The sequence below is a fragment of the Lissotriton vulgaris genome, chromosome 2_1 (assembly GCF_964263255.1).
Source record: "Lissotriton vulgaris chromosome 2_1, aLisVul1.2, whole genome shotgun sequence".
NCBI classification, from domain to species: domain Eukaryota; kingdom Metazoa; phylum Chordata; class Amphibia; order Caudata; family Salamandridae; genus Lissotriton; species Lissotriton vulgaris.
In genome coordinates, this window is record NC_141687.1 from 481,305,591 (window position 1) to 481,449,769 (window position 144,179).

Below are 144,179 nucleotides of genomic sequence, written 5' to 3' on the forward strand. Positions count from 1 at the left end.
ACTATGTGGTCTATTGACTTTGGAAATTTCGATGTGCACGTTTGACTTATGATACTGAAACTCGAAGTCACCCAGACATTATTGTTGTTTGTCCAGTGCAGGGGCTTTGTTGTTTATGGCAAAATACGTTGTCCCTTTCTATCTCGGCATGGATGGTAATGTGCTAATCCTATGCTTAAAAACTTTGATAGAAAATCAGACATTTGAGGGGAGCAAATTTAGAGTGTTGCTGGTGTTCAGTGTGCTGTACTCAGGAGCTACTTTCCACTTAAACTTGAGAACTACCAGGGTTCTCTGCTTCTTTTTTGCATAATGTCTTCGTCACTTTTGTCATTTCACAGCTCATCATGGATAGCACTGTGCTAGTCTTATGCTTAAAGACTTTGGTGTAGAAATAGCAAAAGACTTTGCCATCCACGCCAAGATAGAAAAGCACAACATGCTAATCCATTGGCTGCCTGCTCCATAGGTGGAGCGGGCAGCCGATAAGAGGGGGCCAAAGCCGTCTAACTTGAGGTCAGATTTTCTTGGTGGCCATATCAGCGTAACAGATCTCTCATGTAGTGCTAATGATGTTTCTGTGCAGCCAAATGCACAATCTCCCATTAATCTTCCAAATGTGTATGTAACAATAAGGCACAAATTCTCTTTTGACACCCACATGTTCTGACAATTTTATACTACCACAAGATTTAGCTGAATTGCGACTGCCACATATGGTCTAGAACAGAGCTCTACTTCATTTTGGTTATCCCTCATTGCACCCGCTGCAATAGGGAGGTTTCCTCTGGCGTCAGTTGAATAATCTAACTACCATGAACATGACTCTTTTGTCGATGCAAAATACCCAGCAAAGGTGGTTCTGGCAGCTTGCATAGATTTGTTTTTTGTTTCCATCAGCTGCTGCCGAACTAAAGACTGGTGTTTCCAACTTTGAGTGATGGTGGACTCAATTCACACTGGACCCGCCTGGACCCTCCTTCAGCACGGTTGCTCCCCCACGCTCCAGCCTGGTATCGTTTAACCCCCTGCCTTCTAGATACTAGCGCTGCATTGTCTCAGAGAACCTTTCATTTGTACAGCGCTACACGATCGCTTCATAGCGCTGCACTGTTGAGATTAACTTAATTATTTAATTATTTGTGCTGCTCTGTGTATTTGACTCATTTAATCAGCGCCGCACTGTCGCTCTTATTTAATTTTTAACGCGACGTCGCTGAGGCAGTTACTTTGCATTTTAACTTTATTCAGCTGCTACTGCGTGTAAGGCTCTCGCCTTTGACCCTCCATTTTGCGTTGTTGTTGTTGTTGCCGCCCCTCCTCCCGCCACCGCCTCCCAGCTGCTGACCCTCCCACCCACGATTAGAACCCTTCCTCGCTCCCGAGATCACTGTGACCGCCTGGACCCTCCTTCAGCACGGTTGCTCCCCCACGCTCCAGCCTGGTATCGTTTAACCCCCTGCCTTCTAGATACTAGCGCTGCATTGTCTCAGAGAACCTTTCATTTGTACAGCGCTACACGATCGCTTCATAGCGCTGCACTGTTGAGATTAACTTAATTATTTAATTATTTGTGCTGCTCTGTGTATTTGACTCATTTAATCAGCGCCGCACTGTCGCTCTTATTTAATTTTTAACGCGACATCGCTGAGGCAGTTACTTTGCATTTAAACTTTATTCAGCTGCTACTGCGTGTAAGGCTCTCGCCTTTGACCCTCCATTTTGCGTTGTTGTTGTTGTTGCCGCCCCTCCTCCCGCCACCGCCTCCCAGCTGCTGACCCTCCCACGCTCCGCCCCCTCCACCATCCATTTATGGCCAATGGTCCCACGCGCAGCGTCCACGCGCTTCGGACACGCCGAAGGTGCGCCAAAGGTAAGCCCGTCTACGCCCGTCCGCGCCTGGACCGCGCCCAGCGCCAGAGCCCCTGCCCCTCGCGCTGCCCAGCCCCCCCGCATCACCTACGATGCCGCCACCCTCCTAGCCCTTAACCTCGGTCGCGCCCCCAACTGCGTCCAAGCCGCTCCTGGACGCACCCATGGACCTTTCTCCTGCTACTCCTGCAAATTCAGCGGCCCCGACAACATCTCCGCTACGACTACACCACAGATTCCCGACCCCAACCACCTACATTGCATCCTTCTCAACACCCGATCGGTGCACAGGCACGCCATTGACCTATGGAACCTACTAGACACCTTCTCTCCAGACGTCGCCTTCCTTACGGAGACATGGATGAATACTTCCTCCGCACCAGACATCACCATTGCCATCCCTGAAGACTATAAGATCACTCGCAAAGACCGTACCAGCCACACAGGAGGAGGAATTGCTATCGTCCATAAGAAATCTATCCGCATCTCAACCAGCTCTGACGCCAACCTCGCCAACTCCGAACACCTTCACTTCCAGATCCACATCGACCCCAAAACAACACTCAGAGGCACTCTCCTCTACAGACCACCAGGACCCCGCGCAAAATTTAGTGAAGAAATCACGGACTTCACCTCTCCACACGCGCTCCCCTCCAAAGACTATATCCTTCTGGGAGACCTCAACTTTCACCTTGAAAAGTTAAACGACCACAACACCGCCACCCTCGTGGACAACCTCGCCAACCTCGGACTTAAACAACTAGTCACTTCCCCCACCCACATCGCAGGTCACACACTCGACCCCATCTTCACATCCAGCAATCATGTCTCCTTCAGCCACACTACAGATCTCCTATGGACCGACCACAGCTGCGTTCACTTCACCTACAACAAGCCGAAACCCATCAACCACTCCCAACCTACCCTACAAAGAAACTGGAACAAAATCACCACGGACCAAATCTCCGCATCGCTCCTTCGAAACTCCCCAGCCCTCTCTTCTAACGCCAACGAAGCCGCCGCCAACCTCACCCTATGGTTATCCAACACCGCCGACACCTTAGCACCACTGAAAAAACGCCAAAGCAAACCTGGCATCAAGAAGGCCTCATGGTTCAACGATGATCTTAAGAAATCCAAGAAACTCTGCCGCTCCCTTGAAAAGGCCTGGAAAAAAGACCCAACCACCAGCACCAAGGACGCCTTCAAAAGCGCCACCCGCACTCACCACCAACTGATCCGAAAAGCCAAGAAAACAGCATTCAAGGATCGACTTGACAACAACGCCCACAACAGCAAGGAACTTTTCAACATCGTCAAGGAATTTTCCAACCCCTCGGCCAACTCCAACGACATCACCCCCTCTCAAACCCTCTGCGACTCCCTAGCCTCTTTTTTCCGCAACAGCTTTGACAACCAACCCGGAAAGAAACCCACCCTACCATCTACTGACCATCTTCCCCCCGTGAACACCCTTAGCGCCTGGAACCCAATCTCCACTGAGGACACCATCCGCCTGATGAATTCCATCCACTCTGGATCCCCCACAGACCCATGCCCTCACCACATCTTCAACAAAGCAGACTCCGTCATAGCACCGCACCTCCGAGACGTCATCAACTGCTCCTTCAACTCCGCCACCTTTCCAGAAAGCTGGAAACACGCTGAACTCACCGCCCTTCTGAAAAAACCCTCAGCGGACCCCACCGAACTCAAAAATTACCGCCCCATCTCGCTTCTTCCATTCCCGGCCAAAGTCACTGAGAAAGCCGTCAACAACCAGCTCGCTGCCTTCCTCGAAGCCAACAAATCCCTCGACCCCTCACAATCTGGCTTCCGAGCAAAACACAGCACTGAGACCGCCCTCATTGCAGCAACAGACGACATTCGAACCCTACTGGACAATGGAGACACAGTCGCCCTCATCCTCCTCGACCTTTCCGCAGCCTTCGACACAGTCTGCCACAGCACCCTTCTACCACGCCTCAATAACATCGGAATCCAAGGAAAAGCACTTGAATGGATCACCTCGTTCCTCACCGGAAGAACCCAGAGAGTCCGCCTTCCTCCATTCAAGTCCGAGGCCTCTGAAGTCATCTGCGGCGTACCTCAAGGATCCTCACTCAGTCCCACCCTCTTCAACGTATACATGAGCCCCCTCGCGGCCATCGCACGCCAACACAACCTCAACATCATCTCTTACGCGGACGATACTCAACTGATCCTTTCTCTCACCAATGACCCCAGCACCGCCAAAACTAACCTACACGAAGGAATGAAAGAAGTCGCCGAATGGATGAAACAAAGCCGTCTGAAACTGAACTCAGACAAAACAGAAGTCCTCATCTTAGGTACATCCCCCTCTGCTTGGGACGACTCCTGGTGGCCGGAAGCCCTCGGAAAAGCACCCATCCCGACAGACCACGCACGGAACCTTGGCGTCATCCTGGATTCATCACTCTCAATGAACAGACAAGTCAGCGCCGTATCTTCTTCCTGCTTCAACATTCTTCGCATGCTCAGAAAAACATTTCGCTGGATCCCCTCCGAAACAAGGAAAACAGTCACCCACGCTCTGGTCACGAGCCGACTGGACTACGGAAACACCCTCTACGCAGGTACCACCGCTAAACTCCAGAAGAAACTCCAACGAATCCAAAACGCCTCAGCCAGGCTCATATTAGACATCCCACGCAACAAACACATCTCTGGTCACCTTAAAGACCTCCACTGGCTACCCGTCAATAAGAGGATCACTTTCCGACTGCTTACCCACGCACACAAATCACTCTACGACATCGGACCAGATTGCCTCAACTCTCGACTGTCCTTCTACACCCCCTCCTGCCAACTACGTTCTTCCAGCCAAGCCTTCGCCACTGTACCTCGCATCAACAAGACCACCATGGGAGGCAGATCCTTTTCATACCTGGCTGCTAAAACATGGAACTCACTCCCCGCTTACCTTCGCCTCACCCAGAACCACCTAGCGTTCAGAAAGCAGCTTAAAACGTGGATATTTGACAAATAATCCTCCTCCCCTCCCTAAGCGCCTTGAAACCCTCTGGGTATGTAGTGCGCTATACAAATTTTATGACTTGACTTGACTTGACATTCCAGGAAAACATGTAGCACTCACAGGTTGTCTTGAAATTGTATTTCATCTCAGCAAATGCTTTCCAGCGTGGTGCCCTCATCAGTGCTTAATTATAATGAAGCCGACAGCTATGTACCATGATTTAAAGTTCCTCATATCACATTCCTATAGGTGGAGCGGGCAGCCAATGAGCGGGGGCCAAAGCTGTCTGGCTTATGGCTGTGATTTGAGGAACGTTTAATTAATTTTAAGACACTCCATAAGTGCTCCGTGTTTTCTTGGAAAATATATATACACTAATGTAGAAAATCTACAATGCAGCCATAGACTCATATAATTCCTGTGGACAATACCCTACCAGGGGAATAACTATCATAAGTTAAGCAGTTGGAGTGGCACTGACACGCATGCATGCAATGACTCAATGCAGCCTAATTATGTTTGTCTTTTGCTATATATGGAATCAGTAGGCACACTTGCTACATCACTGTGCTCTCCCATACATCATGCACAGCAAGTGACACCCCAGATTTCCTGCCAACACCATATCTAAAGGAAGCAGCTAGGCAAAATACTTCCATATGCACAGGAAGTTACATCACTTAATTTCCCATCATTCATTAGCACAGGAAAGGACATCACTGATTTCTCTCTAAAATTACCTTGAAAACAAGAAACAAGGCAAGCGGACATCATTTCTCATCATCAAGTGACATAATTTTCTGGCTTCTCCCTCCTTCAAGCAGTTCTTCAGGGTCTCACATTGACTGAGAGTCATCAGCAAAGTTCAGACACTGGTAAGTGCTTTGCCTGTTTGGGCCTGTTAGGGTCAGAAAGAGCCTGGAGCCAGAACCCCTATTCCACTGAAACTTACAAGGTAAGATATAGTAACGTTGCTTACCCAGTGCTCCATACTACTAGTCCTCACAATCACACCCAGACCTAGATGGCCCAAACACTCAAATAGCATTTGCACAACATATAGACCCAGCCTTGTACACATCTCATTACCTAACACACACCCTTGAGCTACTAAATTCACACCCCAGCTCATGCACACTCTCTCTGTAGTACTTTACACACCAGTCATTGCAGCCTTACAACCTATCAGAAGCTTGAGGCCCTCTTCTGCTGAAAACATAGTTTGCCTCCACACCCTCGCACATCCAAGACATCCTTCTTCCAACAGGCTACAGTATCCATTATGTGGGGTGCATACATAAGAGAGGTCGAGGCTTTGCTATAATCCAAAAGTCATTGTGGTCTTGCCCTCAAGCAACACTCATTTCTATGGAGCTGATGACATACCATTTCCCACTCTTTGCAAATGAGAGTGGCTCATTTCCATCTCATCTACAGGCCTCTCAGAAATAACAAGAACTTTATTGATGAATTCTCAGATCTCCTTGCTACCTTGTCTATCTGATATCCACACACCACACTTGGAGAACAGCAATTTCCTGGGTAACGCAAGCTAAAAAAACAAGAAACACTCTCTTCAACCTCATCAAAACACTCAACATGGTAAAGTATGTCACAACCTAAACACTCCGAAGGCCACATCCTAAACTTTGTCTTTTCAACATCCCTCCATTGCATACCACCCATACTCCTGGACTAGACTGACCAGTTCCCCATTCCTATCTCACTGCTTGTCTTCCTACCAACAACCCACGGTCAACCCAAAAGTGAAGAACAAACCTTCAGATCCTTCTAAGACTTCTCCATAGACAAAAACGAATGCTTGTACTTATCTCTGCCCTATCAATTACATGTTCAGGGGTATGTCAGATACCAACACCCTTCAAAACAACCTCAACACTTTTTGGAAAACTACATGAATAGTTATGCCTCAATAAAAACACACAGGTGTAAGTCAAACTCTCAGTTCTCGTGTACCCTAGAGATGTAGGTGAAAATAAACAATCCATGCACAGCTAGCTAGGGAAATTAGTGAAAGCAAAGTACTATACTAACACCCTCAATGAAGCCAACAACAGAAGTAGAATGCAATTCAAGACAATCAAGCACCTCATTAACCCCTGCCTCATCCTCCCTTTCCTCACTTTAAAGAAAAGTGCAATGCTTTCAAACTCTAAAATATATATCTGATCATCATTGACATTAAGAATGCTTCAACTCTTATATCCACTACTTCCCGTAGAAACTCACAATTGCTATTCCTTAAAGAACTATCTCTTGCAGACCTCTTGAACATATTCAACTCCCTTAAAGCCACTTCTTATGAAGATAATACCATACTTTCTGCCCTATTCGAAGCTCTCTCTGGGGACGCTCCCTTACATCTACCCACCTTTGCTAATGCCTTCCTCACTCATGGCATGTTTTCAAAAGCTTCACAAGACAGGCCTGATCCTACCATTCCTAAACAATCCTGCGCTAGACCAACTCTCTCTTCTAAGAAAAGTTAAATATTTTCTTTCAGAATGCAACTTCAGAACTGTTCCAGCCCTTAAACTCCCACACTTGTGCAGAGGCTTCTGAGACTTTGTGATGGAACAGTTTATGGGCATTCCGCACCCTAGAGCATGTCTCACCATTATAAATTATGATCACATCTTCCTCCTCCTCATGGAACTCCATTGGCTCTCCTTGCCAGCCTGCACCATCTTCAAAACGGCTGAATCATTTACAAAGCAATCATGTCTGGCACCCCCACTTATCTGGCGGAGAAGCTCACCATCTCTGGTGACTCAGTCTGCAGTCTCATGGCGTCCTGGCTAAGAAGGGCAAAAAGGAAACAATAAGGCGACAGGCCTTTTCCATCCATGCACGTTACAGACCGAAAAGCTACCCCATATGCATCAGGAGTGCACTAAAGCTGCCCAGATTTGTGAAAAAGGCCCAACTCTTTAACAAACATTTCACTGCAATGCATTAACCACAATTGAGCTTCTTCTCCTATAACCCATTGACTTTATTGACTTTATGTTTGTTTTGACCCTGTGCAATGCTTCACGCACTTTTGGCTAAGCTTGCACTAGAGAAATACTACCTACATACATACATACATACATACATACATACATACTTGCATTTACCACATAATTCCACAGTATTTTTTGTATAAAGATTTAAGTAAGGATGGAGAGGGCATGCTATGGTGCAATAGAAATGTGTCCATCCATAGAAAAAATCATGTGCTGTTTCATTTACAACAAGCCTTACTTACGCCAATATTTTTACATTTGAATGTCATTTGCTTAGTTAATACCACAGAACAGAAGATAATTTTTGAGAAATTATTTGAATAGAGAAAATAGCCTGTATGGTGGTACAAATGCGGTATGTCCTGACAATTGCTCTTGTTCTTTTGTCATACGTGCTTGCTTGACATCTGAGTTGCATAGCATACTACTTTTTCTGGAGTATGGCAGCACAAATATGATGGATTTTTAGATTGCTATGTTTCGTCCTTAAAGTTCAACTAATGACAAGTGAATGTTGAAAGATGTTTACAACTCGGTAAGAGTTGCGTGTATGTAGTACTTTTCCATCCGACCAGGACTCTCCTGGAGCCTTTGGGGTTTGTCTCTGACTTTCTGGATTTTTTTGTCCAGGGTTTTGATCAGCAGCTTTTTCAGAGTCACTCATATGCTTTCCAAACACTTCTCAATATGTCTTTATTATTCCCTTTCCTGCTGTTTATATGACCTTGAATATGTTTCAAAATAACTAGGCCACACCTGTCTTGAGGAGTGCACACATGGTCGCTTAAATGTGTCGTTCTAGTTTATGCTTCTTAGGCAAGGCCTTACTGTCCTCCCTAGCTCTTCCAATAAAGGACACTTGGCCAGCTAAGTGGAAGAGTCCAGGCGCATATGGTCAATCAATCAATCAAGCATTTGTTCAGCGAGACTACTCACCTGTAAGGATCTCAAGGCGCTGGGGTTGGGGGGGTGTAGGTTCCATTCTCTCAAGGAGGGGGTCAGTCAAAGAGCCAGGTCTTGAGGTCTCTTACGAAGATGAGAAGTGATATTGTCTGTCTGAGGTGGAGCGGAAGAGCGTTTCTGGCCTTGGCCGCTAGGAAGGATAAGGAGCGGCCTCCCGATCTGTTTTTTTGATGTGTGGGACCACAGCGTAGGAAAGCTGTGCTGATCGTAGGGTCCTTTGGGGTGCGTGGAATTTGAGTCAGCTGTTCAGGTATGCTGGTCCGGTGTCGTGGAGGGCCTTGTGTGCGTGGGTGAGCATCTTGAAGGTGACTCTTGCCTCGATGGGGAGCCAGGGAGTGTGCGCAGGTGCTGGGAGATGTGGCAGTGTTTTGGCAGGTTGAGGACCAGTCTTGCGGTGGCATTCTGGATGTTCTGTAGCTTGATCTGTCAAGGGCCCCTCCGAAGGGAAGTCCCTATACAGATGGTGTTGTAGTATATCAGGGTTATGCTATGCACCCATATTTATGTACCTGAGCCATGGACACATCTAGGCAAACTATTTTCATTCACTGGACTTTTCTATTGAACCTATAGTTTGGGCCATCAAGTTACACTGAGGTGTACAGAACACTTTTCCACCAGTTCATATGCTGTGAAAGTCGTCTTTCCTGCACCTGCATAGATGCTGACAAATGCTGCCTGTGGTGGTTCCCAAAGGTAGCGCCTCCTTCTGGACAGCAAAGTAATACTCCCAACCCTGGACATAGTGTGAAAGAATTCTACGAAGTACTGCCTAACTCACAGAAATCGGCCCAAAGGGATAGATAGCGCTGATCAGGAAGTACTGTACTGTAATCCGATGCAGGTGCACCAATTCTTTGGCTCAGGGCGGAAATTTTTTGCCTCAGGTGCATACTACACTGCGTCTACTTTTTATTAATCCAAAGAATGCCACTAAATAGACATTTGTGTTTCAACCTTGCTGCGCTGTCAGTATTCCATTGTTCACTACAGTCGGAAGAAAGACAAAGGCAGAAGCGGAATCCAAAACAGCATTGGCAAAGGTACTTCGCAGAATGAACAGCCAACTTTAATTATGACAACTGGAATAAAGTTTTGCGGCATCTCAAAGGCAACAAAAGAAGCACTGAAGTGTTACAATAGCTGAAAGAAATAATATGTGCCACTCTACAACACATCGATTATACATTTATCTCAGAGACACAATGAATGTGCTAGAATGCGTGATCGAGCAAAACACACAATGTCTTTCTTGTAGTTAAAACCTTTATTAGGATGCCTTCCGCAATGAATAATGTAGAAAATTCCTATGTATGTTCACCGTAAATTTGCATGAAGGAGAGTCATTTAAATTGCGGCACATTATTTTCAGATACACATTTGCAAATTAATTTAAAGAAAACCCATCAATAACAGAAGCTTTTCCTGTTGTGAGAAAAGCATACGAACAAGAGATTAGAAAGATGTTACTGCCTCGTATTTTAGTATGTTGCTTCTTTTGATGCTTTCACATGAAAAGGGTGTATGTTTTTGTATTTCACCACTCCATTAATATGCTAAATTATTCAACATGATTTAAGAATATACAGTATCGAAACGAGATATGAAAACGAGAAAAAAAAGACCAAAGACAAATCGTTTGCTGTAAATGCAGTAAGGTGCACATTGGTCTTCATATGTGCCATGGGAATTTTAATTTTAATTTAAACTGAAATCATACAATCAGTCAATGTTTCTAGACATTTGCTTTATAGCTCCGTAGAAAAATAGAGAAATGAAACAAAAATAACTTATTTGAATAGACCAATTTTAAGATAAAGTAAACAAAATCTCAAAACAACAGAATTGATCTTCACTTGCAAAACGCATGTGATGCTGGTGGTTGGCTGAACCGAGGTTAGTTGCCTCCCACAGACAACTGTGGCACTCAATTAAAATCTATGTGCAACTGTGGTTAGAATAAGGTAGATTTCAACAGGTCCTGGTCTGGGGACAGGCCTTGCAGTCAACCCCTGCTTTACTCAAGCTGAAGGCCGTACAGAAAAGGATGTAGGCTGCAGCGTGATACAGAGGCCTCTTTAGTGACCACCGGTGCGCTGATATCCACACAACCACCAGTAAAACACTTTTACCTTTTCCTTTTAAAAACACAATTCATCTGACGTTATGGTTAGCTTTTATCATAACACATTAGTGTATGTTAAAAATCCTCTGGCCTTCAGTGAAAGATCAGTTATTCTAAAACCGAAGCCCCCTAAAATCCACCAGTTATGATGATCCTGCAGACCATAGCTCACTGTCTCGCCATACCACTATGCTAACCAAAACTCGCCCACTAAAAGCAGTGCTCATTACCCCATCCATGATGCACACATTACACAAATAGTCTTACTAGTGACATGACACATTATCCTACCAGTTTGAATGACATAGACTATGGAGATACTACAGTCTCTTTGTGTAAAGATCGAAGTTTAAAGAAGTGGGTTGAAGTGCTATTTTTGAGAATATTCTACAGTGTATTGTATAAGCATTGCATCTGGTATGTTATTGGTGGTTTGCATGGCAGGTTTACTTGAACCTTGGGATGCCTGTACTATGTTTAACTAGACCTACCAAAAGTAAAAACAAACGTAGATTCAGATTAAGTTTCTGCATAGTTGTCAAAGAGTGCAAAGGCTATTAATAAACACACTTTGACATCCCCACCTTAAGCACGACCCCCTTGAAAGATCTGCAAGAACCTCAACATACCAGAAGCATGTTACAAATTGAAATGGCTCTTCATGTCCATGAAAGTGCACCAAATATATTACCAGGCACATTATACTTATGATGTTCTTTAGTTTTGACCCACCGCCTCTTTGGATCTGATTGAAACCTGATATTTCTGCACTGGCTTGTACTGGTTAAAAGCCTGCAAATTACATGTAGATTTAGTAACTATGGATATTATCACAAAAATGGTGTTTACCCCATTTAACTTTGGCACCTTAATGAATGTGTGCAAACTTGCCATTTCCACAAATGACAACAAATACTTCATGAAAGGTTACTACAATTATCAGCAAATTAACAATTTTTACCTTCTTTTTAGCTTGACTCCCCTTGATATATCAATAAAAGTATCAGAAGTAAGCTAAAAATATTGGGCCCGATTCACAAAGGTAAAGTGAGACAAAAGTCTAACTTTATGACTTTCAATATTCAGACAGGCATTTACGAGTCATACATGCCCTTTTTGAATACCGAAATTCAAACTTTACAATTTTCAGTATTCACAAAGGGCATTTACGAGTAGTAAATGTCCTTTTTGATTACCGAAAGTCATAAAGTTCCCTTAATCTTTACCCTGTAGATAAATGCCATATTTACCATTTTTGAAGAGTTTTGTGCAGATTCCTCAAAGCCCCATTAGTTATAAGCACAACCACATTTGCCCTTTTGGTGCAATCTCAAACCCAGCTGTCAGAATTTTGGGCTATTGGTTGAGGGTTCGAAACCTTTTCGAGCAATAACCACAATCATCGTCAGGGTGAACCACAAAACTCACTAAATTAACCTGTGTCTCACCCTCTGATAGCCTGGCTATAAATCAGTCATGCTTAAATTAGAGGCAATATGTAAAGAACACATCTAGTAATGAAGTGAACCCCAGCAGAAGAAAAATCCCATATCTAGAGAAAAGAATACATTTACTAAATAAAACTATATCAGGACAACAAAAATCTAATTAGAAGTACTGGAGATATGCAATGTCAAAGTCTGAAGAGAAAATAGCACCAAAAAGAAAAATCTCCAATTGGAGTTTTCTGGTCAAGCCAGACTGAGAAAGAATCACAAACTCATGTTGATGGTGATGGACCATGGACCGGGTACAGGACCAAGTTTGGTCCATTGAACAGTGCATCTAGTTGTACTTGGACTGAGATGCAAGAGTTTGTAGAGCATAGAGTTGGGTTGCATTGATATACATCAGTTCCGATGAGGCCATCAATTAGGAGCTGCAAGGTGCTCTGATGAGAGGTCCCGCATTAGGATCCTACATACTGTGCCGGTTCAAATCAGGCTGCTGATCAGGAACTATGAGGTGCTGTTATACAAAGTACTCTCTCAAGCTTCATCATGCTGTCATAGTTACAGTGAGGCCACCGATCAGGAGGTGCAAGGAGCTGCAATACGAGGTCCTGCTTTGAGATGCATCTTGCTGCAGCGGTTCCAATGAGACTACAGATCAGGAGCTAAGAGGTGTTGTGATGCGATGTGTGGTTCTGAAGGAACCCTCAATTGGGCAAGGAGAAGCACACTCTGATGCCAGCAAATGGTCCAGGACTGGGGGGGGCACCTCTTGGGAAGTAGGAAATACTCCAGAAGTGTCTGGCAGCAGGTCACAGCAATGTCCAGTTGAGTCTGGGAAACTGGACAGATGCAGGACAGGTCTCTGGAACTTGTTATGTCCCTGTAGCTCATATTGGAGGCCAGTCATCTAGCATTTGGCATCACCCTTATATTTATTGGATCAAGGAGTAGGTCCAGTCTTCCTTCCTCATGCAGCAAGGCAGCAAGGTTGTCCTTCTTGCAGCAGGACTCTCCTTCAAGCAGCAGGGCAGCACAGCAGTACCTTTGAGTCTTCCACAGGTCCAGAAGTGATGTGATGAGTGGTTCAAGAGGTTCAATGTTTCTACCTGTGCCAGCTTTTGAAGTGGGTGAAACACTAATATACCACCCCCACACCTGGTTCTGGAAACCTACAAACCTCATAATTTCAAGGCTCTACGTTGTCTAGGTTTACAAGAGGCCGGTGTCAAGTCCCTTTATGTGTGTACTGGGGCAGCCTTTTGAAATGTAATAGAGGCAAGGAACAACCATCTAGGCAGGATGGCTCATCTTGCCAACGTTACCCCACCCCCCCATTTTTGTCATTGTCTGGAAGAAATACACAAAGGTCAACTTTCAACTCCATCTAGTCATGTGACCCAGGGAGCAAGCACTAGATGGTTAAGTCAAAAGAATTCCAACTTTCTGAAAGTGGCATGTTTAAATTCTAAAGTTATCACTTATTAATTGTAATAAATGTTATTCTATAGTAGAGATATGCCTTGCAATAGTGAAAAATAACTTTAGAAGTATTTCACTACAAGGACAAGTACAATTTAAATCCACCTGTCCTACTTTTTTTTTTAAATATAATGCACCCTGTTTTAGGAACCTTTAGCTGTTTCACTAGGGGTGGCTTATATATATTAAAAAGGAAGGTTTAGGCCTGGCAAAAAGTTCAATTTGCCAAGTCGAAATTACAGCTTTAAACTGAATTGCACATTATGGTGGCAGGCTTTAGACGGGTTCTAAAAGGCTACTTTAGTGGGTGGCATAACGAGTGCTTAAGCCCACTAGTAGCATTTAATGTATAGGCCCTGAGTACACACAGTGCCATTTCACTAGGGACTTGCAAGTGAATTAAATGTGCCAATGAGATGAAAGTCAATTGTACCATGTTTTTGTGTTTTTTAGGAGAGAGCACCTTGGCACAAGATAGTAGTTGTAAAGTGCACAGACCCTAAAGCCAACAAAAACAAATTAGGCAAAACAGGAAGAGTGAAATCAAAAAGAAGTTGGGGGACTTTCACCTATAGGTGTCAGGTCGATCACTAACCATAATTACAGAGTAACTACTGGTGGTATTAATTCATGTATCTATTATTCTAGTCCCCCTGGAGGATGTTTTTAACATTTACCATCCTCTTAACATGAGTAGTTCAGGTCTGGCATACCAATGTTCATGCAGTTCCACACATGGGAAACAAAGTTGTCAGGTTAAATAATATGTGTTTTTTATTATATCCAGGGTAGGAAATGGTGCTGATTGTTACAGCAAAAACACGGAAAAGAATTATACTGACTTGTTGTGAATGTAGGGCTCTTCACAGAAAGCATGCACTTCAATAGCCCAATTGTTTTTGTGAAGTGATAGGAACAAAAAGGTACAGGGTGGGCTTGATAGGGTCACCCCTTTTGCAAATATATAGTATTGGCTAAAATTGCAAATGTGTCTAAAATTACAAATTCTGCTAATTATGTTTATCATTTTTTAGGTTGATTGGATGATGCAGTGTTTGATTTATATAAATTTCACTATTTTGAAATTAGCTAATTCAGCTTAATTAAAACTTTTGAAAATTTGACACTGCTGGGCTGAACTTCTGTAGGGTGATCTCCGATTTTTGCCTTCCTTTGCTGAAATAGTTTTGTAGGCTTTTTGAACGTTGTGCATTTTTCCCTGCTAATCTGTGGTAAAACAGTGGCACTCTCCCTTCAAAACATGGTAAACATGTCCTACACTTGCTCAGTACATTTAATTTACTTGTACGTCTCTATTAAATGGTATTCCATGTGCCTGGGCCTGTAAATCAGATGTTAATAATGGGCTGCTGAACTCATTGTGCCACTCACTAAAGTAGCACCATAAAACATGTATGAGACCTGGCACTGGAGCGCGTAAGACAGTTTTAAACTGCCATTTCGACCTGGCAAATTAAATCTCTTACCAGGCCCAAACCTTTTTTTTTAATACTTAAAAGTTGTCCCTAGGTTAGGCCCTAACAGCAAATAAGGCATGGCGCATGGCTTTTAAAAAGCAGCGCATGAGTATTTAAGTTTTACCTGTCCTGACAGTGAAAAACTCCTAAAGTTGTTTTATGCTGCTGTAAGGCTATCTCTCCCCGAGACTGACAGTGGGTTACCTTAGTGCAATTAATAGTGTTAACTTCAGTTTGGAAACAGATAGGGAAATGCTTCTTTCAATCAATGAGTCCTAATTTGAAAAGTTGGATTTTAGGTTACTATACTGAAAATGTAGCTCTTCGAAAGTGTGCATTTTTGTGCCTAAACCAGATGTGCCTTTCTGACGGTGTCCAGGGTCACATCACTGTGAATGGCTCACCACTGGTGTGTTGTGTATTCCTTCGAGTAATGGGGACATAAGGGGTCTGCGTGTGGTGAAGAGTGCTGTTTCCTGCCTTGAAACGCGTCGACATGGAAATGATATGAAGAAGGATGTTATCGCGTGTGACAGAAAGGCACGCATGCCAGAGGTGGGGAGAGTGCTGTGTGCCTTCTTGGACTGGAGGAGTTCATTGGTGGAACATTGTTGTGCGGCTGCCCCTAGCCGCGGAGAAGAGCACCATCTTTGGTTCTGGCTGAAACAGCAGCGGAGCGCGGAGAGGCCGATGAGAGGAATTGTTCCTTTCTGCCAGGTGCACTCTCCTAGGGCGATCAAGCATGCGATACAGAACTCCTATCCTACTATAAGAATCACAAAAGCTGCTAAACAAATATAGGAAAATAGGAACCTACTAAATAGATAAAATAGAACTCACTGCTCATGGGACTTCAAAGACCAGCATGCCGCTGGTAGTTATGATGTTGCCACACCCACTTAGGGTGTTGTTCATTGAATAAAAACATGCAATGAATGGCGTTGTGAGATCTTCTCCTTCTTTTCCTATGCAGAGTCCTGATGAAGAGGCCTTTCCACCTTGAAACACGTCGACATGGAAATAATATGAAGGAGGATGTTATCGTGTGTGACAGAAAGTCGCGCATGCCGGTGGTGGGGAGAGTGCTGTTTGCCTTCTTGGACCGCAGGGGTTCATTGGTAGAACATACATATATATATATATAATATAGGTATTGAGGCAAAAGGAGTCCAAACATATCATGAACTTTCGGACCCTCAGCCCATTTGGGCATAATCAGGATGAAGAACTGCATTGCCACCTGTAAAGCAAATTTGATTCATTGATCAGACTGAAAGTGATGCTGACTCTAACTTTTAACTCTTTGAACCCACCTGTAATTTGTTGTTTATTGTTGTTTATTTTGGACCTAAATACATGTAGTTGCAAATCCTTTTCAAGCAGAAGTGTATGCAGTAATACACATAATAGCTTGTTTGCCCACTGGAGGGCTCAATGTGGCCTGAACATGCATAATCAATAATTCATTTGTTTGCACCCCAAAATTAAAATTACTTTTTGTGGTATAAAATCGTCCACCCACTAGAGGGTTCCAAGATGTTATAAATGATTTAAATAACCTCGAGAGTAATATTGACAAGCTTGTCAGATGTCAGTGCTAATTCATACTTTTTTGAAAAGATGTGTTTAATTGTTGATTAATTCATTTAAAACTACATGTCCCAGAAACACTATAGTGCAAACAGGAAGTGATGTAATGCCATAGTGTATACCCCTCTTCACTTTTGTTAATTTAACCCAAACTAGTACCACAAGATACTAACCTGTGAGCAAGGTCTCCGTAGAGACCGAAACGCGTTAGGTTTTGCTGGATGCTGTAGAAATAATAAAGAAGAAATTTGCGAATTCAACTCAAACCCGGTGTGGTTTCCTGATTTTCAATACACGGGAGTGCATGAGGAAAAAACCTTCCCTTGTGGATAAACCGAATGATTCAAACGCAGCGGGTCCTGCTGCGCCTCGCGTGCACCGCCGCAGAGCGCCTGAGAGCCTCCGTATCTGGGCCAGACGGAATCGATATATATATATATATATATATATATATATATATATATACAAAGCTTAACTTTCGCTCTCGACCCCTGCCACTTGCAGCAGAGGGCCCTGACGGGATAGCGAATCCCAAATAAACCAAAAGCTTGTTCCAAGAATCGATTTAGAAAAGAAGGAATGTCCGGGCCAGCTTGTGCAGTTTAACGAGCTTTTATTATAGCTCCACTCAACGCGTTTCGAGGATGTTTCCTCTTGTTCACGAGCGTGAGTGTAAGTGAACAGGTGAGTTAAATACAGTCACATGATGGTTGGAAATGGTAAACAGACTCACAGGTATTGAACATGTCGAGCTACATTGCACGATTCATTTCATGAATTAAAAAATAAGTTAAATAAACATTTAAAGCAATGCTAAACACGTTAAGAGGCAACTGTGATGCAATCTTGGAATAAGGTCTGGAGGGCAAAAAGTTTAAATAAAGCGCATCTCGCCCCTCCAAAATAAATAAACAAACAATATTTGCGAATTGAACACTTAAATAAACAGTGTTAAACCACAGAGTATCTCTTGCCCGTTGGTCCCCCTCAGAGAAAGAGGAGGTGACAGACTTCAGAAATTACGCAGGCTTGAGTCAAAACTCATCATTAAGTACCACACAATGCAACCAGAAGGACACAATTCTGATGAGGAACTGGAAGTGCATTTAGGGTAGATGTCACATAGTTTCATTGGATTGTTGGATGTTATTATGTGCCATTTAAGCTCGTAACTATTTTTAATGGTCTGTGAGATGTTTGTGTTTTATATTGTGTATATTCACCGATTTCACTTCTGCACATTAAGTCACAATGTTTTTATTTTATCAGATCTCTGAGAGGATGAACAAGAGATTTCACTGCACGGTCATCTGACTTCACTTCACGTATGGCAGTTGAGCACAAATGAATTGGAGAACTGGCGTTTTTCTTCCACTGTTTCAGGATGCCTGAGTTAGTACGCCGCGGTCTGCCCACTGGTGCGAAATTGTGATCACTTAGGAACTTGGGAATATTTTGCCAACTTGGGCTCCATTGTGGCATTCCGCCTTCCATTTTTCACCCAGTGGTGATTTACACTGAGTTTGCATGAGCAGTGTTCATGAACTCGTATAAATATATTTTTTTATGCGGCCGGGACAATCCATTTTCAGGCATACAGTGAATGAATATGCCCTGTGGTTTAACACTGTTTATTTAAGTGTTCAATTCGCAAATATTGTTTGTTTATTTATTTTGGAGGCGCGAGATGCGCTTTATTTAAACTTTTTGCCCGCCAGACCTTTTTCCAAGATTGCATCACAGTTGCCTCTTAACGTGTTTAGCATTGCTTTAAATGTTTATTTAACTTATTTTTGAATTCATTAAATTAATCGTGCAATGTAGCTCGACATGTTCAATACCTGTGAGTCTGTTTACCATTTCCAACCATCATGTGACTGTATTTAACTCACCTGTTCACTTACACTCACGCTCATGAACAAGAGGAAACCTCCTCGAAACGCGTCGAGTGGAGCTATAATAAAAGCTGGTTAAACTGCACAAGCTGGCCCGGACATTCCTTCTTTTCTAAATCGATTCTTGGAACAAGCTTTTGATGTATATGTATATATATATATATATATATATATATATATATATATATATATATATATATATATATATATATATATATATATATATATATATATATATATATATATATATATATATATATATATATATATATATATATATATATATATATAGCGAGAGAGGGCAGAATTACAAGATATGTGCTAGGCCTTTTCTAAACTTGCAGACAAGCAATCTTTGTGGGTCTCAAAATTAATATTGAAACCATAAAAATAAAATGTTTAGTATATTACAATGACTTAACTCAATGTACATGATTTTCTCTCTTGTCAGCTTCTTTCATAAATAGCCCTGGTGTCCACCTTGAGATCATCAATATCAATAGCATCATGGGACATCCTGGCAGCAGCTATAAGGTCGTCTGCATTTTTTTTGTGAGGTATACCAGAGTACTTTTGATCTTAAATTCTGCATCTGATCATTAGTCCCTTCAATAACTCATTTATCTTACATATGTAATTTGAATTGGATCTACATGTGTAAGTGTTTCAATGTTAAAAGCTTTTTAATTAGTGTTGTTTATTTTCCTTTCTTGTATTAATCTCTAGGGTGTTCGCATCTGTGTTTGTGATGATGAGAGTAACAACAGAACATATTTTTTTCCTGGAAGATATAGAGCACATAACATAATTTCAGTCTAAACATAAATACATAAATACGTACAGCATGTAACGAATAGGTTCTGCACATTTAATCCCTCTAGATTTTTCTCTTATTGACAACCCTGTTTTTGTTCACCTCTAAGACAAGACTGCTGCTGCACAGCTAGGGTAAGATATTTTGGGCTGGTTATACATGAAACCATGATCACACACATCTGTGCACTTCTGTCTTGAACAGCATGGTATCTGAGTATAGGAAGCCTGTCTCAGTAGACACCATTCAAGGATTTCATGTCTCTAGTGTGTACTAAAGGTTTGTGGTGCATTACACAACATGAGGACAATTATAGGTACAAATATTCACCCCAAATAGTCCAGTGAGCAGTCAATCCTAGAGTAAGCATGTATCCCGAAGGTTAATCCACAGTTACGTTCATTATATCTTCACTCTTTATGGCACTTTAAGAATTTTCATTTTTCCCGAGCTCAGCCGTAATCTGATTGTAGGCCTTTGTCTTCCCCACTGAGCCAAGTAAATTACTCTGCTGGCTACTGCAAGGATGGAATGAAGAATTTTACCTCGAGCTAGCCCCCAGGACCCAGCTGGGTCTCTCTCCAGTAGTTTCTAATATTTGATATGGATCCTTTATCCTGACTCTAACTTTTGAAAATTATTTTGTGATTGGACTGAGGGAAAATATTGCTGGATGGGTTAGTATGCATATTTATATCATCCTATGTCCTGAGACTGCTAGAATCTATATTTAAATTGTTGTCTGCAGAAAGATCAATATTTTGTTCGGCACAGGACCACAGAGACCTTTGTAGATCTGATACCTCTAGCAGATCAGCACCGTATGATATATTTTCCAGTTTAAAACACATTGCACCATTTCCCCTTTGTACAGTTTCTAAGTTTCTTTGTTCATGTACTTCACAAAGGGAAGAAAACACTATTTCAAATGTACAGACTGTGTCAACACTGGGTTCAGTTCTGAGCTAATTACCTTATCTTTTAACAGTTAACACCAGCTGATTGAGATCCTTGGTTTCTGACTGATTTTGCTGACTCTGCTTGTGGCTGGTCGTCCTTACAAATGCTTCATGAGTAGGGTACCAGCAATGTCATTCAGATTATTTTCATTCACAAAATACATCCCCTTTTATATTTATTAACTATCACAAATAGCAGCAGCGAAACAATACAACCAGCACTGAAACCCCCCACGGAATGTGTTCAGTAAATAAACGTATCATGTGCTACAACAGACAACACTTCTGCTGCAAAGAAATGCAATCATGGATGTTTTCTAAGCATAACAACAAACATAGCATCCAACCCAAGTCTTGAGCACAGCATACAGCAAGTTACATTAAAATGATCCCATCTATAGTCAGAAACTGTATTAGAAATACTGATTTATTTGGCATAAAATATGCTTTTTTCTTGTTACTCAACTTGTACAACGAATAGTTGTGTGATTATATAAATAGAGAAAAAGAGTCAGATTTGAAAATACAAATACAATCATATTATGCACAATGCACTTTACATAGAAGAAACATATTCTGAACATCTTTTTGAGCTACAAGAATCAAAAAAATTTTATGTCAAAATAATCAGTGTTTCTAATACAATTTCTGACTATAGAATACAGCAATGTTATTTGCTGTATGATGTGCTCCAGACTTGTGTTGGATTTTATATTTATTTCATAACAGTGAAACCAGAAATGTTCAAATCCGTTCAATTGCTTATAGTCATTGACTTAAATGTATATCAGAGTTATCAGAACTAGCCAGAAATTGGTCTGGATCTTTTTATTATGTGCCCCTTTGACTCATAGGATGAAGAAATAATCAGTAAGGATCTTTCCTAGATGCTTTGCCATCTACATGCTCCAAGATGGAAAAAAGGGTTGCAACAAGTGCTGAATCATTGAATAGGTCTGGGTCTAGCACCTCATTTCCATGCCTGTCTCCACCAGTCCAATTGGAGGTTTCAGGGCTCAGGGCCACAAATTGATAAATGGAATCTCCTCAGCAAGCACAGCATGCAATCAGACATCACTGATGCCAAACCATCTAACTGCAGCATGGTGGAACATCAGAGTGCATAAAAGGAAAGTGGTGGCACTAGCGATACCAGGTAATATCCCAAGCCAGCTTCAAAAACATTGCTCAGGGGCTGAAGCAAGTTGTCTGAGACATAACAGGACCGTTATTCAAATGCATGTTCAATTTAGTGAGTTTTTAAAGAAATACTCTCACCATCTACCTGCTGCTCAATATTTTGCAGCTGAGCACACGAGGTTGGCCAGGCTGCTCTCATGGCTCTTGTGTGATGCAGGGGTGCTGAATATGTGGCTCGGAGGTTTTCTAACAACATTTTGAGGAAATAATATTGTGAAACACAAACATTGTATCTTACACATTTCAATGTCAAAAACATCATAGGTCAGAATATTGCAGGTAGATTCTCTTTCTTTTAAAATGTTTTTAGTAGTACTCTCGATATACTTTTTTATTTTGTTTAGTTTATTTTTTGGGGACAGTTTACATGTTTTTATGTAATGTATTCTTGTTAGTGTTATGTGCATTATTAAACGGTGGTAGTAGTTCATTTTGAAATCTGAAACTTCAATATTTTCACTAATTGAGTGAGAATAATCAATGTGTGTGCAACACTTATCCAAATGTGGCAAAGTATGGCATTGGATTAGTACATCTCATCCCCCCCAAAGTCAAAAACGTTCACTAATGTGTTTAAGTTTAGAAAGGGAATAGTAAACTTAACTTCCACACCAAGTCCACATTCAGTTTGGGGAGAGAATAATAGGTTTGACAACCCTGTCCAATACTTTCCTCAATATCGATTTGGAATAGTAAATATGAACACCAAAGTCCAACACTTTCTCAATTGTGGTCATTTTTGGGGTGAGACTAACAAATCTGAACCCTCTTGAATTCAAAATCTTTCCCCGATGTGGTTAGGTTTGGAGGTGGAATAGAAAACTTCACCCCCAAACCAAAGTCCAATTATTTTCCCATTTTGGTTAGCTTGAAGTAGGTATAGTAGCGGGAGAGTAGTGAATTTGATCCTTCAGGCCCACAAAGTCCAGCACTTTGCCCAATATGGTTAAGTTTGGAGTGGGAATTTTAAAGCCAAATTTACCAAATTTCAAAGCTTTCCACAAAGTGGGCATGTATGAAGGGGAAAGATTACACTTGAACAGCCAAAGTCCAGAACTTTCCCTTAGGTAGGTAGCTCTGACGTTAGAACAGAAAATCTGAGTCCAACAGTTTGGCAAATGTGAATAACTTTGACAGTAGTAAATTAAACTTTCCCTAAAGTATAACACTTTCTTGTAGGTTGCTAATGTTTTATTGGGAATAGTCCATTTGATACCAATAAGGTGTTTGCATTTCTTTGTATTTTTTTACTTTGAAGATTAAGAGGTTATATTCCTTTATTATATAAATTGATTTTTTAAATTCAATTTGCATAATGAATTTAGTTTTATTGTTATGTATATTTTATAAACATCTCTTCTAATATACATAATTTTACTGTGCACCTTCAATATCGTTCAATAATAATTACAAGTTTATTGCTTTACTTTAATTTCCATAAAAACAATATTTTTTACTTCAGAATATTTGTAATTACATATTTGATACAGTCAGAGTCACATTTTATTTATAGATATACAATTCATGTAAACATGTTTATTAGTTTTTTTAGCAAACAGAACTCTTTAGAATACTACCATCTTTTAAAACATTTAATATAATACAGAGTACTCAAAAAAGGAATATATATAATTTATCAATATTTTAAATATATCTTTACATAAAACTTATTTGTACATGTTTAAACACAGAGGGGCTGATTATGATCTTGGTTGGGTTTGACTCCGACTGACATCTCTGCAGTTTCTGATTTGACCGACCTGGGGTATGCATTCTGAAACCGCAATTACAAAGTTGCAAACTCCCATTTCCCTATGGGAGCTTGTGGTGAAGGGGAAAACGCCTGCAGCACAAACTCTCATAGAGAAATGTGAGTTTGTGTAAATCGCTGCAGTGATTTTCAGGGGGCACCATAGGCGCCACCCAGGCCATGACCTGGAGACCACAGAGATAAGAGGGCACCTTCTAGGAACCCGCAAAGCCGCTTTCTGACAGTTTTTCCATGTCAGAAATACGGACTAGAAAGCCTGTCTGAAACTGACATTATAATACAGACTGCAGAAATACTGTCTGTTTGGAATTATGATAGGTTTACTACTAGCCAATGGGCTCCTTGAGCCTGTCAGATGGCAGTCAGTTTGACCAGCCGGTATACACTCTGACTGCCTTCTTTGTAATAAGGCGGTTGGAGTTTAAACCATGGATGTGTAGAACAAGGATGATGGGCAGAAAGTCTCCGACTGAAAATGCAAAGATACATTCCCTCTGGACCTAAATTTATTTTATATCGGCTCTACTGAGCTCAATTACGGGGCTTAAAAAATATTCTTCCCCACACCAAAGATTTAGTTACTATTTCATATTTTATTATAGTTTTTCTTTTTCTTATATTTCACATATTAAATAACATCATTTAATGTATTTTCACAATGTTTTACAGAAGCGTAGCTGTCATCCTAATTAGAATAATAATACTGTACATACAATGCAAATAATCTTAGCACCTGTATGATAACAGCTAACTGGGTACAATAACATCAATTTACACAACACCCCCACACAAACTCACACCACTCCCATCTCTACAAACATATCCCTTGTACACTGTACACTCTCACTCTGCACCCCAGAACAACACTGCATGAACAGAAGGAAATATCCGGGTGATAAAATCAACCCTCTTTGCTGTGCTGGAAGCTCGGGTGTCACACTCTCTCTCTGGTCAACGTACATTTCAATGGAATAAATAATTGTTCTCCATCTTCTTCAGGACCTATTATTTTATAATTTATAATGGGTGGAAGGAGGCTTTCTGATCGACGTCCAAATGAGGCTGTGATTTTGTATTATTTCATCAAGTTTATTAACTGAAATAGATTTTTACTTTTTTAACATTGATTTATAAGGTATAGAAGTCTGTTTTTCTTTTCAGTTTCTTGAACTGTATTTCCTGTTTCTTTAATTGGTTGTTTTGTCGTTGGTTTGTTCGTGGAGTTTGAGGTCGTGATTTGCATATTATTGGTCTCCGGTTCAGGTAAGAATATTTCAAAACAAGGGTTTAGTGGTCGGGAGCATGTTTAGTTTAGCTAAGCTATTCTTTTTAATTGGATGTTGTGCTAGTGACTTTTAGTGCTGGATGCGCTAGTTAGTTTAGAGTGTTGAAGTAAGCTTTATTGTGAAATTTTATATTTATTTATATTTCATGTCTGTGTTCATTAGACCTGATTCACAAAGGTAACCTTACACTTACAAGTGTAAAAAGTATGATTTTTAGGGATTCATACAAATTCTACAAGATGTGTCTTTACAACTGCAGAGTCTCCCCACCTTTGAAGAAAACTTTGCTCAGGAAATATAGGCCATGACTAGGTTCTTATGTATGGTGTCTCCAACATGAGTGCAGAGATTTCTCCATCTAAAAGATATTACTAATAAAATGCTTTTGAGAATAAGAAAAAATCATTCACTTTTACTGAAGTGTGAGTTTATATTTTTGAATCAGGCCCTATGTGGTTAACATTGATTTTAATTGATTTTCGCTGTTTTGGTTTTCTTTAAGGGTAAAAGAGTTTTTTGGGGTTGTTTATATATTTTTGGGGGGGATATTTAATTTTATGTTGCACCTGAAATGCACTTTAGGTTTTTTGAGACTGAGAGTTGGCTAATTTTGAAAAAAAATTAATTTGTACTTTATCCTTGATTTGTTGTTTATATCCTGTTTAGCTTTGCATTATGTTAGGTTCATTTTATCAATACTTTTTGAGATTAGATACTTTGAATTCTAAGCTTGCTGAATTTGGGTATGAAACTTTAACTGTTATCTTATTTTATTTATTTATGATATTGAGTGAGCAATATTATGTTTTTAATTGTGTGTGTGTTTTTATTGAACAGGCAAATTGTTTTCATGGTGGTTACATATTTATATCAGTGGTAGAAAAATATTTGTGTAGTTAAAATAATGTTGGCATTTTGCATTGGAAATGTTTATATTGTTACACTTGTATTTTATTTCACACATTTTTAATAAGTTATAATTATTCGAAAATGTCATCATTTCAATTATTTATTTTGAGATTGCAGTACACTTTCTTGATTAATACATAATATATGATTTAGAAATAAATATTAGTGAAGTATGAATGTTTCCTTTTTGGGGAGGTGTGTAATTTGTTTGAAGTACTGTGTTTGCTAATATTGAATTTGAGCATGGGTTCTAACTAAATAGTCTTACTTTGAACGTTAGGAGTTCATGCATTTATTCAGTTTCTTTGAAGAGTTTTGGCTTGAGTTGAGTTAGGGGTTGTTCCACTTCGATTTTCATGTAGCTTTGCTCTTTTTAACGTATTTTTAGGCATTGGAAGAGTGCACGGTTGCTTCTTGCATGTGTTCCATGGACACTTGCAATGTGTTGTCTTTGTTTCTTGGGATATGATGTGTCATAGACATATACGCATGGAATATAATGCTTGGGTTGGCCTCATTGGCATGATCGGTGCATGTGATCAACCCACATATTGTCAATGTAATCCATTAGTGCAGCTAGTTTTCTTTCAAGTTGTTGGTAATCAGGGGTACAATTAGCGCATCATATTTTTTTGTGACTCATGTTATGAGGCATATGTAAAAGCTATTAGCTTTTATAATTCTGATGAAAATGTTATGTTAGTGTCATATTCTATTCCATTTTTGTAAGTGCCCCTGAATTACAGTGTTTGAATAGATTTGAAGTATTATGCAAAGCACGGCCTGTTTAACATATCTGATTATTTTTTGTAGGTTATATTTGTTAGTTTGCTGTTTTGTGTGTATGAGCAGTGCATACACTAATTGAATGTTTGTATTTTAATATTTACTATGTACTGTGTGCATTTACCTGAATGGTGAAAAACACACAACAAAAGTGTCATCCATCAGCCATTAGTTATATACACTTAAATGTAGTAAATTAATATTGCTTGTGTAAAGTATTATTTTATTATCATTATTGTGATTGTCATATATTAAATTAGTGTGTTTTTTAATATGTGATTATTAAATAAATGCTGGTCTATAGCTTCTGCTATATGCTACTGGCTGTTCTACGTGTTATGGCAACTAATCGTTTTGTTGGCGTTGTTATAACGCAGAGTTCTCCAGTTTCATATTCAGGCAGGTTTGGTATAATATTAGGACCTGTAAAATATGTCTATTGCAGTAATAGTTGGTGTTGATAATTTTCCTACTGCTTTCAACTATTCCTTTTTCAGCAGTAGACATGTAATTGCATGCATTTGTATAATGTTTGCTGCATTTACAGTGTGTTGGGTCACTGGTACTACTCTCCTTACTATAAGTATCATGGAATAATTTAATAATATTTTCCCTTTTGGGATATAATGTTTTTCTTGTACTAAATTAATTTTAACATTTTTGTATTGCTGGTGGTCATTTTAACTTATGTTCTTAATGTTGTCTTTACTTATTTTTAGTTTTGGAATATTATTTGCATGTCAACGCTTTCAACTGCAGTCTATTGAGAAGAAACATTTTTTAGTTCTCTTGGTCTATTTTTTAATCTGAAATTTAGTTAGGATGTTTTTTTATTCTCTTGTTAAAACATGTTACACTATTTTGTTTTTTAATCATTTTACTTTTGTGCTTTTGGTATTAGTCTTACTTTTGAGGTGGCCTTTTTAATTTTAAGTAGTTCTCTGTCTATCTTTTCTTTTCCTATTAGCATTTTTTCCTTTTTAAAGAGAATGCAAAATGCAATTTGAAGAAGTAAATGTGTAGCATCATGTTAATTATTTCTTACCTTAACTAATGTTTAGTTATTTATTAATTGTGTTAGGTATTCAACTATTGTAAAATATGCTTGTTGTTAGAAGTTATTGGCTAGCGGTGGTGTTGCAGTTTCCTATCTTAGATGTTCAAGCTGGCAGAGTAACACTGTCTGGACACAATTCTTTTCTAGAAAGCATTTTTGGTCAATTTTTGCAGCCATTATATACTGTTTGTTAATTGGAACAGCACCATTTACGGTAAATGGTAATTAGTGTTTTTTTTATTTAGTATTTTGACATTTGTTTATATGTTTTAATGCATTTAATGTAATAGTATGTGCTTTTTGATTAAGAATTATATACATTTTCTGTTGTTCAATATTTTGGTTCTCTTATTTGCTATGTTTCCTGAGTTTTAATGTTCACAACATATTTGTTATTTAGTTATGTTTATGATATGTTTGTATTTTAGATATTGCTTTTTGTGATATTTTTATATTTTTTAACACTTTTTTCATTAGGCCTTTGTGTTTACATCACATCATGTCACATTTTTCAATGATATATACATTTATGATAACAATCAATACTTAACAAAGGCAAGAAAAATGGAGAATGACTCTGTGTCAGGCCCGGGGGCCATGACTTATCATTTTGGGAAGAGTGGGGGTCTCAGAGAAAATCAAGTTTTGTGGGTTCTTGTACACTGGGTAATGATGAAGAACTATATAAAAAAGGAAGCAAGTCTGTACCTGTTTTTTGAGAATCAGGGGTAGTTCCACAGCACTTTTAAAATGGAAGTGTTGTATGGATCTATGGACTTGTGGATTCATACATGACCTACACCATAGGTAGTTATGTGGTGTTGTTGACCACTGTCTTGCTCTCTGGTGTGAGGAGGGGTTCCCGTCTCAGGTGGCATATGTAAACACTGCCAATATAGTGTCCCATGTGGCTGCCATATTTTTGGAGTCTTTTATCCTCTTCTCGGTGCAAGAGTCGGCTTTCTGCTTGTGCCCAGGCGGTCACCGATTGGGCTCTGGGTGGGGGTTCAGGCAATTTCCATTTTCATGTAATAAGGCGCTTCCCAAGTAAACAATCCAGATTGATTAACCAAGGTGAGGTCCTGTTTTTCTTTGGATGTGATGCAGTTGACCTAGCGGGCATGTTTGCTTGTTGTGTAGTGTTGTGTGCCCCATGTAACTAGTTAGGTGCATAGTGATCACCTTCTAGTAGTGAGTAAGGGACAGGCATTCCTAAACCATATGAAATTAGGAAGGATCTATTGTGTGGCAGTGTTGACAGTCTCTGTCTTTGTGGTGAAAGTATTTGTTAATTTTTTGAGGCATGGGGTCCGTCCTGTGCACATGACACTAAAAGTGGCATTGCATGGTATCAGAGTAGGATATTCCATAAATCTTTGTCATTCCTTATTGGTATGTGGTCTACCTAGATCGGCATCCCAGTACTGCCACAGCAGCATAAGGGAGGTGGTAGTGTGGAATCAAAAGGCTTTCTCCATATCTAGGACCAGGCCTCCAGAAATTAGTCAGTCAGTAGAAGCGAACTCAAAGACCTGGAAAAAATTACAAAGGTTTGGAGATGTGTTTGTGGCTGGTAAAAAAAACACATTTGGTTCTGGTATACCACCTGTGGGATCAGAAGGGCCACCAACTTGTAGTCTGGGTTGAGGAGTTCATGTGCCTACAAACGGATAATTTCTCTGCATCCGACCCAGTTTTGGCAGCAATGTGAGGAGAGTTTTGCACAAGGAGGGCAAAAATGGCAAGGTCGCTAGGGACTCTTCAAATAGTGATTTTAAATTGGGAGCTAGTAATAGGGCATATGTTTTCTGAAATTCGAGGGGAAGTCCATCCGGGCCAAGTGTTTTCCTGATGGCTAGTGCCCTATCGGCTTTCCGGGCTTCATGCAAGGTGATCTCTCCATTTATTTTTTCCTGTTGCTTGGGTAGAATGAAAGAAAGCGTTGCAGGCACCTGGAATTCCTGGATTTTGGTTACTGTGACTGCTTTTGTGGATTAGTATTGTGACATGTGGCATTGTGTAGATGTTTTGTGAATGGCCCATTGCATTCATGCTCGGTCACCCAATGACTGGTATAAAGCATAAAGAAGTGGGCTGGTCCTGCTGAATCATCCATGTCAGCAGTTTCACTGCCTACTCTGAGTCTTTGTGCATACTAGCAGTAAGGGTCACATATTTGAGGCAGCACAGCTGTCCATGCAACTTTGCAAGTTCCTTGCTCGCTGGACTTAGCCAATCCCTATGGAGGGGAGTATCTTGGGCCTGCCACTCCAGTTTCAGTAGTCCCTGTTCTATATGTGTGAGGTCTCTATCATGGCTGCTGCTCATATCTTTGGTGTTCCTCGGGCAAACTCCCTTAAAATGTGTATTCCCTAGTGTGCCTGTTTAGGTGTCGCCAAATGTCTTTAATATGCAAATGCTGTAGCCACCCGATAAAGGATTGGGCATTGTAGGTGGCAGCAGTGTGGGTGAGGGGAGGAAACAATCTGTACAGATGTAGGTCTAAAACACTGTTAAAGTCACCTCATATCATCAATAGCAGTCCACTCCAGTGGACTGGAACTCCCAATAAGGCATGTAAGAAGTGTGTCTGGTTGCTGGTGTGTAAATATATTGAGACCAACAGTAGTTACTACCTTCCAGGGGGCCCTCCACAAAAACATACCTTCCTACTGGGTCCAACACCCCATTGACCAACTCAAATGGCACCCTGGCATGTATCCACATCAGTGTCCTGCAAGTGTATGTTGAGTAATTAGTGGATTTGACTTGGCCACTCCATCTTTTCTGTGGGTGTAATGCTCCAGTCAGGGTAAGGTTTGATTTTTGCAGGAAGGCTCTCTGTGTTTTCCTGTGGCACTGTCTACTGAGACGCCAGATGACCCCAACATTGGAACGCATGCGGGACCCTCGAATCAGAAAATCCGGCTACAGAGATTTTACTCCATTCAAAACGTAGATTGAAGCACCCGACTAACAGATTCCACCATTGAAAGACGCGGCGGACCGCGTGAGCAGATAATCCTGCTACAGAAATTGCAACCTCATTTAAAACGTAGATCTAAGCACCAGTTAAATAAACCCCACCATTGGAAGACGCGGCAGACCTTGTGAGCAGAAAAATACTTGAGTCAATCGCTTTTGGGACATCCACACTTATGGTTCCTGAGACACCCAACATCACAGAATAAGCTTTCATTACATAGAGGGGTAGCAACGGTCAATCCTTCACAAGACCACTTTCAATTCAACGACTCGCCCCTCAGGTTCATTTGGAAAATTCATCATTGCTTTCTGATGAAGGCTAACAGCCGAAACGCACGTAGTAATCTTTAGCCATGTTTTTAGATTGAAATGTTAGTTGGATCAATATCCAAAACAAAGTCTCCGTGCAATGAATTGTAATGCAATGTACTGTAAACTGAAATGAATAAATCTGTACAGCATTATGTATATGTAGATTGTTTATCACAAATGCATAGGAGACAAAAACGTATGCTTTTTAGACCATAACTAAATAAAATAAATATATATTTTTGTACCGTGCATATTGTTAAGATATAGTTATTACTGTCTGATGTCAGTTTATGTCCACCAAATATCTTTGTTCCTAATTAGTTGTTTTTTCAATTGACAGGTATGAGTAGACCACATATTTGCGAGCCAGGGTATGCATTTTGCGGGTTTTCCATGTCATTACGTATTTGACAGTTGACATGTCAGTTGCCTGGGGCAACAGGACGAGTTGAAGCAAGGAGAGAGATCGCCTATGGCTCTTGCTTGTATCCGGGGAGTGCAAATAAGGTTCTGTGTGGTGGAATATGTGCGACAGGTGAAATAGTCAAATAACTGAAAACATAGTATGACGAAAAGGAAACCACAATAACAAAAAGAGAAGTGGTGCAACTGTGCCATGTCCAAACATTCAATCAATGTGAGCTGTCTTGTGCTCATTGTCTTGGGGTACATGTCAATAAGAGTGGAAGACACAAGCAGTAAGCCCATTGTTTTTCAGTGGTTGTGTTAACCTGCTACCTCCCACCTGTTCTGGGGATGGCTGTTGCGTGAGGAATGCCCAGTGGTGTCGGAAGCTATGCTGGGTACCCAGCAGTGGGTGGGGCGTTGATGGTAGGGGTAGAAAGGGAGGAAAGGGGGTTCGCTGGAGTGTCCATTTGTAATTGAGTGCTTATTGAACCTGGAGGGGGAAGTGGGGTGAGGGTAGAAAAAGGTTAGGGCAAACAAGGGAGAGAGGTAAGAATAGACTACTGGGTGTTGCCGAGTTAGCCCAGCTTCAGGTATGGAGAAGGGCTATCACTAGGATATGTTGTTGGTCTAGTTGGAAGTGGGCAAGCTGCTCCTGTACAGGATAAATGAGAAAGACGGAAGATGGGTTTGGGTGTAAGAGCAGGGTTATACACTCCAGAGTTGATGGGTATCTAAGTGTGATTGAAGCACACATCTATTCGGGTGGGTGTGTGGGCACAGCACAATATTCAGATAACTTCATCAGCCGTTTGGGGAGTGATATTCAGTGTAACAGAGTCTTGCAGAAGGAGCATGGAGGATGCTAAGCCTTCCTTGCTGGTGGATCTAGCATCACCCTTTTCAGTGTGGGAGAATGGTACAGGGTCTGCAGAGTGCTCCTGTTTTAACTGCTGAGTAGCCCTGCACCCAGCACTACTCCACATCTCCTCCTGCCATTGCTTGGAGGTGGCATGTGGGAGGAATGATTCTGCATGGCAGGATGGCAGATTCCATCCTGGCATTCCACCCAGTCCCAAGCGTCCTTGCGGTCTCGTAAGTTACTTTGGTTGTCTGGTTGGGTCCTGTGGCGAGCTGGGAACAGTGAATATTTGAGGTCTAGTTCTCCTTAAATATTTTTATTGAGTTCTTGGCAGAGAATCAGTGACATAATGATTACCAAATATCCGACATCTAAATCTGAACATAATGAACTAAAATACATTGAAATTGCCTAAGATAGGTACAGATCAATCAAAACATTTTGTATTTAATCAAAAACATGATATCCCAGATCCTGAATATCCAGCACTGAACACTTTTCTCAATCAAAGTAATCTTTCCAAATTTTAGTAAATTTACGTAAAGCTCCAATCCTTTTTGCATACCTAAATTCGCTGTTTCTGAATCTCTTAATTTTTTGAAAACATTCATCTGCTGTTGGAATTATTTCTGTTTTCCAATATTTAAGAATAAGAGATCTGGAAATTGCAACAATGATATACAAAAGCTTCACTAAGGAATCTTCCAAATTAAGCTCTGGATCAACCCCAAGTATAAATAAATTATTATAGCTAACAATCGTAAAATGTAAATATTGAGACAATATCAAAAATATATTTTCCCAAAAAACCTTGATTTTGGGACAAAAGGCAATAATATGTGACCAATTAGCCAAATCCGGTTGAGTGCATCTAAAGCAATTAGATGATGCATTACTGTACATTTTGGACATTGCTGCCGGCGTATAATACAATAGCCATTTGCTAAAGAAAAGCATACGTCTCCAGTTAGCACCTCTAAGGACCGTGAAATTTAATTTATTTAGGGTTTTCCAGTTTATTTCCTTTAAATTGAAGCTTTCATGCTTCTGCCATTTTTTTATCGCTTTGGCACTTACATCCTCCTCCCTATTTTCCGCCAAACTTTTCCTCCATGCTCCCGCCCTCTTGAATACTGGGGACCAAAATATATCATTCGGTAAATTAGAAATCTGTCTTATTTGTGTTATATCAATATTGCTCAATAACGTATGAGCCCATAAGGACAAAATTACCACGTATTAACAATACCATCTCATCGGGAGTCAACCAAACTCCAAATTTAATAAAATTTGATAAGTTGATGAATCCATATCTCATCCAAGTGAGAGTGATATCTAATTCTAATCTGTAAAAAACAGCCTCTCTTAATGGAGTTACTAAGGACAGGAGAGAGAGTGGGTACCTTTTCAGCATAACGTCTCGCTTTTTAAGAAACCAACGCAAAGTCTTCTATCTGACTAATTTGGGTGATTTAAAAATCGTGAGTGGAGAAGGTTTTTTGGATTCTTTGCAGATTAAATCAAAACAGAAATTAATAAACAATACATCTCTGAGTGCTGGATATTTAAATCTCGAAAGGTACTGCACAAAATATGCATAGTAATAATCTTTCAAATTTGGTAAGTCAAATCCACTGTGTACCTTATTTACATATAGGGTTTCTATAGCTATTCGTGGGGTCTTTTCAACTTTTTGTTTTCAACCATCTCCTGTTCCCTTCCTGGCTTTTTTTTTTCAAAGATTGAATCCCTATTTTCAGCCTTCGTTTGGGCAAAAAAGACTCCACGAATTGAGGTCTAGTTCTAGTGGTCTCCACTTGACAGCCAGAAACACGTGCCGCTATTGTTAAATGTTGAGAGTATAGTCTGGGAAAATCCTGATAGTGGCATTGTCTATAACCAGGGACTTGTGTCTCCGGGCTTCTTGTATAATTAAATTATGATCTCTTTAGAGCAGTAGGCAGGTGACCACAGGACTTTGGGGTGCTAAGCAGAGGCCTGGCCTCGAGCATGGTGAACCCTCTCCAGCCGGTGAACGCTCTCCAGCCGGAAGAAGTCTGTGATTGCCAACACCAGTAAGAATCAATAGAGCCATGTCTCCAGATATGATACAGTGTCTTGGCCTTCTGAGCCCTCCAGGACCCAACTTTTCTGATGTTGTTTCTGCTGTAGCATCCTTCATCATCTTCTGCCCTGTCTGCTAGAGCACAGATATACTTCTGAAAGGCTTTTATCTTTGTTTGCCCCTCCTGCATCTGGGGTTGTAGTTCAGATTTCACCTGTTCCACGACTCTGACTCTGTCTATAAGTTTGCAATGGCCATTCCTTAACAGGATGGGGTCTGTAGCCACTCTGTCAATCCTGCCCTTGAGGAGGTAAATAGAACCTTTCAATGGTGTCCAGAACCATGCCCACATTTTCTTCCATGGTGGCCTTGCTAGGGGGTCTTTCATGGGGTCTCCACACACGGAGGGTAATGCCAGCTGCCCCAGGGGATGTTACGTTGATGATTGAGAGCAGCGTGTAGGTGTCCCATCACAGCTGTTGGCTGTAGATATTGTTGGAGCGGGGTAAGAGATAGCAATGAAGGGGTGATGGGGTGGGGAAACAGATGGGGGAAACTCACCTGAAGCACTGTGGCAGACCCGCTTCTAGGGGCTCAGTATGATGGCCCTGCTGAGCAAGAAGTCTGATGTTTCATGAGAAAAGGATATCCGCTGCAGTAGTTATTGTTATTAGTGTGCAAGTGGGTGAATATTCCAGCAATGTAGGCTGTACGTCTACTGCTGTTGTCAGGGGCTGTTGGTTGGGGATATGTCCTTTTTCAAAATCGGGGTTATTTTAAAGGCAAGCTTGCCTGTACACGGGCAGGATGCCAGATTCTATCAACGGAGCTCTACTTACACAGGATTCGGCTATACAACTAGCCTGTGTCATTTAATAGGGAATCATTTTGGGAAAATTCTTCGCAAATTATGATTAATGGAGGCATGCAGCCTCGATATACATGATTAAGCTGCCAGGCCAAAACGGAAGCTTTAAAATAACCCCGATTTTGAAATAGGACATATCGACAATATTGGAGGAAGTTTTAATAAGAAGTTTTCCTGAATTAGTGAAGCCTTGACAAAGCCGTAGGTGTCTTTAACCTAGGCGAAACGCGTTGGCGCAAGGAGTGGACTTCTTTTGGAATGAAAGCTATATGGCATAACACCACTACATTGGAGTTGTAACTTGGACTTATAATTTGCAATTGCATTGGAATTTTCTGTGTGCTCCGGGACAGTGTGATTTATGTGACTTCAACTTCGGTTGATAACTAGTGGAGCATGGGTGTTGTCTCCCATAACCCTTGGATGCACCAGCATTATAATCAGAGGATTCAGATTTATATGCTAACACTCTATATGAGCGCTAGTCACCCGCAACACCCAAAAGTGTAGACGCTGTTGGTTGGGGACATGACAACTCAATGCGGGGACCCCTGGAGCTGATCATCAGATGTGCCAGACTTTGATGAAATTAAACTATGGGGGTATGTCAACCACCGGTTAGGGGAGAGCAAGAGAGTTTGCTGGCTCTCCCATTGTCTGCTGTTACCCCCCCCCCTGCTCTGCTATCATTGAGTCCTTAGCTTGGAGGGAGGAACTGGTGGAAATGTGGGGAAGGAAGGTCCCAAGAGTGCCCATACACATGCCCGTCCCAGCAAGTCTCAAGCCCAAGGCAATACAAAAAGAGAGGAAATTCTGCAATGACAGGGGGTCTGGCATTCCACTCACCCCCACGCCCATGGCAAGCCAGATGGCACATGCCTCTGCTTGTAGTCAACAGGACACTCATGCAATCCGAGGTTCTGCTGCTTCGAGGCCCACCATCAGTTTAGGCAGTAGGTGGGGCCCCGTGCAAGCCACAACCAGGTGCCAAAGCTCTTGTCTACTCCCAGCAGTCATCCTTCAGGAAGAATCAGGTGTGCTCCCATTTCATGATCCTCAATTTAACACTACAGCCTTGAAGCCCGCAGCCGTGTCGAGCGGCCCATCACTAGCAACAGGGGAATCAGCATGGGCCATGCAGAGGTTGTATCCGGATTGCCCTTCATGGTCATCCACTGTGGGGGCCTTGGGTAGGTCCCTGTTTGCGGTCCTCAGTTTTTTTGTTTACTATTAGAGGATCACAAAATTAGATTTTTTTGCCTTATTTTGGTATGTCAATACATTTTTCGCAATTAATTGTTGAAGAACTGTCTAGCAGGATAATATTTTATGCCTTTAATGTGACCCGGCTACAAAGGTCCTCCCAGTACTCAGGACAAAAATTATCATGCTGAATGCTGATACCCACAGCATTGCAGTACCTGTGAAGTTTGTGCCAGAATGTAATCCATGCCAGATTACTTAGCTGATACTCTGGACCTTATAAAGCTGAAGGTAATTTCTGAGACTTCTCTCTCTAATAATGTTCAATTCCTCATCAGTGAGTTGGGGGTATTCTAATCTAGTCCCTCAGCCATTTTGTGGGCTAGCATATGCCAAGAAGCAGCAGTATGGAAAAGGAGGGTGTTGTGGTGATGCCAGTCTCACTCATAGTTAGCCCAAAATGGATGATTTCTATTTCTGTAATTTCATGTTCGCTGTGGTAGGCAGTAGCCTCTACACGACATGCTGGGTGGAGCCTTAACATGGAGAAGGGAAGCTTGCACATGAAGAGGAAACCCTCTCAATGCGGGGACAATAACTGCAAACAGTGAAAACCTAATGGCATTGATAGATCGCAAAACTAATACCAACATATTGTTTGTGTTACTAAATTTTATGTGTTAGGTAAGGTTTTTTTAATATTAGACCTAAACATGATTTAATCCATGATTGTATTATGAAATTTTCAATGTAACTGTTCCTAATAAGTTCATTAATGTGATAGAAAATGAAGAATCAAAATATTTTTTATGAGAGCAAAGCATGCTAGTTGTTGACATTATGTGAAATAAACAGAGTTGTCTCAGGATCTTTGAAGGAAATGACAATCTTTTGAGTGGTATACCCCACATTTCTGCCCTACCTGATTTTGATGGCTGTAGAACTCTGTGCATTTTATTTCTCCTAACATGTATTAAAGTGTCTGTACTCCCCCTCCTAACATGTTTGAATTGGCATATTTAAGATAAATATAACTGATAGTATGTGGCACAAGGTTTACTCATGGCCTGTAAATTAATTGCCAAACAATGGCAGTGTAAACATGACTTCAAACATACCACTCTAGCTTGCCTGAAGCTGTTTTATAGAAGGAATTTGATCTAATCCTTTGGCAGTACAACACCCTCCTTTGAATTAAGATTAAGTCACCTCAAAGCAAACGTTCAATCCAATAAGGCAGGGGGCATAGTATTTAAAAGGACATGTAGAAAGTTAATGTTAAATATGCTTTAGTGGCTAGCACTTAGCACTATAGACTGCCTGTTCCATAGAAAAGCACTGGCATGCAGTACTAAATCTATTAATACTATCTTTTTTCTAGGAAACACCAAGAAACATAATTCAAAGACTCCTATTAACATTTATCAAAAGCCAAGTGCACGGCTGAAGTCGGATTTTTGCTAGGCATTAAGGACGAAAAAGTAATTTTAGAAGGTTACCTTTTACTCTGCTGAAAGATATCCTTATTTTGTATTAGCTTACAGCTGTAGCCATCTGGGTGTGTAAGCCCTGAATGAAAACATGAAACAGAGGGGAAAGAAAGGCTGAGTGTGGGGAGGTGTTTTGTTTTTCTGGCAGAATAACCATTTGGGTTGTGCCCAGGAACAAAATTCACTTTAAAGGGGCCTGCCTGTCACAGGCAGATGTTGGATGGAACCTAGTCAGGCCCTGTCTTTTGTTCCCCTAGTCAGTTAGGAACCAATGCAAGTGGGGGGAACTGCCCCAGAACCTTTTTAGAGTGACCACAGAGGGGGTGCTGCCTATTTTCCCCAGCATACCTCATGCATGGGCACATAGGCTCTGCCCAAATGGAGAATGGTTTCACCATCGTAGACTTAGGCAGAAAGTAACATTGTTTGCAGTAGGGTACATAGGAAATACTCCATAAGTGGTTAGGGTATCCCCTGGAAACCTTCACCTCATTGGCTAGGAAGGAGCCAGGAATCAGTCCCACCCACAAGCTGGTGCCATGTATTGACATGGAATCACATGTACTCTCCTTAGAACACTAATTAACTTGAGAAAGATCAGAGGACTGAACCTGTGGTCTATGACCTGAGAGGAGCCTTGAAGAACTGGACATGCTCTCTCTTGTATGAAGTACAAAGAGGTGGACTTTAAGGGCTTTGAGGCTTGCATCCTGTTCAAGCTAAAGGGACACAACAAGCTACAAGAGGAATTTCTTGCAACTGCTCAGATCACCAGTTCGAGCTGGACCTGCTCTGGACTCTGCTCCAGTAAGACCTGGTTCCCAAGTGCTGTACCTGAATTTCTGGGTGTGGGTGGACTTCTCCTATTATCTTGGAAAACCTGGGACTTATAAATGTTTTGGCTCTAAAGACCACTGGAGGACCATGACGAATCAGTCAATCCAATCTGGCCATGGTCCGCTGCCACTGGCAGAAGATCCAAGTCTTTCCCACTTGAGATTTGTCACAACAGAAAATCCTTGTTGGTGCAAAAATGGTACACAGTTTTAAAGATCCCTCTTTGGCTTCAGCACTGGGCAAATGCTTCTACAGTATTTGACCTGCATGGGCCCTTTCCTGGGCATAGCATTTTAATTCCTCCCACTTGGAGGTTCACTACCAAAAACCATTTACTGTTTTGAGAACCTTTCAAATGACTATCCACCTTGTTGACCCCTCTTAGTCTATTGCCTGCTGTCTTGCCCTGCAGCAGATTTTTCACTTCTGTTTTGAATCTTAAGGTAAAGTCTCTGAATGGATCGAACTTGTTTGTTGTAGTTGAACTTTGCTCCATTTTAGTTTAACTCAAATCACACCTAGGTCATGGTATACCATACGAGTTGACCAAAGATCATGCTTAACCTGTTATTGGTAGTATTTGTCTTTAAAACGTATGTCTCTTATTCCCCTTCTTGGGGCCTCATTTATGAAAAGTGACGCATCGCTGCGTGAAAACAGCGATGCGTCACTTTTCACTGCGCACCCCTTACGACATTCCTGATGCGTCATATTTAATGTATGACGCATCATGTCGCAAGGAGTTACAGATACGTCAGTATTTCTGACGTATCTGTAAGCGCAAAAGTGACGCATTGCTGGAGTGTGTCACAAAAGTGACGCAACTCCAGCAATGCGTCCTTTCACATGGGGAAAGCCCCATGTGAAAGGGCTTGCGTCAGTCTTACGCCTGCTGTGAGGCAGGTGCAAGATTTTGACGCAACAGCGTCCTAAAAGTGACGCAGTGAAATCTCATAGATTTCACTGCGTCACTATTACGAGGCTTTTTGTGCGGGAACGCCCCCTCTGCATACATTATACCTGACGCAGGTATAATGTGGCGCAGGGGTTTAAAAAGTGACGCATCTATATAGATGCGTCACTTTTTAAATATGGCGCAACGAGGCGCATTTTCTTACACCGCTGGTGCGTCACAAAAAGTGACGCACCAGCGGCGCAAAACTGAAGCAAGGCCTCATAAATAAGGCCCTTGGACTTTTGTCATTTTGATATCATATTATGTATTAAAATGTACTCTATCATTCTATATTGTTTTTGAATTTTTCTTGTGCTATATTTTGACCGTATTACTGTTTTGGTACTGCACAAATAGGTCGCACATCGCCTCTAAGTTAATTCTATTGCTCTGTGTCATAGCTACCTGCAGATTCAGCTCAGGTTAGTCTAGTGGCTTTATTGGTTCACCCTAATAAGGACTGTGTTTACTACATAAGGTAGGTAGTCACCCCCTTTAAGTAATAAACCAATTATTTGCAGTGGTATATATGGACAGAATGGTAGTAGCCCACCATTTATCAATGGCAAGAGACTGTCCAATCACATAAATGCAGTAGACAAAGTAGCAGCTCAATTAGCTGATCTCACATCTGAAAACTATGACCTCTATTTTGTTTCACACCCTGGCTACATAGATGCAGGCATTAATCTGGGTTAAGAACTATAGGTAAGCACTGCTGCATGTCAATGATGTGCAAAATGCAGGAGACTACAACAATCTTGAACACAACGTCTAGGGAGCACTTCAGTACCCTCAATGTAAGTTCAAGACATCTGAATCTCGACTAAAGAATTCCAAAATATGTTCAACAATAGATAATGCGAGGATGTGTGCCCTATTGTATCTCTGTTGTGACAGAGTGGTTGGACACCTCTAGGGGTAAGGAGATGAGAAGAAAGAGAATACCCAACATTACCTGCTAGGAAGAAATGTGAATTTGTTAATAAGGGGCCTATTTTCAAAAAGCATGCAATGGATGTGAGGGTAATGTTTGTGTATTATAATATAGTGAATATTGAGTATGTTTGGGATGCCACTTCAGAATGGACATGTAGCCCCAGTGTGAGGTGCTGGTATTTGGTAGTTGTCAATGAGCCACATCACCAAAACCACCAGCAACCAAGCAATAGGCAAAGGTGACTGTTGGAAAATTTAGTTGTTGTGTGTGCTTCCAGCAAAGGCAGCATATCAGTGAAGCAGACCCGAGCATTGTAGAGAGCTTGAATGTTGATGAAGTGCAAGTGATGTCTGTTGCCAAAAAGGTGTGTTGTGTGGTTAGACGGCAGGAGTGACACATGAGTCAGATGAGAATTGGCATCTTTCTTGACATCTTCCCTGCACAGCCCCCAGATGTTGATCCTTTTGTTGTAAACACATTCTCCCTTCTCTTCCTCATATATTCAATTCTAAAAATAAGGGTCAAACCAACAGACACATTCAGAAATATCATGAAGGCAGACAAAATGTCTTATGTGGCCAAACTTGCTGTGCTTGTTTGGTGTCCTTGCTGTAGACGGGTGTAGGAGTTCAGAATATCCACTCCTGAAATTACCAAGTATGTTGCAGGTGATGTACGCCTTGTTATAGAATTAATCAGACATTGCTTTTAAGGGAAATAAATAAAAATAATCAATTAACCTTGTTTTGCTATTCAACAGAATTTGCTTTTGAGGAAAAAATCTGTTCTTAAAAAAATGTTACTCTGTATACACCCCAGTATCTAATTTCTTTTTAATCGTTGACTTGTAACTTACCCAGTCAACATTTATAAAAAAAATAGACTTCAGAACTCTACTACTATAAGTGCTTACAGTTGAGTTCTGACATCACAATGCCTGCTTCAAGAGCCAGCAGACGAGGTGAAAGGCAGGTCAGGGCATGGAGCATAACTGAAGCAGCTGTTTGAAGCAACGAAAACATAACTTTGCTCTTCTTTCTTCTGCTCTATTTTGAAGCTTAAAGTGACAAACAGAGTGAACGTGTAATTTTTGCACTCTTTAGATAGAGAGAAGCTACTATCTTTCTACATGTTTCTATACATTTCGAGCCAGTGCAGCAATTTATTTTTTTAAAGAAAACCTGACTTCTAGTAAACTGTTCCTATTATCTGTTTGCAACAAATAAGAAACATGATTTTGACGTGTTTCATTTGGCATTAGTCATTTTATTTTTATTCTTCGTATTTTCACACATGATTACCCTTTCATTTGAAAGAGTTACGCATCAAGGTTTTAAATGGTTTGTGGGAAATGTGATGCTGTCACCATGTGTTATATGGATGAAAGCTCCCCCTGGCGTACATGATAAAGATATTACAAAGTTACCTCAGAGTTCCATAACCGTATAAAGGAAATCAGCCTTCAGCCTTCTTCCTTTATAAGGTTATGGAACTCCTTGGTGACTTGCAACATCCTTATAATGTACAGCAGGGGGTACTTATGTCCTTATATAAAATACAACAGGATTTGCTTTCACACATATAAAAGATTGGATAATGAAAAAAATATAACATTAAACCGAATTTGACAAAAGGTTTTACTAATTGAGATCTTCAAAAAGCCAAATAAAAATGAGATATGTTACTTTTAAAAATATTTCTGTTGTTACATGTTTGAACTGGGGGGTCTCTAGTTTGCAATGGTGTACACCTTTGACCAAATAGGGACCCTTGCTTCTAAGCTAGGGAAAGGGGATTACACTACTAGATAACCCCTGCTCACCCCCTTTGTAGCTTGGCACGAGCAGACAGGCTTATTTCAGAGGCAGTGTGTTAAGCATTTGCGAATATACACAGTAATAGAGTGAAAACACTACATATGGAAACAACACAGTTTTTATACAAATAAGTATTCTTTATATAGACTTAACACAAGACCACAAACAACAAAAAATCTGCAATACTCTACTTAAAATAGACTTAAAGATGGTAGAAGTCACTTAGTTCAAGGCAATAATAAATGAGACACAGTTCTCACAAAAGTACCTGGAAGCATAACGCAAAACAAACAAAAGGCATGCAGAGTGGGAGATGCATCGGTTCTGTGCTTCGGGGGAGGTGATGCGTCACGCCTCAATACTTGCGCAGAGTAGGGGATGCAAGACCTTTAAAAGTTCCATCTACTTTCCTTGACAATCAAGAAACCACTGCAGGACAACCAAGCAACACAGCACACTGGCAGGGGGGCAGTCCAACCTCCTGCAGCTTCCTTGGTTCTTCTTCTTGGCAAAGGTTTGTCTTGTTTCTCCAGAAGTGATCTAAAGTCTTGGGTTCTGGGCCCCCATATTTATACTGCAAAGTCCTTTGTCCTCTGAAGACATAGAGGTCTTTGTCTAGTCCAAACCAGTTCTGGTCCATCCTGGATCACTTTGTTGACAAGACAAGTTCTTTCCTTTCACAGTGTAGGTCAGCCACATCAGACACACCTTGTGGAGGGAAGGCACAGCCCTATTCAGGTCCCAGGTGCAACTCCTCCCACCCATCTTCATGCAGATCTCTCTATTCAGCCTTGTGCTGACTCCTGGAATCCCCTAGCCCCTGTCACTCAAACTCCAGACAAGGAATACACAACCTAGCAGAGGCAGGCTTGGATAGTTACACAAGAAAATACCTACTTTCTAAAAGTGGTATTTTCGAACACAGAATGTTAAAACCAACTTTACTAAAATATGTATTTTATCATTCTGAGTTCAGGCATACTAAATTTGAATTTATACCATGTTCCTTGAGTCATTTAGGATTATAAGATGTTATAATCAAACTGCCCATTCTGCCATAGGGGTAGCTGGTAGTCTTGCAACAATGAAAAACGAAAATGGCTGTAATTCACTATTAGGTTCAGTTTTCAGTTCAAAAAGGCTTTATTTCGGTCAAAATGACCTAAAAAGTGCAGCACGCGATATACATTTGCATAACAAAGAAATAAGGTGCACACAATAAACATTTACATGACAAAACGAAAATAAAAAAATGCGCATGCTGACAGTCTTGAATATATGAAAAAGATAAAACCCGAAACTTGGTAGAAGCATAATTACCTATTTTTGTATTTAATTATTTATTTATTTGTAGAGTGCAACATTTACCCCGAGGGATGTCACGATGCTGAGGACTAGGATAGCGAATGATAGCTGGATGGGCCAAATGTCATGGATCAGTCTTTAGGGAAAAGGTGTGTTTTGAGTTTTTTCGTAAAGATGTTGTAATTGGTGGTTAGCCTAAGTTCCACTGGGAGTTCATTCCAATGTCGTGCAGCCAGGTAAGAAAAAGTACGTCCTCCTGCTTTGATCTTTTTTATTTTCTTTCTTTTGGCAAGAGCGAGGTATTGTGACCTTAGTGGTCTGGCAGGGGAATATAAGTATAACTTATTCTGAAGAATAGTGGGTCCTTTATTATTGAGTGTCTTATGGGCATGGCCTAAGAGTTTGAAGCGGGCCCTTTGGCGCATGGGAAGCCAATGAAGTTGTTTTAGACATTCTTTGGCAGAGCTGTATTTGCCTTTTCTGCATACTAACTTAGCTGCGGCGTTCTGCACTACCTGTAATCGTTGGAATATGTAGTCTGGCATGCCTACGAAAAGTGCATTGCCATAGTCTAGCTTGCTGACCAGCAGGGCCTGAGTGACTGACTTCTTACTTTCTAAGGGAATCCATGTAAAAAGTCTTCTCAGAAGTTTTAGAGTAGCAAAACTTTTCCCACACAGGGCTCGAATGTGAGCCTCAATGGATAGTGTATCATCAATTGTGATGCCTAAGTTTTTGGCCGAGTGCTTGGGTGCCGGAGCATCATCCAGTGTGTCGGGCCACCATGAGTTGTCCCATATATGTTTTGCCTCACCGAGCAGTAAAATCTCGGTTTTACCCGCATTTAATTTGAGGCAGTGATCTGCCATCCATGCGGCCATTTCCGTTAGGCAGTTGTTAAGTCATAGTTTGCTGTCTTCATGCCCCTTCCCCAGCCTAATTATAAGTTGTGTGTCATCCACATAGGAGCATACTTCCAGACCCCACCGTGCTCCAATTTGAGCCAAAGGTGAGACATAGGCATTGAACAGTGTGGGGCTGAGTGATGCTCCCTGAGGGACATCGCATTTAAGTTGCTTAGGTTTGGATAAAAAGGCTCCTAATTGTACCATTTGTGTTCTATTCAGTAAAAAGTACCCGATCCATTCAAGCGCTTTCCCATTTATCCTTTTTCGAGCAAATTCTCCAACAGGAGGTGGTGGGAGACCGTGTCGAACACTGCCGACAGGTCTAAAAGGACCAGGGCCACACCTTCGCCCTGGTCCAGGGAGTTTCCAATACTGTCCGTAACAGCCAGCAATGTGGCTTCTGTGCTGTTAATGGCTCTAAACCCTGTTTGGGTTGAATCCAATAGGTTATTATCCTCTAAATATTTGGACAGCTGTCTATTTATCAGTTTCTCCAACACTGATAAATAGACAGCTTTAGAAAGATAGGGAAGTTGGGAAATAGGTCTATAAATAGCTGGGTTTGTTACGTTCGAGCCTACTTTTTTTTAGCAGTGGGATGATTATAGTTTGTTTCCAAATCTCCGGGAATACAGCTGTTTCTAATGATTTATTAAAAAGTTGTGTGTTGACAGGAGTTAAAATAGGTATGAGCTGTCTAAAGATGAAGTGAGGACAAGGATCAAGAGGTTATCCGGATTTAATTCTCAGCATAGTGCTGGCAACTTCATCTTCTGTTATTGGAGTAAAGCTATTCAAGTTAACAGCATTTTTTGGGGGACAAGTAGACACTTTTGTGCTGTTATTGGTATTGAAAGTAGCGTATATTTCCTCTACTTTATTTGTAAAGTAATTGCTAGTCAGTTTGCAGTTCCCGATTGAAGGATGCAGTGCTTGGGACAGGCAGTTGGGTTTGCACAATTCATTTATGATTTTATTTAATTCTTTCACAGAATTGCCGTTTTCATTTATTCTTGGTGCATAATAATGTTTTTTTGCATTTTTTATGTACACTCTTAGCTCCCCCTTATAGGTTTGTTTGTCCGTATCTAAACAGGGACATTCGCCAGGTATGCTCCCTGTTTTTACAGTTTCTTTTTAGGATTTTAATTTCTGGGGTATACCATTTTTGGGAAATACCTCTTTTAGCTGACTTAGATTTAATTTTGGGGGTTCATGGATCCAATGTGTTGCTAATCCCAGTTTCCAGATCTAGGGCGAGAGTGTTCATACAGTGGGTACATGAAGTTCAGAAATGGAAGTAACAGGCCAGTGAAATGTAAAGCCTTCAGGGGTGAAAAGTTTCCAGGGTCTATAGAATTCAGGCATTGGTAAAGATGGTCCAACAGATGGTACGGATTGATCAAACGAGAAGGAGATTAGAGAGTGATCTGTCCATGTTACTGGTTTAATCTCCTCGATCAATGTAGTATCTATGTTGGTAAACAGTAGGTCCAGTGTGTGGCCTGCACTGTGTGTAGGTCCTTGAATCCACTGTTTAAGCTGGAGTATAGACATATCATTGCTTAACTGAATGACAGCGTGATTTTCGGCTTTTTCAAAATGAATGTTGAAATCTCCAAATTATCATGAAGTTTTTATATTTGAGGCAGCCAGAGAAAGTTTGTGAGAGTAGCCTTGCGCTAAAATCTGCATGATGGCCTGGGGAGTTGTAAACTACAGCTCCTCCTAGTAAGATGTGATTATCTTTGGATACTTGAAAGGCTAGTAGTTCACGGTCATCGTACAAAGCAGTTGTTATAGGGAGACAGTTAAGGGTATCCTTAAATATGATGGCAAGTCCCCCTCCTCTCTTCCCTTGTCTGTCCTGACGTATAATTTTATATCTTGGAGGGAGGGAGAGAACAATGTCAGGGCAATTGTTGTCACTTAACCAAGTTTCTGTGATGAAAACTAGGTCAGGGTTCAATTCATTGATGATGTCCCAGATTTCATGAGAGTGCTTCGGCACTGATCTGGCATTAAAATATAAGCATTTAATTTGTATGCCAGCATTCCCTATATTGTGGGCAGAATTTATTGTTAGGCAATACAATGAGATTTTAGGGGTAAGGGTAGGCGAAACTTTGCGGGAGGTTTGTTGATAGTGCGCAGTGCAATAGATATATAAATTAGCTAAAAAGAGATGACAGGTAAAAACAGGAATTATTGAATAGAAACTTTACGGCTTTGAAAGCAATTATGCTGAGAATGAAACTTCAGGGCAGAGCTGCCGGTAGTTCGTTTTTAAGAGTAAAGTAGACCCTTCTAGTGCACCACATTGTGAACAGGAAGCCCGCAACCTAATACACTATCGGGATACTCGAGTCAGTTTTCTGTATCCTAAAGACTTCGAGACAACACCTGTTGCACAGGTTCCTGCATATCTGAACCAACCAACGCTTCCTTGCTTTCTTGTAACCTGGGCAGCTAAAGAAGACGTGGAGTTCAGATTCTTCGAGGTGTTCGCTAGTCGGGCAATGATTCATATGTTGGTCTCTCCACTTAGATGTAAAACAGCGGAGTGGAAGCACCCCATGTCTATACTATAACTAAAGCTTCCTTGCTGCTGGTGGATTTATGAGATCAATTGCCGGCTCGAAGCAAGGTATGTCTTTGATTTCCAGAAACCCAGAGGAGAGTTTCCCAATTCTAATAAGGGTATGCAGTTGAGTCAGTCTGTACTCTTTATAGTGTGCCTTCATTCGTTCCTTAGATATTAACAGGCAAGCTGACTCGGGGCAAGACCAGCAATCCCCTAGACCCATACTTGTTAGTAAGGATTTAATGTTTGCAAGCCAAGGGATCTTTGCAGCGCCATGTGCCCTAAGAATTTCTGCTAGTTCCTCCCTATACGATGTACGTTCGGGTGTTGCCCACAGGCGGCACCTTACATTATAGGTTTGGCGCCTGCTACTTCAGCTATTAAGGTTGTGCCTGTGTCGAGACGTAGTGGGACCAGCGGGGTACTACGTGGCAGTCTAAATAGTTGTCTTAAGTGTTGATTTTCCACCTGCATTAACTTCTTCATATTTAGGTGGCCCCAAAGCTCTGCACCATATAAAGCCCCACCTCTCGCCTGCGCCCTATAGATTTTGATTGCTGTTCTTTTGCTGGAGTTATTGAAAACCCTCAAAATGCCCCCTGAAGACTGTGCTAATTTTAGGGTGGACTTGGTGATATGTAGCCCCCAATCCATAGATTCTGAAATTGTGATGCCTAAGTAGACAAAAGATGAGACTCTCTCAAGAGGTTTGCCATTAAGAGACGGGTTGAGGTGTGTGCTTTTTGGACAATTGAATGCCATACATTTTGTTTTCTGTAGATTTATTTCTAAGCCCCTAGCACTACAGAACTGCTCACATTTGTCTAAAACCCTTTGTATTCCCATAGGGGATTTGGTGTCATGTGCATGGTTGCATTCAAGTAACCGTTTAAAAAGACATATTAAATATTCAGGGTCCCTCAGCTCTCCCAGTACCAGCCATAGTTTCTCCCGGGGTGCAAGTCTACGAAAATCAAGAAGAGGCTGCTCCCCTGCATGCTTACGATCTTCCAGTACAATAGTTGTAATCTTAGTACTTGGTCCAGGGTCGAGGGTTTTTCCCTGAACCCAGCCTGCAAGGGAGACAGAACCTTCTTCTCTTCCATCCAAGACTGCAATCTGTAAAGAAGGACCCTAGCGTAAACTTTCTGGGAAATCTCTATTAGACTTATGGGTCTATACTTACTTGGGAGCAGAGGGGAGCCCTTTTTAAAAATCAGTATTATTTCCACTCCGAGCCAAGTTAGAGGCATCTTCATGCCTTTTGTAATTGCACTAAAAAGCATCCACAAATATGGGGCCCAGATAACAGGTTCGGACCTATAGAGATCTCCATGGATCTTATCCAGACCTAGAGCTTTGCTTCGGGCAATTCTGGCTATTGCAGCCTCTAATTCTTTTAGGCTTATGTTGTGGTCCACAACTCCATTGGTCTGAGGGAATGGGTCCCTGTTGGCTGCAGGACAGCTAAGTGAATGATCACAGCCATGGGCTATTCCAATTCCGGGCTCCTTGGCATAAAGTAGTTCAAAGTGATCCCGCCAGACTTGTTCATCTATTTTTGGTTCGACAGCAATATAAGGGGATGTTGTACCAGAATTAAAAAGTCCCCAGAACTTCCTCATATCTCTGTCCCCTAGTGCAATTTTCAATGAGGCCTATTTTTCGTCTTCCCACCTACGCTTAGCTTCTTTTATGGTACTTTTATAATTCACTTTTACCGGCCTTATGGTGAGGCAATCGTTGGACCTGATAGCTAATAACAGAGCCTTTTTTGCCGCTCGGCAGGAGGAATTACACCATGGATGGGTGGGCATCTTGTTTTTATATGGGCTTTTTTTGATGGGATAAAAAAACTCAAAAGTAATTTTTCCTAGTGTAGCGTGGTTCAGTTGGGCCGATTGCAGGTCTATGCCCTCCTGACTCTAGATGCATAGATTGGACGTGTCTGAAAAGACTGGCAATAAAGCGTTATACAGACTGCCCTATCTATCATCCTAATGATAGACCATTTCACCTTCCTCCTGCAATTCGAGGTCACCACCCTGGAATCGGTGGGGTTATGTATAGAAGGCAGGCCACCCGTACTTAGAGCTTGGAGTTCCAGAACCAATACAGAGTGGTCACTATCATGACGGGGAATTATTTTGAAGTCCAGCATTCTATCCCAGAAGTGTGTATTAATGAAGATGTAATCTAATATGAACCCACGATTTTTACTGTGGAATGTATAGCCATTTGATGATTCAGATGAGGATCTCCCATTGCAAGCTCGAAGGGAATGCCTTAGTGAGAGACAACTCATCTGGATCACCAAGGGACTCTATTTTTTTATTTGGGGACATCTAGATTCTGGGATTTTTGAGAAGTGGTCCTCGTCAAGTAAACTGTCAGGGGATAGCCCCTCTAATGGCTCGAACTGGCAGGTAAAGTCCCCACCAACTATGATCATCTGGTTAGTATCTATAGAGCCTAGAAGACTAGTTAGCTCTTCCATTGTATTAGGTTCACTGCCCTAAGAGGTTGGTTGTGAATATACATTAATTAAAACAACGGGGGTTTTGTGGCAAACCTCAGCAGGACACTTAAGATGTCACTGGACCCTGAGTCAATTTGAGTTGCTGAGCAGCCCAGATGAACTCCCTCCCATGTTGTTAATCCCCAGGAAGGTCTTCCCTTTTCCCCCAAAATTGTGAGGATGTTGAAGCTTGCATAGCCCCACTTATGAGCCTTACTTCTTGCCCATGTTCCCTGGAACATGCAGATTTCAAAGCTTTTGATGAAAGTTCCCCAATCGGGCTCATCCAATTTGCTAATCAAACCTGCAAAGTTCCAGGATAAAACCCTTGTTGCCTCATTATGTGGTAAATTCCCTTTTTGTATCATCAGTCCCGTCTGGTTTGGTGCAGCATTCACAGATATAGGTAGTATTGGCTCTGGATTCTCTGAATGGTCTAAATTTTCACAGAAACCATACCCGGAGCTCATGCTCCCGCTGGTCAATCCATCCTCAAACTCCAGCTCTGTCACTGAAGGGCTATCCCACCTTTCTAGATTATTTGATAAAATATCTATTTCCACTTCAGAGGTTAAATTGTGACCAGTCAGTAAATCCACTCCATCAAGGGGGCTGAACCTATTACCTGTCGGGATGTTAAAAATTGGGAAGTTATGCGACAAATTACCTGGAATCAGGAATACCTGTCTTCTAGAAGGAGGAAATCTCCTTTTGGGCTGATAGAAAAAATCTGGCTGATAGGACCTTATCGGAGGATTAAAGAAAACTAGGGGTAACAAAATAGTGCTGCCCCTGGTCCAGCCATGTTCAGTTGCTAGGATGTGCTCAATAGTGCATGGATTTCTAAAATTAATTACTACACAATCTCCACAAATCTATTTGTGTTGTTCGCCTATCCATCCCACCCTTCTTGTGGTTTTTATCTCATGGCTATTCTCATACCCAAAGTCACTGTGATTTGTTAACCAATGGGTGGTTTTATTTTTTAGCTCTTGATGTGTTTCTACAGAGCCCTTTCTTAGTTCTGGAACTCCTGCAAGTACTAGTACATATGGGGCTGACCCCGGTGGCAGGTTTATAGTAGGTTTTTTATGTTCTAAAGCACTACAATCCTGCTTCCGGGAAGTCTCGATCGCTCCCTGCCTGCAAGTATTCTCTAAAACGCTTTGGTTTGGGGTAATCGATTAGCGCCTTTCTGTACGTTCTATTTCTTTTGCAACTGCACCCAAAGCCTTCTCTAACATTCTGTCTATTGATATAGGTTTGGTGATGCCCTTATGAGGAACGGGGGCTATGTGTTTTGTGGAGCAAACCCGCTTACTCATCTTAGCTGAACAGAGTGTTATAGGAAGCACGGTGAAAAGTAATTGCCCCCCAGGTATACATCAAGGTGGAGTAGAGAATCACAATATTGACTCTTTTAATGTTATTAGAAGGCAGTTTTTGTTTTATGTCCACAGTACCTTATAAGCCAGTCCCGAATTATCAAATATTAGGGATATTGCCCAGCCCGGCCTCTTCTGGCCTCTGATGACCTAAGACAGTCCCGCCCTTGTCCCGGTGCTGCCCGTGCGCGTCCCGCGAGGCGTGAGGCGTTCCGATGATTAATAGCGCCTCTGGGCGCAGGCGGTAACGTGAGGGGTGCACCGGTGGTCTCCTGGGCACCTGGGAAATGAAGTTCTTGGCGGCGGTGATTGCGGTGATTCTGTCGTTTCCCTCACGTCGTTGGGGCAGAGAGCGCTGTTGTTTCTGCAGTTGCCCTCACGGCGCAATCTTCAGGGGCTAAAGGCTGGCGTGCCTCTCCACCCACTGAGCGCTCGGCGCTCCGCTGATTAATAGCGCCTCCGGGAGCAGGTGGTGACGTGAGGGGTGTGCCGGTGGACCCCGAGGCACCTGGGAAATGAAGTCCTTGGCGGCGATGACTGCGGTGATTCTGCCGTCTTCCTCACGCTGTTGGGGCAGAGAGCGCTGTCGATTCTGCCATTGCCCTCATGCAGCGATCTTCAGGAGTTAAAAGCTGGCGTACCTCGCCACCCACTGAGCGCTCGGCGCTCCGCTGATTAATAGCACCTCCGGACGCAGGCGGTGACGTGAGGGGTGTGCCGGTGGTCCCCAGGGCACCTGGGAAATGAAGTCCTTGGCAGCGGTGACTGCGGTGATTCTGCTGTTTCCCTCACGGCGTTAAGGCAGAGAGCGCTGTCGATTCTGCCATTGCCCTCATGGCGCGATCTTCAGGAGCTAAAAGCTGGCGTACCTCGCCACCCACTGAGCGCTCGGTGCTCCGCTGATTAATAGCACCTCCGGACGCAGGCGGTGACGTGAGGGGTGCGCCGGTGGTCCCCAGGGCACCTGGGAAATGAAGTCCTTGGCAGCGGTGACTGCGGTGATTCTGCTGTTTCCCTTACGGCGTTAGGGCAGAGAGCGCTGTCGTTTCTGCCGTTGCCCTCACGGCGCGATCTTCAGGAGCTAAAAGCTGGCGTGCCTCACCACCCTGTAAGGACATGCCACACACATCAGGGCATGTCCTACCTTATACTTACAATGCTCCCTGCCCTTGGGCCTACCTAAGAGGTGTCTGATATGAAGACAAGGGAAGTGTTAGTGACTGGCAAGTGGGTGCACTTGCCAAGTCAACATGGCACTACTAGACTGCACACAGGCTCTGCAGTGGCAGGCCTGAGACACACTTTTCAAGCTGCTTCTGTGGGTGGCACAACGAGTGCTGCAAGCCCACCAGCAGCATTTGATTTACAAGCCCTGGGCACACATGTACTAGGTACTGAGAGGTAAAGCATGTAACCCAATCATGGAGTCACTAATCAATACATCAATTTAACATTGGGAGCACTTGCATTGTGGCACTGAATAGCAGTGGCACAGTGCCCAAAGCATCTAACCAGAAATATAGATCAAAAACAGGGGAGGCAATCAGTAAAAAATGAAAGGGAGACTCACGCCAATGATACCAGGTCTAACATTACATATTCAGCTTTATTATTTTCTCAGGGAGTGTGTTGCATTGCAACTGGTTTGACATATATGCTGTACTTTATTCAAACTTGAGCTGGAATACATTTAGTTCTGTTTGGGACCTCTTTGGACATAGTAACTTTAGAGTTGCAGTATGTGAATAGCAAAGATCTTACTCTTTTGTGTGTTTTTTTCATTCCATAAATTCCTCCTTAGCCCTTCCTTAACTCCTAATTACCCCTCCATTAACGTTTTCAATTTTGTATTTAATATTTCTCATTTTCCAGCCACTGCTTCAGTCCCTCCCACATTTACTACAAATAAGTATGAGTATTTTTGTGGAGATCTCCAAATTCAGAGCTGAGACCTCCTCACAGAAAAGATAGGAGTGCCAGGAGTTCCAGTGGGCCTCGGGGGGGCCTCTGTGACACTCCAAGGGGGGTGGCAGGCAGTATACCAGAGTATGCAGGAACAGGCCTCCACCACAGCAGCAAACAGCTGCAAAGAGGCACAGGAGTCATGCTAGTTATATAAATCTGCACACCCCTCTTCTCAGAAGTAGCCCTAGGTACAGGCTCATACCCCCACAATCCGGGGACTCTGTTCTGCTCAAGAAGCAGGATCAGGCATTCTGCGGGCCTAGATATACAACCTTGTCACAGAGGCCCGCTCCACAGCGACTCCTGCCCATCATATACACAATAGTAGATGGCGCGCATTGCCATTCCCAGGAGAGGCAGGCACAACCCCTAGGGCGCCGGTCCAGCACACAGATACCGCTGTGCACAAGCGAGAGTGGGTGATTCTTATCCATAGTGCTGAATCAGGTCAATGGTGTCCGCACACCTCCGGCACTGATCTGGGACATCGGGTACTCAGTCTGAAAGCATGGATGAACAGGTACACACACCAGCAGGCTGCCCTGATAGGGGTACCCCTGAGGAACAGGCTCACCCCACAGAACTCAAGTACAGTATGCAACTCTCTCTGTGCACAGTTGATCCCCCTCTGTACCTCAGCAGGGCCAGAAATGGGGTCCTCGCTCTGCCAGCATTAGTTTGGGCCCCCGGTGGTACTTTGCATTACCCAGCAGCAGGCACCAGACACCGGCACTGTCTGGGTCCGTCTCTAGCCGATACTCCGCTCTGCAGGCCAGAGGCAGGGTACTGATGGCAGTGGGCGGGAGCAGCACAGCGCGCCCCGGGCGCGCACCACCGAGAAAGACAGCAACACCTAGGCCTCCACGCCAATGGTCGGAAACAAATGGATCTAGGGCTTCTCGACCCCCAAAACCAGCTCAGAGGGCCCGCGGGGTGTCACCAGGCAGTGATATGTAATGACGCTGTTTGCCCCCAAGGAATTGTAGGACTCAAGCAGCAGGTAAGTAATACTTTTATTCAATTACTTCAGGAGAGCGCCGGGAACACGTCCGCTCCGTGACTGGACTGGCGCTCACTCCCCAAAATGGCGGTCACGCTCTACGTCATTACGTGGCCCCATAATGACTAGAGCGCAACACTACATATCTCCCTTCTTTATATATGCAAACAAAGGAAAGACAAGTCTCACAATCTATCTGCCTGCTAGGCCATTCGCCTCCCCATCTCATAGTCTCTGTATCTTGCAGGTCTTGCCACAGTTCTTCCTGCACATGTACGTCTTACCAGGATAGAGGAGGGACTCTCCATACTTTCCCCAATCTTGAGTGTTCCCCTTCTTCCAGCTCCCGGAGGAGTTTCCCCCCCGCAGATTTTAGCCAGGGCTTCCAGGAGGTTCTAAATCGACTGGATGGTCCTCGCCTTCAAACTCTTCTTCCCCTTCCACTGCTCCTGAGTTCACCTCACCTTCCCTCAACGAAACAATGTCCTTGGGTTGGACTTGGCAGTCTTTAGCTTGCGATTCTTCATTTCCGTTCCACTGCAGTATCTTGTTGCACTTGGACATTCGATCTTGGGACCAAATATTCCCGTCACTAAGCAACGCTGCTCTGTTGTATACTTTCTTTACTTGCAGGGGCGTGCTGAACTTCCTGCCCCCATTTCTTCTCAACAGGACCAGTTTGAGTAGGAAAGGGACTGGCGTTGTGAGCGAGCATGCATGGGCACACATTTCCACTTGCCTCTCTGATTGTACTTCCTCCCCTCTGAGACTGCCTGGGCCACTTAACCTGCGCTGGCGTGCATGGTCTTGTTGAGGCCTAGAATCGCCCCTTCACTATGTAGCATGTGCTCCGCCAGAGCCTCGGGCAGACAAGCTGTTTTTTTTCGAGTCTTGAGATGTTGTGCCCGATGGGAGGCTCCCTCCCCCTGTTTTTCTCTCTTAGTGTGGTCACTGTACTCACTGCGGTTGGATTCCACTTTCCTCTGTGCTTCCGCTGTCTGCGCGTAGTGTGTCTCTTGGTGGCCTGTGGGGACCTCTGCCTCTGCCCGTGTTCTGGGCTGCATTTGCCCGGCTGGGGGAAGCTCCTGTGTGCCGTGGGCTGCCCTGATTGCAGCAGCGCTGTCCTCTGACGCGCTCTCTGTAGAGTTTCCCGCCCCGCGCTGGTTCTCTCTACTGGTTACATTGATGGTATGTCTCCTGTTGGTTGCTGAGGTGAAGAGCTCCGTGGGTCCGCGTTTCTCAGTTTTTTTTTCGTAAGGTTCCAACCTTGTCGCCACTGTCATGACGCTGTTTGCCCCCAAGGAATTGCAGCACTCAAGTAGCAGGTAAGTAATACCTTTATTAAATTATTTCATGAGAGCGCCGGGAAAACGTCCGCTCCATAACCGGACTGGCGCTCACTGCCCAATTTAAAAAAGATAGAGTTTTATTTGGGGAAAAACATAAAATAAAATAATTACAGAGTCTCAAAGTTATTCTTAGGAACACATTTCTGGCACGGCCAAAATCTAGGTTTTCCAAACATCTAGGGGGGATATTCTCAGGAACGTGTGATAATCATTGCCAAAAGTAATGTCCTATTCACAACACGGCAACAACATGCAATAAGTTCCCGATAACGTATCAAATGTCCATGATAAAGTCACCAGGATGGCGAAAAAAATCTAAAACTCAAGCGAAAAAAGTTGCAATGGGCCAATCCGTGTAAAAAATAATCAGCGATGGTGCGTGGCTTGGACGCCGAAGAAGATGGCTGCCTAAGCATTCCTCTCCTCCCGTGGCGCCAAGCGTAGTAAGATTTGCTGTGAATTCCTGCAGCCTAAGACATCCCTCATGGTTAGGCAAAGCGGCGGAAGACACCGGGACCAGTTTGAAGCTCGGTAAAGACGGTAGATGTCCCGGAGCGGCTGATTTCTCCGTCACGGGCCGCGACCACATGGAGAGTGACGCGCGCCCCTGCCTGCAACAGTGAGTGCTGTCTCACCCTTGTCGCGGGCTCCGCTTCCACCCCTGGCAGCAGAGAGAAGGGTGAGAGCCTTCCCCTGACACAATGACAGTAGCGGCATGAGCGGGTGGGAGCGCCGGCACGATAAGGGAGGCATTTGAAGAGAGGCTCTCTTGGACAGGTACGGCATCTCGAGGGTCAAAATGGCGGCCGCAATTTTCTGAGCCGACCCGATTTAAACTCCCGCTTTTCCCCGAAGCTTTCCCAGCGCTGACTACTGCTGTGGCTTAGGAGATGCGCTTGATCTACTCATCCACTAAAGGTCGACATTATTATTAATACTAAGGGAAACATCGCAATTTGTACTACTGTACTACTGATATGCTCGATGTGGTGGCAGCCCCTGGCATGGAGAAATGTTGGGGAAATGTTAAATGTTGCCACTTGACCCCCGGCAAGCCCTGGTGCTCCCTCTCTGTGGTGTGCTTCATCCATATGCTTAAATGTGAACCTAATGGGCCCAGCAATAGAGAGGATCTCCACTACACTGCCTGACCCTAAGATGGCCGACATGTGGGACACTGCCTAAGACAAACAGTTGATGTTGCATTTATGCCAGTCCAGGCACTTCCCAGCTCCTGGAGGTCTGCGCTAAGGTGAATACCAATTGATCTCTACCTGTATAATTGTCTGCCTGCATATCTATCTACATATTTGCATGTTTAGCTGCGTTTTATCTACTTATCTACTCACCTAATGCGTTTTATCTACTCACCTACCGCGATTTATCTACTCATTTCCTCAAGGCCACTATAAGGACACTATAAGGGTACTCAGCAGCTCTACATATCACTCCGGTCTGCACGTCTGCACGGTCTGCACGTTGGTACCAGCATTATCTGGGGTTGCTTCTATACTCCTGTGCTGTTACACCCCATCCAACAAATATGGGAGATAAGGAAACCAAGAATCTTAAAAGGGCCAAAGCTGAGCCACCGAATCCAGCTTCGCCTATCAAGAGAGCAAGGGACATCAACGCCACTCTAGACATGCTTCTCCTCAAGCTCGCTGAGGTACATGAAATCACGAAGTCCACCAGGGAAGAAATTGCTGCGGTGAGACAAGATATCAAGGACACCAATATGCGACTTTCTGAAACTGAATCCAGGATTAGCCAATTGGAAGATTCGGAGGTAAAAGTGAACAAATCTCTAAAAGACCTTTCCCTTTCTACATCATCAATGTCACGCCGTCTCTCTGAGTTAGAAGACAGAAATCGGTGGCAAAATCTGAGAATTTTTGGTATTCCAGAAGGATCTGAAGGGAAAGATGGAGACTGTATAACATTCCGGGAATCATGGTTTCCTGAGGCCACCAACCTCTCCTTTAGAGTGCCGTTGGAACTCGATCGAGCTCACAGAGTGCCTACTCGCCTCACTCATCAACACAGGGGTCCCAGACCAATTGTATGTAAGCCTCTTAGATACCAGCATTTATAGCAAATCCTGTCGTTCATGTGTAAACACAATCACATCCTTTGGAAGACCAATAAGGTGTACATATCCCAGGATTACTGCAAAGAGACTGTTGCTCTGAGGAAAAATATCCTGGCCCTTCGCCCGAGGCTTCGCAAGCTTGACTACCAATACGGCTTTGTGGGCCCTGCACGCTTGCATGTAACAGTACAAGGAGATCCCCAAGTATTCTCAGACCCTTAACATCTACAGAGATTTCTTGATGGCCCTGAAGAATTGAAAATGGATACTGCGGCAGCGCCAATCACACAGGGAAAGGATGATTAACATTTGTTCTATGCTTCGACCATACTGTACGTACATGTTCATCCATGTTCACCCATGTTCATCCATGTTCTCCGACATCCAGCTTTTCAGCCTTCTTGCATGCATGGTCAGCGTGAAGATTATGGACCCTTGTCTTGTCAATTCTGTCTTGGTGAGCTGTGGACTACTTGACAATCCATTTACACCCCCAGAAGTGTCATAACTGCTACTGTTCTCTTCATCTCAGGTTGGAGCTTTTTCTGGAGGAATGGTAGGATGATTTATTTCTTATTTACATACTCCAGCGTTCATATACTTACAGGGGTCTTTGATCTATGATGTGCACTGAATAGACATAATCTGGCCTTGAACCTCTTTTGGTAGGATGAAGGACTGCTGGCGCTACAGAATACTTGTCACTGGCATATGTCATGCATATTTTATAATGTGGGATTATGATTGTTCAGGTATTTAACTGTATGGTACGGATAAGAATAACTGTTGCTCGAATGTGATGTTTTCACACAGTCATCTAACAGACATCTGACTTATTCAATAATGTGCAAACCCTATTACTGTTGTGATAGAGCTTTACTGTTATGGTCTTCATCCTTGAAGGCTTACTATTTGTTCGGGACAGTTGTTTGATTTTTGTCCAAAATTGGGTCAGTGGATTATATATGTCACTCCAAATACGACTGCAACCTGGTCATTTTATGCCTTGATTAGTCTGCTATATGCTGGTGGAACCCATAGACCTCGTTTTAGTTTATAATGGGGTAGCTAAATAATGTTGTTAGTAATGTGTGCCATCTTGAGACTCTATGTCTCAGACAAGCTATGGACTGGTTTCGGTTGTCTACATAGTTTAATTCCGTAACACTGTTTTGCCAACATTCATGAGCAGGCTAGGCTCCTAGTTTGTGCCACGGAGGGGAGCAACCACTGTGGTTGCTTCTACTTGGTCGCCATGCTCCTAGTGCATTGTTTGGGTGGAAGGGGTGGGTTGGGAATGGGGGGGGTAGGGCTGTTGTTAGACCCGTCTGCTTCTGAGAGTCCCCTCACCACTATGATTTCTTTTGTTCCCCTGTACCTCCCAAAATTTGTCGCTTTTCTTTGTCTTCCAGGACCTTTTGTGTGCTGTTTCATGGGGCTGGATGTTCCTTGACGCCCAGTTGCTCACAAGGTTTTTGGCACCTATTTATAAGGCACCTGGCGAAACCTGTGACATTATAGACTGGGATTGGCAACCTGTATGAATGGCCTCAAAATGGTGGCCATCCCTTTTCTTCATGTGAGTGACTCCCCTTGGAGCCTCCATGAACCTTGACCTTTCAAGGTTTTGGCGCCCTTTTACTTGGCGAGCATTCCTGACAGGAATTTCTTTATTTTCCTCAGGTACACAAAATGGCTGCTCTAGAACCCCAGTATGGTGGCTGTTAGGGTCCCAAATACCTCTCAGAAGTGCCATGTCATTGGCCTAGCCCAAAGAACGTTCTAGAACCTACTGGCACGAGCCAGTACCTCAGGGCACTGGCTATATAAGGTCCAGTCCCTGGCGGCCATTTGAGATGACCAAAAGACTAGATAGGATAATGATGTTCCAGATCTAGGTGAAGAAGGAGATTCCAGACTTGACACCAGATTGACACCTGCCCTGTTGACCCCTGAGGCGGCTGGTAGCACGGGCAGTAGAGCAAGCAAGGGTCACTGGCGTGGATCCTGACTGGCGTTCCAGTCAGCTGTGTGTGCGGTGTCCTCGCGCCTACAGCGCCTGCCCAGCGAGTGCCTCGTCACCCCCAAGAGACTGTGGCCGTTTTCGTGTGCCTTCCCCGCCCCCCCCCCGGTGGTGAATTACGACAGACTCGGGTCGTGAGGCGAGAGCAAGTTCGCCGCGACCGAGAGCGTCCTCTGTGCCTCCTTGCGAGGAGCGAGGACGTCTCCGAGCTCCACCGGCATAGAGTGCTTCCTGCACAGACTGAGGTGAGGTGGTACACCGGGGCGGGGAAATGCCGGCCTTCGTTGGGCGGGACTACTGTCTCTGCCCCTCCCCAGTTAATCGGCGGCTGTAGCTGTGGGCGGGAGCCATCCCTGCTTGAGGAAGTCAGAGGGAGGTCCGTGGAGCCCCTGAGAACCCGTCGCTGGTGAGAGAAGTGCTGACCCCGACTGAATCGCTTTCCGATTGCAGCCGATGTGAGGTGGACCCGTTTCTTCAGGTGGGAAGCGGTGATAAAAAGGAACTGTGAACCAGCATTTATTTGATTGAGCGCGAAGTTTGTGTGACCTCTTCGGCAGCCCCGTTCGTCAGTCTAAAGACTTTGAACTGGTGCCGCCTGAGTGCAAGCAGTGGTAAAGCCCCTAGGCGCGCTTAGATCCCACCGGCAAACAGAGATCTCAACCCGGTGGCAGCCGAGTGTAAATGAAGTGTTCGCTGTCTTTCCTTGCCTTTCAGATACACGCGCATAACCCCCGTGTGATTTTTAAAGAGTCCCAACACTCATTTTGTGCCCAGAGAAGCCTGTGTACATTATTGGTGAAATCGTCATAAACTGTAAGAGTTATCTTTCCAACCTGAAATGTAATTGCAAATGTAATGTTCCTGAAGTATTTAATTGGTGGGAGCGATACCAGAATGAACCTGTGAATGTTTATTTAACTGAATCAGTATTTATTCTGCTAAACAGAAAGTGATATTTATTCTATTTATTGAAGATATTTATTCCCGATATGTATTCTATTTATTGATGATATGTACTCCTGAGCTTATTTATTGTATTTATTCCAAAATCGAAACCCAGCAAATTGTGGCCAAAGGAAATGTGTATGTGCTTTCCTAATTGATCCCCATTCACAAAAGAGAATTTTTACATAAAGGAATCGTATTTTTCTACAACAGTGGTGTGGTGTCCTTCTTTTTGGTGGTTGTACAAAGAGATATTATTGGGTCAAAGCCGGCTTAACACGATAGCCTTCACTTGCCTTGACACTTGAGCCAAGCTACCCCCTTTGTGCTGGGCTTGCCCATCGCAGGTCCAACATAAAATTGGTGCTCAGCGGGTGGGATTACGAGCCGTGCTTGTTTTGGACCCCATAATAATTCAGTGTGCGCCACAGGTACACACCCGGAGTTTTCTCCCAGCCGCCCTCCAATTCAATATTTTGCTTTTTCCAAATTCTCTTCTGGAGGTGGGTGGAGGTGACCCTCAGAGTTCCTATCCTTGTAACCTACTTTGAGGTGGTTGTCCACACTTTTCAATGACAAGATGGAATTCGATATGTCAGAGCTGGAGACCTATACTGTGGCGCAGCTCAAGGAGTTCTGTCAGGAAAGGGGAGTGTTCGTTAGGCGAGGGGCCAAAAGAGAGGAGCTCCGTATTAGTCTGCGAGTATGGCTGGAAGCGCATCCGGAGGGAACGGTAGAGGAGGAGGAGTCAGACAGGGGTACTGTCATTGAGAGGACTGCGGAATGTCCCCTGGGGGTGGGTGAGATGATAATCAGCCCCAAGGTAGCCTCACGGGAGGGCAGCAGTGCATCAACAGGAGGGTTGTCAGAGACCGAGTTAGCTGACTGAAGGGAGGAAAGACAATTGAGGTGGGAGTTAGCCAAGCTGGAGATGGAAGGGAAGAGGATGGAACACGAGCTCAAGCTACGAGAGCTCGACTGTAGGGCCCATAACATCACTCCGGAGGGTGTTGAGTCTAAGGAATTTGCCAGGGAGCTCAGGCCTCACTTCTCCAAGGACGTGGTCGCCAGTTATACCGCTGGAGATGACATAGCTAAGTGGCTGGCAGCCTATGAGGTCTCCTTAAGAGCCCATGGGATCCATGAGAAGCATTTGGGTGGTGGATTGTATCGCTACATGCCTCCCACAGGTAGGGATGCCCTATTGGCCCTAGACCGGGAGTATCAGTTAGACTACCCCGCCATGAAGGTGGCGCTCATCAGAAAGTTTGGGTTGACCCCAGAGAAATACCGGCAGAGGTTTAGGGGCAGCCACAAACTGAGCTCACAGAATTGGGTTGACTTCCTGGATTATGCCAAGAAAGCCCTGGATGGGTGGGTCCAAGGTAGTGAGGTGGAAGACTATCGAGGGTTGTATAATCTCATACTTAAGGAACATCTACTTGAGAAATGTCTTCCCGAGCTGAGGCAGCACCTGGTAGACAGCAAACTTACTTGCCCCCGTCAGCTTGCTGAGGAGGCGGACATTTGGGTAGGTACCCGAGTGTCCACAAAGGGGACGGGAGGAGATTCTCAGAAGTCCGGACAGGGCGCTCCCCAGAAGAAAGAAGGGGGAGATAATAAGAAAAAGGAGTTCTCCAAAGGCCCCCAAAATAACTTTAAGGGGAAAAGTTTCTTCTCCAACTCTAAGGCTAGCCCGCAAAAGAACCCTAATCCTGGCCAGAGTCAGCAGCCAAGGGTTGTCCATTGCTTTGAGTGCAGTGGTGTTGGACATTATATGGGAGGTGCGAAATGCCCAAAGAGACCACCCCCTCCCACTGGAGGAAAGGCCCCGGGAGTTGCTAGTGTAGCGCTCGGGGAGGAGATGCCCTTAGTTAAGGGGAGGGAGTGGGCGGGAGTCACCTTAGTGTCCCTGGGTGATCGGGAGATGGTTCCAAAGATCCAGGTGCCCCCAAATACTACCAAGTATGGGCAATGGGTCACCATCAATGGCCATAGAGGGGAAGCTCTGAGAGATACAGGAGCCAGTATGACTAGAGTCAGGAGTCATCTGGTGTCCTCAGAGCAGGTGATTCCAGGCGTACTTCATCCAGCCGCGATGGCTGACGGCAGAATGAGCCACTATCCCGTGGCTGAGGTTCCCTTTGAGTGGGGAGGGGTTGCAGGTTCACTTCGAGTTGCCGTAAGCCCCGCCGAGCCAGTCGATTGTCTGCTGGGCAATGATATGGAGCACAATGCTTGGAAGGAGGTGGAATACCGGACTCATTATGAGATGCTGGGTACACCTGATTGGGCCTGTGTGAGTACCAGGTCAGCGGCTGCTCGGGAGGAGAAGTCGCATGGGTTGGAGCCTGGAACAATGGCCCACCCAGCTGCCGATGAGGGAGCATCTCGAGGACAGGAGGAGCCTGCCTCGATGTCCGTGCCCCGTGAGACGGATAGGCCATCGGAGGAGATGGACCCGGAGTCCGCGGAGGAGGACATGGTTCCGTTGGAGGATCTGCCTATCCCCGCTGAGTGGCGAGTGGAGGGGGGACCATCCAGGGAGGAACTGAGCAAGGGACAGAGGGAATGTCCCACCCTTGAGGGTCTGAGGCAACAGGCTGAAGCCCAGGCAGCAGGTAACGAGTCTGGGAACTATCGTTTTTACTGGGAGGATGGTCTCCTCTACAGAGAGCCCAGGGCGCCAGTGCACGGACTGTCACGGGCCCTGGTAGTCCCACAGTGTTACCGAGCCCACCCAGCTGCCAATGAGGGAGCATCTCGAGGACAGGAGGAGCCTGCCTCGATGTCCGTGCCCCGTGAGACGGATAGGCCATCGGAGGAGATGGACCCGGAGTCCGCGGAGGAGGACATGGTTCCGTTGGAGGATCTGCCTATCCCCGCTGAGTGGCGAGTGGAGGGGGGACCATCCAGGCAGGAACTGTGCAAGGGATAGAGGGAATGTCCCACCCTTGAGGGTCTGAGGCAACAGGCTGAAGCCCAGGCAGCAGGTAACGAGTCTGGGAACTATCGTTTTTACTGGGAGGATGGTCTCCTCTACAGTGTGCCCAGGGCGCCAGTGCACGGACTGTCACGGGCCCTGGTAGTCCCACAGTGTTACAGAGCCTTCCTATTAGAGTTGGCTCACGAGATTCCCTTGGCAGGACACCTGGGACAGGACAAGACCTTTGCACGGCTTGTCCCCCACTTTTATTGGCCTCGAATGAGGGTGGCGTCCGACACATACTGTCGGTCGTGTGTGTCATGCCAAGCCAGTGGGAAAATAGGGATGAAGCTGAAGGCTCCCCTGGAACCACTTCCTGTTGTTGGCACCCCCTTTGAAAGGGTGGGCATTGACATTACTGGGCCCCTAGATCCACCGACAACATCCCGTCACAGGTTCATCCTGGTACTGGTGGATCATGCCACAAGGTATCCGGAGGCAATACCTCTGAGAACCATTACTGCACCGGTAGTGGCGAAGGCCCTGATGGGGATCTTTACCCAAGTGGGATTCCCCAAAGAAGTTGTGTCTGACAGGGGGACCAACTTCATGTCAGCGTACATGCGGGCAATGTGGAAGGAGTGTGAGGTGACCTACAGGTTTTCCACTCCTTATCACCCACAGGCCAATGGCCTTGTGGAAAGGTTCAACAAAACCTTGAAGGGTATGATCAGAAGTCTACCCGAAAGCCTGCGGAGGAAATGGGACGTCCTCCTACCCTGTTTGCTCTTTTCTTACAGGGAAGTGCCGCAGAAGGGAGTGGGCTTTAGCCCCTTTGAGCTTTTGTACGGGCACACTGTATGTGGACCTCTCAGCCTGGTGAGGGACTCCTGGGAAAAGTCTCCTGGGAAAGTTCCCCGGGACGTGGTGAGTTACATGCTGGCCTTCCGGAGCCAGATTGCTAAGTTGTGAAAGCAAGCTTCTGACAACTTGGAAGCCAGCAAGTCTGTGATGAAAGCATGGTATGAACACAATGCTCACCCGGTGGAGCTGGAGCCTGGTCAGAAGGTGTGGGTGATGGAGCCTGGAGAGCTGAGTGCCCTCCAGGACCATTGGACAGGCCCCTATGAGGTGTTGGAGAAGATGGCTAAGGCTACCTACTTGGTGGACGTGAAGACCCCTCGGCACCCACATCGGGTGTTACATGCCAACCGCCTCAAGCCCCACTACGCGAGGCCCAAAGTCATGTTGGTTATGGTGACTGATGGATCAGAGGAAGAGGATACAGAGCCTCTCCCTGACCTTTTTGCGTCTCAAGAAAAGGATGGGTCGGTGGAGGGAGTGAAACTCTCGCCATCCCTGACTCCTGAGCAGCAGGAGGAATGTCGCCAGGTCTTGGGGTCATTCGCTCCTCTGTTCTCCCTTGTCCCGGGAAAGACCCACCTGTGTACCCATGATGTGGACACAGGAGACAGCCCACCTGTGAAGTCCAAGTCTTACCGGCTGTCTGACAAGGTGAAGGCCAGCATTCGAAGTGAAGTAGCTAAGATGCTGGAGCTAGGAGTCATTGAACCTTCAAGTAGCCCTTGGTCTAGCCCGGTGGTTTTGGTGCCCAAAGCTGCTCCACCTGGCGCCACACCAGAATTACGATTCTGTGTGGATTACCGAGGACTAAATTCGGTAACCAAAACGGATGCTCATCCGATCCCTTGGGCGGATGAACTGATTGACTGGTTGGGAGCTGCCCAATATCTCAGTACCATTGACCTCACTGCAGGCTACTGGCAGATTCCCATGACTGATGGAGCCAAGGAAAGGTCAGCCTTCTCCACACCTGATGGACACTACCAGTTCTGCGTCATGCCCTTTGGGCTCAAGAACGCTCCTGCCACTTTTCAGCGGTTGGTGAACACGATCCTCACCGGGATGGAGTCCTTCTCTGCTGCCTACTTGGATGACATAGCTGTCTTCAGTAGCAGTTGGGGGGATCACTTGCGGCACTTGCAAGCCGTTCTCCAAACCCTGGAAAGGGCTGGCTTGACGATCAAGGCCAGCAAATGTCAGATTGGACAGGGGTCGGTAGTGTACTTAGGTCACTTGGTGGGCAGGGGAAATGTGCAGCCCCTTCAGGCGAAGATTGAGGCAATCATGGCCTGGAAACCCCCAAGACCCAGACTGAGGTCCGAGCATTCCTGGGCCTCACAGGTTACTACAGACGGTTCGTGAAGGGGTATGGCACTATTGTGGCACCCCTTACTGAACTCACGGCTAAGAAGCAACCCAGGAGAGTCATCTGGACGGAGGCTTGTCAGCGGGCCTTCGACAATCTGAAACAAGCATTGTGTAATGCTTCCATCTTGAAGGCTCCAGACTTCACGAGGGAATTCATTGTCCAGACGGATGCATCCGACATTGGCATTGGGGCAGTGTTATCGCAACTCAATGAAGAGGGTCTGGATCAACCCGTGGTCTTTCTGTCACGGAGACTGCTTCCCCAGGAACAGAGGTGGAGTACCATTGAACGGGAAGCCTTTGCGGTGGTCTGGGCACTGAAGAAGCTGCGACCATACTTGTTTGGCTCACACTTCCTTGTTCAGGCAGATCAGCGACCCCTTCAATGGCTCATGCAGATGAAGGGGGAAAACACCAGACTGTTGAGGTGGTCTATCTCCCTACAGGGAATGGACTTCCGGGTGGAACACCGACCCGGAGTTGACCACGCCAATGCAGACGGTCTCTCCAGGTATTTCTGCCTTAGTGTTGAGAACTCCCAAGGGGTTGGGTAGCTCTCCCTACTTTCAGCTGGGGGGGACGAGTGTTAGACCCGTCTGCTTCTGAGAGTCCCCTTACCACTATGATTTATTTTGTTCCCCTGTACCTCCCAAAATTTGTCGCTTTTCTTTGTCTACCAGGACCTTTTGTGTGCTGTTTCATGGGGCTGGATGTTCCTTGACACCCAGTTGTTCACAAGGTTTTTGGCACCTATTCACAAGGCACCTGGCGAAACCTGTGACATTATAGACTGGGATTGGCAACCTGTATGAATGGCCTCAAAATGGTGGCCATCCCTTTTCTGCATGTGAGTGACTCCCCTTGGAGCCTCCATGAACCTTGACCTTTCAAGGTTTTGGCGCCCTTTTACTTGGTGCGCATTCCTGACAGGAATTTCTTCATTTTTCTCAGGTACACAAAATGGCTGCTCTAGAACCCCAGTATGGTGGCTGTTAGGGTCCCAAATACCTCTCAGAAGTGCCATGTCATTGGCCTAGCCCAAAGAAGGTTCTAGAACCTACTGGCACGAGCCAGCACCTCAGGGCACTGGCTATATAAGGTCCAGTCCCTGGCGGCCATTTTAGATGACCAGAAGACTAGATAGGATAATGATGTTCCAGATCTAGGTGAAGAAGGAGATTCCAGACTTGACACCAGATTGACAACTGCCCTGTTGACCCCTGAGGCGGCTGGTAGCGCGGGCAGTAGAGCAAGCAAGGGTCACTGGCGTGGATCCTGACTGGCGTTCCAGTCAGCTGTGTGTGCGGTGTCCTTGCGCCTACAGCGCCAGCCCAGCGAGTGCCTCGTCACCCTCAAGAGACTGTGGCCGTTTTCGTGTGCCTTCCCCGCCCCCCCCCCCGGTGGTGAATTACGACAGACTCGGGTCGCGAGGCGAGAGCAAGTTCGCCGCGACCGAGAGCGTCCTCTGTGTCTTCTTGTGACAGGCGCCTCCAGCGAGGAGCTTGGACGTCTCCGAGCTCCACCGGCGTAGAGTGCTGCCTGCGCAGACTGAGGTGAGGTTGTACGTCGGGGCAGGGAAAGGCCAGCCTTTGTTGGGCGGGACTCCTGTCTCTGCCGCTCCCCAGTGAAAAGGCGGCTGTAGCTGTGAACGGGAGCCATCCCTGCTTGGGTCCTTCAGAGGGAGGTCCGTGGAGCCCCTGAGAACCCGTCGCTGGTGAGAGAAGTGCTGACCCCGACTGAATCGCTTTCCGATTGCAGCCGATGTGAGGTGGGCCCGTTTCTTCAGATGGGAAGCGGTGATAAAAAGGAACTGTGAACCGGCATTTATTTGACTGAGCGCAAAGTTTGTGTGATCTCTTCGGCAGCCCCGTTCGTCAGTCTAAAGACTTTGAACTGGTGCCGCCTGAGTGCTAGCAGTGGTAAAGCCCCTAGGCGCGCTTAGACCCCACCGGCAAACAGAGATCTCAACCCGGTGGCAGCCGAGTGTAAATGAAGTGTTGACTGTCTTTCCTTGCCTTTTAGATACACGCGCATAACCCCCGTGTGATTATTAAAGAGTCCCAACACTCCTTTTGTGCCCAGAGAAGCCTGTGTACATTATTGGTGAAATCGTCATAAACTGTAAGAGTTATCTTTCCAACCTGAAATGTAATTGCAAATGTAATGTTCCTGAAGTATTTAATTGGTGGCAGCGATACCAGAATGAACCTGTGAATGTTTATTTAACTGAATCAGTATTTATTCTGCTAAACAGAAAGTGATATTTATTCTATTTATTGAAGATATTTATTCCCTATATTTATTCTATTTATTGATGATATATACTCCTGAGCTTATTTATTGTATTTATTCCAAAATCGAAACCCAGCAAATTGTGGCCAAAAGAAATGTGTATGTGCTTTCCTAATTGATCCCCATTCAAAACAGAGAAGTTTTACATAAAGGAATCGTATTTTTCTACTACAGTGGTGTGGTGTCCTTCTTTTTGGTGGTTGTACAAAGAGATATTATTGGGTCAAAGCCGGCTTAACACGATAGCCTTCACTTGACTGGACACTTGAGCCAAGGTACCCCCTTTGTGCTGGGCTTGCCCATCGCAGGTCCAACAGCTGTTTTTTGTTTTTTTTAAGTGTGATTCCTTTTGTGTCGTCTTCTAAAAAATTGTAAATTGATACTTGTATAGCGCACTGCTCACCCGCAAGGGTCTCAAGGCGCTTGTAAGAATACCGCTGTGGAACCCATCCTGGCTTTCCCTGTGAGGCGTCCACTCCTGGGCACCCCCAAGGTGGAAGCCAGGCATCCTTAGCTTTGTGGCGGCCGTTGAGGAGATTAAGCAAGCTATTGCCCAGAGTTGCAGAGTGGGACTCCATGATTGGAATAGGCACCGAGGCGAGAATTATCAGGTCCATGGAATTTTGAGCCCAAGACCGGCCGAGGCGGGGAATTGAACCCTGGTCCCGGGCTAGACCTCTGCATCAGGGTCTGCCGCTCTAATCATTGAGCCACACTTCTCCAAGTCTTCTCTCTTGCTTTTTTCCCCTCTCCTCCTGTCTTCTTGCAGCAACACACTACACACCGGCACTGACGAGAATGCTCCGTGTATGCATATACATGCACGCTCACACGATCCAGGGAGCCGAGGTCGCACCATTGAAAGGGTGATAATGTTTGGCAGATCTCATCCTACACATGTTGACTACTAGATCTCTCGCCTTCTCCTTTGATGGCTACGGATAAGCAGTCCATAAAAACAATATTGCTTAATGTCAAGAGTCTTAATCACCCAATTAAAAAGAGAAACATTTTAGATTATTTATACAAACAGAAAGGTGATATTATAATGCTCCAAGAAACTAAAATAGACTCCTCGCAATTCTACTCCATGAAAAACAAGCTCTATAGCGAAGCGATTGAATCTAATGCCCTGGGAAAAAAGAATGGGGTACTCACACTCATTGCAAAGTGAGCCAACATAGATGTTTTACAGAGTAGTGCGGACAATAACGGCAGATAGGTTTCTACCAAATTATCTAAGGGTGGGATGGAGCTCTGTGTAACGAATGTATATGCACCCAATAAGGATGATTAAGATTTTTGGGAGGAACTTAGCTCACACATAGCATCGATCCCAGACAATGCAACACACATTCTGGGTGGTGACTTAAACCGACCTATGGATCCTCTTCTAGACAGAGATTCAAAATGTCAGTTCAGACCAACCAACTCACATAAAGCACTTCTCAACCTCTGTACCCGCTTTAACCTAGTAGATTCTTGGAGGCTGATGAACCCGACAGGCAGAGACTACACCTTCTTCTCTCCACCGCATGGCTCATACTCACTTGTAGATTACCTGCTCACATCAGCGCACTCAAAGGGGGGATATTAAACACACATCTATAGAAGCGCGCGTGATCTCCGATCACTCATTCATTACAATAACTGTGGCATTGTACAAGACGGGTAGGAAAATGACCTTGTGGAGATTCAATGATGCGGTATTATAAAAAGAAGCACACAGGACTGCCATATAAGCAGCAATCACTGACTACCCTAGCCGCAATAAAAAAGGAGACACCTCAGATCTCACAAGGTGGGAATCGCTTAAAACAACGGTTGGAGAGGTAATAATCAAAATACGGGCGGCCATGAATAAAGATGCAAACTCCTCCCTGTCACGACTAGAAGAAGAGATTTCTGCCTTCGACAAAAAACATATATTATCCAAAGATCCTTCAACCCTCAATACCTTAATGATTAAAAAATACAAACATAATACAATCATTAGTGAAAGAGCAGGTGTCTGGCTTCAACATCACAAGAATTTTAGGTTGTGCCAAACTAACAAAGCGGGCAAAAATCTTGCCGCCTATCTCTAATTTAAACTACAGCAATCAACTATCAAATGCATAGTGGACAAATTAGGCACATCCCACTCAGATCCCAACAAGATAGCCGATTTATTTAGGGATTTTACAACGACCTATATAGTAAAAACAAAGATATTGACAGCTCCAAGGTAGGGACATATCTTGATAAATGTGAACTCCTGGCTCTCTCAGCTCAAGACCAAGTCGCACTCAACCGCCTCATATCCGAATCAGAAATTTTACAGGCCGTTAAGTCCCTCAAAACAGGGAAAGCTCCGGGCCCTGACGGGTTCTGTGCTTCGTTCTATAAGAATTTCTCGAGAGTTCTGACGGAACCACTCAAGGACCTCTACGAACACTTCAGCACCAGTGGTCAGGTCCTTGGTACGCCGGCAGAAGCCAATATTGTGGTTCTGCCAAAAGACGGGAAAGACCCATCCGCCCCCAAGAACTATAGGCCTATATCACTGGCCTATATCAACCTTGACTGCAAGATCTACGCTGCGGTCTTGACTAAAAGGATCCAACTAGTCTTACCCCAGCTGATACATCCATCACAAGTGGGTTTCCTCAAAAATAGACTCTCGAGTGATAATACTGAAACCCTTGCGCACATTTTAGAGAGAGCTAAAACGTCCCATTCCCCCACCGTGGCCGTGACCCTAGACGCCGAGAAGGCCTTTGATAAGGTTGACTGGGCCTACTTGGAAGCCGCTCTACATAAATTTAATCTGGGCGCGAATTTCATACGCATGGCAATGGCCTTATACTCCAACCCCTCCGCGTGTGTTAGAGCCGGTGGATGCCTGTCGGACTCCTTTTCCTTGCAACAAGGCACGAGGCAAGGCTGTCCCCTTTCTCCGTCACTCTTTCTTTTGGCAATTGAGCCCTTCCTTTTCTCTCTAAGGAACAACAACCTAATTAAAGGCATAGACTTCAACAGAACTGTAGTCAAAATTTCGGCTTACGCAGACAATGTCCTGGTAGTGACCGAAAGGGCGGACGAGGCCATACCGGCTTTGTTGTCCACTATTGCAGAATTCTCGTCAGTGTCCGGGTATAAACTCAACAAGGACTAAACAGAAGTAAAACTGCTTAGTAACATCGGTGATAGGAGTGTCCTGGGTGATACAGGCCTTTGCTGGCAACAGAAGAGTTTTAAATAACTAGGGATTGATTTTGAGAAGGACTTAATTAGTGCGCTTGAAATTAATGAGACCTCATTATTTAAGAAAATATCCACACTTCTGGAAGGCTGGTCCCCGAAGTTTTTATCCTGGTGGGGCAGGGTGGAGACCCTCAAAATGATGATTACGCCCCTTGTAAATTATTTAATCAGCATGTTACCCATGTTGCTCTCGGATGATTTCCTTTCCAGGGTACATAAACTCTTCAATAATTTTATTTGGCAGGATAAGAAACCGAGAATTTCCCTGAAAAAATTCAACTGACAAAAGACAAAGGGGGCGTAGGTCTACCTGACTTTAGATGTTACCAGACGGCATTCGGTACACAGTCAAAATATCGAGTATTAAATATCGACCTACCAAAATATCGTGTATGAAATTTCAAAGGTGCAGAATATCGATGTCAAGAATATAGTTGGACAGAATATCGACCCTAAGGTAAGTAATATCGAAATTATTTATATCGATGTAAGTAATATTGAAGTTAGTAATATCGATAGCATATATATCGATGTTACTAATTTCGATGATACTAATATCGATATTTGTATAATTATTTTGTTTTTTATTAAGTATGTGTTATATGTTTTACTTAAGTATTTAAAATATTTAATATTATATGTGTATTATTATATATATTAATAAATGTATTTATAAGCACATTATATGTTTTAGTACCGGAGCGGGTTGTGGGTTTATAGGGGAATAGGGTGGGAAGTAATTTAATTATATTAAATTGATTATTAAATAGTAGGATTCCTTACTAAATTGTCATTAATTGGTAATTAATTTTAATTAATAGGACATTATTTTTAATGAATTGATTAATTGATAAATATGTTCTGTAGCGGGTTATGGGTTTGTAGGGAAATAGGGTGGGAAGTAATATAATTAGGTTAAAATAATTAATAATTAGTAGTTAATATTAAATAATTTTAAATAATTGGTAATTACATTTAATTAATTGGTAATCATTTTAATTAATTTATTAATTGATAAATATGTTCTATAGCGGGTAGTGGGTTTATAGGGGAATAGGGTGGGAAGTAATTTAAATATGTTAAAATAAAAATTAATTAGTAGTTATTATTAAATATTTTAAATAATTGGTAAATAAATTTGATTAATTGGTATTTCATTTTAATTAATTGATTAATTGATATATATGTTCTGTAGCGGGTTGTGGGTTTATAGGGGAATAGGGTGGGAAGCTAATTAATTATGTTTAATTAGTAGGAATTATAATAAAATGTTAATTAATAGGTAAATATTTGTAATTAATTGGTCAGTATTTTTAATTGATTGGTAAATAATTTTAATTAATTCATAAATAGATAAATGTGTTCTGTTGCGGGTAGTGGGTTTATAGGGGAATATGGTTGGAAGTAATTTAAATGTAATTTAGTAATAATGTATTGAAAATAATTGTTTTGTTAATAATATAATTGTTAATTAATTAATAATTGGTAATTAAATATTATACAATGGTATTTTTTTATATTTATTTTAGGTTAAATATATTTAGTTAATCATGTTTTTTTATTATTATGAATAGGTATTGTATATGGTTTATATTTATTTAATAGTTTATATTATTTTTATTAAAAGCTTTTATTTATAAGTATGTTATTTTAACCCCTAAGCTAACCAACACTTTCCCTACTGTTGAACTCTCTGGAGTTGGAATAGTAATTTTTACTCCTACGCTATCCAACGCTTTCCCCTACTGTTGCACTCTCTGGAGTGGGAATAGTAATTTGTATCCCTACGCTATCCAACGCTTTCCCTACTGTTGCACTCTCTGGAGTGGGAATAGTTATTGTTACTCCTACGCTATCCAAAGCTTTCCCTACTGTTGCACTCTCTGGAGTGGGAATAGTAATTTTTACCCCTACGCTCTCCAACGCTTTCCCTACTGTTGCACTCTCTGTAGTGGGAATAGTAATTTTTACTCCTATGCTATCCAACCCTTTCCCTACTGTTTCACTCTCTGGAGTGGGAATAGTAATTTTTACCCCTATGCTATCCAAAGCTTTACCTACTGTTGCACTCTCTGGAGTGGGAATAGTAATTTGTATCCCTACGCTATCCAACGCTTTCCCTACTGTTGCACTCTCTGGAGTGGGAATAGTAATTTTTACTCCTACGCTATCCAACGCTTTCCCTACTTTTGCACTCTGTGGAGTGGGAATAGTAATTTATACTCCTACGCTATCCAACGCTTTCCCTACTGTTGTACTCTCTGGAGTGGGAATAGTAATTTGTATCCCCACGCTATTCAACGCTTTCCCTACTTTTGCACTCTCTGGAGTGGGAATAGTAATTTTTACTCCTACGCTATCCAACGCTTTCCCTACTGTTGCACTCTGTGGAGTGGGAATAGTAATTTGTATCCCTACGCTATCCATCGCTTTCCCTACTGTTGCACTCTCTGGAGTGGGAATAGTTATTGTTACTCCTACGCTATCCAAAGCTTTCCCTACTGTTGCACTCTCTGGAGTGGGAATAGTTATTGTTACTCCTACGCTATCCAAAGCTTTCCCTACTGTTGCACTCTTAGGAGTGGGAATAGTAATTTTTACCCCTACGCTCTCCAACGCTTTCCCTACTGTTGCACTCTCTGGAGTGGGAATAGTAATTTTTACTCCTATGCTATCCAACCCTTTCCCTACTGTTTCACTCTCTGGAGTGGGAATAGTAATTTTTACCCCTATGCTATCCAAAGCTTTACCTACTGTTGCACTCTCTGGAGTGGGAATAGTAATTTTTACCCCTACGCTATCCAACGCTTTCCCTACTGTTGCACTCTCTGGAGTGGGAATAGTAATTTTTACTCCTACGCTATCCAACGCTTTCCCTACTTTTGCACTCTGTGGAGTGGGAATAGTAATTTATACTCCTACGCTATCCAACGCTTTCCCTACTGTTGTACTCTCTGGAGTGGGAATAGTAATTTGTATCCCTACGCTATCCAACGCTTTCCCTACTTTTGCACTCTCTGGAGTGGGAATAGTAATTTTTACTCCTACGCTATCCAACGCTTTCCCTACTGTTGCACTCTGTGGAGTGGGAATAGTAATTTATACTCCTACGCTATCCAACACTTTCCCTACTGTTGCACTCTCTGGAGTGGGAATAGCCATTTTTACCCCTACGCTATCCAAAACTTTCCCTACTGTTGCACTCTATGGAGTGGGAATAGTAATTTTTACCCCTATGCTATCCAACGCTTTCCCTACTGTTGCACTCTCTGGAGTGGGAATAGTAATTTTTACTCCTTTGCTATCCAACACTTTCCCTACTGTTGCAATCTCTGGAGTGGGAATAGTAATTGTTACCCCTATGCTATCCAAAAATTTCCCTACTGTTGCACTCTCTGGAGTGGGAATAGTCATTTTTACCCCTACGCTATCCAACGCTTTCCCTACTGTTGCACTCTCTGGAGTGGGAATAGTCATTTTTACTCATACGCTATCCAACGCTTTCCCTACTGTTGCACTTTCTGGAGTGGGAATAGTCATTTTTACCCCTACGCTATCCAACGCTTTCCCTACTGTTGCAATCTCTGGAGTGGGAATAGTAATTGTTACCCCTATGCTATCCAAAAATTTCCCTACTGTTGCACTCTCTGGAGTGGGAATAGTCATTTTTACCCCTACGCTATCCAACGCTTTCCCTACTGTTGCACTCTCTGGAGTGGGAATAGTCATTTTTACTCATACGCTATCCAACGCTTTCCCTACTGTTGCACTTTCTGGAGTGGGAATAGTCATTTTTACCCCTACGCTATCCAACGCTTTCCCTACTGTTGCACTCTCTGGAGTGGGAATAGTCATTTTTACTCATACGCTATCCAACGCTTTCCCTACTGTTGCACTCTCTGGAGTGGGAATAGTAATTTTTACTCCTACGCTATCCAACGCTTTCTCTACTGTTGCACTCACTGGAGTGGGAATAGTAATTTTTACCCCTACGCTATCCAAAGCTTCCCCTACTGTTGCACTCTCTGGAGTGGGAATAGTAATTTTTACCCCTACGCTATCCAACGCTTTCCCTACTGTTGCACTCTCTGGAGTGGGAATAGTAATTTTTACTCCTACGCTATCCAACGCTTTCCCTACTGTTGCACTCTCTGGAGTGGGAATACTAATTTTAACCCTACGCGATCCAAAGCTTTCCCTACTGTTGCACTCTCTGGAGTGGGAATAGTAATTTTTACCCCTACGCTATCCAACGCTTTCCCTACTGTTGCACTCTCTGGAGTGGGAATAGTAATTTTTACTCCTACGCTATCCAACGCTTTCCCTACTGATGCACTCTCTGGAATGGGAATAGTAATTTCTACTCCTACGCTATCCAACGCTTTCCCTACTGTTGCATTCTCTAGAGTGGGAATAGTAATTTTTACTCCTACGCTATCCAACGCTTTCCCTACTGTTGCACTCTCTGGAGTGGGAATAGTAATTTTTACCCCTACGCTATCTAAAGATTTCCCTACTGTTGCACTCTCTGGAGTGGGAATAGTCATTTTTACCCCTACGCTATCCAACGCTTTCCCTACTGTTGCACTCTCTGGAGCGGGAATAGTCATTTTTACTCATACACTATCCAACGCTTTCCCTACTGTTGCACTCTCTGGAGTGGGAATAGTAATTTTTACTCCTACGCTATCCAACGCTTTCCCTACTGTTGCACTCTCTGGAGTGGGAATAGTAATTTTTACTCCTACGCTATCCAACGTTTTCCCTACTGTTGCACTCTGTGGAGTGGGAATAGTAATTTATACTCCTACGCTATCCAACGCTTTCACTACTGTTGCACACTCTGGAGTGGGAATAGTCATTTGTACCCCTACGCTATACAAAACTTTCCCTACTGTTGCACTCTCTGGAGTGGGAATAGTAATGTTTACCCCTACGCTATCCAACGCTTTCCCTACTGTTGCACTCTCTGGAGTGGGAATAGTAATTTTTACTCCTTTGCTATCCAACGCTTTCCCTACTGATGCACTCTCTGGAGTGGGAATGGTAATTTTTACTCCTACGCTATCCAACGCTTTCCCTACTGTTGCAATCTCTGGAGTGGGAATAGTCATTTTTACGCCTACGCTATCCAACGCTTTCCCTACTGTTGCACTCTCTGGAGTGGGAATAGTAATTTTTACTCCTACATCATCCAACGCTTTCCCTACTGTTGCACTCTCTGGAGTGGGAATAGTAATTGTTACCCCTATGCTATCCAAAAATGTCCCTACTGTTGCACTCTCTGGAGTGGGAATAGTCATTTTTACCCCTACGCTATCCAACGCTTTCCCTACTGTTGCACTCTCTGGAGTGGGAATAGTAATTTTTACCCCTACGCTATCCAACGCTTTCCCTACTATTGCACTCTCTGGAGTGGGAATAGTAATTTTTACTCCTGCGCTATCCAACGCTTTCCCCTACTGTTGCACTCTCTGGAGTGGGAATAGTAATTTGTATCCCTACGCTATCCAACGCTTTCCCTACTGTTGCACTCTTTGGCGTGGGAATAGTTATTGTTACTCCTACGCTATCCAAAGCTTTCCCTACTGTTGCACTCTCTGGAGTGGGAATAGTAATGTTTACCCCTATGCTATCCAACGCTTTCCCTACTGTTGCACTCTCTGGAGTGGGAATAGTAATTTTTACTCCTTTGCTATCCAACACTTTCCCTACTGATGCACTCTCTGGAGTGGGAATAGTAATTTTTACTCCTACGCTATCCAACGCTTTCCCTACTGTTGCAATCTCTGGAGTGGGAATAGTAATTGTTACCCCTATGCTATCCAAAAATTTCCCTACTGTTGCACTCTCTGGAGTGGGAATAGTCATTTTTACCCCTACGCTATCCAACGCTTTCCCTACTGTTGCACTCTCTGGAGTGGGAATAGTCATTTTTACTCATACGCTATCCAACGCTTTCCCTACTGTTGCACTTTCTGGAGTGGGAATAGTCATTTTTACCCCTACGCTATCCAACGCTTTCCCTACTGTTGCACTCTCTGGAGTGGGAATAGTCATTTTTACTCATACGCTATCCAACGCTTTCCCTACTGTTGCACTCTCTGGAGTGGGAATAGTAATTTTTACTCCTACGCTATCCAACGCTTTCTCTACTGTTGCACTCACTGGAGTGGGAATAGTAATTTTTACCCCTACGCTATCCAAAGCTTCCCCTACTGTTGCACTCTCTGGAGTGGGAATAGTAATTTTTACCCCTACGCTATCCAACGCTTTCCCTACTGTTGCACTCTCTGGAGTGGGAATCGTAATTTTTACTCCTACGCTATCCAACGCTTTCCCTACTGTTGCACTCTCTGGAGTGGGAATAGTCATTTTTACCCCTACGCGATCCAAAGCTTTCCCTACTGTTGCACTCTCTGGAGTGGGAATAGTAATTTTTACCCCTACGCTATCCAACGCTTTCCCTACTGTTGCACTCTCTGGAGTGGGAAATAGTAATTTTTACTCCTACGCTATCCAACGCTTTCCCTACTGATATACTCTCTGGAATGGGAATAGTAATTTCTACTCCTACGCTATCCAACGCTTTCCCTACTGTTGCATTCTCTAGAGTGGGAATAGTAATTTTTACTCCTACGCTATCCAATGCTTTCCCTACTGTTGCACTCTCTGGAGTGGGAATAGTAATTTTTACCCCTACGCTATCTAAAGATTTCCCTACTGTTGCACTCTCTGGAGTGGGAATAGTCATTTTTACCCCTACGCTATCCAACGCTTTCCCTACTGTTGCACTCTCTGGAGTGGGAATAGTCATTTTTACTCATACACTATCCAACGCTTTCCCTACTGTTGCACTCTCTGGAGTGGGAATAGTAATTTTTACTCCTACGCTATCCAACGCTTTCCCTACGGTTGCACTCTCTGGAGTGGGAATAGTAATTTTTACTCCTACGCTATCCAACGTTTTCCCTACTGTTGCACTCTGTGGAGTGGGAATAGTAATTTATACTCCTACGCTATCCAACGCTTTCCCTACTGTTGCACACTCTGGAGTGGGAATAGTCATTTGTACCCCTACGCTATACAAAACGTTCCCTACTGTTGCACTCTCTGGAGTGGGAATAGTCATTTTTACCCCTACGCTATCCAACGCTTTCCCTACTGTTGCACTCTCTGGAGTGGGAATAGTAATTTTTACTCCTTTGCTATCCAACGCTTTCCCTACTGATGCACTCTCTGGAGTGGGAATAGTAATTTTTACTCCTACGCTATCCAACGCTTTCCCTACTGTTGCAATCTCTGGAGTGGGAATAGTCATTTTTACCCCTACGCTATCCAACGCTTTCCCTACTGTTGCACTCTCTGGAGTGGGAATAGTAATTTTTACTCCTATGTCATCCAACGCTTTCCCTACTGTTGCAATCTCTGGAGTGGGAATAGTAATTGTTACCCCTATGCTATCCAAAAATTTCCCTACTGTTGCACTCTCTGGAGTGGGAATAGTCATTTTTACCCCTACGCTATCCAACGCTTTCCCTACTGTTGCACTCTCTGGAGTGGGAATAGTAATTTTTACCCCTACGCTATCCAACGCTTTCCCTACTATTGCACTCTCTGGAGTGGGAATAGTAATTTTAATCCTGCGCTATCCAACGCTTTCCCCTACTGTTGCACTCTCTGGAGTGGGAATAGTAATTTGTATCCCTACGCTATCCAACGCTTTCCCTACTGTTGCACTCTTTGGAGTGGGAATAGTTATTGTTACTCCTACGCTATCCAAAGCTTTCCCTACTGTTGCACTCTCTGGAGTGGGAATAGTAATTTTTACCCCTACGCTATCCAACGCTTTCCCTACTGTTGCACTCTCTGGAGTGGGAATAGTAATTTTTACTCCTATGCTATCCAACCCTTTCCCTACTGTTTCACTCTCTGGAGTGGGAATAGTAATTTTTACCTCTATGCTATGCAAAGCTTTACCTACTGTTGCACTCTCTGCAGTGGGAATAGTAATTTGTATCCCTACGCTATCCAACGCTTTCCCTACTGTTGCACTCTCTGGAGTGGGAATAGTAATTTTTACTCCTACGCTATCCAACGCTTTCCCTACTTTTGCACTCTGTGGAGTGGGAATAGTAATTTATACTCCTACGCTATCCAACGCTTTCCCTACTGTTGTACTCTCTGGAGTGGGAATAGTAATTTGTATCCCCACGCTATCCAACGCTTTCCCTACTTTTGCACTTTCTGGAGTGGGAATAGTAATTTTTACTCCTACGCTATCCAACGCTTTCCCTACTGTTGCACTCTGTGGAGTGGGAATAGTAATTTGTATCCCTACGCTATCCATCGCTTTCCCTACTGTTGCACTCTCTGGAGTGGGAATAGTTATTGTTACTCCTACGCTATCCAAAGCTTTTCCTACTGTTGCACTCTCTGGAGTGGGAATAGTTATTGTTACTCCTACGCTATCCAAAGCTTTCCCTACTGTTGCACTCTCTGGAGTGGGAATAGTAATGTTTACCCCTAAGCTCTCCAACGCTTTCCCTACTGTTGCACTCTCTGGAGTGGGAATAGTAATTTTTACTCCTATGCTATCCAACCCTTTCCCTACTGTTTCACTCTCTGGAGTGGGAATAGTAATTTTTACCCCTATGCTATCTAAAGCTTTACCTACTGTTGCACTCTCTGGAGTGGGAATAGTAATTTGTATCCCTACGCTATCCAACGCTTTCCCTACTGTTGCACTCTCTGGAGTGGGAATAGTAATTTTTACTCCTACGCTATCCAACGCTTTCCCTACTTTTGCACTCTGTGGAGTGGGAATAGTAATTTATACTCCTACGCTATCCAACGCTTTCCCTACTGTTGTACTCTCTGGAGTGGGAATAGTAATTTGTATCCCTACGCTATCCAACGCTTTCCCTACTTTTGCACTCTCTGGAGTGGGAATAGTAATTTTTACTCCTACGCTATCCAACGCTTTCCCTACTGTTGCACTCTGTGGAGTGGGAATAGTAATTTATACTCCTACGCTATCCAACGCTTTCCCTACTGTTGCACTCTCTGGAGTGGGAATAGTAATTTTTACCCCTATGCTATCCAACGCTTTCCCTACTGTTGCACTCTCTGGAGTGGGAATAGTAATTTTTACTCCTTTGCTATCCAACGCTTTCCCTACTGATGCACTCTCTGGAGTGGGAATAGTAATTTTTACTCCTACGCTATCCAACGCTTTCCCTACTGTTGCAATCTCTGGAGTGGGAATAGTAATTGTTACCCCTATGCTATCCAAAAATTTCCCTACTGTTGCACTCTCTGGAGTGGGAATAGTCATTTTTACCCCTACGCTATCCAACGCTTTCTCTACTGTTGCACTCTCTGGAGTGGGAATAGTCATTTTTACTCATACGCTATCCAACGCTTTCCCTACTGTTGCACTTTCTGGAGTGGGAATAGTCATTTTTACCCCTACGCTATCCAACGCTTTCCCTACTGTTGCACTCTCTGGAGTGGGAATAGTCATTTTTACTCATACGCTATCCAACGCTTTCCCTACTGTTGCACTCTCTGGAGTGGGAATAGTCATTTTTACTCATACGCTATCCAACGCTTTCCCTACTGTTGCACTTTCTGGAGTGGGAATAGTCATTTTTACCCCTACGCTATCCAACGCTTTCCCTACTGTTGCACTCTCTGGAGTGGGAATAGTCATTTTTACTCATACGCTATCCAACGCTTTCCCTACTGTTGCACTCTCTGGAGTGGGAATAGTAATTTTTACTCCTACGCTATCCAACGCTTTCTCTACTGTTGCACTCACTGGAGTGGGAATAGTAATTTTTACCCCTACGCTATCCAAAGCTTCCCCTACTGTTGCACTCTCTGGAGTGGGAATAGTAATTTTTACCCCTACGCTATCCAACGCTTTCCCTACTGTTGCACTCTCTGGAGTGGGAATAGTAATTTTTACTCCTACGCTATCCAACGCTTTCCCTACTGTTGCACTCTCTGGAGTGGGAATAGTCATTTTTACCCCTACGCGATCCAAAGCTTTCCCTACTGTTGCACTCTCTGGAGTGGGAATAGTAATTTTCACCCCTACGCTATCCAACGCTTTCCCTACTGTTGCACTCTCTGGAGTGGGAATAGTAATTTTTACTCCTAAGCTATCCAACGCTTTCCCTACTGATGCACTCTCTGGAATGGGAATAGTAATTTCTACTCCTACGCTATCCAACGCTTTCCCTACTGTTGCATTCTCTAGAGTGGGAATAGTAATTTTTACTCCTACGCTATCCAACGCTTTCCCTACTGTTGCACTCTCTGGAGTGGGAATAGTAATTTTTACCCCTACGCTATCTAAAGATTTCCCTACTGTTGCACTCTCTGGAGTGGGAATAGTCATTTTTACCCCTACACTATCCAACGCTTTCCCTACTGTTGCACTCTCTGGAGTGGGAATAGTCATTTTTACTCATACACTATCCAACGCTTTCCCTACTGTTGCACTCTCTGGAGTGGGAATAGTAATTTTTACTCCTACGCTATCCAACGCTTTCCCTACTGTTGCACTCTCTGGAGTGGGAATAGTAATTTTTACTCCTACGCTATCCAACGTTTTCCCTACTGTTGCACTCTGTGGAGTGGGAATAGTAATTTATACTCCTACGCTATCCAACGCTTTCCCTACTGTTGCACACTCTGGAGTGGGAATAGTCATTTGTACCCCTACGCTATACAAAACTTTCCCTACTGTTGCACTCTCTGGAGTGGGAATAGTAATTTTTACCCCTACGCTATCCAACGCATTCCCTACTGTTGCACTCTCTGGAGTGGGAATAGTAATTTTTACTCCTTTGCTATCCAACGCTTTCCCTACTGATGCACTCTCTGGAGTGGGAATAGTAATTTTTACTCCTACGCTATCCAACGCTTTCCCTACTGTTGCAATCTCTGGAGTGGGAATAGTCATTTTTACCCCTACGCTATCCAACGCTTTCCCTACTGTTGCACTCTCTGGAGTGGGAATAGTAATTTTTACTCCTACGTCATCCAACGCTTTCCCTACTGTTGCACTCTCTGGAGTGGGAATAGTAATTGTTACCCCTATGCTATCCAAAAATTTCCCTACTGTTGCACTCTCTGGAGTGGGAATAGTCATTTTTACCCCTACGCTATCCAACGCTTTCCCTACTGTTGCACTCTCTGGAGTGGGAATAGTAATTTTTACCCCTACGCTATCCAACGCTTTCCCTACTATTGCACTCTCTGGAGTGGGAATAGTAATTTTTACTCCTGCGCTATCCAACGCTTTCCCCTACTGTTGCACTCTCTGGAGTGGGAATAGTAATTTGTATCCCTACGCTATCCAACGCTTTCCCTACTGTTGCACTCTTTGGAGTGGGAATAGTTATTGTTACTCCTACGCTATCCAAAGCTTTCCCTACTGTTGCACTCTCTGGAGTGGGAATAGTAATTTTTACCCCTACGCTATCCAACGCTTTCCCTACTGTTGCACTCTCTGGAGTGGGAATAGTAATTTTTACTCCTATGCTATCCAACCTTTCCCTACTGTTTCACTCTCTGGAGTGGGAATAGTAATTTTTACCTCTATGCTATCCAAAGCTTTACCTACTGTTGCACTCTCTGGAGTGGGAATAGTAATTTGTATCCCTACGCTATCCAACGCTTTCCCTACTGTTGCACTCTCTGGAGTGGGAATAGTAATTTTTACTCCTACGCTATCCAACGCTTTCCCTACTTTTGCACTCTGTGGAGTGGGAATAGTAATTTATACTCCTACGCTATCCAACGCTTTCCCTACTGTTGTACTCTCTGGAGTGGGAATAGTAATTTGTATCCCCACGCTATCTAACGCTTTCCCTACTTTTGCACTCTCTGGAGTGGGAATAGTAATTTTTACTCCTACGCTATCCAACGCTTACCCTACTGTTGCACTCTGTGGAGTGGGAATAGTAATTTGTATCCCTACGCTATCCATCGCTTTCCCTACTGTTGCACTGTCTGGAGTGGGAATAGTTATTGTTACTCCTACGCTATCCAAAGCTTTTCCTACTGTTGCACTCTCTGGAGTGGGAATAGTTATTGTTACTCCTACGCTATCCAAAGCTTTCCCTACTGTTGCACTCTCTGGAGTGGGAATAGTAATTTTTACCCCTACGCTCTCCAACGCTTTCCCTACTGTTGCACTCTCTGGAGTGGGAATAGTAATTTTTACTCCTATGCTATCCAACCCTTTCCCTACTGTTTCACTCTCTGGAGTGGGAATAGTAATTTTTACCCCTATGCTATCCAAAGCTTTACCTACTGTTGCACTCTGTGGAGTGGGAATAGTAATTTGTATCCCTACGCTATCCAACGCTTTCCCTACTGTTGCACTCTCTGGAGTGGGAATAGTAATTTTTACTCCTACGCTATCCAACGCTTTCCCTACTTTTGCACTCTGTGGAGTGGGAATAGTAATTTATACTCCTACGCTATCCAACGCTTTCCCTACTGTTGTACTCTCTGGAGTGGAAATAGTAATTTGTATCCCTACGCTATCCAACGCTTTCCCTACTTTTGCACTCTCTGGAGTGGGAATAGTAATTTTTACTCCTACGCTATCCAACGCTTTCCCTACTGTTGCACTCTGTGGAGTGGGAATAGTAATTTATACTCCTACGCTATCCAACGCTTTCCCTACTGTTGCACTCTCTGGAGTGGGAATAACCATTTTTACCCCTACGCTATCCAAAACTTTCCCTACTGTTGCACTCTCTGGAGTGGGAATAGTAATTTTTACCCCTATGCTATCCAACGCTTTCCCTACTGTTGCACTCTCTGGAGTGGGAATAGTAATTTTTACTCCTTTGCTATCCAACGCTTTCCCTACTGATGCACTCTCTGGAGTGGGAATAGTAATTTTTACTCCTACGCTATCCAACGCTTTCCCTACTGTTGCAATCTCTGGAGTGGGAATAGTAATTGTTACCCCTATGCTATCCAAAAATTTCCCTACTGTTGCACTCTCTGGAGTGGGAATAGTCATTTTTACCCCTACGCTATCCAACGCTTTCCCTACTGTTGCACTCTCTGGAGTGGGAATAGTCATTTTTACTCATACGCTATCCAACGCTTTCCCTACTGTTGCACTTTCTGGAGTGGGAATAGTCATTTTTACCCCTACGCTATCCAACGCTTTCCCTACTGTTGCACTCTCTGGAGTGGGAATAGTCATTTTTACTCATACGCTATCCAACGCTTTCCCTACTGTTGCACTCTCTGGAGTGGGAATAGTAATTTTTACTCCTACGCTATCCAACGCTTTCTCTACTGTTGCACTCACTGGAGTGGGAATAGTAATTTTTACCCCTACGCTATCCAAAGCTTCCCCTACTGTTGCACTCCCTGGAGTGGGAATAGTAATTTTTACCCCTACGCTATCCAATGCTTTCCCTACTGTTGCACTCTCTGGAGTGGGAATAGTAATTTTTACTCCTACGCTATCCAACGCTTTCCCTACTGTTGCACTCTCTGGAGTGGGAATAGTCATTTTTACCCCTACGCTATCCAAAGCTTTCCCTACTGTTGCACTCTCTGGAGTGGGAATAGTAATTTTTACCCCTAAGCTATCCAACGCTTTCCCTACTGTTGCACTCTCTGGAGTGGGAATAGTAATTTTTACTCCTACGCTATCCAACGCTTTCCCTACTGATGCACTCTCTGGAATGGGAATAGTAATTTCTACTCCTACGCTATCCAACGCTTTCCCTACTGTTGCATTCTCTAGAGTGGGAATAGTAATTTTTACTCCTACGCTATCTAACGCTTTCCCTACTTTTGCACTCTCTGGAGTGGGAATAGTAATTTTTACTCCTACGCTATCCAACGCTTTCCCTACTGTTGCACTCTCTGGAGTGGGAATAACCATTTTTACCCCTACGCTATCCAAAACTTTCCCTACTGTTGCACTCTCTGGAGTGGGAATAGTAATTTTTACCCCTATGCTATCCAACGCTTTCCCTACTGTTGCACTCTCTGGAGTGGGAATAGTAATTTTTACTCCTTTGCTATCCAACGCTTTCCCTACTGATGCACTCTCTGGAGTGGGAATAGTAATTTTTACTCCTACGCTATCCAACGCTTTCCCTACTGTTGCAATCTCTGGAGTGGGAATAGTAATTGTTACCCCTATGCTATCCAAAAATTTCCCTACTGTTGCACTCTCTGGAGTGGGAATAGTCATTTTTACCCCTACGCTATCCAACGCTTTCCCTACTGTTGCACTCTCTGGAGTGGGAATAGTCATTTTTACTCATACGCTATCCAACGCTTTCCCTACTGTTGCACTTTCTGGAGTGGGAATAGTCATTTTTACCCCTACGCTATCCAACGCTTTCCCTACTGTTGCACTCTCTGGAGTGGGAATAGTCATTTTTACTCATACGCTATCCAACGCTTTCCCTACTGTTGCACTCTCTGGAGTGGGAATAGTAATTTTTACTCCTACGCTATCCAACGCTTTCTCTACTGTTGCACTCACTGGAGTGGGAATAGTAATTTTTACCCCTACGCTATCCAAAGCTTCCCCTACTGTTGCACTCCCTGGAGTGGGAATAGTAATTTTTACCCCTACGCTATCCAACGCTTTCCCTACTGTTGCACTCTCTGGAGTGGGAATAGTAATTTTTACTCCTACGCTATCCAACGCTTTCCCTACTGTTGCACTCTCTGGAGTGGGAATAGTCATTTTTACCCCTACGCTATCCAAAGCTTTCCCTACTGTTGCACTCTCTGGAGTGGGAATAGTAATTTTTACCCCTAAGCTATCCAACGCTTTCCCTACTGTTGCACTCTCTGGAGTGGGAATAGTAATTTTTACTCCTACGCTATCCAACGCTTTCCCTACTGATGCACTCTCTGGAATGGGAATAGTAATTTCTACTCCTACGCTATCCAACGCTTTCCCTACTGTTGCATTCTCTAGAGTGGGAATAGTAATTTTTACTCCTACGCTATCCAACGCTTTCCCTACTGTTGCACTCTCTGGAGTGGGAATAGTAATTTTTACCCCTACGCTATCTAAAGATTTCCCTACTGTTGCACTCTCTGGAGTGGGAATAGTCATTTTTACCCCTACGCTATCCAACGCTTTCCCTACTGTTGCACTCTCTGGAGTGGGAATAGTCATTTTTACTCATACACTATCCAACGCTTTCCCTACTGTTGCACTCTCTGGAGTGGGAATAGTAATTTTTACTCCTACGCTATCCAACGCTTTCCCTACTGTTGCACTCTCTGGAGTGGGAATAGTAATTTTTACTCCTACGCTATCCAACGCTTTCCCTACTGTTGCACTCTGTGGAGTGGGAATAGTAATTTATACTCCTACGCTATCCAACGCTTTCCCTACTGTTGCACTCTCTGGAGTGGGAATAGTCATTTGTACCCCTACGCTATACAAAACTTTCCCTACTGTTGCACTCTCTGGAGTGGGAATAGTAATTTTTACCCCTACGCTATCCAGCGCTTTCCCTACTGTTGCACTCTCTGGAGTGGGAATAGTAATTTTTACTCCTTTGGTATCCAACGCTTTCCCTACTGATGCACTCTCTGGAGTGGGAATAGTAATTTTTACTCCTACGCTATCCAACGCTTTCCCTACTGTTGCAATCTCTGGTGTGGGAATAGTCATTTTTACCCCTACGCTATCCAACGCTTTCCCTACTGTTGCACTCTCTGGAGTGGGAATAGTAATTTTTACTCCTACGTCATCCAACGCTTTCCCTACTGTTGCACTCTCTGGAGTGGGAATAGTAATTGTTACCCCTATGCTATCCAAAAATTTCCCTACTGTTGCACTCTCTGGAGTGGGAATAGTCATTTTTACCCCTACGCTATCCAACGCTGTCCCTACTGTTGCACTCTCTGGAGTGGGAATAGTCATTTTTACTCATACGCTATCCAACGCTTTCCCTACTGTTGCACTCTCTGGAGTGGGAATAGTAATTTTTACTCCTACGCTATCCAAAGCTTTCTCTACTGTTGCACTCTCTGGAGTGGGAATAGTAATTTTTACCCCTACGCTATCCAAAGCTTTCCCTACTGTTGCACTCTCTGGAGTGGGAATAGTCATTTTTACCCCCACGCTATCCAACGCTTTCCATACTGTTGCACTCTCTGGAGTGGGAATAGTAATTTTTACTCCTACGCTATCCAACCCTTTCCCTACTGTTGCACTCTCTGGAGTGGGAATAGTCATTTTTACCCCTACGCTATCCAAAGCTTTCCCTACTGTTGCACTCTCTGGAGTGGGAATAGTAATTTTTACCCCTACGCTATCCAACGCTTTCCCTACTGTTGCACTCTCTGAAGTGGGAATAGTAATTTTTACTCCTACGCTATCCAACGCTTTCCCTACTGATGCACTCTCTGGAATGGGAATAGTAATTTCTACTCCTACGCTATCCAACGCTTTCCCTACTGTTGCATTCTCTGGAGTGGGAATAGTAATTTTTACTCCTACGCTATCCAACGCTTTCCCTACTGTTGCACTCTCTGGAGTGGGAATAGTCATTTTTACCCGTACGCTATCCAACGCTTTCCCTACTGTTGCACTCTCTGGAGTGGGAATCGTCATTTTTACTCATACACTATCCAATGCTTTCCCTACTGTTGCACTCTCTGGAGTGGGAATAGTAATTTTTACTCCTACGCTATCCAACGCTTTCCCTACTGTTGCACTCTCTGGAGTGGGAATAGTAATTTTTACCCCTACGCTATCCAAAGCTTTCCCTACTGTTGCACTCTCTGGAGTGGGAATAGTAATTTTTACCCCTACGCTATCCAACGCTTTCCCTACTGTTGCACTCTCTGGAGTGGGAATAGTAATTTTTAGCCTTATGCTATCCAACGTTTTATATAATTAATTGTAAAAATATTAAAAATATATATATTTTTATGCTTTTTACATTTTATTTATGTTATTGTTTTATGATTGTAAATTTATTTGTAATTTAGAATATATTCTATTAATTTATAAATTAGTAAAATAATTATTACAACTTATTGTTCAGTACATATATATTATATAATTACTGTATATATTTAACTAATGTATTATAATTATATATGTATTATTTATTAATTTTAAACATTATTAGATACTTTTAACTATTTAGATGTTATTTATTAGTGTTATTTACTTTATTTTACATTTATATATTAAAAAAACGATATTTTTAACATCAATATTTTTAACATCTATATTATTTTTTCGATATTTTTGTACTTACGATGTTGTAGATAGGATGTTGATATTCTTGCCCTCTGTATTTTAGACTCGATATTCCTGTAGGTCAATATTTTGGAGGTCGAAATTTTGTCAGTGATCCAACGGCATTCTTGTGCAAGCAAGGAACAAATTGGTTCCTTAACCAACAAGAATACACTCCTGTATGGGTTCATGTGGAAAAATCCATCATTAACAACCTGCCACTTTCTGCTATAATGACTATGGATTCCTCGGCCTTTACTCAATTAAATATATATTTCTCAACACTAAGCGGGCTCTACTCAGCCTTGAGAGGCACTGCAAAGCTAAAATAAAATTCTCCAAATCAAACCTATCATAGTTTTGGTTTAACCCGGCTCTAAAGGATGATTGTGGACTTCTCTTTTGGAAGGACTGGGCTAAAAAGGATTTGAATTTGGTGCAGGACATCTACGACGATACTTCGCCGCTCCCTTTTGCCACCATACAATCGAAGTTTGATCTCCGACCACTTGACTTCTACAAGTTTCTACGCCTTAAAGCACTTGTCTCTGCCAGAGCCATTGTCCCACAGCAACCCACTTTATGTACCAGGCTAGCTCACATTATGTCACAAGGTTATATGGTAACAAAAATGTATAAACTCATATCACCGTTACCACAGAAAACACATAGAAAATGTGAGAGGGACTGGGAAAACCAGACAAACTCCTCTAACCTGACTTTTCATTGGGACAAGATTCATCTCACTCCTTTCTACAATAAAATATCACAGATACTATCCCAGACCAAACTTATGTTGATGAACAGATCCTACTGGACACCTGAGAAACTCTTTAATCTCAATCTTCTGGACAGCCCCCTTTGCTGGAACTGCATAGCACACGTAGGTAGCATGGCACATATGTTCTATTACTGTCCGTTGATCCAAACATTCTGGGACAAGATCTTTGCCTACATCCATCACACCTTCTACTACCGACCACCTAGGGACTTCACATATATTCTGCTAGGAGCTATTGATCCGAATATCCATAAGGAACATGACAGAAACCTCCTAGACCTTATGCTCACTTTGGCTTGCAAAATCATCCTGTGCAAGTGGAAGAGCGCTTCTGACGTCTCTTCGCACAATGGCTGGAATGGCTGGCTTCCCTGAGGGGTGTGGACAACGATGTTTTACATTCATCCCCCTGGCAAAAGCCTCACTCCAAACTCTGGAGTCAGCTTGACTCAAAGGAACTCTGTTATGACCCACCTTTGGTACACTGCCAAAGGACCCTCTATGTCCCTTCTAGGTCGCTGCTGCTACATCGGGCATTACTTCCGGTATGTATGACGTATGTCCAGTCTGAAGCAGTTTCTTCAAACCTTGTTACTGCTACTCGATCTCTCTCTCCCCTCTCCTCGTCTAACCTCTTCCCCTCTTCTTTCCTCTTTGTCTTCTTAGTTATTTCCGCTCCAGAAGACAGAGATTGTATGTATGGATATCTGATACAATGCTCTCTCTGCTTCACAATTATATGGATCGATTGTGTATTTCCCATGGGTGTATTATGTCATTAGCATCTTATTATTTCCTGCTGAATGCATTAACTGTACTTATCCATGCATTGTTCATCGTATCTCTCATGCAAGCTAATTATTGTATTGTATGACTGCCTTCTTTTTCTTTGTAATCTTATGTTCTTGAACTTTAATAAAAAAAGATTTGAAATAAAAAAAAAGTAATAATAATCAGCAATAATCTTCCCCAGGCCTGCTATTCACAAACGCCAGGCGGGAAAAATCATTAGAAAAGTAGAAAAAAAATACAAACAACAGCAAAGCATAATGGAGGTAGCTGGAGCAAGTACAGAGGACAACCAGAAACCCACAAGCTCCCCAGAGGACCCGCTTGGGACCTCGGGTCGGGGAAGGGCAAAGACAAGAAGAGTAGGAAGAAGCGGTTCAGTCCGCAGGAAAACAGAATCCTCATAACTGAGGTGGTAGAACACCATCAACCACTTTTTCTCACCTCCACTGTGTCATTGGCAACAAGAAATAGAATATGGCAGTCCATTGTGGACAAGATGAATGCAGTTGGAGTGCCGAACAGAACAATGGAAGAGGTCAAGAGGAGCTGGAATGATGTGAAGGGCAAAACCAAGCAGAAACTCACCAACAACTGGAAGGCAGCAATGCAGACTGGAGGTGGGAATCCAGCGCCACAGAAGGAGCTGGACGAGATGGAGGAAATGGTGTCCATAGTCAACAGTGGGGAGGTGGTGGCAGGAGTTGGGGGACCTGACACTGCTCAACATGCCCTGACACAACAGCACCAGATTGAGCAATGACCAGGGAATGGGGGACGGGGAGATGGGCACAATGGCACACACGCACAATTAAGTATAGCACATCTGGGGACAAACCATGCCCCTGGTCCAAAACTCCCACCAAGAGATCAATTTACCCAAGTATGCAACATCTCAGCACTATATAAGCACAGCAGTCAAAGGCTACCGCATGAAAGGGATAAGGGACAGCAAAATCAGAGCTGCAGGGGAGACTCCCCTAAAACGCAGTACACACACATAACATGCAAAGCACATCAACATTGACAATGATGTGTGACAAACCCCAACATGTCCACAATAGAACAGAGGACACAACTGGTGCTGCTTGTGTGTAGAAACTGGCCAATCACAATTAGCATTGCAGGGAAATGTGAGTTGACAATATACAAGAACAAACACACATCAATGATGTTGTCAAAATGTCCACTATCTCACATCAAATAGGCAGCTCCTGCCAAACAGTCACAATGTACACTGTCATGCAGTCTGTATGTTAACATGCACAATGCGTCAACACACAAGTGAACACAATGTTAAACTGCATCTCCCCTTCACATTGCAGAGGGAAAACCAACACCTCCTGCAGAGCAGGCCAAAACTCTCTTCTCTGATGATGAAAAGGACCACCACACCTTCGACCCCAATGCCCTCCAACAGCTTGTGGACAGCCTGTGCACCCCACCTCCAGGAGCAGGGCAGCCCAGCTACATTGATGAGACCACACACACTGCACAGACCACACAGCAGACTACACCCACAACCACAGCTGCCTCCCAGGACCCCCACGAAGAACACATGGCCTTCCAATGCCATGTGTTGGGGTGCCAGGAGCAGCTGACTGAACAGGTGGGGTGGGGTTTGACCGCATGGCAGCCAAACTAGATGCCATACCTGGGTGTCAAAGTCCCATCAGGGGCCATTCAAAGTCCCTAACAGACACCCACAGTCCACTCCATGCTCTCCAACAATCCATGGCTGACATCGCAGGAGTCTCGACTCGGAGATAGAACAACTGTTTAGTCAGAGTGGCTCTAGCGATGTCACCCGGGAGTTGGGACATATGCAGAGGATAATGGAGACCATGGAGCAGACGTAGGTGGAAATAGCGACTGCCACGGCTGCACACCAGCGAGAGGTAGCTGGGTTCCTCAATACCCTAAAAACCCTCCTCATTGCATTGCTATGCTGATGAATGCTGCTGCTACCTGTACATCTACATCTCCGCCCCCTGAAGTGTCAGTGCCACACAGTGCGGCAGACATTCCACCTCTTGCCCCTGAGTTATCACTGCCACACAGTGCTGGAGAAAGAACACCACCACCCACATGTGAGGCACTTAAAACAGCAGAGGATGAATATGTGGACGAATCTGCCTTCGTGGTAAGAAGGACGCAGTAACATTCATTTCTGCCATATGGCCGGTTTCTGCTTGGTTCTGCCCTCTACATGATCACCTTCCACTGACCCCCAAAACACTCTGCGACACTCAACTTGGACCTCGACATGCACTGCCTCATTCTGTTTGGTCACCAATGACACAGCATTCAGACTGCGGACTGAGCTCTTCCCCTTCTGTTGAACTTGTCATTCCCTGGAGGATTGTGGCTTTGACCTCCACTGGCCAACAATGTAAAGTGGGGTTTGCATGACCCTTTACTATTCCAGCTACAACACTCCACTGAATGTCCATTAAACATTCATAATCAGACAGATGTGTCATGTCTATGATCTTTCAAGTGCGGAAGTATGGATGAGTGTAGGGTCAGTGATTCCCTCTTACATCAATGTTGCTCATGTTGTGGGACTTGGGTCACAGGGTGACACATTGCTGATTGCGTGCCGGGTGGCGCCGACCCTACAACTGGGACACATGCATTAGTCACTTCCTTGTCCAGCCCAGGACGGAACCACGACCAGAGCCCGGGGTCATTTTTTACACCCTTACGCTGGACTGATATATGCCAGGCCAGCCCACTCTGCTTACGCTCACAGGGGGGGCGACAACACTACATGTCCCAGGCTTCCTAGCAGTGATCTGCTGATCACAGGTTTAGTTGTCAGCATGCCATAGCCACTTCCTAACGGCTGGTTTACACCCACACCACATCTATCCAGCACACTTGTCACAGGACATGTGACCCTGCCCTTAAAAAGGGCTGGGCGGACGTAAGCATGGGCGAATTTTGCGAATCTGGCGTTAGTGAATTTTGCGAATTTGCGACTCGCAAAATCCGTGAATTCTCACAAATTTGCGGATTTTTGTTTGTGTTTGCAAGGGTTTCTGCCAGTTCACGAGGGTTTGGTACCAGTTCGCAATTGCGAACTTACTTGTCGGCTCGCAACGGTCACGACTATGTTGTTTCTACGTCTGGTTCATCATCACAGGTTCCCAGCACCCTCTGTTTCACCACTGCCACCCTCTGTTTCACCCATGCCACCCTCTGGTACATCAATGCCACCCTCTGGTTCATCATCACTATAGATTATGGGGGGGGGGAAAGCAAGCACACCTGCCCTGCTTCAACTGACATGAATTAATTTGGGGTTGGTTTATTAATGTGTCACTGTTTAAAATTCCAGTCTGGCACCTGCTTCCTTATCAGTAATTTGCTTTCTGTTGCAGTGCAATTTTTTTCCAGGACCTTTGTGGCCTACTTGTAGCTATTCTATGAGCCTGCTGTGAGGGTCGGAGCAGGGTCATACAATTGTTGCAACTAGCTACTAGCAACTGAACTCTGGAGGGGCCTCAGTCAGGAAGCACTACAGGGAATGGTTACTAATGATGAGTTTGAACTTTTGCACCTGCTGATTGCTTTCATTTTTGCAAAACTCGTTTTTCTGCACTTGCGCGGGATTCGCGGGGCGCGAACTTGCGCGAGATCAAATTCGGAAGCCGCCTCCTCAGGACCATCATGGCAGGTGGCAAGATCGCTAGCGGGTACGGGATCCAGGAGCGCCGGAAGCGGTGGGAGAAGGTGTGCCAGGCCATGTACCACCACTCTCGGTTCCAGCGCACCTACAACCAGGCCACCCACCGCTGGACGGATGTCCTGGACCGGGAACGCGATCTGCTCGACCTGCTGGGCCTTGAGATCCCCAGGCTTGATGAGTAGTAGTAGCTATTTCTTTACTATGTTTTCTCCTGCTCTGTGTGTTATTATCTTGCAAATTTTTGTTTTTTACCAAGAGCAATAATGCTGCTGATTACATTGTAGGTAAATTATATTTCAAAATCTTCTGTGCATTTCAGGTGCACTGCTCTCCTTCTCAGTAGCGCTGCTACTATGCTTATTTGTTTTCGATTTTGTGCTCATTTCATTGGCCTGTGAAATTATGCATGAGTGTAGTTTAAAGAACTGCCTAATGCTAGTCCCTGCAAAGTAGCAGGGATGCGCCAGTAATTGTGCGCCACGCCACCACCACCCATGCTGCGCCGTATTTACAATGCGGCGCACCATGGACCCAAAACGTCACCAAAGCATTACGCATCTGTGCCGTAAAGGCGGCGCATTGCTGGAGTTGCGTCGCAACGATGGCGCAGCTCCAGCAATGCTCTGGGGTGCCCTATCTCCCCAATGCTGCGTCAAGCCGTACGTCTGCTTCAAGCAGGCGCAGGGTTTAAGTCACGCATCATTGTCCTCAAAGTGACTGATTGAAATCTTGTAGATTTCCCTCAGCCACTTTTAGGATGCGTTCCTGCACAGGAACGCCCTCCCTTGCACCGGAACGCACCCTGATGGCGCAGAGCTTTACAACGTGATGCATCTCCCATATGCGTCACGTTGTTAATATACCCCGCACCATGGCGCCTCTTTTGTTCTGCCGCTGCGTCACAAAAGTCACCCAACAATGGAGCAAAAGAGCCGCAAGGGGCTTCTAAATCAGCCCCTACAGACTCAAGTCCAGTCCTTCCTTTGTACACATGGCGATAAGAAGAAATAGTGGTGGTGGATTGATAGTTTGAGTATTTTAATGACTGTTTAATGTAGTAGGAAACTTTAGTGTTGTCGCTGATCTGCAATCACGATGGACTTTGTCTGTCACTTCGTGTGCTGCGGACTGCTGCCTGCCAGTCCTAGGCAAACCTTTTTATTACTTTGTTTAGTGAGTTACATAAGAACTTTCCAAGTCGACGGTCCGCAAATCAAGCAATACTAATAACGTAGTAGACCACATGAGATCGGTCAATATACCCCGTGGAATAGTTGTCTATTTGCTATTTCGCCAAAATATTTTGTTATTGTTCTTTTGAAATGTATGATTTGGTTGACAAATCTCATCCATGTTTTCTGGTCTTTCTTTCTTTCATGTTGTACATCAGCTCCCCCCAGGGGCAAGAGGACACAGGAGGAGGAGGCTGCTGTTCGCCAGTATGCAGGCCAGGATCGGGCAGGCGAGGGCTCCTTTGCTCGCCCCGGTAAGTTTTAATTTTAATATAGAGTACCTATTTTTTCCTAGCGTTCCTCATTCGATTTTTTCAAAATCGTCTTTGATCTTCTTGTAGACTGGATCTAAATTCTTATCCTGCCTCGACTATGACTCCCTGTGGTATTACTAGATTATTCTTATTAGTCTGTCTGTGTAACTAACTAAGATTGCACATTTGGCAATTCCATTGGACTCCCATTCTAGTCAGCAATAGCTCTATGCACTGAGTGCAGTTCGCTGGGATTGTCCATACTGTCTTTTCAAGTCTTCTAAATGTTTATGCTTTGACAATTGCCGCCAATAAAAAGGTGAATGACCATCAAGAAAGAATAAGATTCTACTTTACATTTGGTTTGGATAGGAGGACAATCCATTCTTCTACTGTTGCAGGGACAAATCTGCAGAAACAGAACTATAGACACTAAATAATGCATTGCTTAGCTTATTTATTATAATAGGCGCTGTTAGACCTTCCACATACCTCAGTGATAACAGACTTTGTAGTTGAACCCCAATCTCCTTACTGACTAGATAGTGTGGCAGAGTCATTTAGCTCCCAAAGTCACCGATGATTGATCCCCAATGATGATTAGATTATCCAACGCAGGACAAGAGTACGGAGTCAGAGTCAAGAAGTGTCAGAGGCACGGACTCATGCTTGCAAAAATTCCAAAACCTTTAGCTCAGCCACTCTATTCTGGAGGACCAAAAACCACAGAGTCTATTTAAGTTTAAAAGCTTTATTAAAAGTAAACACATTCATTAAAATCAAGTTTGTCATAAAACTAAAAGTTTAACTGAAATTGGAAAAGTGCTTAGTGCTGACGATTAATTGGACACATTTCTTGTGGTCGAGCTGAGCTCTCACCTGGTTTGAACTTGATCTTGCTCATGTTCTTAGAAGTCAAGCTTCTGTCCGCTAGGAGAAAAAGTGGTGCATGTTAAAAATAAGAAGCAAGCATTCATCAGTTGTGCCAAAAAGTGCAGAAAGACAACAGCCTTCCCTGGAAAAAGGGACATTTTTACTTTAGAGTAGACAGCCACAAATTATTACATTGTTTGCTGTTTTTTTAACATTTCTTTATTCCTAGACCAAATATTATATAGTAGTGAGTGGTGTATTCTAACATTCTTAAATGTTCTTTGTAGGTGGAACATCTGGTGGCGGGGCCAGCTCGGAGGTGGTGGTGGTGGATGAGGGGAACAGTTCTGGGGAGGATGCCGTGCAAGTGCCGGACGACACCAGTTTGCCTGTGAGGGTTCACACGGTGGTGGCGGGCAGAGGTAAGCTATATATTCCTTACTTATTGAGATTGAAGACTGCAGAGTGTGCTATCTGGGGCTCTGGGAGGGGGCGCACCAGCAAGTGCAAGGAGCCTGCGCCCGCTATCTGCACGGGTGTATTATAAATCAACCAGGTAGTAGCCTCCTCTAAATGTACTTCGACTTAGCTGTGTAGTTTTTGGCGAGAAGAATCCCAATCAGATCTGAGATTTACTTGATGGATGGGATGAACAAAAAGAGAAAAAAAGGTGTAAGTAAGTGTGGAAGGACGAGAAATTTAATGATGACTGGGAAAGAAGAATGATATGTGTTTGCTTGGTCCCCGAGGTAGCTGGGAAGGAAAGAATATGGTATGGTGCATGGCTGGGTGAATGATGAAGCAAGGATGGGTGGAAGGAAAACAGCCTGGGTATGTGAAACAGAAACTGTATGTGTGCATATACTTTGAATGGATGGATGCCTGGATCATGGTACTATCTGACTCTTAGATAGCATATACTTTTAGATAGCATATGTGTATCTAGAGAGAGTAGACGGTCACTGGATGAACTAAGTGTTACTTTGAAGAGCATGTAACACGGCACCTGCACGTCCGTTCCAGTGTATGAAAGGCAAGGAAAAGAAGTTGTAATTTTGTCCAAATACTACCATGAATAGTAGCAGTAGTTTGTATTGCAACTGCAAGCACAGCATATATCCGGTACTTACGGTGGACACTCCCTACCTCTCTTAATAACTTTAGTTTAGTAATAGTAAGTCATTCATGTGTGGGTGTATCACTGTTCACTCAATAATAAGCAAAGCACCTAAAGTCATCCCATATGTAATCAAATACATCCCATGTGAAGTGATAGATAATCAGATTATTTAGCTTCTTCATTTTCCTTTTCTAGTACTCATTTGCACTGTTGAGTGAAAGCTAAATTAATTAAGCAGTAGCCCTTTTAACAGAGTATTCTCAGTGCCACCTGTAATAGAAAAGTAAGAGCTTCACCACCTGCATGTACTGGACCGGTACAGTAACGCAAGTCTGTCTCACTCATCATGGTGTTCGTCTGTTTTTCTCGGGTGCAAGTTCAGTGCGCAGGCATTATGCCGGCTTGCATAAGATAACGTACCAATTTTCCTAAAGAAGAGAGAAGACGAAGAATAAGACTGGTGTACTGTCATAGTCGACTGTAATGGAAGTCCATAGTGCTCGTAGAATTTGTTTCTTAAACTCCCACTAATGTTAGAGCAAGGATGAAGAAGTGGGAGGTTAGATAGATACTGTCCTCAATAGTTATGTACTGTGCTTTCAATTTGCTACTTGTTCTGTGACACAACTTTCTACTCAATCATTTTGTGTTAATCTTAAGGAGCATTGGTTACAGACCATGTCTTTCTTTTTTCATATAGTTGCTCCTTCCAAATCAAACAGACCATCAAGGTAGGAGCTGGCTCGAATGACCCGGCAACGGAGGCTGGATGCCACTGTCGCCGAATATCGGCGGCTGGTGGCCCTGGAGGAGGAGGACACGCAGTCTACTGGTACAACATCCACTGGGACAGCTGCATCCTCCTCCGTGCCCCCATGGGCTGCCAGCCAGCGCAGTGCTCCAGCGGTATCGAGCCGGGCTACCAAAGCCAACCGCCACAGCCGAGCAGCAAAGACAGCAGCTGCCCCCCACAGGCATTTCAAGGCACGCCAGCACCGCCTATCCCTCAGAGTGTCCTACCTGGAGCAGGAGGTCCTAACGTACAAGACCCTGGTGGAGGGCCTCCGCTCCGACCATGCCACCCTCCGCAAGGAGTATGATGCCCTGGCCGCAAAAGTGAACAGCAGCCTGCCGTAGTGTCCTTTGCCCCTTTTTTAGAGACTTTTGGGGGGTGGGAATTGGGAGTTGGGTTGTTTTTGGGACTTTTGAAGGACAATCGTTGGGGTTAGGGAGGGTCTTGCGGGAGATTATTTTGTTAGGGCTACAAAAATATACTTTTTGAAACTTTATCTGAGCATACCTGTTTTTTACTGCTTTTGAGTCTGGTGGGTGGGGGTTTAACAGAAAGTTTGTGTTCCTGAAACTTAAGTCTGTGTCATTTTCTTCCTTTAAGTGTAAATGGCTAAATGTTTTCAACACTAATTGCCTCTCACAGAGTAAGTGAATTCAAGAGTCCTAGGATTTTAGTAGTACTACCGTCAATCTCTCATCTCTCCTAATACTCCATTATACTACCTCCCACCAAACACTTATCTTACCTGTAATTTGTGTTTGAAAGTAGGGCTAGGCCCAGGGCTGGCTCCACAGGAAATGGTGATTAAGGTTGGCAATCCTGGGTGGATGAAATGTCCTCCTCATTGCGGTGGTACTAGTGGTGTGACACAGCGGCAGTTGCATGCCTATTGAAAAAAAGAAAATGAAACCTGGTTTGTCCTTACTGTAGCATTACAACGGTACGATAGAGAATATAGCCGGTGACACTACACTAGAACAGTGCCACAATGTAGCCTAACAAATGGTAAAGTATTGAAAGTATAACTAGTACTTGCGTTGAATTTCTTTGACATTGGCTACTACTACAAGAAATAGTACTGAAGCTGAGTAAGTCTAGAATATATCCTCGGATTCCTTCACCAGCCTGTTGCTATGACCTTATCCTCCCCAGCAAGTGTGTGGAATTATTGATGTCATTTAGTCACACATCAATCAAAACCACACAGCCCGGGGGATGAGGGTTAGGGTTTGGAAAATGGATGGGAATGGGGGTTTCTTTTTGGGTAGGTTTTGTTGAGAGAAGAAAAAAAAAGCACAGCATGGACAAACAATAATTGAAGATAAAGAAATCTTTGGGTACAAAGCTAACCATAAATCTTTTAAGTGACATAAAGGAAGTGCATGCACTACTGCATGCATTGTTACTGAAAAGTAAGTAGTACTAGAATTCGACAGTACAGGGCTGCAGCGTTTTCACTTGCCTATCGCTGCACTCAGAGAAACACGTCTTACATTAAATCAGGTTTAAAAAATAGCTGAAGTAAAACCTATAGAATGGATGTAGGGATCAATTTAGAAGCAGAGGGAGATCCAAGAAATGCAGTCACACTCAAAGAAGAAAACAATGGATACTGTATCTGTATGTTGTTGTAGTTGTCCTGTTGAATTTGGTAAGTAAGTTGCATGCAGCAAACAATTCCTCTTATTAGCGGCACTCCTCCATTCCAGCTGTCGCTTCGTCCATCAATGTTGGTGACCAGAAGACACCCTGTCCACTGCCTGCCTCGCGGATGCTGAATTGTGGCTCGCTAATGTGAAGCCTGACTCCATCCTTTTTCCCCATTACACAGACTGAAACCCGGCCTGTAATTATTGAACGAAAAACAGGAAGTGATATTAGAACACCACTGATAAATAAATATAAGGCATGTACGCTGTGTAGTGCAAAAAGTCACACTTTGAGTTTCCTAATAGACAGTACAATATTTTTGAAAGTGCGTACTCTGTCTGAGTCACCTTTTGAAGGATAAATAAGTATGGGCAAATTAATTTAGCGGATCTTTCCCCTCAAGCTAGGTGTACTGTAAACTGTGTTTTAGAACAAAATTAGACCTTTCCAGCAGTACTCCCACCCAGACCCTTACTAAAGCCAGTCGCAAAAATGTAGAAGACCCCTCAATCAGATCTCAAAAAATGAGACACAGCAGAAAACTGGTGACAAAACGTACTTTGGAGTAAAAGTAGGCCCAAATACCCCCTTACCCACCGTGGATTGTATTAAAACCACTTGCAAGCAAGCAAAAGTATCCATAGCCAGCATCGCTCCAAGACTCAAACCCCCCCCACCCAAACACATGCAATAGAAATACTGCTAACCCTAATGAGCCCTAAGTTAAGAATAGTGGCAAAGGCTTCTTTAACTATGCCAAATCCCCCCTTTCCCACCATGGATTTTCTTCAAATGACTTGCAACCAAAATTACACAATCCCACGAGTGCTCTAAGACCCCTGAACTCAGTTGCAAAAATCTAGAACACCCCGAAACACATGCAATCCTGCTGCTAGGGCTAACCCTAACGAACCCTAAGTTACAAAAAGTGCCAAAAGGCTTTTCCTTATGGATTTTGTCCAAACCACTTCTATCCGGTTTTAGACCTTCCCAGGAATGCCCAAAGACCCGCCAACCCACCCGCAAAAAAGCACAACAACCCCAAACAGCCAAAAAGGAAAATCTCATACTTACAATAAATCTCGGCCTTCTGTCCAAACGCGCTGTGCAGCTGGGTCATAACTCCCGTTTTCCAGCATGGATTTCCTGAAAAGCAAATGCAATCAAGATTAGACTGTCCCAGCAGTGCTCCCAGACCCAAAAACTCACCCAAAAACACCCGGAACCCCCCCAAAGAGCACCTGAAAGGCAAGCAAGTCAGCAAAAACGCAAAAAAAATTCTGCCTACGATTTGGTCCAAACCACTTTTATCCGGTATTAGAGCTTCCGAGCAATGGCCCCAGAGCCGTCAACCCAGGCGAAAACTAATAGAAGACCCCCAAACAGCCAAAAAGCAAAAGTACAAAAATGGGGACTCACTCCGAGCGCGCTCTGCAGCTAGGCCCTAACTCCCCTCTGCCAACATGGATTTGCTTCAAACCTCTTGCAATCTAAAGTATCCATAGCCAGCAGTGCTCCCAGACCCCGAAACCCACCCACAAACACCAGGAAGCCCTCCAAACAGGCCCCCGAAAACGCTACATTGAGCAAAATGTCAGAAATAGCAAATAAAATTCTGCATGGATTTTGTCCAAACCACTTCTATCCGGTATTAGACCTTCCCAGGAATGCCCCAAGACCCGCCAACCCACCCGCAAAAAAGCACAACACCCCCAAACAGCCAAAAAGGAAAATCTCATACTTACAATATTTCTCGGCCTTCGGTCCAAACGCGCTGTGCAGCTAGGTCATAACTCCCGTTTTCCACCACGGATTTCCTGAATGCAAATGCAATCAAGATTAGACTGTCCCAGCAGTGCTCCCAGACCCCAAAACTCACCCACAAACACCCGTAACGCCCCAAAGAGCACCTCAAAGGCAAGCAAGTCAGCAAAAACGCAAAAAAAATTCCGCCTCCGATTTGGTCCAAACCAATTTTATCTGGTATTAGAGCTTCCCAGCAATGGCCCCAGAGCCGTCAACCCAGGGAAAAACTAGTAGAAGACCCCCAAACAGCCAAAAAGCAAAAGTACAAAAATGGGGACTAGTCATTTTATTGACAATTTCCAAAATCACCCCAGAGCCGTCAACTCACCCGCAAAGAAGTAGAACACCCCCACAAGTGCTGAGTCTTTCTTCATTGGGCGTAATCCAGCCCTCTGCTTTGAGGGAAATAGGAGTCTGGAGGAGGAGGATAGAGGAGCATGTTCTTGTGAGCCTGAGGAATGCAGACTGCGGCACCTTCAAATCAATAAGCAAACAAGTGAAGACAGTTCTGCTGATGGGCTTGTTTTTGTGATTAGGTGATTAAAGTTTGAATTAAATTAACTGTGCAAAACAAAGAAAGACAGACACACAGGAATAAAAGTGAATATGGACGAAAAAGAAAGTTATTGATTCATTGTCTCATTTTCAGGGCTCGGTGTCAGGGAATAAGAATAAGAGTTTGTCATCATATTCTGCGAATTCAGGCAGGGTGAGGTCAGTGTCACCTAACAGAGAACAAATTCTCTCATCTACTTTGCTGTCCTCCTCCTCGTCTTCATGCGGCGTGCTTTCTCGTACTTTGTAATCTGGTGGTATGAGGTGCTGATTCATCTTGATCATTGTTAACCTCTGCACATTTTTGGGCGAGAGGCGGCTCCATTTGGAAGTTACAATGCCACCAGCAGCACTGAAAACACGTTCAGAAGTTGCGAGTGCGCAAGACAAGTAGTTTATAGCCAGGTTGGAGAGCTGTGGCCACAATTCTTTTTTCCCATGCCAATACGCCAATGGGTCAGCATTACCATAGACCTCTGTTGAGTCATTGAGATAGTCCTGCACCATCGACTCAAGGTCTTCCAAGGTTCCTCCACTTTGCTTACTTTTTGCTGTGACCTTTTGAGAACCAAACCCAAGCCGAGTTAGCCAATCCTCTTCTGCATCCAATGTTACTGTTGTGTCTGGTGCAGATGATCCAGTTGCTGGTGTCTTTAACGGCTGAAAGGTCACTTGTGCCACAGGTGCAGAAGTGGATTGTTTTGACTGGGGATGCCCTGCTGATGCTGATGTACTGCCTTTTCCTTCAATGGGCTGCCATTCTCTTTCAAACCTCTTGGCTGACAAAGCTAGCCAACGTTTGTACTTTGTAACATCTTCATCAGCAAAAGGAAAGAATGCTTGGCCTGCCAGCGCCTTTTTGTAGCGTGGATCCAGAATAGTAGCACAAATGTAATGCTGTTCTGAGTGGATCATTTTAAGACGTTCATCACCACGTAGGCGCTCTAATAATTTCTCTGCCAAAACAAAAGGGTCTTGGTTTTTTTCATCATTTTGAAACACAGAAAACACCACCTTCAGTTGGTGTTCCAGCATGCACAACAATGGGATAGCTTTTCCCAAATTACAGTCCTCCTTGCTGACTGCACGTGTGAAGACCTCAAAAGGAGGAAGCATGTCTGTGAGGCTTTTAACTAGGTCCCATTGCGCCGCATCTAGCCTCAAGTCCTTCTGAGCTAAGAAATAGTGTTAAGAAATAGTGATCGAGTACTGTGTACTGCTCATATAGACGCTCAAGCATGTAGAATGTTGAGTTCCAACGTGTTGGCACCTCCTGGATGAGTGATTTCACTGGCATTCGATGTTCATGTAGCAGGCTCCTCAGATGCTTCCGGGCCTTAAAAGAATGGCTGAAATGGTTGCACATTCTTCGGCAGGTGGCCACTAACTCACCCGCTGGACTGTCTTCATCACTCAAGAATTTTTTAACAACCAGGTTTATACAGTGCGCCAAACACGGCACTCTGAAATAGTGACCCAGCTCCATGGCCTTAACTACATTGGCGCCATTATCCATGGAAACATAACCAATCTGGCATTTTTTTGGGGACAGCCAGTGAAAGACCTTTGTGTTAAACTCATTCAAAATGTTTTGCTCTGTGTGACGTTTCTCCAAGCCAAACATGGCTAGTGTTGCATGTTTCCGAGCAGGTTTAAAAACTTGGTCCGGGTCAACACCTGCGTTTAGCTTTGCTTTAACCCCTGAAAAAGAGACCCAGTGTGCAGTTATGCACATGTAATCAGCGCCTGCGCCACTGGTCCACATGTCTGTTGTCAGATGTATAGTGTGAACAGCACTCTTCTGAAAAGCTGCCCCAATCACCTCCAGCACATCTTCATGTAGTGCTGGAACCGCATCTCTGGCAAAATAGAACCGGCTAGGAACCTTCCATTTAGGGCAGAGCGCTGCCACTAATTCTAGAAAACCAATCCCTTCTACAAAAGAAAAAGGGAGAAGGTCCAGAGCTAGCATTTTAGCCAGCTTAGTGTGATACAGACGCGTCAGTGGGTGGTTGCGTTCATATGGCGCTTCTGAAAACAACATGGTTCTAATGTTGCCCTGGACCAAGCATTTACGGGATGATGATGACTTCTTCGACCCAGTTACACTCGCTGATGAACTTTTTCGCATTGGTGTCTCACTCTCTCCCACACTCTTAGTGTTGCTCACATGGGGTGTGCTACTGACAGGGGTACTGGGTGTAAGTGAAGTGTTTGACACGTCTTCTTCCTCCTCGTCATCATCAGATGAAACATCAACGTTTTCTTGACTTGCAATTCGGGCTTCCTTGATCTCTTTTAAGTGCGCAAACCATTGGACAGCGTGCTGTCTCCTAAGATGACCTCTCTGGCCTCCGGTACCATAGTTGTTACCAAACTTACCACGACTAACTGCAAACTTACAAATGCTACAAATGGCGAAGTTTTCATTTTTTGGGCAAACACTAAAGAAGTCCCAAACTGGGGACTTGAAATGCCTGTAGGGGCCGGAGGAGGCAGCGATACTGGTGGTGGTGGTCATGCTGCTAATGCCAGATGAAGTGGAGGATGTGGATTGCCGAACTTTAGTACGTTGTGCACTTTGACCACTACTAATTGAGGTCGAGGTGGATGGAGGTCCCTTCTGGCGAGGAAGAAATATGGAAGCGGTACGTGTTGGTGTACTAGTTAACTCCAATGATTGTGGTGTTTCCATTGCCTCCTCGTCGACAACATCATCATCACGCTCAGCAGCTTCTCGGGCTGGTGTCAAAATGTGTGTTTGCGGCATACCCGCTGGGGCTGCAGTGACCTTTATGATGACTGGGTCATCGTCGTGAGAGTCTTCATCAGCAGCAGTATCCGCCACTTCTTGTTGAGCCTCATCACACTCCATAACTATGAGACTTTGGACGCGCATCCTTTTACGCTTAACTACCTTTGTCAGATCATGGTGTGCCTCACTCTCAGACGGCAGTGGTGCTGGTTCCCAATTTTGATCTGTATCATCAGAAGGAGGTGTGCTTGAAGAAGATGTAGACACCACCCTTGATCTCTTCATTGCTAGGATGTGGAAGATAAGGAATGATCATCAGAAGGAGTGGCTTCCTCAAATGATACCTCGCCTTGATTGTCGATTTCCTGATGTGCCCCTACTTCGGGAGGAACAACTATTGTGGGCACTTGTAACCCTCCATGCACCTCTGCTTGCGCATCTCCTTGCGCTGCCTCTCCTTCCACTTGTACTTGGGCTTATATTTGCACATGTGGTTGTTGTTGCGGCTGTGGTTGTTCAACACTCGCCAGATGAGTTACAACAACCTGTGTTGATTGAGGGACATTGCTGCTACTTTCTTGCAATGAGCCAACATCACTGGTCGATGGTGATTGAAAAACTAGACTAAGTGCTTCTGCAGCACTCAAGGGCTTGGACTTAAGTTGGCGTGGTGGTGGTGGTGGCACTGAGCCCAATGGAGCGGGGGTGCTGCTCCCAGCTTGGTCCCCAGCAGATCCCTCTGCTGCTGCCGGCGTACTTTTTTTTGACTCCCAAAAAATGTGGCGGGCGGCACACCAGTCTCCTCGGTAACTTGCTTCTTCTGCTCCTTACTGGCAACTTTCTTGCTAGAGGAGCTACGGGGAACTCTTTTGGGGGCCATCTTCTTCAGAGGTCAGAACAGCAGGCCGCAGTTGCACGAGTTGCAAAGTTGTCTGTGGCCAGATGTGACGTCGCGTGACGTTATGCTGCACACACACACCGCTGCAGGACTTCTTCCTGGCACTGGTGGTTCTCTTGAATCTTGTGCACCTAAAAGCAATGGAAGACAGAGGAACATCAGTTCAGTTATACACCCCAAAAAATTGAAAAACACAGTAAAATCAGCACAATCCCATGCCCTCCATGATGTTTAAATTCAAGACACTTCACAGAAAGACTAGGCCCATGCACCACTCACTACCCCTGGTGAAAAGGCCACAACAACAGCCCAAAAAAACGAAAATCACAGAAAATTCAGCACAATCCCAAGCCCTCCATGATGTTTAAATTCAAGACACCCCACAGAAAGACTAGGCCCATGCACCACTCACTACCCCTGGGCATAAAGGTTGAAAGCTAGGCAAAATGGTTGCAGACCTAAGAACACTGCCTGCATTCAAAATGGCCCCCTGCCTCCCAGCACATGGCCAGGGCCTGCCTGTAGCAGCACTCAAAATGGCCCCAACCCACATGGCCTGTCCCAATGAACATCCCAAAAAATCGAAAAACACAGAAAAATCTGCACAATCCCATGCCATCCATGCCCTTCATGATGTTTAAATTCAAGACACCCCACAGAAAGACTAGGCCCATGCACCACTCACTACCCCTGGTGAAAAGGCCACAACAAGAGCCCAAAAAATCGAAAATCACAGAAAAATCAGCACAACCCCAAGCCCTCCATGATGTTTAAATTCGAGACACCCCACAGGAAGACTAGGCCCATGCACCACTCACTACCCCTGGGCATAAAGGTTGAAAGGTAGGCAAAATGGTTGCAGACCTACGAACACTGCCTGCATTCAAAATGCCCCCCTACCTCCCAGCACGTGGCCAGGGCCTGCCTGTAGCAGCAAATAAAATGACCCCCACCCACATGGCCTGTTCCCATGAACACCCCAAAAAATCGAAAAACACAGAAAAATCTGCACAATCCCATGCCATCCATGCCCTCCATGATGTTTAAATTCAAGACACCCCACAGAAAGACTAGGCCCATGCACCACTCACTACCCCTGGGCATAAAGGTTGAATGCTAGGCAAAATGGTTGCAGACCTAAGAACACTGCCTGCATTCAAAATGTCCCCCTGCCTCCCAGCACATGGACAGGGACTGCCTGTAGCAGCACTCAAAATGGCCCCCACCCACATGGCCTGTCCCCATGAACACCCCAAAAAATCGAAAAACACAGAAAAATCAGCACAATCCCATGCCATCCAGGCCCTCCATGATGTTTAAATTCAAGACACCCCTCAGAAAGACTAGGCCCATGCACCACTCAATACCACTGGTGAAAAGGCCACAACAACAGCCCAAAAAAATGAAAATCACTGAAAAATCAGCACAATCCCAAGCCCTCCATGATGTTTAAATTCAAGACACCCCACAGAAAGACTAGGCCCATGCACCACTCACTACCCCTGGGCATAAAGGTTGAAAGCTAGGCAAAGTGGTTGCAGACCTACGAGCACTGCCTGCATTCAAAATGGCCCCCTGCCTCCCAGCACATGGCAAGGGCCTGCCTGCAGCAGCACTCAAAATGGCCCCCATTCACATGGCCTGTCCCAATGAACACCCCAAAAAAAAGAAAAACACAGAAAAATCAGCACAATCCCATGCCATCCATGCCCTCCATGATGTTTAAATTCAAGACACCCCACAAAAAGACTAGGCCCATGCACCACTCACTACCCCTGGTGAAAAGGCCACAACAACAGCACAAAAAATTGAAAATCACAGAAAAATCAGCACAATCCCAAGGCCTCCATGATGGTTAAATTCAAGACACCCCACAGAAAGACTAGGCCCATGCACCACTCACTACCCCTGGTGAAAAGGCCACAACAACAGCCCAAAAAATCGAAAATCAAAGAAAAATCAGCACAATCCCAAGCCCTCCATGATGTTTAAATTCAAGACACCCCATAGAAAGACTAGGCCCATGCACCACTCACTACCCCTTGGCATAAAGGTTGAAAGCTAGGCAAAATGGTTGCAGACCTAAGAACACTGCCTGCATTCAAAATGGCCCCCTGCCTCCCAGCACATGGCCAGGGCCTGCCTGTAGCGGCACTCAAAATGGCCCCACCCACATGGCCTGTCCCCATGAACACCCCAAAAAATCGAAAAACACAGAAAAATCAGCACAATCCCATGCCATCCAGGCCCTTCATGATATTTAAATTCAAGACACCCCACAGAAAGACTAGTCCCATGCACCACTCACTACCCCTGGTGAAAAGGCCACAACAACAGCCCAAAAAAACGAAAATCACAGAAAAATCAGCACAATCCCAAGCACTCCATGATGTTTAAATTCAAGACACCCCACAGAAAGACCAGGCCCATGCACCACTCACTACCCCTGGGTATAAAGGTTGAAAGCTAGGCAAAATGGTTGCAGACCTAAGAACACTGCCTGCATTCAAAATTGTCCCCTGCCTCCCAGCACATGGCCAGGGCCTGCCTGTAGCAGCACTCAAAATGGCCCCACCCACATGGCCTGTCCCAATGAACACCCCAAAAAATCGAAAAACACAGAACAATCTGCACAATCCCATGCCATCCATGCCCTCCATGATGTTTAAATTAAAGACACCCCACAGAAAGACTAGGCCCATGCACCACTCACTACCCCTGGTGAAAAGGCCACAACAACAGCCCAAAAAATCGAAAATCACAGAAAAATCTGCACAATCCCACGCCCTCCATGATGTTTAAATTCAAAACACCCCACAGAAAGACTAGGCCCATGCACCACTCACTACCCCGGGGCATAAAGGTTGAAAGCTAGGCAAAATGGTTGCAGACCTAAGAACACTGCCTGCATTCAAAATGGCCCTCTACCTCCCAGCACATGGACAGGGCCTGCCTGTAGCAGCAAATAAAATGGCCCCCACCCACATGGCCTGTCCCCATGAACACCCCAAAAAATGAAAAAACACAGAAAAATCAGCACAATCCCATGCCATCCAGGCCCTCCATGATGTTTAAATTCAAGACACCCCACAGAAAGACTAGGCCCATGCACCACTCAGTACCCCTGGTGAAAAGGCCACAACAACAGCCTAAAAAAACGAAAATCACAGAAAAATCAGCACAATCCCATGCCATCGAGGCCCTCCATGATGTTTAAATTCAAGACACCCCACAGAAAGACTAGGCCCATGCACCACTCACTACCCCTGGTGAAAAGGCCACAACAACAGCCCAAAAAAACGAAAATCACAGAAAAATCAGCACAATCCCAAGGCATCCAGGCCCTCCATGATGTTTTTATTAAAGAGACCCCACAGAAAGATTCAGTCCACCCACCACTGAGTACCCCTGGGCAATAGGCCCCAACAACAGCCGAAAAATCGAAAATTCCAAAATTGTAGTTGCAGCAACCGTAATGCCCCAAACAAACTTACTTATGAAATTTCTAATCCAAAAGTGATCCAAAGAAAGTCAAAAAGGCCTCAAATCCAAATATCCAGCAGCATCCACAAAAAGTAATCCTTCCAGCTCCAGATCCAAATGAAAAGTAACCAGGAGATGGACAAAGCACTGGGAGGAGCCTGCTGGACAGGAACAGGAAGTTGGAGACTGTGGGGCACTTCCTTCCTCCCAGCCCCCGCCCCCAAAAAAGTGCAGGCAAATGTCAACCTGAGGAGTTATTCTGATAAAAATCATCATTTTCAGAAGGTTTATGCTGCTTGCTGGTGGATTTCTTGTGCAGAATTTCAAATTTTGTAATTTTGCACATGCGAGATTGTTGCTGCTCGCCGCATCTACGTGTTCGCAATTGCTAACTCTCGCGATGCGTGCTGTGCAAGGTGGCCAGTCGCGATTACGTAATCGCGGTCGCCAAACTCCCGCAGGATCCCGCAGCAAGATCCAAAAAGGCACAGCACTCGCAAAATATCGAGAAAAACAACTTGGCAAATGCTGAATGACGGTAAGTGAACGACACACCCCGCAAAATTGTATCACCAAGAAAAAAAAATCCGCTGCGTGCAAATTTGCGGATTTTCAGTAAATTCGCGAGCGTTCGCGGATTGCGAATTTACTGAAAATCCGCAAAATCCGCGAGCGGAACGGATTTTCCGCCCATGCTTAGGCGGACGTCCTGGACGCCATTTCCACTCTCTATCTGGGTGTATCCTTGTGGTTATTATTTATGCATGAGGTCCTAGGGCCCCACGACATCACAGTGCCGGAGGTGACATGATGACATCCGCACCACAAGACGGAATCATAAATTGTCCATGACTTGATGGCACAAGATACAAGGCGGTTGGCACAGGCACACAACCACGGGACGGTGACTGTCGGCGCACTGAGGTAGGGGTACCTTAAGTGCTGAGAAGGTGTGCAGCCAGAGATGATGCCCTGTCCTCGTGGTCTGGACTGGCAAGGATTTGTGTGAGCCCTGTTGGACTGCAGTGTAGGCCTAAGCCAGTGGGCACTGCTGGCTTACCGCCACGTGGCGTTGCCTCACGGGTCACAGAGTTAATGGCACCTAAAGGGCTGAGTGGGTGTGCAGCCTGCGATGTTGCTGTGTGCACTGATATGATCTCTGCCATAGCGAAATCAAGACCCAGAATCACGTGTCTGAATTGGTCACCCGTGGAGCTACATGATGTGGAGTCTGCCATGTTCGCCGGCCCCGGGTTTGGGGGCTTGCGTGGCACGTGGTGGGCCTTCTTGGAGACATTCCAGGGGTAGAAGGTGAGCATTGAGCCCTGGGTGCGCAGGGGTAGGCAGTCACTGCTGGGAGGGGCGGGGGTGCAGCAGTCTGTGTGTCCAGGGGCAGGCAAGCGATGATGGCATGTGCAATTGTATGTGCTCTGCCATTCATAAATCAGGACTCTGTTTCAGATAAGGGACCTATTGAACCGCAGTGCATCCCTGCACGTGGTTGGAGACACACCGGTGGCAGCAGGTGAGCAGTCAGGCCTGGTTCCACAGTTTCTGCACTCTGTCTCCCTCACCCTCTCTTTCTCTCTCTCTCTCTCTCTCTCTCTCTCTCTCTCTCTCTCTCTCTCTCTCTCAACCTCTCCTTCTCTCTCTCTCCCTCCCTCCCTCTCTTTCCCTCGAGCTCTCTCCCTCTCTTTCTCTCTCTCTCTCCCTCCCTCTCTTTCCCTCTTTCTCTCTCCCTCTCTTTCTCTCTCTCTCTTCCTCGTTTTCCCACTTTCTCTCTCCCTCTCTTTCTCTCTTCCTCTCCCTCTCTTTCCCTTTCTCTCTCCCTCTCTTACTCTCTCTCTCTTTCCCTCTCTCTCTCCCTCTCTTACTCTATCTCTTGTTCCCTCTCTCTCTCTCTCTCTCTCCTACTCTCTCTCTTTCCCTCTCTCTCTCTTCCTCTCCTACTCTCTCTCTCTCTTTTTCTCTCACTCTCTCTCTCTCTCTTTCCGTCTCTCTCTCTTTACCTCTTTCTCTCTCTCTCACTTTCCCTCTTTCTCTCTCTCTCTCTCCCTCTCTTTCTCTCTCTTTCTCCCTCCCTCTCTTTTCCTCTTTCTCTCTTCGTCTCTTTCTCTCTCTCTCTTCCTTGTTTTCTCTCTTTCTCTCTCCCTCTCTTTCTCTCTTCCTCTTCCTCTCTTTCCCTTTCTCTCTCCCTCTCTTACTCTCTCTCTCTCTTTCCCTCTCTCTCTCCCTCTCTTACTTTATCTCTCGGTCCCTCTCTCTCTTTCCCTCTCCTACTCTCTCTCTCTTTCCCTCTCTCTCTCTTCCTCTCCTACTCTCTCTCTTTTTCTCTCACTCTCCCTCTCTCTCTCTCTTTCCCTCTCTCTCTCGTTCCCTATTTCTCTCTCTCTCACTTTCCCCCTTTCTCTCTCTCTCCCTCTCTTTCTCTCTCTCTCTCCCTCTCTTTCTCTCTCTTTCTCCTTCTCTTTCGCTCTCTCTCTTTCTCTCTCTCTTTCGCTCTCTCTCTGTCCTTTGATGAGCGCATGACACACCTTCCTATCTAGAAATTTGTCTTGCAGGCTGAGACCTACAGATTGTCCTGAGAAGATCTGCCATGACTCTTCAAAATAGTTGTTTTGTAGTTTATTTGAGTAAAATGTTTTGTTTGGTAATTCAAAGATGAATGAGGGATTCTCCTTTCTCTGCCCACACATGCATGTTAAGTGTTGTAATTGTGCGACATCAGGCGAATTGTTTTGTTTATGATTTTGTAAAGTTGATGTGACATATCTTTGTCCCTAGAGGGAGTGGGAGGTGCCGTGGTGGAGGGGGGGGCGAGTCCTGTGGGTGGTGGTGGTGGGTGTTGTGGCCCTCTTGGATGTCCGAGCTGCATGATCAGTGGCTCCATGGCATCTGTTGTTCTTCAGGTGTGGCTCTGGGCTGGGCTCCCTTTTCTGGTGCAGGTTGTCGTCTGACTTTACACCAGGTAAGAGTAGGTGTTAAATACCTGCTGCTAACACGCCTCATCGCCTGTTTTCTGATCTTATCGCCGATCTGGCTGGTCGTTGAGAATGTTGCAAAGTGGTGTTGTCACTGCTTTTTGCTCACAAACGCTTACTCTGCATATTATTAGCGATGATTGCCGGTGTCATCTGTGGCGATTTTTTTTACAGCTGCTATTGCAGGAAAACTGGTGATATCAGATGTTAGCACCAGCTTGTGAATGGGGCGATAAATGTATCGCGACTTTGGCTGCGTTAAATTGCGGCTAACTCAGCGATAAGTTCTTGAGAATATGCCGCTAGGCTGCCTACTATTTATTTCACTTCATACGTCTTTCTTGTTCCACCATGCCCTTCCTATTTCTTCTATGTTTCACTCAGGAATCCTCGTTTTCCCCCCTTCTTTTTCACTGTTTTTCTGTATTTTTCTTTCTCCTCTTTCTGCTTGCTCTGTTCAATCTGAAAATGAAAACTATATCCCTGTTACAAACATCAGTACTGATGCAGAACACCCACCCCCTGCAAATACTAACACAATTCAGCACTGCATAAGGACATTTACAAGTATGATACGCCCATAACCTTCTCAGTTTATCCCAGACCATCTGAAAAGGTTGGTATTCCGAGTCATGCAAGTTAGGAGTGTACCGCTTTAAGGCACTGCGATTCAAACATGCCAGTCACCAGTGACCGTTGGCCAAGTTACTGTGAATAATTTTGCACCCTGTGATTATAACCGTATCGCAGTGCAATGATTCAGCTAACTGCAACCTGCTAAGTTATTTCCACTGGCTTCTATTCTTGAATTGAGACATAAAAAACGGAAAAATAATGCTGATACTATGCATCTGGTGCGGGCATTGAACAACACTACCCTTCACGGTCGTGTTTGGCAAATCTCCATTTACGAAAGAAGTGGGAACATCAGTGCTTTCGTAATGCAAGCTGTCCTTCACTTTTGCTGCCAAGGTGCTTAATCCCACCATGAATATAGGGAGAATGTTTGGTATTTTTACTGATTCATTTTTTTCCTTCCCTGAGTTTCCAATTAGAGACATGAGTGATTAAAAGATTTGGAAAAAAAACACCTACGCTATTTTCTTGTAGCATTAGCCATTGATTATGAATATCATATTTAGTAGTCTCCGAGTAATGAAATGACAGGATTTCTCAAGGTAAACTGGGCATGTAGAATTTTTTCCCTCCATTTTTGCGGTAATATACATTTGTATTCCTCATTATAAACAGATACAACATTTATTTTAGTAGGGTCCCTCGATAAAATAAACCAAAAATGGTTGCCTGGCTGTACTTGACAAAAGGTGTGTAATGGTATGTACATCAAAACGCTCATCGTAAAGGATAGAGTCGGATATGCAAATAACAGCGATAGAAGACTCTCTGATCACGTGGGGATCGAGGCTTTGATCGATACTCCATGTGTCAAAGCCCTTACTGAAAGGCGCACCAAACATAATAAGGGGCTTATTTACAAGCCCCTCCGCAGTTGAATCACTTTTTATATGGGAAAAGTGACGTAGGGGTGGCGCAAGGGCTTTGTAAATAATCCCCTGACCCACTAGAGCAGCTGTGATGGGTCAACTTTGCTGAATACGCAGCAGCAAATATATTGTCCCCTTCAAGAGACAGGCTCGCCGGAGCTGCGGTGCAGGGGGGTTGAAGTGCTGGCGGGGGATACTAGAAGATATGCAAGATTAAGACTGGCCTGGGTGGCATTCATTGGCGGAAGTCTTTTAACAATCGTCTCATTTTCATGCCTAAGTAAAAGCGGCTCCTTACTGACAAAATGGACAGAAGACTAGGGGGGATATTCACAAGGACTCCGATTTTTCTCCACCATAACGCAATAAAAGTGGAGATAAATTTAACACCCATTCACAAGCTGGTGCAAACTGCAGACATCGCCATTATTCCCGCGATAACTGCCCTGAAATGTATCTCCATGGTGGACACCACCAAATAACTCTAATAAAATGCAGAGTAGTCGTTCCCGTGCAAAACCACATTAAAAAAACACAACACCACTTACACAATGAACTGCTAGATCCGCGATCTGAGTCAAACCACGTGATAAGTCATGGTAGCAGCAAGTATTTAACACCTGCCTACTGCAGCTGTAAAGCCGGACAACTACCTGCAGTAGGCAACAGAGCCCCGCACACAGCAACACCCGAATAACAAACAACGCCATGGAGCTACTCATCTTGCAGCTCGAAGCCCCAACAGGGCCACAACACCCATCCCCACCACCCCAGGACAGCCACCACCCACAGGACCCAGATCACCATAGAGGCAGCGCAGAGTAAGACAGCAGACCTATCAAACATGCCAGAGGAAGTCATTGCTCACTACAGGCTCAAAAGGACAACCATCATCCACATCATGACCCACATCGCCCACTGGTTGACGATACAAAACAGCAGAGAACCAACATCCCTCCGCAGACAAAGCAGCTGGCTGTGATGCACCTGTTGGCTTTTGGTACCTTCCAACCAACAACCACCAGAGTCGGGGGGTCTCACAGCCAGTCCTATCAAAATTCATCACACCTGTCCTGGATGCCATCCTCAGCTTCGTACCCCAGTACCTTCCCCCATTCCCCCACAATGTGCAGGAACAGCAGGAGACCAAGCAAGGCTTCTATGCTAAAGCTGGGTTCCAGGCCGTGTTGGGGGCAGTAGACTGCACACATGTTCCACTTGTGCCCCCTGTAGATACTGCACACCACTACCGCAACAGAAAGCACACGCATTACATCAATGTGCAGGCAATAGCGGACCACTGGGGACTGTTCACCAATGTCCTCGCAAACTACCCCGGCAGTGTGCACGATTCCTACATCTTCCGACAGTTCCTCATCAACCAGCTCTTCCAAGATGACACATATTGAAATGGACTGCTCGTTGGTGAGTGCCAAATCAACACACCACACACCTCAAAGCCACCATCACACAACGCACAACTATGGGAATGCACATGTGACTAAACCACATACAACATGTCAATTAACACGCCCACCTACCAGACATGACAACACTACTCCATGGTGATCCTCGGCTACCCCTGCACACAATACAGCTATATCATGGCACCACAGCCACACAACAGCTGAACGTGTGTAGATGCGGTATGGACCCATATGCGCAGGATGCAAGTGACCCGTAAATGGGAATGTACATAACGACAAGGGAGGCGTGGATGTTCAGGCCAGACATGGATATGCAAACCACAGATATGTTAATGCAGACCACAATTGCTGGTGACTGGAAAGTAGTGAACAGTGGACGCAACCATGTCATCCCAGACCACGTATCAGATAGCATAAAGGCCACTCGCTGCATCCCCCCGTGTGCGTGAGCATAGTGGGTTGGCCCTTTCTATGCCAGGGCTGCACAGTGGTATGGACAAAAACCCTGTGGCGCAGAGCATGGTTCTCTCCCAGAAAGGCCAATGTCACTAACAGCTCAACGCCTCTCAGTCCGCCATGAGGCCGATGCCGTGAGCAGCAGGGCTTGTGACTCTGTGCACCTGCTGCACCCCATGACGCCGATACCCAGACAAGACTGCCCGCCCCAGGGCCCCAAGGCTGTACTGCTCACCATTGTGTGTCAAGTAGGGCCCACCACGTACCGGTGCAAGCTCAAAGCCTCAAGCCCCAGTCCCAGGGCCTCTGCAGCCTCAGCAGATCATCGCTGACCCCCACAACGCTAGCCCACATCCTTTCTCATTGACATACTCCACAGGCATCCGATTCGACCCAGTAAGTCCCACATGTGGAACTGTGTCCTGAATCCTGAATGGCAATGACCCCAAAGTCTGTGGCAGTGGCCACAGCACCAGACTCCCTTCAATCAGTGAGGCATAATTCCATGTCGCAGGCCCAGTTCAACGCAAGCTGGCGACATGTAGTGCCACTAACCCTGTTCAAGGCAAGCCTGCAACACGTGGTGCCACTAACCCTATTCAATGCAAGCCGGCAACACTTGGTGCTACTAACCCTGTTTAACACAAGCTGGCGACACATGGTGCCACTAACCCTGTTCAACACAAGCCGGTGACACATGGTTCCACTAACCCTGTTTAACGCAAGCCAGCAACACTGTGCACCGTGAGTGACTGTCAGCCTCCGGCGGAACATTGTTGGTGTCCGAGCCTGTGGTCTGGGGGTTGTCATCAGCAATGGGCAGGTACAGACTTGGGGTCTGGCATGAGTCTGTGGCATTCATATCCGCCATGTTGCCGGACACAGCTGGCATGTGCCCTTTATCAAGCCCTGGGGTAGACCTCCCATTCTCCCCCGAGTCACTCCGCGGAAGGCACCTATGACACATACAAGACCGTGCTCTGCCCTCGTCTTGACCATACCCCAGTCTCCTACAGGTCAGTGCCCTGTGGTGGTGGGCCCATGTTGGCCACTGTGCATCCGGGGCCACTAACCCAGAGCGTCTCAAGTCATCCTCCCTTGTTGTTCTGACATTGCATTTCTGAGTGCCTGATGACTGTTGGAGTTGTTGCCGGCACCAGCTACTCCCTGAGGGCTGGCTTACACTCACTCCACACACAGCCAGCAGGCATCACTGGATTAGTGGGCCTGCCATCACATCCTGCCGAACCAAATATTGACTTTTTTCTCCATGCTCTGTCACAGGGGATCAAGGATACGCACTCTGTACTTGGATGATGACACCCCTCGGAGACCCAAAACACCCCCCAGAGGCAGTACAATGTGACCCACATTTGCACCAGGGGCATCGTTGAACGCACATCTGGTGTGTTGAAGTCACGTTTCAGGTACCTGGAAAGCACAGGTGGAAAGCTCCTGTACAGCCCGGACATCGTGTGCAAGATGACCATTGCATGTTGTGTATTGCACAACATCTGTGTACGCACTAATGCATCATGGATCCCAGTTCCAGAAGTACTGGACAATGATGGGGACTATGGGGCAGGTGGCCCACACCCCACTACAGCTGCGGCAGGAATGGCCTGTAGGAACACCATCATTGACAATTACTTCTCATGAGCATGTGACGTTGCAATCCCTGGCAATCATGGGACAGTACAAAATATCCAAAAGCTCAGCATGTGTGAATAAAACATATTTGCAGGTTACAGGTTGTACTTGTACATTGTCATATCACAGTTTCCTACTGTGCCAGATGTGATTTGCCATCTTGTGCACATTTGCAGTACCAGTTGTGTCCTGTGTTGCTGTTTGTACCGGGATGTTGTCAATGTCGAGGTGCACTTATACTTATGTGTGTATTCTGCCCGGTGGTTGAGTCGCTCCTGTAATTGTAATTCACATTTGTAGAGCGCGTTATCACCTTCTGGTCTCCTGCGGCTCTGATTTGTCTGTCACTGGTCCCTTTCATGTGGTGTGCCTGTCAGTTCTGTGCTTCCAAGGTGCTGAGATGTTGCAGACTTGGGTATCTTGTGCGCTTTGTCAAGTTATGACTTTTGGGCATGGTTTGTCCACAGATGTGTTGTTGACATCAGGGATTTTTTGTCCTCCTCTGCCATGCCACAGCATTCACATGGTCCGAGGTGGTGTGCCATCTTTTCCTATTTGTTGTCAATGACACGTTGGAGGTGACGTACAGTTGGTGGTGGTGTTCTGGCTCATCTGTGGTGATAATCGTGTTTTCCTGGTTACTGTACCCAGTCTTCCTCTTCTCACTTTTTAGTGGCATGTTCCTTATGCTGTTCTTCTGCTTTTTCCTGCATTACGCGTGGGTATTGCTTGCATCTCGCTTGTTGTCACTGTTTTCTGATTGCGTCTGGGCACATTGTCTTTTTCTGCGTTGGGGTTTGTGCTTTTATCTCCATCGAGCTGGTTATATCCCGGACATTGCCCACATTTTCGGTGGACTATCGCATGGTACCGCCGTGTTGTGAATTCCACGTTGACACAGGGTTTCCTTCGATAGGCTGCGATGTGTAAAGTCGCGTTAGCATTTTTTGGAGATTTTTAGCACACGTTTTTGTGAATATACCCCTAAGTTCGAAGCGAGCCATCTGTGCCCAACAGGATCCTGCCTCTCTGAACAGGTTGTTTGCTGTGGCATGGACGCCACATCCACACCACAGCATCAACTTATGTGCCTCTTCTTTCCACCTTAAGCTCCCCACTGAGTGCATATGGGGAAACGGAAAGCCGCACCTGCCCTTGGGAAGTCTATTCCTGCTTCTACATTTGATGGCTTTTTGCAAAGAGCTATTGGGGTAATTAGCAGGGAAATCAATTTGGCAGAGAGAAAAAAAAAAGAGACAGACTAAAATGGAATGACAAGTAGAAAAAACTACACCAAAACCCATCTATAGTTGCATCCACTAGATCTAGATCTAAACCGGGATACCGGCCCCCAACTTATGAACTATGCCAAGACTCTGGCTGCTGAAATATCCAAAAATGTAATATCTACACTTACTGAATCTTTGGTTCCCATCATTGATAGATTAGGCAAGGTCGAGGAAGCCTTTGCCAAACTGAGTGACACTTTGTTGGTGCAACACTCTGTAAGTCCTCCTTTGCTCATTCCTTCAGGCTACACCACTGACAAGGCACACCCAATACACTGTCCATTATATTCCCTGTTTTCTGGTGGAGTGAGTACCTCCTCTCAGGGTATGAGGGGCACTAATTATAACTCTAGCAAAGTCTGGGTTATCCAAGTTGGAGGGGCATGTTCACAGAACCTTCCTGAAGGCACTAATGGGGACAGGGCTCAGCCGGGTAGTCAGGTGGTCCTGGAAATATGTCTGCAGTTTTTTTTCACTGTTTTTCTGTCTTTTCCTCCGTGATTTGGTCCTCCTAATAGCCACATGTTGCAATTGCCCCCTTAGGCTATCCCTTTGTTGTGATCCTATGGAAGGTTCATCCGCTAAGAAAGAACACAAATGAAGATCATGAGTAATTGGTTAACAAAGTTGCACGTTGGGTCCCCACTCGAGTGGGTGGTTCCTTGTTAGGTCATAACCGGATAAATCTTATGAGCAGAGTTTCCTGGATGGGCAACACCACAAACCCTGATGGAAAATATTGTATTGTCGTTAATTTTAAAGATCGAAGAGAGGCCAACAACATCCTGTCTCAGCTAAATTTTACCTGTCCAGTGTCAATTTTACAGACCCCAGGGGCATTTGCTCACCTTCTTAATAATAGACCCAAATCTGGCGACATCTAACAGGTTTACCCCTCTTTCCCAAACTGGACCAATCAGACTGACTTCCTTCTGCAGTCTCTCCCTTTGGTCTAAGTGATCAACCTGCTGATCCTGTGTTACCTGGGACTCATATTGAATCCAGGCTTTATGTGCCCACTGGGTGTAATCTCATTCCCTCTAGTGCCAATGCAAGTTATACTTTGCAATCATTATTAATAGCCTCCTGGAATACTACTGGTTGAGCCAGTAAATGGGACAGGCCAGATTGGCTTAAGTTCCTTGAATACCATGCTATTATTGGCCTACAATAGACGTGACTTATTGACCCTTTATATGTGGATAGGTTTGCTACATATCCCACGCCAACGGTGGCTAGTAATATGGGCAGGCACAAGGGTGGTTTGATCACTCTTACTTCCCTTTCTTTCTCCTCAAAGGTCCTGTGGACAAAGTATGACTTAGTATATCACCAATGATTCTGTTTCAGTGTTCAGCCTCCAGCCTCTAGATTGCTGCTGATAAGTCTATACAACAATGTTTTCAACAATTCTAAGGTTGATTTAGCATGTTCTTTACTCTAAGACATTGAGAACTGTTTGAGTAACAAACATGGTAGCTGTGCTCTGAGTCTCAGTATTCCCATGAAAATATTTGAGGGTTAGAGAATGAGAAAGGAGTTTTTATCACCTATTTTTCACATTGTCCTCTTAGTGATTAACTAAATATGCTGTTGGCTAAACGTAATCTTAATTTTTCTTTCAACACTTTAAGCTCAACAGCTAACACTACACTGACATTTGTGGGGTGAGGTCACCTAGCCAAATCAATTTTAATCTCTTCTCAAAATCATTAAGAGGTTGGGTCAAGGACTATAGTTTGACTGATTCTCCCTTTAGTGACTTCGGATTTTTGTCTATTTCTATTCATGTTTCATTGATCTCTGGAATCCCTGTAGCAGCTCAGAATACCCATTTATCATTTCTAAGAATCACAGGGTAACTTAAGCATGGTCCAAGGTTCCCTTCTTTTTAGGACAGCTAGTGGTCTCCACTTACCCTGAACTCTTAGTTTGTCGATCAGCTGATTACCCACAGGGATGGGATTCTGCTCTCCTCAACAGCTTTATTCAGATCTGTGTAGCAGCATTCAATCTTCTTTTAGTCCTACACAATAGAGAATGCAAGTCACGTATAAAGTGGTTTGATGTCAATAGCACCCCGGCACACAACTAGTTACTCGCTACTCTAAGACAAGCCCCCAGAGATCAGGGTGTGGTGCAGGGAAGTGGAGCAGAACGTGTATTGGCATTCGATCTTCTTTTAGTCCTACACAATAGAGAATGCAAGCCATGTATAAAGTGGTTTGATGCCAATAGCACCCCGGCACACAACTAGTTACTCGCTATTCTAAGACAATCCCCCAGAGATCAGGGTGTGGTGCAGAGAAGTGGATTTCTGTATAAAGATGCCCTCAATGTCAGAAAGAATACTATTAGAGAGGCAGCATTAAAATCACTGGTCCAGGTAAGTGAACTGAGGGACTGTAAGACCTTTGGGAAAATAGTTAATCACAGTTTTGTTGAGGGAAAAAGAGAATCAGGCATTTCCACTGTTATTCCATCTGAATCTTGGGTTGCCCATTTCACTGAGCATTTTGCTTAACCTTATTTAGGAAATCAATAGATCCCTGACTACAATCTTTTAGTCCCCCTTAGCCTCGGAGCAGCAGCTCAAATGTGCACCAATGTTCCACAAACTATTATTATTATTATTATTATGTTTCTAATATAGCGCCTGAATCGACCCCCGAAGGGGTATCTCCGCACTTGCCTTGGGAACCCGTCCTGGCTTTTCCCTGTGAGATAGCCCCTACAGGGCATCCCCAAGGTGAAAGCCAGGCATCCCGCCGCAGGGGGGCCGTTGTGGAGATTACGCAAGCTTAATGCCCACAGTTGCAGAGTGTGAACCCATGATTAGGTCAGGCACCGAAGCGAGAATTATCGAGTCCATGGACATTTGAGCTCAAGACCCTGCCGCGTTGGGAATTGAACCCTGGTCCCGGGTCTGACCTCTGCTTCAGGGTCTGCCTGCTCTAACCAGTGAGCCACACTTCTCCAGTCCAGTGATTGAACTGGAATGTATCATGCAGGCTGTGGCATGCTGTCCAGTTGAGCATGTCCCTGGTCCAGAAGGGCTTCCCTTGGGTGTGTTAAAAGTGAACACTCCAGTGTGGCCTCCTTTACTGATAAATGTACTCTATGCCGACCTAGTGAGTGCCACCTGTGGGATATATTTTTTGTGGGGTGTACGGAGGTGGGGGTCTATTCTCTAGTAACTCCTCTATGAAAGTATCATTTTCTTTTTGAGCCACATAAGATTTGTAATATGTAATCGGTACCTCCTATCTTCAATATTTCTTGTTTCTCTCTATCATGTGCTACAGCTGTCGGATTCAATGTTTGCATTCTCAACTTTCGTGCCTCCTTTTCCATCTTTAATCATCTCTGTATAGCCTCCTTCTGCCACATTCGAAGACAATCAAACATAGACTGCCTACTTTGTTTTGCAAACAAATTTCCTGTAAAAAAAACAATTATTGACTACGGCATACCTTGGTCATGGGTGCACAGCTTTGGTTATGCCCCCGAAATACTGTAGGTGTTTTGAAAATGTTTCAATAAAACGATTTAAACCTTTTGTTCATCAAAATTGCCAGTCAATGGCCACTGCAACTTGGCATTGTCCCTCGTATATTTGTGCAATAATGTACTAAATATATTAGGGCCAATACCATGTTTCAGATACATATCAAAATTAGGAATGCCTTCTGGAGGTGCTGGCAGAGCTTTTTCCATTTGAGCATCTGCAGAACAAAATGACAACAAGAAACCAAGAATTGACTGTGTCCAGGCATTTTTAAAAGGGATCCAAATTCGTCATTTTGCTTGGCAAAACAATTGCAACTGTTTTAATCCCAAAGATGGTCGTCAGACCGCATCAAATATAAACCAAAATGGTACCATATCCACAAAGAACAAAAACAAACTCACCTGATATATGCACGTCAAACAAATGTATTCTCCACAGCTGACTCTTGGGACCAAACAGTCAGATCCAATGGTGTTCCCTTCAGGACTCCAGTCAGGAGGACCACTGGGTGAGGCACCTTAAAGCAGGACAGAAGGGACGGCTGCGAGTAGAGGAACTCTCTCATGCAGGGATCCCTGATCCGTCTGTCCGTCCGACCCGACGATGGACCCGACCTCCCCACCCAAACAAGGGAGGGGATGGGTCGCTCACCTGAATGAGTCCCTTTTTTGGGCATCAACTGAAGAAAGTGGCCCTTTTAGGGTCACCCAGGTCACTCATGACCACCTCTCAGCCTTCCATACCAAATGAAGAGTTGGCCAGACAGTAGAGAAAATAAACCAACATATGTTTATTCGAATACACTCAAGTCTAGCCCGGTCTGCCCAGTCTCTAGGAGTGCCGCAGAGGGACTGACATCAGCCAACATGGAGATACAGTATGTATAATTCAGAACCAATGTAGGCACACCCATAATGGAATTTTCCAGGCAGATTCAGCTAAACAAAGAAGTACAGTAGGATAGGCTTGCCCCTCTGAAGCCGGGCACACATCATCTCCTACCCAAGGTCACTCTGTCCATGCCCGCCACTAGACTGGTGGGAGAAGGCCTCTATCTAGAGGGAATGGTATGTGCTAATAAGAACAGTGTACTCATTAGCAGATCAAGGCCTTGAAGAAATGAAACTCACCAGAAACTGTTCTTCAGAGAGATGGACAATAGTTTCGATCATGGTTCAAAATGGCGGCCAAACAAAAATGGTGCCGCAAATGCTAACGTATTTAAAATAATGCGCAAGCAAAGGCAGCGAAAACATTTTCATTCCAACAAGTACTGAGATGTTTTCGGCAGCATCCTCATGTCCAGAGTCTCAATATAAAAGTAAATCCAGTCAAACGTGAGAGACCATAACTAAAGGCAATTATTCCTATATTGCTATACTAAGCTCAGCTTGAAACTGCATCTGGAAGGGAGACTGGATTAGCACAAAAAAGTAAAGGGCTTTAGTCTTATTACAGCAAATATCTAATTATATGCCCTGCACCTAACGCGGACCATCTCCTCAACACACAGCCACCCTTCCAGGATCTTCTGAATGCTCATTTAGGTATAGAGAGTCCATAGTACCCTTGTCATTGTTGACACTGTAGGCCATTATCTATTCCCGATGCTCAAGAAGGTTACTATGGTCTCCCTAATTTAGGCTGGCAATGACAGGTACAATAAGCAGTGCAGCTCTTTCTCTTAGATTTAATAGTCTCACCCTGTTTTCCCTAATTACTGTCTCTGTGACTATTATGCACTTCATTGAAATCTGTACATGATCTACAGAGGCACTTGCTGCATAAGTGCTCACCAGTAAAGAAAGGTTCGACTTGGATACATGTATATGGGGGTAGAAACATAGAGGATTCGAATTTCGGTACAATTTTTACAATGGAAGGCTATAGGCAATTAGGATAACAGGTGATATGCTGTGTAGAGATGTTGCAATTACCATTTACAGATCATTATTCACTATTTCATAGTCTTTTCAAGCAATCAATCAAACAGTAGGTATTTGTAGAGTGCCGCTAATCACCCATGAAGTTATCACAGAACAGACAATAAGTCAAGTTTTGAGCCTATTCCTGAAGTTCACCAGCCAAGGTGGTGTCCAGAGTTGAATTGGAAGGTAGTTACAGGATAAAGCAGTGAGGTACGAGAAGAAAAGGCCCCCGCTAAAGCTCTGGCAGATGCATGGTGTCTGTGGGATGAGGAAGGCAGAACGAAGGTCTGTGGATGGTTGGTGGGAGATCAGGCAGTGGTTCAAGTATGCTGGTCCTTGCTCGTGGAAGGCTTTATAGGTGTGCATCAATATCTTAAATTGGCATCTTTTTTGGACTGGGAGCCAGTGGAGGATCCTAAGGTGTGGGGTAGTGTAGGCCCATTTGGGCAGGTTGAGGATGAGTCTGGCCACTGAGTTCTATATTGTCTGGAGTGTTCTCATGGGATTGGTGTTGGCTCCCAAGTAGAGTTCATTGCTGTAGTCCAGCCAGCTGATGATGAGGGCTTGGTAATATTTTTTCTCGTACTGATGGAGAGCCATTTGAAGATTCTTTGGAGCATGCAGAGAGTGTGGAAGCAGGCAGAGGAATCTGCGATGATCTGTTGTTTCATGGTGATATGCTGTCCAGGATGATGCTGAGGTTTGCGGCATGGTCTGCAGGCCTGGGCACAGTAGCAGAACTCTGTGAAGCAACCCAAAAACTCAGCGGAACTATGCAGAATTCCACAAGTGGCAGAATGTAATACGTTGCGCTGTTTGCGCCAATTGTTAGTGCCTTGTGCTTGTTCCTCACAGTAAAATCAATGTTAATGGCACCACGCTCAGCTCAAAAGGGTGCTGCTTCTTTCCGCCACTTGAGATGAGGTTCTACTCGAGCAGCAGCTTCTTCAACAAGAGTGGAAGGTTTCTCAATGTGAGTGGAAGGTTTCTCAAAGTGAGTGGTAGTGACAACGCGTGACCGTCCACCTTGGGAATTCTTGCCAGATGTTGGTCTGGAGTAAGATTTTCCTCACTCGCCAGCTTAACATTGGCTAGCCGCAGAAGAGGAAAAACTCTGCTATGCGCCACTTTGCTGAGTTTTTAGGAGTGCAGAGTGTGGAGTGGGAAAAAATCAGCGAGTGGATTGGAAATTAACACCCAGGCCTGGCGGTCTGTCTGTGCGGGAGTGGGTCTCAGTTTGGCGAGCCACCAAGTGTCGTTCAAAGCGGAAGTGATGTTGCCCAAGATCAGCACTATGATCTTGTCAGTGTTGAGCTTCAGACAATTGGCCTTCATCTAGTCTGCAATACTCTTCATGCAGTTGTGGTAATTTGTCTTCATGGAAGTAGTGGGGTCTTCTGAGAGCAACAGGATGAGTTGGGTATTGTTTGAGTAGGATATGATATTGATATCATGGGTTTTGAAAATGTCTGCCTATGTTGTCCTATAGGTGTTGAAGAGAGGGGGCTGAGGGATGCCACAGACGGTGCTCTTAGTTCCCGAGGTGGAAGGAGATAGACAGATTCTCTGAGTTTGTCCCATGAGGGAATATGCGATTCATCTTAGTGCATCTCCCTGGACCCTGTTGTGATTCAGTCTCTTGTTAATGGGATATGGTGTCCAATGCTGTGGAGAGAATGAGTAGGATCAGGGCTGCTGATTCTCCCCTGTTAAGTAGAGTGCCGTGTGGATGTTGTCTGTGTTGGCAATCGGGTCAATTTTGATGCTGTGGTTGGCGTGGAAACTGGATTGGGAGGCGTCCAGTGGTTGTTTCTCTCCAGGTGTTTGGTGAGCTGTTGGTTGATCATCTTCTAGAGGACTTGGGTGGTGAAATGGAGCAGTGAGATGGATTGGTAGTTCTGCAGTTTATTCAGGTCATCAGAGGGTTTCTTGAGGAGGGGGGTCTGACTTATGCATGTGTCCATGTAGCAGGGAAGATGGCCATGGCGATGGATGCGTTGAATATGATGGTGAGTTGGCGGCAGATGTCTTTACTCCTTAGGTTGAAGAGGTGGTGGGGCAGGGGTCCATGGCTGCTCCTAAGTGGATGTAGTTCAAGATGACTGTGGTGTTCTGTGTGGTGGTCTGATCCTATGTGGTTACTGGCTAATCAGAGTAAGGAGGCTGTGGAGGTTGGTTGGCTGGGGCTCCAATTTCATGTAGATGGTAGATGTATTTTTGTGGATGTGTTTCGCTAGGGTGTCACAGATTTCGTTCGAGGGAGGGATCATCAGCCAGATTCATGAAGGAGCCATTCTGCGATTAGCAAATTGCGAAAAATAGAGAATCGCAATTTGAAAATCGCAGAATGGCATTCATGTAGAAAAGCGATGCAAAAAAGCGAATCACATTCAATCACAATTGCCGATTGCGATCTTGCCAAAATTGCATAAAAATCGCAGAATTGGCATTTTTACATGTAGAAATTGCGACCTCGCAATTAGCGAAATCCCATTTTGCGATCTCGCTAACTGCGAGATCGCAAAAATGGGAAGTCACATTTCAAGCCCACTGATGACATCACAACCAGGAAGTAGGCTTACCACACCCACAAACAGAACACAGAGCCAGAGATACTGAAGAGCTCCAAAGCCCCAGACTGTGCAGCACCCCAGCAGGACAAATTTCAACAAGATGTCCCAGGATGCAGCAGGGAGCAGTGGCCAGGAGAGAAAGCGAATAATCAAGTTTTCAGAACTTGAACTGGAGCATCTGATTGAGGGGGTCTCCAAGGACGATGCCCGACTTTATGGCAAAGACTTCCGGAGGGTGCCAGAGGCAGATAAGCGCAGGATCTGGCAGCGCATCCGTGCCAAAGTCAATTCGGTTGGGTTGACCCAGCGGTCAATTCATGACCTAAAAAAGCGCTGGTACGACCTGAGAGGTCATTCTAAGGAGCGTATAGCCGAGAGGCTTGGGGAGCGACTGGCCACCGGTGGAAGGGAACCTGTAGCCACACCCAACACCCCATTGGAGGACCTGATAGAGGACACCATTGCACCAGAAGCCTGCGTGGGGGTCCTGCAGCTGGACTCGTCTCGACCCAGCCAACAATCTGAAGGTAAGTGCCATGCGACTGCGACCCTGTCCCCCAACAATGCCCATGACTCCTGAGCTAGCAATATGACATCCCCAACAATGCAGCCCATGCACACCTGAAAAGCCCTATTGCATTGTGGTAGTTGTAGTGAAATCATATACCCCCAGTTAGCAGAAAACAGCCAGAGCAGTAAATTCCAAGTTAATCCAAAAGCCAGTCAGGGAAAGCAAGCCTGCATGCATGTATCAACATTGCTTGTGCAAGATAGATCATATTATTCATGCACCCTTTCACATTACAGGTGCAGTTGGCAAGCCAGCACAGATAGAGAGGCCCTGCACATCCCCGAGACCCAGGAGGACACTGAGGCCTATGTTGCGAATGTATTTGCATTGTGCACGTTTAAAAGTCGAGATGAGCACGTTTTGTGGCTCAGCCGAGCCAGGACCCGAATTCAGACTCCATGCCTCCTGACACTCTGAAAGCTGCAGTTTAGCTATGTATCCCTGACCTCTCACATACTTCCTGCTCAGCCGAGAGGTGCCCAGTCCGGCCTGCCAAGACAGTATTTTGCTTACAGTTATCTGCCCTGCTCCACAGAAACACATTCCTGCTTAATGAAAAAGGTAAACATAATTCGCCTGCAGAAGATAGGGCCTAGCCTTTCTGTCTCCATTCAAGTGATTTACTGAACTTGCATCTATAGGAGGCCCATGGCCCCACGCAATGCACAAAGAAATATATGCACACACTAGCATTTAGTGTTGAGCAGCCTTTGCTCGAGCGACCTTTAATTCAGATAATACATCCTCCAACTCAAGATATCAGATAATGCCAGAAGTGCAGGTCGTCCTGACATTCAAGGTTTCTCTACTAGCCCGAAAGTCAGCTTCCCCCAGCTTTCCTTCAGTTACACGTCAATTCCACGTCATGACCAAGTTGCGCACACAAGTAGGGTAAAGGTTCCAGCTGACCATTCAGACCCCCTCCATGTATCCACCCACCTATGACGCCTCAAGGGAACACCCACGTGTACGCCTTCTTACACGCCCTTTTCACGCCCATGTGCACTTATCTCTCTCTTTCGCTTGCTCCGCCTGGAGCGCTCCGCCTTCTCCATGCAATGTAATGTATGTTTAAAGTATAAATAATGTACTCTGTGAATAAAGTTCAGATGACGATCCTTCCTGATCCTTAGTGGTGATGGAACCCGATTCTCCCTTAACTCGAGTTACTGAATAAAGCCCTTCTGAATCGGACACCACGGACTCTGCCTCTCATTATATGCATGATCCTTGTTAATGTATAGAAATTCCGACAGGGTAATAATTTTATTTACCACAACTGACTCCCCGTCGAAAGAAGAATAATCTTTAAACTGCTCACAATCACCTACAAAGCCCGCCATAACACCAAAGCCCAATACCTCAATGAACGAATCTCCTTCCACACCCCCAAGAGAAACCTCTGCTCTGCCAACCTCACCCTGGCCACAGCCAGAGCAGGTGGCAGATCCTTCTCCTACCTGGTGGCCAAGACCTGGAACCAACTCCTCCTCCAAATCCAATGAAGCCCAACACTGCACCAATTCAGAAAGTATCTCAAGACCTGACTCTTCAATTGACCGTCGGAGCTACTTGCACCCCCCCCCCAAGTGCCTTCAGACCCTGAAGGGTGAGTAGTGCACTCTAAACTCGTGATTGATTGATTGAGGTCAGTGGTTTCGGAGATCCGGGTAGGGAAGTTTTGGGATCTTTGTCCCAAATTGGTTGGACGTTCAGGCCGGTTGTTGTTAAGGGCATAGATCCATTGGGTCTGTGTCACTTTTCTCCAAGTGTGGAGGAAGGCATTGGGGGGATGTGGTGATCCTGCGATGATAAAGTGAACAATGGAGTGGTTGGTCTAGGTGAATTTTGTTGCATGGCTATATAAGACTCTTTTGATGGACATGAAAATTGGGTCAACAGTGAGTCCTGCTCTGTGTGTGGGGTTGGTGACCAGCTGGGTGAGGCGAATGTTGTTCATGCATTCCACTACTCCTCCTGTTACCTTCAGTAAGTCCCACACAGTGGAATTGTTGAGAGGTTTTTGGTGGCCTCGCCCCATTCTTCACCTCTCTGCAAATGTGCCTCCTGGCACACAACTAATTGGGGGAGGAAGTTTCCTTGGCAATTGAGGGTCCTTGAGGGGCAACTAGCTCTCTTATTACCTCCAGTAAGACCCGCACAGCTGGATTGCTGCTTGGGGGAGGAAGTCCACTCTAGTCCTGATGCCGGCAATCAGGAGGAAAGGGGACCTCATCCCCCTACCAGCAGTTCGCCAAAAGGCACGTTTCAAGACAGGTGGAGAATGAGGACTGTGTGGGGCTAACTGGAGGTAACAGGAGGTCTTCTAGACCCCTAAAGAACCCTCAGCAGCCAAGGGGACATCATCCCCCACACAAGAACGCGCCAGGAGGCACATTTGCAAAGAAGTGAAGAAAGGAAGAGGGCCTTTGTGAGTTGTAGGCTTTTTTGCTATATTATAGGGGATGCATGCCCACCCTTCCTAAACCATTTTAGGGCCTGAGGACCCATCCCCTGAGGCCTGATCATTTTTTTTTTTTAAAAGGGAGTGGAACCGTATGGTTGACCCCATCCCCCAGGCCCAGTCTTGATTTTTTTTAATTAAATAAAGGAAGGGGGAGCATACAGCTCCCCTTCTTTGGGTCATTTTTGGCCCCGGGACCCCGTCCCCTGGGCCAGGCCATTTAGAAAAAAAATCTTAACAGGGAGGCGGTCCAAGCGCCCCTAGGCAATTTTTTACCCTGGGGACCCCATCCCCTGGAGCATGCCCATCGTGTGGGGGACCACGGGGGAGCCTGAGGGCCCCATGGTCCCAGCCAGCGCCCACCTCCTGAGGGAGCCGCCATTGCTTTTTATACCCAAGGAGCTGCTGATATGCAGCACCCTGGGTGCAAAAAGCAAAGTGTGCTTTGCTTTGAGCAAATGAGAGCATTATGCTCTTGTTTGCTCAAAGCGGAGCATACCATTTGCTAAGGGATGGCTGGAGCAGTGCTCCCACCATCCCATAGCAAACTGCAATGTTCCAGGGGTTGGCACCCTGGGACATTGCTGGAGCTGGCCCTGGGGGGTGGTGGTATCCAGGGCCATGTATGGCTCTAGGAGGGGGGCTGGGTGGCCCCGCTCCCATCTTGTATATATCCCCGGGGAGGTGGTACGGACTCCCTTCATTAGTGTATTGGTGCCCAGGGGTGGCAGCAGTCCCCAGAGCTATGGGGTGGCCATAGGGCCTAATGGATTTTTTTTTCATATGCATGTACCCGCGGAAGTGGCAGTTCAAAGATAAGGAGGCCCCCAAGCCTCCCCATACCATTGAAATTAGCTTTATTAATCATATGCCGCTGGGACCTGGCCCACCTAAGGGGTATTTGAAAACAAGCACGGGAGCCCACGTTTTTTTTTAACCACATCGCTGCTGTGGTTATTTTTCCCCTGTGCTGGATCTTCTCATATCCCATTGTTCATGACGAGCTCAGCTCGTCATCAGCACAGCTCAACTGTGCCTCATGACGAGCTGAGCTCGTCATGAGCATGGAAGGGGTTAAACGTTAGCCACAAATATCACAATTTTTTAAAAAAAAGCTTTTATTTCATGGCAGGCTAGCAGGGGGACCCCAAGAACATGCGTTGGGGATCAGTGTATTCCTACCCGGCCCCCTTTTCTTTATTTTCACTTTTATATGCGAGACAAGGCTTAAAGCAGTGTCCTAAGATGGCTGCTAACACTTTTTGGTTGAAGTCTTCACAGCCAATCAGTTCAGTGCATTTCCCTGCACAAGATCTTTGTTCACGAAGACTTCACGAATATAGATATTACTGTAATGTTAAGCCTACATTTCTCAAAAACTACTGAAAGGGGTTGCACCAAACAAGCAAAAGCCACTTCTCTGAACTAACATCTACCTCCCTGCCAAATTTGTTGCAAGTCCGTTCGGCGGATCAGACTGTAGGTGTGGCTAACGTTTCCTACAGGAATTAGCATTACAAACGCAACCTTATTTCATTCCTCAAATTCTTGGTCTCCACTGTATGGATCACCCCTAAACTTTCCAGTAGAATAGAATCCACCTTGACACTCCTTTGGGAGAAATTAATGGATATTGGTCAAATAACGCGAAAGTTATAGCCAAGTCAAAGAATTCTTTTCCTACGGAAACATGGTCCTAACTATAACTACCTACTGAGGACCACCAGTAGGTAATATATACAACTATTTATAAGTATGTAGAGATGTACATACATGTATACATACATTCATACAATTGAGAATATATAATGTGAGAAGATGGGTTCTGTTATATTTGGGGGTCTCTAGTTGGCATAGGTAGGTAACTTTGACCAAATAGGGACCCTTGCATCTAGTCAGAGTAAGTGGGTACACTCCTAAAATAACCCCTGCTCACCCCCTTGGCAGCTTGGCACAAGCAGACAGGCTTATCTCAGAGGATGTGTGTAAAGCATTTGTGGATACATACAGTATCCCAGTGACAGCACTACAGATGGACACCACACAAGTTGTAGTATAAAAATAAGTATTGTTATATAACACAAGACCATGTGATGTGGCCCGCAACGCTGTGATACGATGAAGATCCGGTGCAATGAAACAAAATGAAGTCTTCTTCTTGATGCGTCAACGATGTGTACACGCCTTACGGCCATGCGGCAACTCAGCGATTCTTCTGAGCCACAGCAGGCCCTGCGACACGCTACTCCAGTGATGCGACGGCATCTTCTGCGACTGTGACGGCGCAAGGCTCTTCGGATGATGCGATGGAGGCAGCGGCGGTGCACTTTTCTGGTGATGCAATGGCATCTGCTGCAACGGCGACACTCTTCTCCGGTGATGCGATGACAACGGCTGCGGCGGCGACATGCTTCTTCTTCTTGAGTCGCACTGCCAGCTCCCAGTGACATGCAGTCTCTCAGAAGGCCCAGCTCAACAGCAGGCACTTCAATTCCCAACAAGGGAAGGTAGGGGAGATGGTTGGTGAAGTCTGTTGTCCCTGAGACTTCAGCAGGAGGCAAGCTCCATTTCAAGCCCATGTGGATCCTTTACAAGATGATTTAAGTAGCACAACGTCCTTTCTCCTTTCTCCGGCCATCAGGCAACCGCTGCAGTCCAGTCTCCGAAACAGCATTTAGCTTAGGGATAGTCTACTTCTCAGTTTCTATGGTTCCTCTCCTCAGCAAAGGTTCTTCTTGTTTCCCAAAAGTGATCTAAAGTTCTTGGGTCTGGGTCCCAATATTTATACTAGCAAATCCTTTGTCCTCTGAAGGCAGAGGGTCCTGTACCCACTGCAAACCAGTTTTGTGCAGTCCTGGAGCACTTTGTTGACAAGACTCCTTCTTTCCTTTGACAGTGTTGGCCAGGGACATCAGACGCACCACAGGAGGTGGAGCCAGCATTGTGTAGGGAAGGCACAGCCCTATTCAGGTCCCATGTGCAACTTCTCCCACCACTCTACAAGGAGATCTCTCTATTCAGCCTTGTGCTGACTAACCCTGTCTCCTGGAATCCCCAAGGCCCTGTTACTCAAACTCCAGACAAGGAATACACCACCTAGCAGAGGCAGGCTTGGATAGTTAGGCAAGAAAATACCTACTTTTGGAAAGTGGTTTTTTCAAACACAGAATGTTAAAAACAACTTCACTAAAATATGTATTTTATCATACTGAGTTCAGGCATACTGAACATGAATTTCTACCTAGTTTCCTGAGTCAGTTAGGATTATAAGATGTTCTTTTTTTTTTTAATATCTTTATTGAATTTTATATTTTCAAAGCAGCCCCCCCCCCCCCGGTCAGACAAGACAAAAGAAAAAAAAATACAGGGAATAATTCGGATACAAACTTTTAGGAATTAGGGATATTGGTTTAATAGTTCATATAATAGTAGCTTGATGCAATAATCAATCAAAACATTTCCCTTCTATTAAGAGTAATACAAACATAATCTGCTAAGTTACAAACTACAAATAATTTACAGACGTTACAAATTGATATTTACTGTTTTTAAATCAAACTGATTGATACAACATGTTACAGGGAATTACCTTGGTATTGGGACCATTCGATTAAAGGATTCCACATTTTGAGCCCCCTGGCCCTTCGCCTCCTACCTTTTCTTTTATATATAGCCATTTCTAGGTTAAATATGGCTAACAGTCTAGAAAACCATTGTTGAAAAGATGGAGAATTAGGATCCAGCCAGGCAGAGGCAATAAATTCTTAAGACCGCCATAGCTATGAATACTAGTTTATGTCCCGGGAGGGGGTCGACAAGACTAGTTGCCCCAAGCATAATCACTTCAATAGAGAGGGATAGTTCAGATTTTAAGACGCTTGTTAAAAACCTTTCAATGCTAAGTTTTAGGGAGGATAGGTTTGTACAGGAAGAAAATATGTGTATGCAATCAGCATTAAGAGTCATACATCTAAAACAGCAAGTACCCCTCCCACTCCCCCATTTAGCAATTCTGTCTGAAGTGTAATACATAAAAAAGCAGGTTTTATAGAACTGAGTTCGAAGTTTTGTTGACATAAGGATAGTTCGGGACAAGCCATACGCATAATTGAACTCTCCCCTAGTGATAGCTATTTTTCCCTGCCGCTTCTGCGCCGTTTTCTCGAGGTCGTCCGGAGAAAGGGATAATAAGAAAGAATACATCCCCCCAATGCTAAATTTCTTGGATTTTTTAGTGCTTCTGCTGCCATTATTTTATCAAATGCGGTATTTTCCCTGATCTGTTGTAATAAAAAATTTCTGATTTGCAGATATTTAAAAAAATCTTTCCACTCCAATTGATATATCTCTCTTAAAGTTTTAAAAGTGTGTAACCCTTCATTTGAAAAAAGGCATCCAACATGCGTGATTCCAGCTGTGATCCATTTATCGATAGAGGCACCTCTAAAAATTTCAGGAAGGGCTGGGTTATTGCCTAAAGGAGAATAGAATGAAAGTCGTCCTATACCCAACAGTTTCCTCACTGCGTTCCATGCTATAAACCCCCCCAACAAGATCTTTAGGCGGACCTTTTTGTGGTAGCTATCATAGAGAAATCGCCACAAATAGCCCTTACTCTTCTTACCCAATACTAGCTGGTGAATTGAGGGTTGGTCTTCCCCTGAGGTTATCTCAGTGCGATCTAATAAAACTTTTTTTGTGATTATATAATAACATAGGGCTAAACCTCCTTTTTCTTTGGGAAGGGTCAGAACCGCGTAGGCCCTTTGGGGTTGCGAATACGCCCAGATGAAACTAGTAAAGGTGCGTTCCATCAATTTTAACCAATGTTCCGATATTTCCTGATTAATTACCCTGAACATATAGAGTAGTATAGGGAAATAAACTATTTTTAATGCGTTTGCCCGGATAGATGTAGGTTATCCATGAGGCGGAGATCTTTCTGCATTTTGTCTAACAAGGGGCTCAAATTTAACTCATCCAATTTATCGAGTTTGGATGTAATACATACCCCCAGATAGGTTGCTTTTGCTGTCACACGAGGATCAATCATAGTGCATTTATCAATTAGGACCACTTGGGTTTTACTCTGGTTAAGAACGTAGCCGGCCACATTGCCAAAGTTTTTAGCCTCAGTTTCAATAATGGGTAAGGCTGATACCGGATCGGGTGTGACTATGGCAATGTCGTAGGCGTAGGCGAGAGTCTTGGTCATGTATCCTTGGGTCAAGATGGGAATAATGCCAGCATTGGTTTCCAAGCTGCGAATGAAAGGATTGATATAGATTGCAAACAGCAATGCGGAGCATTGCCATCCCTGTCGAGTTCCCCTTGATATTATTAGTTCTTTGGAAAGATTGCCATTTACCATCATTACAGCTTTAGGATTGATGTATAGTTTTTGTACTGCCTGGATAAATCCCTGTTTAAATCCCAGTCAGCCCATTACCAACCACAGAAATGACCAGGAGACCCTGTCGTAGGCCTTTTCGGCGTCTAGAAGAATTAGTGCCATCGGGTCTCCTGTTACCTCTGTACAGTCAAATAGGCTGATCACTCTATGAATGTGATCTGTGGTTTCTCTTTCGGGCACAAACCCATGCTGGCATTGTGATACGAGTTTGTGGATTAATGGTGCAATACGGTTCGCTATTAGTTTGGAATAGATTTTAGAGTCCACGTTTATTAAAGTGATGGGGCGGTAGGAGCCCATCTGATCTGGAGGTTTTTTTTTTAAGGAAGACAACTATTTTGGCTTTTGACCATGATCTTGGTGGTTGTCCCCCACGAAATATGTACACAAATAGATCTAACAGAATCTCTTTAATTTGGTCTAGAAATGTAATATAGAATTCTAAAGGGATAGAGTTGAGGCCTGTTGCCTTTCCTCGAGGCTAATCTTTAACTGTCTATAGAATTTCTTCAAGGACCGGAATCTCCTGTAGTGCATCTCGATCTTCTTCAAAAATGTCTATTGGGTGTATCATGCTCCAGGTATTCACTCATGCTGTCTATATCAGCCCCTCCTTCCTCCGAATATAAAGTGCTGTAAAAGCGCCATAATGCTTCTCTAATCTTATCGCTCTCTGAGACCAAACCTTCCACTGGGTCCACTATTTCATGTTTGAGGTTCTGAGATGTTTGTTGCCTCATACGTATGGCCAGTTGATGGCCAACCAGCTTGTTTACTTCATAGACTTTCTCACTATGAGGGTCGGCTTTTTTAACCGCTTTGGTGGTGAATGTGTTTGTGATAGCCGCTTTATTAATTGCCACCTGATATAGAATTATGGTCAGTTCTTCTACCATTAAAGAGTCACGGGTTGCCCTAATGAGCTCTTCTTCAGACCCCTTTAATTTCTCCAATAACAATCTATGGGAATCTCTAGCCATTTTATTAACCCTCATTGAATATTGCATGGTTTCCCCGTGGATCCCTGCTTTTAGAGCATCCCACACCATTTCTATCATGGTGCTCCCTACATTATCCACTAAGAAGTTGGGAATCCATGTTCGCATATGATTACAATATTCATCTTCAAGGAGCAGGGATTTCTCAAAGGTCCAATTTTCTTGGTTTTTGGCCCGTTTGTGTTAGCCCTAGAGTGCATACAAGGGGGTTGTGATCAGAGAGTACGCTGGGTCGTTTTTCTACTTGTGTAATAGATATTAATGTCTGTGATAAAAGGAAGTAATCAAGCCTATAGCATGAACACAGTGTGGGTTTGAGAAGAAAGTGTAACCAGGATCCTCAGAGTTAGAGATTTGCCTCCGATCCAAGAGTCCGTGCATATGACATAGATGTTTTAAGGCTTTGAAGACTTTAGGTTTCCGCCCATGGTACACCCAGTTATCACTTATTGACCAATCGGAGGGTAAGTTAATATTAGGATCCCCACAGCTAAGTAGTGGTAGTGGCCAATGTGCGAGTTCACTAGAGACCTCATTGATCACAGTGGGATCATCACAGTTGCTCCCATAGATTGAGCAGATGGTAATTAGTTGTGATTGTTCAACCTGACATTCTGCGATTGCCCATCTGCTGAATTTATCTGTTTTGCATCGGTTGAAGCGGAATCCTCCGCCTCTAGCTAATATTGCCACCCCCCTAACGCATGCACCCTGAGAGGTAGCACAAACTAGTTTGTACCCCAGTGATTTTAAAAGATGTGCCTGCGAAACATTGATATGCGTTTCCTGCATGCAAGATATGTTGGCGCCTGCCATTTGTAGGCCTACCGCGACAGCTTGTCTTTTTTTAATATCGTTTAGTCCGCAGATGTTAAGTGACATAATCTTCAGTGCCCCCATTCATTAGTATAAAGCATCCTAAAAGAATATCCCCCCATAGGCAAAGTGTTAGCTAAGACTTTGTAACTTCCTTTTTTCCTGTAGCTTTTAAAGAACCTGCCTGACCTTCCTCCTGAACCCCCCAACCCCCGTTCCCCACCCCCCCCACTCCACCACCACCAGGGACGTGACATCCGCAGAGAACACCGCAGTGAGCCCACCGAGCTCCCCCCGAAAACAACAAAGAAAGTATATAAATCACACAACCTGGAAAAGAACATCCCCGACACGCTATACTGAAGGTACCTTCCGTACAGCAAAAAAGGCCTCTTATTAGCATGAAGTCTAATACACTATTTACATCGTTAACTTGTGAGCCTGTTAGGTCTACTATATTACAAAGTCCTTTATTAAACGTAGATAGTCGCCTGAAGTGACTTCAGCTTAAGGGAGTAGGGATCGCCAGTGTTGAGCCAGAAAGGAAAAACAAAGTGTTGAGTAAAGAAGCCAATACAATATAGTCTTGTAAGATTTACCCCACCAAATTTTTATCCTAAAAAGAAAAAAGAAAAAAAAAGAGGAAAAAAAGACGAAGAAGAGAGAAGAAAAAAAAAAGAGAGAAAGCGCAGCTTTCCACAATTTTTGTCAACCTATCCTATCCTATCAATTACTCAAGCTAGTTGTATGTATAGTTGTATCTACATTCACAGGATTTTACGAAGTATATATGTTTTTTTTTCTTTCCCCCTCCCCCTCCATTTCGCCTTATTTATGTCCTGAGATCTCATCTAGGTAGTTTTTTGCTTGAATCTCCAAACAGAACTGCGGGTACGACCCTGATAAATAATCTTTAGCCTTGCCGGGTTCTGAAGAAACACCGAGGCTCCTATTTTTTGGAAGGGGTCAAACAATTGCCTCAAACTCCACTTCCTCTCAACTGTTGCATGCGCAAAGTATGGCCTAGTAAAAAAGGTTGCCCCTTCAAATGTTCTCTTACTAGTGAGTCGGGCTAAGTCATAGAGAGCCTGTCGGAGCAAGAAGTTTCCAAACAAAAGCAGCATGGCTCTTGGATGTTGTTGAGATGCTGATTTATGGGGCTTGATCATTAAGGGAAACCTATGAGCCCTTAGAACCTCTTTCTCCCAATCCCAGGATTGAAGTTCCAGGAATGTATTTTTGATGAGGGCAATCATGTACTTCCTTGCATCATCCTTTTCAGCCCCTTCGGGTATACCGAGGAAGCGGAGATAGTTCCGGCACTGCCGATTTTCCTTCTCTTTGAGTTTCCACATAATGTCTTTAACGGCTTCTTCATGTTCCTCAGATTTAGCCTGGAGTGATGTAACATTCTTCTCAAGTTGTTCAGTCCTTTCCTCAACTGCCGCCATCCGATCTACGATCTCGGTGCAGCTTCTGCCCACCTTCCTCACGGCCCCTTGAAGTTTTTTTGCTGCCATGCGGGACCAGCGGCTGTCTGCCTTGTCTTCAGCTTGAAAGCTTTTGATGGACCCCAAGATATCAGCCAGGGCGGGTTCTCTGTCGTGCCTGCCTTGCAAATCCTCTGATTCGATGTTGGCATTAATGATGGTCTGGTTCCCCCCAGACAGGTCGGCAGAATTCAAGTGCACCAACAGAGGTGGGGTTCCACTATAATCCCATTTTAATTCAGGAATGGCTTCTTTGTCGGAAGAGTCTTGCTCTTTGCTGTGGCGTACTCTATCCCTTTTTTTCTTGAATAGTTTCTTAGAGGACGCATACTGCTCCTGCTGCCCTGAATTTAAGCTTTTATACCAGTTCCCACCTGTCTCCAACCCCTCGCAGGACAAGAAGATGCTCGCATCTGACATTACAGAGTCATCGGTGAGGGAATAGTAAAGGTCGGTGTTGTCCAGTGTGTTCATCAGCCCTCCTTGTGGCTCTTTTCCCATAGCTTTGGATAGTTGCCAAGGGACCGCTGCTTCAGCTCTTGGGGATGTGCATGGGGGAGGGTTATGTGATGAGGTGGCAGTGAGGGGCTTCTGACTGCTGGATGGCGGGAAATCTGTAGGTATATCCGGACATGAAACTGTAGCCGTAATGATGCCCTGTGTGGTCAAAGCTGTTGAGATTTGCGGTGTCTTGGTTACTGCCCCCTCAACTGGTTTGTCCATTCTCGCTGCGACCACCTCATTACTCACCGCCTCAAAGCTAGCAGTGATTGGAGGCTGGCAGCCCACGGGCTTTTTCAAGGTAGATAAAGTAGGGGCCCAAGTAGGAGCCGAGGAGCTTTCACTGGGGAGCCTGGGTGCTGTTATATCTTTTTTTTGTAATTTAACCGTGCCTGCTCTGCTTTTCGCCGTCGGTAGCTCTAGCTTTGAGAGTGGGTCAGGTTTCCTCTGCCGGAGGAGCATAGAAGTTAAGCCCTGTTGAATAGCAGGATTCACATTGTTAACATTGTTTGCAGTACTAGTTGGGATTTTAGGCTAGGTCACTCGGCCCCCCTTACCAGACACCTCCAGTGTTGACCCTGAGACAGAAATTCCGGGCTTGATAAATCCTTTTGGCTTTGCTGTGCTTTGTCCGCCTTTCGCGTGAGAGCCCCTCCCCAGGCCTTTGCTCTGCCAGTGCTGATGCCGCTGTGAGGAGCCTGTCAGTTTCAGCGTTGACGTCTGCGTTCTACTGAAGCCGTGATTCAATCTGCTGCTCGGCTGACCTGTGCGGGTCTTACTCAGACCTGCCAGCATCCATGAATCCAGAGCCAGAGCCCGGTCTGTATAGTCACGCAGGGGCAATAGCAGCCGTGGGAGGCTGCAGTTTATATGTACGGAGCAGGTAAGGACCACAAAGACATTTGCCCTTTGCTGTACGTTCCGCATGCCTTCCTGAATTACATCAGTTTTAGAATAGCACGTTTCTGGGCTCAGTGACCGGGTAAATGATGAGAGATCGGGGATTCTCGGCAGAGCATCACTGCCGTGAAACTAGCCAGATGCCATCTTGCCTCCTCCAGACCTAGAGACTCAGTATTATAAGATGTTCTAATCAAACTGCCCATTCTGGCCTATAAAGAAGGTGTAGCCTTGCAATAGTGAGAATCGAAAATGGATGTAATTAACTATTAGGACATGCCACACACACCAGGGCATATCCTACCTTTAACCTTTAATGCACCCTGCCCTTGGGCCTACCATAGGAGTGAGCAATATGCATAAAAGGGAAGGTTTAGGGACAGGCGAGTGGGTGTGCTTGCCCTGTCAACATGGCAGTGTCAGACTGCACACAGGCTCTGCAATGGCAGGCCTGAGACACACTTTACAAGCTGCTTCTGTGGGTGGCACAACCAGTGCTGCAAGCCCATCAGCAGCATTTGATTTACAAGCCCTGGGCACGCGCAGTGCACTTTGGCTGGTTTGGTTTACTTGTCAGACCCAAGTAATCATGGAGTCACCAATCCATACATCAATTTATAATAGGGAGAGCATATTAACTTTAGCACTGATCAGCAGTGGTGGAGTGCCCAGAGTCATAAAACCAACAAAAACAGGTGAGACAAAATACAGGAGGGAGGCAAAAAGTTCAGGGATGACCCTGCAAAAAGGGCAGAGTCCAACACAACCCGCTTCCAGCCAAACGCAGGGTAGACCAATCAATACCTTGATGGGCTTCACTTCTTTGGGCAATAGAATATGTAAGCTGGCCCGCAACAGTAGGGGCATATTCCAGTTCTACGCCAATCTGAACATTTTGGATCCCTCTGTCCAAACTCTCAGGGCCCACCATGCTAACCCATGGGGAACCCTTCTCCTTACCTGTGGACACCATCTGTGCAGCACCTAACCTTAGCTTGCTCACAGGTGTGTCCCAACAGACAGCCAGCAAGCCACAGTGGTCACTGACAGTAGTCAGTGATGAGACCCAGGCCCTATGCCTCTCAGGGCTCTCAAACCTCAGTGGTGTCAGAGAGTAGGGGGCAGTAGCCCTAAATGCTTGGCACCCTATGTCCACTCTCACTCCTGTCAGGTTTGATAGGACATTGTGACACTGACCCACAAGCCCCAGTCCTGTACTCATGGGCCAGACAGGAGACTGAGGTGGGATCTCCCACACCCGGTCCTCCTCATTGGGGCTCTGTACCCTCCCATCTGGAGCGATACCCCCTTCCAGAATTGTCAGCCCTGCACAATTCACCCACCAGTTCAGGGGTTCTATCCTGCAACTGGGCTTCCAGGTCAGGGGGGACACCCTGAACCTGGCCCTCCAACCTAGGGTATAAACTGTCATGTTGCACCGTGGTCAGAGGCGAGGACTCCCTCTCTCTGCACCCCCTTCCAGAGCACTGCAACCTCCCAACTGGAGTGATACCCCTAGAAGCTACATCAGTCAGGACACTTTTTCCAGTTGCCCTTTCCTCCAGGTCAGACAACACCTGAAGCTGGCTTTCCAACCCAGGGACCAACGCCTCTGGTTGAACACTTGCCTGGCAAACAGGGACTTCCTGGGAAGTGTGTATACCCTCCCCAAGGGTGACACATAAGTCATGTGTCGTGTGACGGTCTGCCTGGCGCAGATCTCCCAACCCTTGTCCATGTAACTGCGCGTGAAGATCTCCAGGACAAAAGTGGTGTCATCATGGTCATTCCTTGGTGACTCAGCTCTTCTGGCTGGTCCCTGACCCACTGGTTCTTCCACTGGGGACTCTTTCCCTCTCTCACCCCTCAATTGGGACTTCTGCGCCCTCCACATAGGAGTGGTACTTCCAGACACCAGAACTGGTGGAGGCCTGCCTACAGACACTCCCAGATCACCAGACACAAGGGGATCCCCCACAACGGGCGGCCCATCAGGATAGCCTAGGCTCCCCACCTAGTGTTCCCTTAAAAAATCTTCCAGGCTCTGAGACTGGGTTTCGGGCACCTTGGGGCATGCAGTCCCATACTCACGCCATCCCCACTGAGAAAGGATGTGAGCCCCTACACCCCTCCCACTACACTGGGACCTAGCTGGGCTACTCTGAACTTCTTCCACCACACAGGTCCGTAAGATACCGGAGCCACTATTTTCAGGGTCTCTCCCCAAACCCTCTCCAGACCCTCTGGAATCCACCAAAAGGTCTGCCACCTAGGTGGGCTCCCTGGGGTCAGAGAACTCACCCTCCAAGAGGTGTTGGCATAGCTCTGGAAAACATGGACTTACAATATGCTTTCCCACAATTGAATCACATAGCCCCACACAAGGGTTAAGCAAGCCATCCTTTACCTCACCATCCAGTGCCTCGCACACTCACTCCACATCACTCTCCTGAGATTCGCAAGACAGTATCTGACTGTCTCTGTCATTCAACCCAAACTCTTCTGGGTGGTCTTCACACTCACATACCAGGATTTCAACCTTGGGGGAACCCCTCTCCATGTACGTATCATCTAGAGTCAGTAGAGTGTCCCTCCCACCAACAGGACCATGAACCCTTGCATCAGTTTTCCCATCTTCCTCAGGGACACTGCGCACTACTGGGGCTCCTCATGTACTTGAATATCCTGGTGTATGTTAACCCCCTCCTTCAAGTCAGGTGCCCCATCTCTGGGTATATGTATTGCTCCTTCAGCATAGGTTAACTCAATTTTGCTGCCACCATCTGAACTGGATTCCACCTCCAACTCAGCAAAGCTCATTTCCTGAGCTACATACATTTCTTTCTTCTGGGCTAAGACACTCATGGCCTCAAGCCTCTCGAGCTCCAACTCAAGCTCCCTCATTCTCAACTTGTGCCCAAACTGCATCCTTTGTTCCTCTAGGGCCAATTTCCTAGTTTGCAACTCCAATTCTAACTGCCCACTCAACTTGAGCTTGGTCAGCTCCATCTCACACATCCTACTCTTCTCCCTGTCCTCCAGCTCTTCTGGGGACAGGCCCTTGGAAGAAATACCGCTACCTGCTGAGGAAGGTGCTCTCCTCCCCCCCCCCCCGGACCCAATGGCCCTTTCTCATTCTCATGGGTATTCCTTGCTTCGACCCAGGCCCTCAGTGCCTTTTGGAAATCCTCCTTCTTAGAGAGACCAGTCATAGCAACTTTACATCTCCTGCCGAAGTGCTTCAGCTGTTTCACATTGTAGCATTCTAGTTTCTCCTCTTCCCAATCAAAATCAACAGATGCTATGGATGCTGCTTCATCCATGGTGGTTAAACAAGGCAGTTTTAGGCAAAAATAGAATATCCCAGGAAAAACAATCTATCAAAATATATGTGGTCGCATTTGGTCTACACTCATTAGTGGTGTTCACCATAAACTGTATATGAGTCACAAATGCAAGTCCAAAATCCCACAGCTGACGATAAATGTAAGATTTGGGGGTCTCTAGTTGGCAGAGGTAGGTACCTTTCGACCAAATAGGGATTCTTGCGTCTAGTCAGGGTAAGGGGTACACTCTTAAAATAACCCTTGCTCACCCCCTTGGTAGTTTGGCCCGAGCAGACAAGCTTATCTCAGAGGCACTGTGTAAAGCATTTGTGAACACATACAGTAACCCAGTGACAGTGTAGAAGCTGGAATAATAAATAATAAATGATTTCACACATACGACTGTCAGCAAGGTTTAATGGAGACCAACAAACAGTGGATTAATGTGCAGCATGGAGACATCAGCAAAGTCACTGAATGTCCAAAGAGGTGACATGTCTGACAGTTTGTATAGGGCGAAACCGCAAAGGATGCAGCATAATAACATACGTAGCACAAATTAAGCATAGTTCATTTGACCAATTAGCAAGGGCCTAAACAGTTGTATACCATTTAAGGTCCGAAATATACTGTTACTGACAATGTGACCCAAGTGGGCAGCTTCTGGTACTTTCCACAGTAATGAAAGATATAAGTCTGGTGCTTTTTGATTCAATAATTGCAACATAATAGTAATGACCAGAAACATAATGCGAAATGGGATATGCTGAAATGTACGTGCCTACGCGAACATCTTCCCTTGTCACGTATCTCGTTTTCGAGCAAGCCTTGCGTTTGTAAAGCTGTTGCTCTGAAGCTTGGGAAAAGTGCAAGCATCTTGTGAATTGTTTATTATGTCAACTTAAAAGGGCCTAGAAGCTTATTGCATTTGGTATCATAAAGAAAATGGCTTCTACAACGGCTCTACAGATGGACACCAAACACGTTGTAGTATAAAAATCAGTATTTTTATTTAGACTTAACACAAGACCACAAATGACAAAACTCCACAATACTGTACTTTTAAAATGGTAGAATTAGCTTAGTTCTTTTTAAATATAAAATGCGACACTTTAAGTTCAATGTACCTTTGGATGCGTAACTCTATACAGCGAAAGTGTTGCAGGGAGAGTGATGCGTTGGTTCCTTACACTCAAGAACGGTGGTGCGTCGGTTCCCTAC